Source organism: Melospiza melodia, chromosome 3 (genome assembly GCF_035770615.1).
Source record: "Melospiza melodia melodia isolate bMelMel2 chromosome 3, bMelMel2.pri, whole genome shotgun sequence".
Classification (NCBI taxonomy): domain Eukaryota; kingdom Metazoa; phylum Chordata; class Aves; order Passeriformes; family Passerellidae; genus Melospiza; species Melospiza melodia.
In genome coordinates this window covers 73,438,813-73,539,903 of record NC_086196.1, presented here as the reverse complement: position 1 = coordinate 73,539,903, position 101,091 = coordinate 73,438,813, and the positions used below count along the sequence as shown (strand labels likewise).

Sequence of the window (101,091 nt, the reverse complement as noted above, 5' to 3'; positions counted from 1 at the left end):
CCAGCTGGTGGCCAGTCTCTGGAGGTGTTCCTCAGGGCTCTGTGTCGGAGGCCAACCCCGTTTAATGTTAGTGATCACTTTATCAGTGATCTGGATGGGAGGAGTGAATCCTCAAATGCTACATCCAGTTCTGGGCCTCTCATTACACGGAGGACATTGAGGGGCTGGAGTGTGTCCAGAGAAGGGCTATGGAGCTGGTGAAGGGTCTGGAGCACAAATTCTGTGAGGAGTAGCTGAGGGCGCTGGGGGTGTTTAGCCTGAAGAAAAAGAGGTTCAGGGAGACCTCTTCATTCTCTACAACTACCTGAAAGGAGCTTGCAGCCAGGGGTTGGTCTCTTGTCCCAGGTAACAAATAATAGGACAGGAGGAAATGGCCTCAAGTTGCACCACAGAAGGTTTAGACTGGATATTAGGATTTTTTTTTCACAGAAGGGGTTGTAAAGCACTGGAACAGGCTGCCTGGGGAAGTGGTTGAGCCACCATCCCTGGAGGTATCTAAAAGACATGTAGATGTGGCACTTGGAGACATGGTTTAGTGGTGGCTTGGCAGTGCTGGGTTAACACTTGGACTCAATAATCATAAAGGTCTTTTCAACCTAAGTGATTCTTTGATTTACTGCAGGTTCTTTGAATGCTCCCTTTTCAAATACTGGTGTTTTCAAATGCACAGAACTTTCCATTCCCTAATCAATCACATTATACATGCTATTATTTGTAACTCTGTTTCATGCTTATAACTCTGAAATCATAAAAGTTACTATCATCTCAAATATTGTATTTTAAACATATTTTCAATACATTTCATCCCTCTGTGTAGTGTACAGGAGTATTTAAATACAAGTAAGGATTTGGGATTCTCTCTCTCTCCCCTGCTCTATGATAATTGAAAATTATCTACGTTAGCCAGTGCACCTACTGAGCTGTCTCAAATTCTTGTGTACAGGGTTGAGTAACTTGCAGGCAAAATGCATTAGTTCAAGTTCCATAACAATTCTCAACTGCAAATGATGAAAAAGCCAGATTAACTCTTGAATGATAGTTTCATTACAGCACCTTATTTTGGTAAGGAATTTTTCCCCAGTCCTTTTATTTTGCATACTCAAACTTCTCTGGAAAGTAATACTGTCTAGAGTTATCAGAGGAAAGTTTTTTGAATTCTCATTGAAAAACAGCATGATGTTCACCTGGGACATATTAAGCAAGGTGGTTTAGAACTGAAAAAGCAGCAGTTTACCTCCTGGCACGCCATTGTAATCTAAGCACTTTTCAATTTTATGTTGTTTTGCTTAATACTTCCTGAATTACTTCTTTTAAGTTTCTTTGTGTGAAGGTTATGCTACACAAAAGGTGAGAGTAAGTTATTATCTGTCATTTATGTTACAAGACTTATAATGCCTGTCTTTGTGAGGATTACACTCTTTTAGTGCTATGCAAAATAAAACACCTCCATGTAATGGAACTACCTACTGCTCCATGTATTCAAGCGAGTTTCAGTGCAACACAGCCCTCTCTATTTCTGCCCTATTTTGTAGTGCAATACTGCTGTGAAGTCTTAAAAAGCTGATACATTATACTCCACAAATGTAAATAAAGCTTCTCTAATAAGAAAGGCTCAAAGAGATTATTCTACACCACTACAGAAGCTGTACTTCAGGAGCTCGAGACAAAAGACAACAACAAAAGGAGAGAAAGCCTGCTACATGAACCCATGGGATACAGGGAAATTAGTTACTTTAATGTACACTAACGACAGAACAAGCTACATTTGGCTCTTAACAGATTAACTATGTCAGGAAACAAAGCAAGCCCTCGGGGCACTTAAGAAAGGCTCAAAATTTCAGGGTCAGTTGAGACAGAACCCTAACTAAGAACACAGAGTAGAGAAAAAGGTGAATAATAGACTTGGGCAACCTTGCTGATGTGACTGTCATGAGTTCAAGTTCCATCAGATTGAAAATAACATTTTTTAGGGAAAAGGCTTGGTGTTCAGCCACTTGCAAAATTTTGGGACAATACTATCATATATTATAGAAAAGATATTTAAAACATAGGTTTTAAAAATACAGATTTAAATATATATATATAGAAACAGACTATTTTTGTAAGAAAAAGTGAAGGAGAGTATCTAATTTTGTACTGCAGGATGACTCCAACAGTGCTAAACCTGCTTTTCTGTGCTGTCAAATCTTTTCAGAGATTCACATGTCTTCAGTTGCCAATTTCTGTTTGTTTTTACCTGGACTGTAAGAACTTCGATGGGTTCTGCATTTGCACATAAACATATCTCCTCAAAAGCGGATTTTGGGCCAAACACTTCTGGACTTTTTACGAGAGCCAATAACTCAGCAGTTGTGATACCTCTCTTATGCTAACCCAGCTCAAATAACTCCAATTAACTTACCTCTGATTTATACCACTAAAACAAGAGGTGAATTATTGCTCCAAGACACAACACACTGAAGGGGATTTTATTACCAAGTGGAGAACTTTACCAGCGAGGGAGGGGAAGAAGAGGAGGCTGCTGCAGTTGCTGCCCCTCTGCTCCCCACCACACTGCAGATGCCTGTCTGCTCCTCTGTCAGCTCCTGAATGCTGCCACCACAGCCAGGTGACACCAGTGACCTGCTCTGAGGATTGAGTAAGAGCAGACAACCAGAAGTGCCACCTTGTCAGACAAGCTGTCCTCACCTATCCTTCTCTTGTCCTGAAAATGACTTCAAATACACATAAACTCAGTAAACTTCAGTACATCATCAATCCTACCATTTAAACACTTCCAATTACTGAATAATATTGTAAAAATATTATTGTAAGCAGAAGACATGGCTTAGGTCAAATTTTTAAGGGCCTGCCAATACTGAGTGTGTATTTTAGTCACACTGTTTTCCAAGGATCAGGGCACTGTAAGAAAGCAAGAATAACTAACTAGTCAGCCATGAATGATCTGCTCCTTTCCTAAGCCACAGAGAAACGTTTCTAGAATTGCCATTAAGATTAATCTACAGACAATTTTGGTTAAGGCTTTACAAGGGTTTAAGAAAGTTTGTTTAGGCCTCAAAGCACAGCCATCCATCATGCTCTAAAGACTCGCTGCTGGAAGAGTTCAACTTTGAACACTGCCACCAATTGAGGCCAGCTCTCAGCAAGAGAGCAAGTGCTATCCTGCTGCTTTTAAGACATATAGGCATTAGCTTTAAATTAACAGCTTGGGAACTAGACTCAACATACATTTCTAACTAACAGAATTTAAATAAAAGCAACAAGCAGCCGCTCCTCTGGAATATGTCTACCCATTTGCAGGTAAAGTGACATTGACCAAAACTTAAAATAATGGAATCCAAAACCCAGCTGGCCATATTACCTTTAATACATTTCAGGTGCACCAAAATACCCCAAATTATGTGTCTCCAGGTAACACATGACTCCATGCAACTTTCTGAGGTGGGGATCTTAGGAAAAACTCTTGGAATACAGGCTGCCAAATAAAGGGAAACAGCAAAGTCAAGAGTCCTTGGTTTCAGACTACTTAGTATTCAGACAGTACTACCTAAAATCTGCGGCCACTCTAAGCTGTGCATGATCTATGTCACAGGCTTTGCAGACCTCTGAGATTTTTTCTGATAAAGTGAGTGAATAAATAGTCAAAGGATAACACAGTTAAAGTGAGAGTAACTCTGCAATGGTGTCACCGGATCCAAATTCATGAGTCTGCAGATATCTGTTATGAACTTGGATAAGCTCTCGCCTTTCTTCCAGACTATAACTTCTCCATTATTAGCTTTTTATTGCAAAGGCAAGCCTTGTTTTGCACTGTGGGAATATGCAACACTTAGTAGGATGGTGTCCCTCAGCTCACCATCATAAATCAAATGCTGCATGTAGAGGCACTTCAGGTGTTATTGGCAGAAGTAAAATTTAATACACCTTGCCAGCATGTGGAAAAAATTTAAGGTCCAATTCAATGAAGCCAGTGTGATTCTGGCCTGCATCACCCATCTACTACCTGTATTAAGTAGTATAGTTACCTCAGTAACAGGAAATTAGTTAATGAAAATTCCAGTATTTTAACATAATCAGCTTCCCTTGGGACTTGGCCATCACTGGCAAGTCTTTGAGAGATGTCTCAGCAGGATGTAATGGTTCTTGTTAAAATTTCCTGGAGTAGAACAGAACCTGTCCTTGGTTGCTCCCAGTAGCCTGTAAAAACTTAATTATTAGCATTTATTAATTTCTCTCCTGGATTTTCTAGGGAGTAATGCATACCCTCATCTACCTTCATCTGTCACTGGAACCAATTCCTATTCTCTTCCATTCTTCAATTCAGGTGTAGACTCTAAAACCCAAGCCAGGAGTTGCACTGGCTGGGGTTTATAGTCTACACCTCAATTGACACAGATGCAGCACACACACACACTGTGCTACATCCATAACTACCAAACTTATCTAGGCCAGTGATTGCTCCTTGTCCAGCTAACTGATTTGGAAAAGACAAAGCAGTTTGCAGGGAGGAAATGGCAAAGTCACAAAATACTAAGAAGCATCCATGATGTCTGTATGTCTGATATGTAACACAAGATAAACTCCCTTTTGGTCATCAGACAACAGCATCATTTTTTTGTGTCTTGCACTCTTTTATCCCCTTCCAAACTCCCAGGTTGGGACAGGTCATTGGTCTATATCTGTGTCTCCAGACTCTGAACCAGTAAGATGCCTGCATCCTAGGAAAGCTCCCATTGGCTGTGAGCTTCTGTCAGCCAGGCCAGAGGCTGCTCATGGAGCTGAGCTTACCTGCTTATTATAACTTGATTAATACTACTGCAACAACAAAAGGCAGATACAGCAGTGATCCTGCTCACTAGCCAAGCACATTAGTTCATTTTAATCTTTCCTAAGAGTGCATTACACCAGAACTCTTTATCTGCCCCATTTTTCTCACTGTATCAGCCTTTCAGAACATATAAATCATTATGGAAACATAACAATAATCTCTATCACTACATCACCGTTTCAAAAACAGTTATTAATACAAGCAATCAAAGGTGGTTTCCTTACTCAGAATGCAGGATGGAAAACTGGCTTAGGGAAAAATCTCATTTTGAGCTCATCAGATGACAAAGTTCTCTGTTCTGTAGACACATTGGCTAGGGACCTCCCCAAAGGCCCATGTCTCAAAGCTGTGAATGACAGCTCATGTGACAAGCACTGTAGTAAGCATTACATGCTGCTTTGACAAGGTCTGACAAACTACACTCAAGCAGGTGTGGTGGGCAGAAAAAAAGCTGGACAACAGCAACAGTCCAGTTTATTTCTTATTCCCTTAAATTTCTTTAGATTGCTAGCACTACAAGTGTTAGGTTTTAATTAATGGTGTCTGTAGGGCACAGAAAACTCTCGTTACAGGCTGAAGAATCAGGCTCTAAACTGAGTGACAAGTTCCAAGGTAACTAAAACTGAGTTTTATTTTATAACTAAGAAAGAATGATACTCTTAAACTATGTAAAACTAATTTAGGGTTTTTTGTAGATTTCAACCTCTTCCAGTCACTGGGACATACAAGCACTAACATCACTACTCCCAGCCAAACGTAAGTGGTTTGTTGCATGATATGAACCTTCTGCATGCCTCCAACATGTACACTAGGACAGGATTATCCAGGCTTTTCTCCCAGTGATTCATTACACACCAAGTACTTGATATCACATCAGCCCATGAAATCTATCTTCTGTGTCTCAGAAATCAACATCACCAGCATAACCAAGCAATGAAATGGAGATTTGTCATTAAGATACTCAGAAATTATGACATGGTACCCATTCCAGCTCTCAAATCCACCCTCCTGGAGTGATAAGACCAGCAAGTATTCCCATGATTACCCATAGCTATCATGTTACTAAACCCTGCTTAGTCTTACACAGATGCAACATCTGAAATCCAACCTCTTGGTTACATGGTTTAGTTCAGTATTTACAAAATATTCATCTGGGAACTTCTCCAGATAGAACACTCAGAACACAGTATTTAAATTTATGTTTCTGAGCCTTTTGAGTTGACTTAATCTGATACTTACTGTTGGCAGTAAGTCTAGAGCCTGTGCATTAACTACGCCTTTCTCCACAGTAGATTAACTCTGTGGGAAAAAGTTCAGTATTGCAAGGCACTTCTTGTCCAATTTTACAAGTCCTGACTTTACATACATCTGTCAGCTGCATAAACTGTAGTTTTGTTGTGATCACTGAAAAGTCAATAATGTTCACTGACTACTGTTTCCACCTGTATTCTCTGGTATGTAATGGTAAAGTCTATACAGTAACTGCCAGAAAGGCAGTTTAAAATGTTTTACTGCACTATGTATACAGAAATGCAACACAGGCAGTGTAAATGCTGTAGACCTCAAGGAGCTTTTCCTTAGATTTTGTTAGGATGAATAGTTAAAAATATTCCCCTAACAGGCTACCCTGCAGAGCTGGTCTGTCAAACAATTCTGAAAGAACACAGATACAGTTCTGCTGCTGCTTCAAAGTGTGCAGAAGCCTGCCAAGGCAGCAGAAGAATAAAGGTAAATGATGTACTCAGGAAATGTGCAATCTCAGTCTGCCCCAAATGTTATTGATCTCACAAGCCCTGGCTTCAGAAAAGGGAGAGTTTCTTTGTAATGCTTTATTTCTTGAGATGGTTTATAAGGAGAAATCAAGCACTAATGTCCTGGAACAAAATCTACATGAAGTATAATCCACCTTATGAGTCATAGCAAAAAAAACATTCTGGACAACATCAGGTTTTACTACATGTAATGGCTTTATGAAATGTATAAATGTTATTGTTCTATAAAATACATTTTTCATTCCAAAAGGCAAATTATATTTCATATTTATTCAGAACTTTCCTTTCTAGTGCTTTAAACTTACTTTTAAAAGAAAGACGCAGGATTGCCAAATTAAAGGTTTATTATAGTGTTTTTATTAACAAACTTTCATTGGAAAGTTCTGGGCGCATTAACATAGGAGGCACATTGGCTTCGATGTTTGGCATTTGACAGTCAACAGAATTGCACTTTACTGCAATTGTCTTGCCACAACAGTGTGAACTTTCGTGGCAACCCTCAGAGCGAGCCTCTCTCCCTGACTTGGTCAGCAGGTGATTTTTATCATTTTGGTCTGCTTTCAAAACTCTGTCATTCTGCAAAGAACACTGATCTATCTTGCTGTCAGCTTTCTTTTTCTGCTTTGACAGAGAGGCTTTCTTGCTTTCCACCCTGTTTGCTTCTGTACCACCCTTTTCATCACACTTACCTGTCTGCTGACAGAATCCCTTTAGGTTATTTTGGACGCTGTTCTCACATTCAGAGCAACGCACTATTAGAGGTGCCGCGTTTCGGCAGAGGAACTGTGAGGAGCTCATCACCTTTGGAACAGTTCTTATGTTTTCTTCTGGGTTTTGATGAGCATGTGTATCTGTCCTGTTTATTCTCTGATGTGCCTGGAACTGTTGCACAGACTGGAGGAAAAAGTTTTTAGGCAGAGAGTTTTGTGTCATCGTTCTTTTGAGCCTTCCCTGAAGGCAGCTGCAGTGCAGGATATGCTGGACTGGATGAACGTAACCCTCGGCAGCTTGCTGTAAAGCATTTATAGGAACTACAGAGCTTTGGATCTGCACAGTCCCCGGGGAGGGAGAACACTGGTAACAGAAGGTGTCACTTAACTGCTGACAGGAGTGTGGACTCCACTTCGCTGTCACCTGCTTATACGTATCAGGACAGCTACACTGCCGGTTCTGAGAGAAAATTGGGCATATGGTGTGTTGGTCAATAGAGGTCTGGAGCACAGATGAATTAGCAACGTTTCTGATGCCTTTACTCACTTCACTATTATATGCTGGATGCACAGGCACAGATGAATTTTGGGGCCTGCTGCTGAAAAGCTCTGAGCAGATACGAGTTTCTTCATATGTCACTTTCTCTGCAGGGTTACAGATTCCAGTTTGTGACGCCAGAGGTTCAAGCTCATAGTGCTCATGCTCCATTTCTGGTTTTTGGCTTCTGGAGTCCATCTGGTACTTGCTAACAGGATGGGATTTGTTTTGACTTCTGCCCCCTTGGGCACCTGAAAAGGCCTGAGAGAAGGCATTACACCGCAGCTTTTTTGGTAGTGGGATCTGGCCACAAGTGCCCTGGGGCCCAAGGCATCGGCACATACACTGGAAAAAGAATGTTGCGAAAGCCCAACTAATGCACATTATAAGCATCATGAAAGTGCCAAGCTGAGTGTATGCCAACACTGTTGAGGGCATCATCATTGCCCCAGCTACAAATGTAGTCAAGGCAGCCATTGCAATAGCAGAACCCATACGGCTTAAAGAAAAAATTACCTTCCCCTCTCGGTCAGGGTCAGGGGCCAAGCGATAAGCCACTCCATAATGAACAGCAAAGTCCACTGACAAGCCAACAGCCACTGAGATTGTGACAGATTCCAACACATTCAGCTCCCACCCAAGAAGAACCAGAGAACCCACTGTGACAAAAATAGTTCCAGCTATTGAAATGATTGCATAAAGGCTTATGACTATGTTCCAAGTTGTAAGAAGCATTACACTAAATGCAACGGCAACTGAAAGGCCCATGGCAATCAGAGTACCATCAGAAAGACTGTCCTGAAGATCATAAAATTCAAGGTTACTCACAAACCAGCCATTGCTAAGACCTTCAGGAGCAGAACTAAGCTCACTTGAAATCCATGAGTCCACCTCTTTGTAGAACTGATGCATTTTCTCATAAGCCAGTGTGAAGAGGTAGGTGCTTTGGAATTCTAACACCACTGCCCTGATGGTATCATTAAGGTCAAAGCGAGGCCCTGGGGTTTTGCTATCTAAATGGTACCCTGTGCTTCTTTCTAGCTCCATTATAGCTCTCTTGATACATAATTCAAAAACTTCTTGTTTGTATGGAAAGGTCCAGTGGCTGCAGCAGGGGTAAAGAGATGGCTCATCACAGTCTTGATTCTCCATCCATTGCTTAAATGTTTCAATGAAGCAGCTTGTGAAGTCTTGTTCTTCTGTCTGATAAAAAAAGGTTTGATTTCTTAACTTTTGACAGAAACGTAAAATCCAAACCTGCGAAGCTGGGCTAGCAATATTAAAACTGGTATCTAGCTGCAGCTCTCCTTTGCTTTTAGGGTTTAAAGGGTCACCATTATCCTCAGGTGTGACACCCCAGATTACGGTAATTGGCATGTGGAGCTCTTCTCCATGGTGGACACGTTCAAACATAAAAAGTTTTTTGTATTCTGCATCGTATCGTTCAAATGGGTGAGAAGACCTAAACACCTGAAACTCTGAGAGCTCCAATGATGGCAGTTTCATCTTTGGATTTACACACACGATATATGCTCCACCAATTGTTAAGGCAAGGAACCAGAAAAGCCAAATATACCGAAATTTGATAACAATGCATGGCAAAACTTTCTCAAAAAATATCCTGGATGCTTCTGAGACTGCAAAAATAATCTTGTGGAACATTTGGCACAACACTGTCCAGCAGTTTTTGTTGTTGCATACCCTCTGCTGAGGTTTCTTAAAGCAACTGAAAATATTGACAAGGTATCGTTCATGTAATACAACTACAGCAGGCAGCCATGTAACCATCAAAACATAATTAACCAGAATGGCAGTGCCAGCATAAACACCAAAACACCTGATTGCTGTAATATTGCTGACATAATTAGCATAGAAGGCAGCAGCAGTTGTAAAACTTGTGACAAACATGGAAAGAGCAGCGTGTTGCAATGTGATGCTCATTGTCTCAGAGGTGCCAGCATGAGGTTTATCAAACTTTGTGTAGTTCCAAACATCACATAAGACAAAAGCATCATCTGCTCCAATCCCAACGAGGATAATCAATGCCGTGAGATTCATGAATGGGAAGAACTCAAAATTAAACACTACCCGATAGAGAAAATAAGAAATAATCAAGGAACTAATTATTGCAAACATAGTCATTAGTGTGATAAACATGGACTTGGTGTACACACACATAACTAACAGGACAATTACAATGGCTATGGCAGGATACACAGTATCCATCAACAGATAATCTTGAAACAATCTATGTTTTATTCCGAACTCAATCCCTGTGATGGTTGTTACACCATCAGAAGCATTCCAGTTCTCAAAGTTATCTAGGTAAATACTCATCATGCTTTCCCCTTTCTCAGTGGGAGAGAAGAGCATGCTGTATTTTAAAGCTGGTAATACATAGTCAGCTGTCTTTGGGCTTAGGAAATCCTTGTCCACTAGATAGTGAAGGATCTGGTAAACAGCATTGTACTTGGTACATTTTCGAGGCACGTTTGTACACTTGAGTTGGTCCTTCCTTTTGGCATTCATGTCCCAGCAGTCTGGCCCCAGGGTTCCATTGTAGTAGTATTTGGCACAAGTGCGAAGCAGCTTTAGGGTGTGAGAGACATCCCGTTCAACAATTTTCTGACATGATGACCTGTTGTTCAGAATAGCAATATAGTTGCCCAGTGTCCAGCTGGGACAGCATGAAGCAGCAGTGGCTCTCTGGCAGAGATCACCAAACTGGGAATGGGATCTGATCTGTATAAAGACAGGGGAGACAAATCCAATTTAAAGTAACAGTCTGAAACATTCAGTAACCCAAAAAAAAAAACCAACCCAAAAAATTACTTTAAATTATGAAACTTCAGTTTATATTAATATTTGGTGTTAACATATTAAATTCTTATTTCCACATAACTGCTTTTGATCAGTATCCTCTTACATGCAGCAGACTAAACCAGCCAGTATACAGACTTGTCACAGTGGCACAGAATTGGCAAAAGTGTTAAAGAGTATTATTTGAAGATCCACTGAAATGTTTTGTTTCTTTCCAGTCTGAGGACTGTTAACTCTCTTCTATTATCTCATGCTATACTCCTGAGAATACACAATCAGCCATACATCAGTGAAGTTTCATTCTGCTTGTAATCATATCCTGCAGTTCCTAGGAGAGGCAAGGACTTACCATCCTGAAAGGAAAGATGTGACAGTTTTACCATAACTTCCATCACCTGATCTCTCTTCTACAACCCTGATTATTTTATTAATCTCTTTCAGCTCTTGTACATCTGGCAGGCACTGTCCCCAAACAGCTCTGCCTGCCACCCAGGCACTGCATGTCCCTGAGTCATGCAGGTTTTCCAAAGCACAAGGTAATTCCACTGTCATGAAGCACCCCAAAATAACAGGTCATGCCTCTAAACACTGCACCCACAGTGCACGGCACATTCTGGTTAAAGATACTCCTCAAACAAGGGAGTCTTAATCCCTTATGGGGATATTTTTCTTTCACTTCCACAATACTCCAGATTTAGTTGAAGACAGTAAGAGCACGACTTAGCTAAATCACCTCAAGACACTTCTACACAAACTGTAAGTAACTATAAACCAGAAATGAAACTCTAACAAGGTTAGATCAGGGAAATTCTCTCAAGATGAAAAAACTCAATCTTTGAAGAGCACAAGGAATAAAAGTCTCCAAAACCAGAACTTCTGTTATATGTGACAAAGTAGAATTAGCCCTTCAAATAGTTAAGATACATGTCAAAGTTATGTTCTGATCAAGTTACACTGAATATTACACATAGTAATACAGTCACATAAATAAAGCCATGTTCTTCAGATTTTATAGGAGTGCATCCTGAAACAGTTGTCCATGTATGCTTTAAATTTAAGTGATCTGAAAGAAACCACTTAGCCTCTTTTTTCTTTTTTTTTTTCTTCAGCAAAATTGCTCAGGCTTATTATTAGCAATCCTTCGTAATGCAGACTGAAAAATACACTTGGGAATTCTCTCAGCAGTTATAAAAGCTTTAATATGGACCAAATTTTGTCAACCAGTTTCTGAACAATAACAAATTGGCATTCCAAAAACCCAGGATAATTCAAATTTGATTGTTTCCAGATAAAAACTCTCACACATGCAAACTCAGGAAAAACTGAACAATCAACTAAATAAAAGGAAGCACTGGAATAGCATATCTGTGTTTTTCATGGCACATCTCCAGGTTGGTCCTATGAGGATGTAATAAGCAAACTGGGAGGAAAGGACTGATTGTCTTCTCTATGTATTCAGGTTCAAGATGGGACAATGACGTTTACACACTGTTCTACACTTGCTGCAGGCCATAAACATTCACTGGCAAAGTAACTGCTGGCAAAGATAAAGTAACATGAGGTGGTAGCTGGAAATTAGAAAGTAAAATACAAAATTTAGCTCCTGATAGCTCATTAAAATACTATGTTAAATGTTAATAGATTGTAGCATTGGGCTTTGTTGGTGATCCAAAGGAACTGGAAAGGTCATTCTGGTGTTTCCAGACCTGCTCTGTCACTGGCACCACTTCAATTTACTTTGGAACAAGTAAGGAAATGAAACTGTGCAACCTGCAAACATCTGTGGGCAGATCTGCCCAAATGACTCTCTGCAGTGACAGAGAATCACAAATCCACTGCTGTGGGGAAGCAGTCTTAAGGCAGAATATATAGTCATTAAAGTTTATAAAATAACTGTTTACAGTTTATAGGGAAAACATTCTGCAATTAACGGGTGAAGAAAAAGCTCTTCTTATCCAAGAAGTAAAAAAATTAGAACACCTCCTATAACTATTTTGTATATAAAGTTTCCATGATGATTATACGACTTGCATATGCTGAACTGCTACAGGGTAGAGCCCCTAAATGTCAATAAAGCCTATAGTTGAAGTAGTTACAAGCAGATGGGAATACAATTAATACATAGAGGACATGCTGTTAGTCCCATACTAAAGCCAATATTAGTTGGTGCTGATATCCTGTTTATCATCAGAAAAATACATAAATTCAAAGGTTTGCACTTCCAGGAAGCAGTGCCTGATTTTCCTGTCTTTGAATACAGAAAGATTTTCCACTTAATTCAACAGAACTGGGGCCCTGAACAAGCATGAGGTCAAAACCAAAAATAACTACAGCCAGAAATGAGTCTGTAAGACCAGAAGGTCACCAAAGTCATAGATTTTTTTGTTATGACTGCAGTGCAAGTCAGCATCCTCTGCCTCCCTAGGGACTGGCTGCTAGCAGAACTTAGCATTTAAAGGTGGGACATAATCACAGCACTTTGTGAGTTCTAAGAAGTGTCAGATGTACTTAAAAATTGCCAGAAAGTGTTCAAATAATTAAAAATGTTATTCATAAGTAACAAGCATTTAAAAAGAAACTATGAAAAAAACTTCATCCCTTTCTGAGTTCTGAGTATCTAATTTTTAAAATAAATTTATATGCACAGACCAGCAAAAATACCAAAACCTAACCATACTCATTTTTCCATACCAACTAGCTAAAAATCAATGCTGCTACCATGATGCACTGTTGTTCTGCTCAGCTGAGGTGTTAAATTACTTTATTCCTAAGTAATTTACAAATAAAGATCTGCATGGTCATTATTTACAACAAAAATTTTTATAAATATCTACACAGTTGTGGGTGTAGATGATGCATCAAACATTTAATTTTCTGAAGTGCTCTTATTTCAAAGGAAGAGCTGGTTTTATGGGCCTTGTTTGTTGTAGTAAAGTAGTTTCATCCTTCCCTCAGAAGGTATAGCTGTTTTTGATATAATACATTTTTATCAAGGTGAGCAGATTGGGAGGAACAAAAGAAACAATTTTCGGTAGTAATGCAATCATTAGAGAGATTCTCTTCAGAGGTAATTTACTATCTTCTGTTAAACAGAATGATGTTTTTTAATTCAGACTGCATTGCTTTGCAACGATCTGCACTACCTGGGATTTACCTGCATCAGGTGCCTGTGCAACTGAACCTCTCTACAGTAAATGCACAGATTAGCATCTCCTCCCTCACTCAGCCTCAATTTTTACCCTTGTTAAAGGTTATTCTCCCCTGGATCTCCTCATTGAACTGGTGATGTGATGACTCCCTAGCTCAGCTCATTCAAAACTGAGCTGGGCTGCTTTAGATCCCGTACTCTTGCTCACCTGGCTCGTTCTGATTGCAAGAAAAAAGGGATAAAACCACATGAGCCATCCTGTCAGTGCAGTCATCTCTGATGGGGAAATAAGGAACATTTAACAAGCATGTGAGGACAAAACTCACTTCCACCAAGGGACCCAACCAGGACAAAATGCCTGTCAGCAGACTGCCAAGGGAGATTCATTATACAATGTTCCACTACAGATCAACATTTTAAGCCAGCAAATGATGGCTGTTGTAGAGAAAACAGTTTGGGAATTTGCTAAATTAATACAGTTGTCTAATAGGCAATGATCAATCCAATAATGAAAATATTTCCTATTAAATAAATCAGAAATATGAATTAAGTTGTCTATGATTATTTTTGTTTTGGAGAAGAGCAAAGTAGAAATAATTTGTTCAGTATTAACAGATGAAAAACATATTGCTGCATTTCCATGCAAAGTCATCAGTATGTGAACCAAAAGTTCATTGTTACTCAGTTCAAAGGAGTTTGCTCCAGCAAGTGACAAGCTTACATTTTACAGATAAAATAAAGTTTAAATGAAAATTAGTATCTCTAGCTATTTTACCTAAGTTCTTTGCAGTCCATTTAACAGACTATTCTAAACTAACAAAAACAAATTTGAGCGATCCACTGGGTGTCAGAGAAAAAAGCATATATTACGAGATTATAGTTAGTTCACCTGGAGGTGAAAACACAAGAAAAATCAATTATTTGCTGGGACCCAAGAACAAAACCCCATTGAATAATATTTTATAAGGAAACACAAAGTAAAAGTTAAGATAATTATTTCCTGAAGCAACCCTATTCTACCCAATTCTGGATGCTATTAGTAGAAAACTCAAAGAAATTCCCCAATATATAACCTGATCTACAAACTGAAAGTTGTTTTTTAACTGCACATACATACTGACTGATCATTTGACAGAAGTTGAAACACATAAAGTCTTCTCATATGCTACTGGATGGCAGTGGGCAGCAAACCAAAGTTTCAAATGTATGCTCTGTATTTGCAAGTGAAACAAATGCCAAATTGACTTACCCTCAAGTTGTCTACATTGCACATTGATTTAATTGCATTCAAATTCCATAAATTCTCTCCTTCTGTTGATGTAAATACCACTCGTGAATAGCGATCACCTGAAATTACAGAAGGGGGTTTTTACTGATTGTTTGGGTGGGCCTGGTATCAAAGGCTGAGGCAAAATCCCACCATTCAAATGGCACATGGGAAATCTTTGTTAAGTCATGGGAATTCACCTCCTTTTCAATATGAGCTGTTTATCTGTAAGACTCACTCCACGTGAAAGTTTCGATTTCCTTAAGGTGCTTATAGTAAATATGGCATCTGCAATACTACACAACACTCAGAAGCTCTACAGACTTCTATTTAAGCAAACTATCTTCTGAAATATGACAAACAAAAATCAGAAGATCTAATCAGCAAACTATTAAATTCTTGGCACAGTATAATGGCAGTACACTGATAACAGTAATCAAAGGCTGATTTAGTATGTCATTTGGGAATATAAATAATAATTATAAAGCTGTTTCTACAAGAATGTTTTTGCTTTAGAAGCAAATGACTGCAATGGAAATTGTTGTGATATCCTTGAGGCGATTTTCAAGAATTCCACAGTTTAGAAACATGGAGCTTAAATTACAAATTAAATCACATTTATCAGAAGACAGATTTAGGAAAGCAAATAATTACTTAGTGGCAATGAGATCTGTCTGCAGAGCTCACAAGGGAAACAAATACACAAACACAAATATACACATCTGCCTAACATAGTATGGTACTCTGGGTTAAGAAACATGATCACACTAATGAAGTATTCCAAAAACCCAAAAGGCTGAATTTTCGCCACTGCTGTGAAGCTGCAGAATTTTTGCCTTCCACAAGGCTGCAATAAAAAGACTCAGGGGCAGTGCTTCATGATATCCAACAATGCTTTACGATCAAGGGAACTGAAATCTAGAGGTCCTGGAGCAGACAAAGAAAGATACCAGGAATGACAAGAGTGTGTCAAGAGGAAATCAACTGTTTTCTTTACATAATGGACTGGCAAATTTTCCGAGAGAAATGCAATTCCTTCATGACTGTCACAAACTGAGACTACGCAGAAACAGCAGAGGAAAGGAAGAGAGTGAGACTGTGCAGAACAGCAGCCTGGATAAGAGGAGTCAATTCTGCTTCAAGAATGCTCAGCAGAGTACCAAGTACATTTTCTGTCCCTCACTCATGATATGCTAATTTGGTTCTGGTCACAGGAGCAGAAATGATGACTTTGCTCCCATCCTCTCACTTTGACGTAAGACTATACTGCAATTGAAAAAAAAAGAATAAATCTGTTCTTCACCCCAGTTTTCCTTGGTCATTGCTCTCTTAGACCAAGTAATCTACACAAATAATTTCACCAATGTATTTTTGTGCTCTGTTATCAGTCCTCACATGTGGAAGTAGCCACAAAAGAGCTCAGGTCCTTCTATGAATAGAGGCATGATCTACATCTCTCTGCCAGACCAGGACTTATCAAAGTTCTGCAGTTGACTTGTAAAAAGTCAAAAGACTTTGTCTTTTTTGTCCTCTAGTTTAACTTAGTCAGCTTCATAGCCTACAGTGCTTTAAGGTGGGGACATTTTTTTTTATTTCTGTTTCTTTGAGGGGGATGTTTTCTTCATTGGGTTTTTTTGTGTCTATTTTTTTCCATACATAAACCCCTACATTCTGTACAAAATATAATTGGTGGATACACAGGAAAAGTATTTTGATTTAGGTTTTTTAGAATTAGGTTAATGGCATGGACAAAACATAACTTCTTCCCAAATGTGAATTAAGAACTACATCTCTAGCCACACACAAAACAATGATTTACAATGTTCAGTACTATCAAGAACTAATAAAATTCCTAACAGGAAATGGAAACACTTCAAGGAAGCACTTCAAGTAAATACAGTTTTTTTCTGAGAAAGAGCCAGTAGAATGGAACCAATAAGGCAAATCTTTAAATAATTCTGAAAGTGACTTTGAAACATTTTGGTCCAAGATTTCTGCATGGCGAAAGAAGGTATTTATTGTGTTTCTATATTAAGTTTAAAAAAATCTACCTAATACAGCATACAATATAGAGAAGAGTTCAGAAAACTCTGAACTGTCAGAAGTTTTTAGCTCTCCTTGTATCATTTCTCCACTTACTTGGAATATCACAGAAAAAGGTATCCTTGTGGAAGTTCCAGTCTGCTTGCCTCTTCTCTCTTTCATAGCGATCATCTGACCATCTGTCATCTTGATGACTAAACCAGAACAAAGGGTTTCACTTTACCTTAGCAAAGAAATCATTAAAAGAAGCACCATCCAAACAAGTCACACAGTTTTAACAGCTCTTACACCCGAGAAAACATATTTTTACCAATGTGATTTTGGGATACAAAAACAGAAACAATAATTTTTTTTTCTTTAAATTAAGAGACTTCAAATGAAACGACATTGAGTCCAGTACCAAAAATATCCATAGAGAAAAGTACAATTATATATTTTTTTAAAAAAGCTTGCAGTGGGAAATATCTAGCCTGGTATGAAAGGCCTTAAATACTATAGAATATTAGATTCTGTATTTATTGAAATCAGTGGCAGTATATATTTTAACTTCAGAGCGTACCAGTGAAAGCACGATATACGTTCAAAACCACCAATAAAACAAAATTTACTTTTTTATTACAAAGTCTTACCTTTTAGCTTGCTCATCTGCATATTTGAAAGGGTAGTTTGCAAGTGTTGCTTTGTACCCTGTGTTTTTCACCATGTTGTTCCATGTGACCAGTTTCTGTCCTATGGCTGTCCCTCTGGGTTCAAAGCCCTAAGGGGAGAGAAGCACACAATTCCACTAATGCTTTTCATACTTCAGTTCAAACAGGAGAGTGGAAACACAATCAAAATGATGGATAGCTTTCACTATGAAGCATAATTACTCCAGGCATCTACTTTTAGAAGTAAAATGCTTTATGACAAAATAATGACTGATTGTTGAGAGTGACAAGGGATTAAGAATTCTTGCCCGTCCTACTGCTCTCCCTGATATGATTTAGTCCATCCAATGTTCAACACTTGGTTTTCAGAGGAAAGGCATTCTACAAAGTACTCTTCTGTATCTCAATTATCACTCTTAATTAAGAATAAGGCAAATATTTAAATAATTTTGAAAGTGACTTTGAAACAATTTTAACAACTTGGCTCTTTTCTAGAAATATTAATTACATATGGATTTGTATGGATACACATTCTACACTATAAATACCAATAACTTAGAGGAACAGTTTATTTTTATTTGAGGATAATGATTAAATGCCTTATTTTCAATTTAAAAAATCCTGAAAGCTACTCATGCTTAAGACAACTCATAAAAAGTAAAAAATTAGTGAAATATTTAGTAAATCTGATAAAAAGAACTTTTATCCTTTCAATATGACTATCACTATCCTCAGAAGGGACTTAGAATATCCTCTCCTTTAACAGATCCTGGCCTTCATTCTTTGAAACCTGATTTAGAACGTATGGTCTGTGCTGTACATCTAAAACTGGGATGAATTTAGATTATTCAATCTGAAGCAGTTCTCTTGAAGGACACATGACCTTAGCAAAATGCAGAGGGCATGGAAACTAGTGGGTAATATTCTTTGATGGCAACTGCATCTTTGTATTATCATTTGCAGCTCCAATGTCAAGATTTCATACTGTATCACTTGCTGTACTTGCATTTGCTGTTTACTGATTCCAATGGAACATAGCAAATGAAAAATACTTATTTGACAGGACAACTGATGGGAATTGACTTACCAGCAGTGGATCAGAGAAATCTGGAAGATCTGGAACTAATATTCCCACAAGTGCACACACCACTATGAGCACAGTGCACATGCCCAGGACCACCACAGGCCAGTCGGCGATGAGCGCAGCATAGCTATGGGAGAGGAGCAGCAAGAGGTGCTACAGCAACAAAAGCTGCACACAGAACTCATCTATACTTCTCTCAAGAGCTTTTCAGATCAGACTATTATTTTTCCCCAGGATTTGGACAAAAAATGCAAGTTTATCCATGATTGCAAGCCACTAGAAAAAGACAATTTGTCAAAAATTTAGTGAGAGAAAACGTCACTATTTGGGATCTTTTCAAAACTTAAGCATTTTAAGAAAAATATCTAAGAAAGAAAAAGATCTGTTTTAAAGTATAACCCAAAGAAAACACTTCCTCTATTTAAAAAATAGTCATTAAAAAAAATATTCAAACCCTACACACTCGTGATTCATGAAATCTGTTATAGTTCAAACATGCAAGGGGTTGGCAAGATGATATATAAACTAACATTAAGTGTCTAGTCTTACAGCATAACATCCATCCTTGGATTTTAACACCTAGTTCATTCTAAATTTTATGAGTGGCAGAATTGTTATATGCAAACCTAATTTTCATTATTTTTGTAAAATATTTGTATTTTTGTTAATTCAAGAGAAATGTTCAGAAAATTAGGAGAAATCAATAAATCTTCATTTCTAAATGATTTTTCTTACAATAAAGAATTGAATTAATAGAGTTAATGTTACAAAAGCAACACTGTTTAATACTGGGAACAAACAGAGTATATGAAGTCCCATAAAAGCATTAGAAAAGTAATTACAGGCTATGAATCCTTCTATACAAATGGTCTCTGTAAACATTAAATATTGATCAAGATCTCCACTCTTATTTCCTCCTCAACTTCAAGCAGCATAACATGAAAGTTTACTGCAGAGAGCTCCTTTACTTATTTCTACTGTCTTGAAAGATTATGGCTCTTTTTCAGTTTTAAGAGCAACTTGTTAATTAATCACAATATAATTATCAGCTTCACCGAGATTTTCTGTCCTGCTGCTAAGAAGGGAGGGATTGTCCATCTCCCCACTCCAGGTTCCCAGTGGGTTCCCAGAGCTCTGACTGCAAAATCAATGGCATATGCAAGCTTAATCCTGTTTTTCCGTAGCATGTGGAAATAGGCACCGCTAGGGGTCTAAGTACAGCTTTGAGGAGCAAAGAAATCCAAAGCACTGGGTGTTTCTCCATTTCCCATTAAGTAAACATGGAATAATTCTGACATGCTCACACAAGAAGTTAATTAGCAAAAGCCTGAAAAGTAGTCTGAAGTCAAAATTTTCATTAAAGTCAATCACAAAGGGGCAGCTTGCCAAATGAGCAATTGTACAAAGCAGAAGGGAAGTAAATGACCTAATAGAATTTTTCTATTTATAGGACTAAATGTTTTTCTAAACTCCAAGCTAGACTGACTAATTATTACAGATATTTGCTCTGAAGTCATAAAAATTATACCCAAAAGATTTATTTTCCTATTTATCACTAGTGCCAGATTTACCACTTTGACATGTTGTCTCTACAGTTCCATTCTCAGCTGAGTACTCTTAAATTGGGTAAATTCTTTCAGCTGTAAAAGAAACTATGTCCTAAGTGTTTAATGTGATAATAAGCCACATACAGAAAACAGTGAAGTACTTGTTTACACGTGCAAGTTTCTCTTGTTTCTTTTACCACACACTGAAATAAAGATAAGCAGCGCTGACCTGGGCTGACAAGAGGACTGACCACTCTATTTTTAATTTTACTTGTCTGAGCATTATTTATGCTGCTGAGGGCTCCAGCTCCAACCAACCAAGTTGCCTAAAACTAGCCTCAACCCCAACCCACTGTACATGGCTAAAGAAATGGTGGGTTTTGAATTATTTTATTCATTAAAAAGCTATAACATGAGTTTAATTACTTTTTTTTTCCTCTGTGAGGAGGAAGGGACCACCCTGACAGATTGGGCATAAACGGCCACTTGCCTGAAAATGCTTAAATCAATTCCTCAGTGGAGGAATCACATTGAGAAAGGATATCTTTAGTGCTAAGAATATTCTCTAGTACTTTTCTAAATCAGGATATAACCTCCTCCTTTTGGATGCCTAATTAAAACTATTTTTTGTTCGTGCAAAGACCTAGACATACAGCCACACTTACACCTTCTTGGTTTTGTTTCATCCAAAATATTCTAGCACTGAATGTTGAACTCATGTAAGTTTGACACTGAGTGAAATACCATTTTTATGCCATTTTTCACTGTTTTCAGTCTGTTAGAATGGTACTAATTTGAGCTAGCTATGTACCATTAAACTGTAGCTTTCAATAATTTATTTCTTCCTGATGTTTTTCACACACCTAAAAAAGGTTTGATTTGTTTTTAGTTTGTTTTTTTTTTTTTTTTTTAATTCATGCTCTAAGTAACTCAAAATGCTTAGGAGATAGAGTAATTCAATCTATATTTAGCACTACTAAAAGCACCACTGTTATAAAGCAATTTGTCTAAAGGTGATCCAAGACCTCAAATGTTTTCTTTGAAAGGAGAAGGTAAAAAAAGAGAATGTTTAGGTTCTTTTCCCATTTTAAGCATAATATGTGGCTAGTGAAAAACTTTTCAATTCAGCTCCTATATACAGATGTTCTCAGGTTCAACCACTCCTCAGGTTTGTACAGAGACAGAAATGCACCATATATAGTTTTTGTATTGTAAAAAGGTCACTATTAACAATAGATATTTGTGTGACCCAAATCATATCAACACACAGATTTCTGTAACTCAAATACTTACATGACATTTAACAAACAGGCTTGCTCTTTACTGAAAGCAAATCCTAAAGACGGACAATTGTCCATCTTTGTGGACAACGGTGTTTTTAACAAATAAACTCCAACAATTGTGTTTTTAATGTCTTTTCACTTGAGATGGTTTCTTGTTGCCATTCTGATGCACTGACAGTTTTAGATACAATGGTTTGTTATTTTCTCTGACCCTGCCATTCTACAGAGCCTATAGAATCCAAACCCAGTGTTCTAGATTGCATGGGGGTTCAGAAGAATTAAAAACTACTCTGACAAAATTTTCAGAACTTGCCTGTCAGGTGTGTTTATCACTATTGATGATACAACAAAGCCACTTCTCAGAGCAACCCTTAACCAAAAAAGTACTGAGGCATGGAGTATCCAGGCACATATTGTAATAAAAATGCCTAAAATAGTTGAAAACAAGAAGCATTGAAATCTGGATAGATTTTAAAATTATGGCCTAGTACTAATGAGGAGACTGCTTTTCTGTCTGTAAATGGAGCCTAAATTTGGATATCCTGCATGTTCTATCCCCTTCCTGATCCTGTAGAATTCACAGATGTGTTTTTAGGGATGTAAAAGAACGTGGCCCTGGCTCCTTGTTTCAGAGTTTATTTAGGGACCCATTGCAGATCTCTTCTTCTAAATGTGGTTTGACCTTGTTGATAGTATCTGGTTTCCCACGGCAGTTGCAGAAGTTTACTACCAATTGCCTAAAGAAATACTTTTAAAGTCTGATTTAACTTGAATGCTTATATTTTTTCTTTGAATATTCCTTATTCTTCCTTTGTATGGGGAATAACAGTTTTGCCAGCACCTCATCTACCACCTTTATAATTCCACAAACTGCAGCTGTGACAGCACTGAACCTTACCTTTTTGGTAACTTCAATGGTCTGGCTGGCCTGAAAGAGAAGAAAAAAGAGAGTAATTGAGAATGCATGAAATATGCATGCACACACCAATTAGTTTAATTATTCTCATACGTAAGAAAATAAATTATAAAAATCAGATATTTTAGGCTATGAATTATTTTGAAAGGCCTACAATCATATTCAGTTGAGCCTTTGCAAACAAGTAGTTCAGAGAACAATTACAGCTACAGGCAGCTGGGTTTTCAAAAGTGGAATTTATGCAGCTGATTTTTGGGATCACTATTCCTGAGGCTTTTCCAGTTTTCAACAAAAGACCAAATACGCTAATATGATAAAAATTCAATACTGTTGAAAACAATAACAAAGTTTGCTATGATGGAAACAGACAATCATCAACAAGACCATTCTTGTTGATGTTCTGAGTGTAATTCAGAAAACTTCATAGTTGTCCTTTGTAATTTCATTACAAAAAATTATTTTGGCCATAAATTCTGTCTTGCCATAATACAGGAAGTAGAATGACATAGGATACCTCTATAAAATATTTTTATCCAAGTTTTTGTTACTTCTTAAATGTCTAATATAAAGTATATTATTTTGACAAGGAGGTAGCAAACCCAAGTGAAAATTATTCTTATCTAACACTGTTCAGCATGTACTTCAATTTCTTAGCTACTGGACCAGTAAGATTCACATAAATTTCACTTAAAAAAAAATCTTCATAAACAATCTGCAAGTCATTTCAAGAACGTGACATAAAATCCCTCCGAAGCTGTAACCATGTAAAAGCTTCAGTTATGTTATGGATTTGTTTTACCACCAAGGACATATTTAATATTACTTCTTTTAAAAAGTATGGAAAGCACTGAGTTAAGAAGCAGGTACCTGCATAATATAGATCACTTAGTAACATCACAATGAGGTTGCCAAAAGCATAGATTTGCATGCTTTCACACACAGATAAACAGGTCATGCTCCTCAGAGATTTTCAGGAAAACTTAATCCAGTAAATAGAAATGAAATTTGCTGTTCTTCAAAGTAGTAAGAGTTGTTTACTCCTACACAAGATTAAGATTTGCTCCTTTCAGCCACAAGAAAATTGGAGAAAAGCAGATTCACAATTCTCTAGTTGCAGAGTAACTCGCGGATTAATGAAAGGTATAGACAAAGATTCTCAGTTGAATGCAGACACAAAAGATTAAATTTATGAAGTGCCACCAACCTTCAGACTAGGTGCAGAAATCTGACTTCCAGAGGTACAGAACATACCCAATTTTCCAACTGATGCTAAAAGCTGCTGGTACCACTACAACAGACTCACCAGCTTCCAGAATGTAGAGAAACTCAAATAAACTGAGTTCTGAAATTACTTTGAGCAGTAAATTACCCAAGGCTGAAAAGAAGCTGTGGCAGGCTTGGGGGACTGCTTACTGTCCGATCTACAGCCTCAACCACAAAATCAACTTTTCCCAACTCAGGCTAGACTGGAGGATCAGAAACCAGGTACTGAAGTCAGAACTCACTCAACTTGAATCTGAAGTGAACAGTAACAGGACTCTGGATGAAGAGAAATGCTTAAACAGACAGTTCTTTTTATGAACTTGCACCAAGGCAGAGCACACGCTGAATGTGCCTTCAAGACTGTATGGAAAAGGGGGCAAAGTCACAGTGTTGGGAATAACAATAAACTGCAGCATAATCTCCTGGGTTTGATGAGAGAAAAATATAAGCAGACATACTTACTGTTAGTAAGGTAATTCGAACACTAATTCCTATCTTTCATTTTTAAAGATCTGAATTTCCATATATATTCAGCCATTTGTTTTTGTCTGTGCCATAATAGGCTCTGCCATGAGTAATAATATCAGGCAACACTTTGGCACAAGCAGAGCCATCCAACAACAATGATTAGTAGTACCGGCTTTGTTTTTATGCTGACCTGTGTAAAAGCTTCTACGACAATTCCAGTTTATATCAGCAGATTAAATTGTTTTCTTCTGCATGGGGGCTACTTTAAAATTAAATCTGTCTAATTTGGTTTACACAAAGTGGGTAAAAATACCAACACAGTCATTCCTCATCCTCCCCTGGTCTCATCAAAACCAAACTACATTTCCCTCTGTTTCCTGCACCTGCAAAATATATTCAGTGCTGAACAAATGATGATGATTAAGTTCTTCAAAGCTAGGCAGGGTTAAAGGTCACACCTGCTATCAAACTGTTTTGTTTTGAAAAGCAAACACTGAAAAAACCTGGGTACACCCGGGTAAATTCCAGCAGGGTAACCAATCCCTTGCAGCTGTTGTGATGACTTTATTATATTGGTCAATAGGAGAAGCTATCCCTGAAAACTATGCCCCAAAATTCTTTAGTTATGCTCTAAAATACAGAAATGCATGGCAAAACCAGATCTTTCCCACTTAATGAATGTTGCTGTATCTAATTTTTGAAGTATTATATTTTCATTGAGCCAGTTTAAACAAAACTATCAGCCTCCAAAAAAAAGTGTGGACAAAGAGAGTCCTCATCAGTTTTCATGAGAAAGAAGTCTTGAATTCCACTCTTTTGCTGGGACAAAAGCCAAGTTGATCTGTGTATTAAATTACCTTTGTACTTAGTTCTCACAAGTCTGAGAGCAGAAAGTGACAATCACAGTTGGAGGTGATAAGACCAGCACAAGCAAGTTACTGCACAAACTGCAGTCACTGATAAAATCTAATAAACACTCGGCAACAAGAGGGGCAAAGGACAGGCTCTGTTCTAGCACCATTTACTGCGAGTGTCAGCCACTGCTCAACACATACTTTGCTTCTGTCCTTTCCTAGTGGCAAGTTTTGTCTGAACATTACACAATTAAGAAATACATAAAGAAAAGATAAATTGATTGGTTGAAACTCCCAGATGTTTCTCAGTATGAAATGTATTTTGGAAGACCAGCATCCTACTATGTAACATGCTGAAAGGGAGGAATGGTGTCTTTAAAAAGGGCTGCTGTAATATTAGTAAGTTTATTCTAGGAAATAACTGAGTATCAGGAGGATTCATCAGCTTTGGACTGGACTACTACAGCTCCAATTATTCTCCTTTCCAGCCTAAATAAGCACTTAACCTCAGGGTTTCTACTGGTATTTTGAACAGTGATGTAGTAGAAATAATTTGTTTCTCTGAGAACAAACCTACTCGAATAGGGGCAGTTCACAGGTATAAAAAATATGATCGCTTTACATAGTTTTCAATCTGAGAAAGATAATGACCAATGCTTGAGCTTCCTGCAGGGGAACATGCTGTGCCACGTGGCAACATCCTGACTTTGAGTTCCCAGGGAAGCCAAAGCTTCCTTTTGATTACAGCACTGAATGAGTTCTCATCGAAGTTAATAGGGTACATCAGAGAGAAGAGCGTGGTCCTGATTTCAATTATCACACTGGAAAACAAGCTTTTGGAAATTCTATGTATTATTAAATCTAGTTCATAACCTTCATGTCACCTGGACATCTCATGGCACAAGGCAATATTTCACAACATGTTCCACAGCATGGGACTTAATAATAACACTATGGCTGATTTACTTCATATGCAGCGTGCTCCATTAATCTAATGCATTTCAGGGAAATACAAACCTGAATGTGTCAGAAGTCAACAAAAGTATCTAGATAGTCCAAGGCATTCTTTTTCAGGCTTTCTTCACAAATCTCGGTTGTGAGAAAGGTATCAATGTAAGCAACCCCTTGGCCTCACACCCCAAAGAATTAATGCTTGCTGCTTCCTTAGTGGGTGCAAGAAACCCTGCAGAAGGTAGCCATGAAATAGAAAATTAGGAAAACAGGCTGTGTTTTGAAGCATACTTTGAAGAGATTTATAGCTGTTGTGAAGCACCCATCATTTCAAAGAAGTGTTAAAAAGGCAGCTATCAATAACCTAAGAGGTTGAAAGAGAAATAAATATGATTTTAAATAGGAACATTCCTGCTTACACTGACAGTAAAGTCACTTGGAGTCGTTTTTTGAGTCAGTTAAAAAGCATCAACACATTCCAAATCATAACTTTGTACTAACTTACCCAAACATTACCTTCCTAAAATTCCTATTACAATTCTGGATATTGCCCTGGCTAAACACTCGATTTCTAATTTATGCCATTTCACTTAGCTGCAATTAATTTCTATTTCACCACGAGCAGATGTAGAGACTGGAACTTGGATATAGAAAGACTTTTCCTCCTTTTTTCCTTGGAGAAACAACAAGCCTAAACAACAAGTTACACTTCAAGCTGAAATTAATGCCTACCAGCCTGATATGGGGCAGCACAAAGGCACTGCCTGTGATTGTTGTGCCTTATTTTTAGGTGTAAGGAAACAACAAACAGCATTGGATAAATGTGAGACTGTCAGTGTGGGTGCTTCTCCTCTGTTTCATTCTGGGAGACAAGAGCTAAGGGAAGCAGAGCCTGCTCCCCCAGCAATGACATCCAGCATTGTCATTTTGGTGCTGAGCTGCAAAAAATTTTGAAAATAAATGCACAGCTTACTGATATTTATCATAAAATTATTTACTCAATATAGAATCACAGAATATCCCCAGATGGAAGGAATCCATTAGGATCACTGAAGTCCAACTCCTGTCCCTGCACAGGGCAACAAATTCATTTTGCACTCTTGCTTTTCACTTAAAGATTCACTGGAGACAAAAATGGTACATTGCAATAAATAGCAGTATTTACTGAAAAAAAAAAAGACTCTCCTGTCCAAGGATTATGAGGTGTTTAACCTCAATGCTTTACTTTGCCAGAGGGAAACTATTCCCTTTGTTGGTAGATCTGGTTACCAGAAGTGATAAAACATAGCTTTTGGTCATTATTATACTCCTGGATAAGCTAATCCCTGCAGGACAGAATGAGATATGGATCATATTGTACATTCTCCATCAGAACATACAATACAAACTAAATTCCTGCACAGGAAGAAAATCCTTGTGTTTTCAGAATGTCATTGACCCAATTTGAATTGCTCCTAAATATCAAGTTAGCTTTCGCTGTCATATAAAATGCAGCACCTATGTGCTTTATCATTTTAACAATCACTCAGACAACAAATCCAACAGATTAGGCTGCCAAAAAAGTTTTTATAAACCTCCCAATGTAATTTTTTTGCTATGATGAGCAGTTCTCCATTATTTTAATAATGAATTCTATCTAGATGGTTTTTTAAACATGCAGTGTTCGTTGTATTTGTCTGCACTTAGTTTTACTTGTTTAGATCTCTAAGGAACAGGACAACCCACAGCAAAATGATCTTGTAGAGGAGACAGAGAATTCCATTTTTTGCTAAGTTGCTTTTTTAAGGTTTTATTAAAAGAAGGAAGAATGCAACTTACTTTCATGGGTTTTCCCCACATAAAATATCAAGGAATAATCCAAAAGTATTTAATATTTTTAATGTCTAAATTATCAGGGTGAAATTATCTGAAACTAACTGCTATTTCATCCCATTAAAATATCAATGTTGCAACTTTTCTTAATGTTGTACACATGACTCTTCTTTTGCTTAAAATTAAGCAAAATGCAACTTAGCAGACCAAAAATCAATATGCTATTTGGCAACTGTATTACAGATGTAAATTAACATTTTTACTGTTGAGACATCAAGTTTTATAAAAGTTCCCATCTGCTTTTCTTGTTCTGTTCTTACCTCTTCAGTTCCAACTGAGCATCTGCTCTACTTTCACAGCAAATAGGAGCAAATAAGATTGCCTTTCTGCGAAGAAAGCAACTGTAAGGAAGGTGTTAACAATAAAATAATTGTCTGAGTGATTCTTGCTCTTACTGATTTAAATTCAGCATAGAAATTTAAGCTTTACTGACCTATAATAGGCCCACTGGATAAAACTCCATGGAATGAGGCAAACCCTGTATCCTTAACTAAGCCAGCATTTCACTCCCTCTCTTTGTGCTATAAAATCAATATTAAACTTTATTAACCTACTCTGCAAAAGTAACAGGGAGTTTTGACACCTCCCATGGACAAAACTCTGGCTCATGCCAGAGTACAACAGGGAAATATGTTTCCATCAAGGCACCAGAGATGGAAAACGTCACTGCAATCCCATTAAGAAACTAAATGTATTCTCATTTGCAAGTTTAGTAACAGTACTGTGAGGAATGTCCCAAGAAGATGGGTTGAGGACTTAGGACTTGTCTAATTTGGAGAAAAGGAAGCTGAGCAGTAACCTCATTGCTCTCTACAGCTTCTTGAGGCAGGTAAGTGGAGAGGTGATCTCCCTGAAATCCAGTGCTGGGACATGCAGGAATGGTTCAAAGCTGAGCCAGGGGATATTAAGACTGGATACTTCTTTATCTAGAAGGTGGTCAAACACCTGACCAGACCTTCTTAGGAAGGTGCTGATGTCCCAGTCCTGTCAGTGTTCAAGAGGCATTTGGACAATGTCCTTAACAAGATGCTTTAACTGGGTCAGCCCTGAATGGGTCAGGTGATCCTTGCAGGTCCCTCCCAAGTGAAACAGTCTATTTTATTCTAACCCCGTATAATTCATTATATGCTAAAATTAAAACTTCTATAAATTTATAACATACAGGTGATTTGAAACTGAAATGATCCTTATATAGTCATCTCCAAGGCTGGGGGGATTGTTGGGTTTTTCCCCCCTCTCATTTTCCTCGCTGCTCTATAGGGATGGTATCCACATATGAGCCAGGATTTACTGACCAAATCTTCATTTAAAGGCTCCTTAGAAACCCATTTTTGCAATACTGACTTCTAATGTCTTTCTTCTTTTATCTTCAACAACTGACTAAGTATTATCAACCCCTAGGAAAGCTGTGTCTTTTCCTTTATAGCATCTACTTGGTTCACCTGTCTTGAAAAGGAATTAAATCATCTTCTCTGCAGGAAAATCTGACAGCATATGAAGGAGACAAGTCATACACACCCTCCAAACACTTTTCTTGTATTCTTCTTTCCCTAAACTTTTCTCCAACGAGTGTAGCCACTTTTAAACACTGCTCCAACTGTCAATAAGAAGATTACCATTAAGCATACTTCAACTGGATTCTCCCCGCTTTAAATGGCAAAGTTTATACACAATTTAAAGTATATACTTCTTCAAAAGGTTTAATTGAAGCTATATATATATTCCTTAAACTTTTGAAGCACTGAATGCAGGACTACATAGAGCACTGCCTGGCAAATTGAACAAAAGTTCTGCTCTATTAAAGAGAATTTTAAAAAAGCTTAGTAAAATACCACCATGAATCATTATTTGAAAACAAGCCAACAGCTAATTTGGAGCAGACTAATATTATTTCAAGATCTTTCACAAGTCTAAAACCATTAGTCTTTTCTCTTTTCTTGGTAATTACAGTGAAATTAATAGATATGTTTTGGGATTTAAATGATGACTAGAGTAGTTTTCAACATTTTTACTGGCAAAAAGTCCTTTCCTTATTTCAAAGCTGTTTTTATCACACTTCCCAGTTGAATGGAGCAACACAAGGTCACGGCCACATCTTGGATTTCTCTGACAAACAGGAAATTAACATGACTCAAGGAATCACAACATACACAGAAGAAAACCACCATCTCACAATACCACCAAGAAGGAAAATGTCCAAGAGTGCCTATTTTTATGATGGCATCTGTCCACGCAGGCTGAAGTACATGTCCCTTTAGGTATTAAAGACTGACATTAAGTACATGGAAGTTTAGCTCTGGAGTAGGGAGACCTGGAGTGTCATAAATCACACTTCAACTGATACATGCTTCAGTCTTCCTTCCTGTGCAGATATAAGACTTTGGGATCATAAGCCACCACGGAGTTCAGTTTTGCTCTCAGAAAACCTTCTGTGTCCCGAGAGCTTTTCTAAAGATAGACTAAAAGCACTTAAAATTTCTCCAGATTATTCATCTAACCATGGGGACAAACAAAAGTTTTTACCTTTCTGCACATTTAATCTCTTGCAGCAAATGAAAATACTGTTACTTCAGATCTTTGTTCTAAATTTAGTCAAATACTTCCCTTCAGTGTGGAAGTCCTGTTCCAATATCTGTGAATTTAGTCATTTATATCACTTTTAAGTGACATAAAACAAATGTCTATTCAACACAATTAATATATTTAATAGGATTTAATATGTAATTGCAAAAAGAAGGCTCTCTAGCTTTTGCTAGTGCTAATGAAAACCTGTACATATATAATGCAACATTATCTTTTGGATCTCCTGACATGAAATTTGTTTTGTATGCTCAGTAACAAGCAAGCAAAAAAAAAAAAAAAAGGAACCTTTAAGAGCTAAATACATCCATTATTGTAGCTAAAACCCCCAAAAAGTGCTCTAGGGTTGAACAGACTATAAAACAGATTTAACATAATCCATATTCAGCAAAATGTTTGCAAAAGTTCATCCATTTGACAGAATAAATTAAACATCCTACAAACTGGAAAGGTAACATAAGAATTTTGAGGCAAGGGATCCTATTAACTTGCTAGAAAATATGGGAGAAGTGGAAGAAGTGATGCAAATCAGCTTTTCCAGTCCAGTACATAAATCTATTTATGATTTTACTAGAAAAGAACCAAAACACATCCTAATTTGCCAGTAGTGAGACTAAGCTCTCTGAAATATCAGCAGGATTTCTAGTTGTAACTTCCCTTACCTCCATTGATCTGTCAGTGGTATCACCTCATTTCTATTTTGCATTGATAGTCAATTTTTTAAGAGATTTCTTTATTCAGTAGAAGATCATTGCAATTTTTGTGTAGCAAAATCAATGCCAAATTGCTCAGGTACCCTCTGAATTCCCCTCTTGCACAGTGTTTAGGGGTTTTGTTTTGTTTTGCTGTTCAAGCACCACTGACCAATTAAAAGTGTGGACATCTATTATTATTCACCAGGAGATGAAGACAACATTGAAATTATCAGAGAGGAAGAACAAGTGATTTTAGAAGGAGTTAGAGACAGAAATAATGTTGTCTAGTGTTGTCTTATTCACATTTGAACAAGACATTTACTACAACCTCCTACTAAATTAAAAGTACATGAAAACAACCATACATCATCAAAATATTCCAACAAACTGACATAATTTTGGATGTTGTGGGCTTTTTCTAAGTGTATATAAATGCTCAGATTTAGAAGTCATCTCAAACCCCACGCCAATTAGTCCTTTTCCAGAACGAGCGCAGGTGATGCTGGTTTTCCAGTCAATTTAGTACAAAAGAAAGGAGCCATGTTTTTTTATGGTTTCCCTCCCATAAAGCTGAGTTTCCCACAGCTTTACATCTTCTAAGGACAGCAGTTCAAAGGCCCAGCAGATTGCTAGTTATGAGTGAGCTCCTCTGTTGTTCAGGGAAAGGTGAGGGATACAGGGCACGGGAAATTCAAGCACACACAGGACCTGAATTCCCTAAGGAGCAGAATCTACACAGCAATATACAGCCAGGCTGGTCCTCAGCTGCACTCACACCAAAGCACCAAGCACCACCTTCCCATGGCAAAATTGATTGATTCCAAACAACCTGAAGTCTAGACAAACACTAATGTTTAAGTAGTACAATTCCAAAGCCTGCAAAAATCCCCTGAACAGCTCAGAATGACAGGGGTTTTTTTTAAATGCACTTAATACTTTCTTAGCCATGCTATTTTAAATTTGGTCAGCCACCAAATTATAAATGGCATTTTTATTTGCATTCTAGTCTCTGTGTGTCAGCTCTTTGCTTTCAGTTCCAGAAAGTGGAGCAAGTTGTTTGCACAGCCAACAATGCACAATATTTATCATGGGAAGAGTAAATGAATTAATAAAACCAGAATAAAATTATTAAGGTATCACACTCAGAGATCATGCAAGACTAAAATAAAAATGTGTGAAAATTAAGAAGCACAGCTTAAATTAGACTGACATGAAAAATTATTTCAAAGAAAGAAAGAAATCCATTTGGTCACAGGGAAAACCTACTTTTCCACATGTGCTCAACAGAGAATCCCACATATGGACTCAGATGGATGCATGAGATGGCTTCACATTCCTTTTCTTTTTTCTCAACTACATCAAAATCCCAAGTATGCCATCGGGTTGTTAATGCTTCATAATAAGGAGAACTCCTACTCTGGCATAGAAAAAATGGCTTAAATGAGAACAGAGAAAGAATCTGTATTATTTCAGGAACTCCTGATCTGTAACATGAACCAAAAGATTTGCAACACCTTGAACAATGAATGAAATGATGTCATAGCTTTTGCTTCTTGGTTGCTAAAGGTTGATAAAACATTTCAGAAATCCCACTTCCAGAAATCTGACCTAATTGTTTCTTATTAAAGATTCCTGTTTTTAATCTTCTTAGGGGAAGGCAGAAAGGTTCCTTTATTAATTTTTTAATCATTATATGAACATGTATTTTGTACAAAAGACGTTAGTATACAATTAATATAAAAAGTGAAAACTAAAATATCTTTTAATGCATCAAAATAAGCAGATGCTAACAACTTTCAAATTAGGATAGGTTGTTATTTTTTAACAGTGGAAAAATTTTTGTGAACAGTTCATGTTCCTGAACTGAGGCTATTTGAAAATATTTTATACACATGTATATGCAAAATCAGCTCTGCAAGCCATGCAGAATGTACTAGATAACCATTGTCCTTTTCCTGGAATCAAGCAGGGAACTGTTTCATAACAAAGTCTTGTTATTGAGATTGGTATTTGACAAACATTTCCTTGCTTTTTGAAAAATCAGAGGAGATTTTATTTTTTCCGGTTCTAATCTTTATGCCAAATAACTAGAAGGAAAAATCTAAAATGGGTAAGAGGCAGCTGTAGTGTTCTATTCTCACTTCACAGCTTTTTCATTTCTACAGAGATTTGTTTTAAAGTATTAAATAAAGTGTAAGTATTCACTTGTGTCTGCAGTACTGTTTGAACAGTGTGTGGTACAGAATGCTGAGATACAGCAGAACCCAGAGTCCCAGAACCATCACATAAATCTGCAATGCCAAAACACTTCAAAAGAAGGTTTAAATCAAACTAAAAGCAAGATGTACAAAAAGTCTGGATGTTTTACCAGTTTCCTGATGCTGTCTTTTGTCTTCTTCAGAATATAAATTGGTCTAACAAGCAAAAGCTTTGAATCCAGCAATTTAAACTAACTAAGCTTTAGGAGCTAAAACCTCCAAAGTAAGCTATTGGGGGATGAGGAGCAATTCTTAAATTTTATCCAAAGTAAGGATTCTGTGGGGCTTTAAACAGATTTTATTTTCCTGTTCCAGCCTGAGATGATTGCACGATCATGGGCAGATCATGCCATATATCCTTTCAGCCTGTTTTTTTACCACAGATAATTCAGATGCTTTTCAGAACAGTTTTCCTTACTTGTCTGCTGTAGTCAAAAGCATCAACAGTATAGTCTAAAAAAGTAAACAGTGGGTGACACAAAGCAGGTTCACCCTAAGCCAAGAGGGCTTGTTTGAATTTATTGGATTGATGCTGTGAAAGTGCAAGCACTGCACACACTGGCAGTCTAGAGCATTTTCCTTAGCAGCAGCACCAGCAGTTCATTCACAGCTCCCTGACCTCTTCTGCCCTACGTTTTATCTCTGAGTCCACAGACCTAAGCTTTCTAAATTTTATCATCAGAGAGATTCCAGCAGTTGATATCAAGATTAAGACGCACACAGGTAGCTTTTAACTGGTGTTTTCCTACTAAAAACTTCCCATACATGTCTGAAGGAAGCAATCCAATTTGGCACCAGAGATACCACAATCGTTATTACATGCCTTCCTCAATCCTGAGACAACTTCCTAAATGATCTGCACACATCCTTCCTCTGCCACTCCTACTGATATGCATACATTCCTATATGAAGAAGCAGTTTTGAAAAATACCAGTAAAGATTGTAAGAGATTGTAAGAGATTGTAAGAGATTGTAAGAGATTGTAAGAGATTGTAAGATTGCAATTGTTTTCTGGCTTTTTAAAAATGCTACTATTCAGTTCTTCCAGAGAACTATGCAAATGTTCATTATTTATTTTATCCTACTTTCATCCCACTAAGCATGCTACTGGGCTGCACATTTTTACTTTTCCCTAGGGACTCCTAACTCAATGCTTCTGATGACTACAGAAGCAGCAGCAAAGGAGGGGCAGTCACTCATATCTTCCAGGGTGTCTAAGCTCCCAGGTTTCTTGAGATACATAAAGTGCATTCCAACAAAAACGGATACTTCAGCATGAGCTTTCCAAAGGGGCAGGATAGGGGAACAAAAAAAACATCCAACAGTACTGAAGAGAATTAAATGTGCCATGCTTCAAAATTCCAGATCCAGCCAGCTTTAAGAGGATAGAACAAGTGTGGCATTATTTCAATCTGTCTTTACATACTTCAATCTGCAATGATATACCAGAGCCACATTCCTTTAATATTAGGTCACTGGCAAATGTTAAGCCTTGGGCTTCAAAACCTGACAAAGCCTGTTGTGCTGAAACAATTGGTTACCTACCAAAGCTGTAAGCATAGGCGATACAGTCTGCAAAGAGTGTTCACCCTCCTGTATCTAATCACAACTTCTCCCCCTTCTTAAAATTATACCAGTATTTGAATGCATTTTTTTAAAGGAAGAAGATAATTTAACTGTTGTTTGACTACATACTGAATTTAACTAATGTAGAGTATAAGAACCTGCATTTTAAATAACCCTGTTGAAACATGCACATTTCATAAAGCTGGATGATTTCCAATGAACCTTGTAATAAAAATACCTAGAGAAGAAGCTGCTGTGCAGATTATAAGCTCAAACTGCAAAAAAATTAAGAGTGTGCAACAATGATCACATTCAAATATCACACACCTAAGTGTTAGTCTTCTGTTTACAGGAAGTGACCCCAACACATAAAAATAAATACACATTTATCACTTCTTTTCAGCCCTGCCAAGGAGCTACAAATGAGGCAGTTTGCTTCCTCCTCAGTGCACATCCATCCACCAGCAAGACTGCATCCAGCTGCTCCCAGTTTTTACCATCTCCCACATGTCTACATTGACAGTGGCCTTTCTGGGTGATAACCTCACAATGCAATGACAGACTATTGTATTTAGACACACCTTGCTGAGTATGAAGAGAGAAAATAAGTCTTTGGTTCCATGCTGAGTGATAGTCAGATCAGTATACACTGTCCATTAATGCAGCCATGGGCAGTTTACAGAGTGAAAAGGCACAGAAGCAGTGCAGTAATCATTTGATAGGGATATGCAGGGTATGCTAACAGATAGAGCTGGTTAATTAGGTATAGGTGCTTTAAAGGTTGGATTGCATCTTTCGACTGCTAGCAGTAAAACAAACCATTTATCATAAATCATTGTTCATAATTTCTGTGCATTTTTGTAGAAGTGTATGGTATGGCAAGGAAGATGAAAAAACAGTGTCTTGGCTCAAGAGCCCAATCAGAGCAGTTCAAACAGTTTTTGCATCTGTGAACCATGACTGAAAACATTATTTTATCATATCCAAAGAAATTTTCACTGTTTTTATTTCTAGACTAAAGCCAGAAACCCAGACTATGGATGGCATTTGTTCCTTTCCTCATGACTATGGAATACAGATGACGTTTAACAACCCTGATGCACAGTGAAAAACAGTGAAATGAATGCAACCATTCCAACAGTTTGAAAAGTACAACTGATCCTACAATAGTTCAACTTCCCGCATACCTTTGTATACAAAATTATACAACGTCTTTGCTTGACGAATGGGGTGGAAAATACATGCTCTGATAAGCAGTTTTGACAACTAAGATTTTTTCCATTTCTAAGTGGAATAACTGGCAGGAGAAAGCTGATTTGTGCTCTGTATTATCATCCCTATTTTCATCTGTTTTTATCTTAGGGGAAAAAAGCTTTATTCACTATGAGTTTTTCCACATTACATGTTTTTCCCTGTCTGATATTTTTAAGAGTTTAAAATTAGTGCATGTATTTCATCAAGACAAAATCATTGTAACTGACTGAGAAACACTCACAGCTCCAAGTTCCTGAATATGGGTGCAGATGTTGGATAACAGGGAGAAGGGTAGTTTTAATGCTCCCATGAATATCCACCCTTTTTAGCCCAACTGCAACTCAGAAAAAATAGTAACATTGCTTAAAAGCTTCAAAGTGTCTTCCTTCAATGGGAATTTGCTTTTAAGAAGTTGCTTCTTAGATTGGCTGATTTTGCCCAGGACCAGGAGGCTGTAAAGATTGTTCTTGTGTTTGTTGCTCCCTGAAGCTCTGGAACTCCAAAGCTAACAAATACAAAGAGGCAGATTCTTATGAAATAGAGAAGAGAAAGGACTAAATCCTGGAACAATCCCAAATTCCTCAATCTGAGCACAATTTTGAAGTTTAGCAGATAACCTACACTGAAAAGAGGGCAACCCACTGAACCAGCTGACCTGACAAAGAAAAAACACCCTGCACATTTGAGAATAGAATTGTTGAAAATATTTTTCAATACATCTTTTTAAGGAAATATGTATTTTGATTAGACTGTGCAGACATACCAGATCTTTCAGTGTATTCTTAGCTATCTCTGCTGGTTTGTTTTACACAATAGAGGTGTACCCTATGTCTTCTGAAAGAGCTAATAAGCTTACAAACAATCCCCACGAATTAAAAAAAAACACCAGTGCTTGTTTTCTCCCAAGAAAGAACTATTTCATTTCAGGAATATTCATGGAGCCCAGCAAAACAAATCTCCTGACTTGGTTTCTCCTGGAAATAATGACTTGGTAATGCATTGAAAATTGATCTGTAAAATCACTGGGAAAGAAATTTGGTTCATCCTCCTTTCAGATCTCCTACTTCTGTAAGAAAACAAAATAGTTCAGGGAAAGATTATCCATGCTGAGAACTAAGAAATAATGCAACCTGCTTACCTGATCCTGGCTAGGTGTTGCTGCACAGGCTGATGCTGGAAATGGTCAGGCCACTGATGGTGAAGGCAGAAGGATGGGGAGGGCTGAAGACAGCAGGCAGGCTGATAGACAGGGCTGTGTTTTTGGCAAATAGAGGCTGAGTACTCAGTGTGTGGCTGCATACAGCACGAGGTCATAGGAGATGATGCTGAGCTGCCAACCACTGAATGACATTCTTGCTTGCTATTATGGCTACTTAAAGAATGATGGTATGGACAAGGGTGGCAGCATTGCGACAACATCTGCTGAGTTCTTTGGTTGTCTAAAGGCAGAAAGGATGGTTTGATTGTTCCATTTAGTTGCAGGCAGCCATTTAGACTTGGTTTTGATCTTGGTGTTTCCTTGGATGGGAGTTGTTGGACCGTGATGTCTCTGTCATTCGCTGCAACAACCCCTGGGCCAGCAGCATTTGACAAGATGCTGCCATTGCTCAGGACCACAGAGTCAGTGGTGTTGCTCATAGCCATGCTCCAAGTTCTCAGTGGACATGTGATGTTCCTGAGGAAACAAATAAAGCGTAATTTAGAGAGCTGCAGTGTTTTCAGATGCTCAGAAATAACTTTAAATTAACATGAGTAAAGCTCTGCTCTGAGCTTTATCTTTTGCAACACAGGGAAACAGGGAAAGGAGCCATGCACACTGCCAGGAATGTCCTTAAGTACTTAAATTTGTTGAACAAAATGTTAAGAGTGAAATTATGTCAATTTTCAGTGATTACACCAAGTTATAAATCAAATGAATAGAGATTTGTCAGTGTCTGTGTCATAGCTAACAAGTAATGGCTGACATGCGCAGAGCAAAATCATTGTGCACAAAACTAAGCTAACAGCCACTATTTATAAAAACAGATTTTGGTATAAACAATGCCACCACACCTTGCACTGCAATTTACCTGTCTGCTTTGAAAAACTGCAGGAGACAAGCCTACACAATAGAGATTATTTAATAACCAATAAAGTGCTGGTTTCAGTAACCTCCTTTCCAATTTCTATTAAAAACAAGGCATATTCATGTTTATAAAGAAATTTTGAAATGCCTTATTTGAATAAATCAAGGTATTTCAGCAGTTATATCAAATTTTCTGAATAGTAGATTAGATCTTTAGCAGAAGCTCAAAATGAACTGTTGAGAATACTTAAAAGATAGAATACAACCACATGTTTTTACCAGGTTGACAAAAAATAATCCCAGGATTGAATTACTGTTGATTGAGAAGCTTTCACTTCCCAGCAACATGTACTCTAAAGGCAGTGCATAGAGTACACTAATAATGTAATGTGTCGTAAATAAAGGATATGAAAAGATTTTCTCCTAAGGTTTTTCAGGCAATATGTAGATAAATGAGAACTGTTAACATTGTAGAAGTGACCACAGCTCAAGATCAAAACTTGTGTGAGGTTCTTACAGCAGTCAATTTTTCCCATCTTAACTATAACTTTGTTTTAATAAGATAAAAAGGTAAATTGGAGATCATTATTTTGATAAATAACATGAAAGGTCAAACACCACACTCAAATAAGAGTTTGCTACCCTGGGGGAGGGAGGAGGGAGCATGAACAACACTAATTATGTGCTACTTAGAAGAATAAATCAACACTTGCTGAAAAAATATAATCAGTTAATCTCAACTGCTTTGACTTTTTAATACCGAATTTAATTAGCATCATTTTAAGTCCAAATTGCAAGGCTTGCATTACAGACAACCGAACTTTGCAGGGAGACACAACATGCATAGATTAAGGCAGATAAGCAAGGAAGTTTCTAACTCATTTTCTTCCCTGATACCTTTGCTGAATGCTCAGAGAGCTAAGCCTGCCCAGCCAGCTGAGCATAATTGCCTGTATGCTAATTCTGAGGAAAGTGCTTTGCAGACTGGAATGTCCCCCCCCCCCACCGTAGCATCTCCCTGAGACAGAGCTAAATCCCCCACTTCTGAAACGAAAATTAATCCTCTGCTATTTGTTCTAGATCATGTGCAGAGCCTGATGCCCTGGGAAATCACTTTTATTTAGATACCCACTCAGAACAGGAGAATATGCTGTTTGACATGCAGATTTTTCCAGCCTTCAATTCCACACATTCCTGCCAGGTACCCCCTCCCCTGGCCCAGGCAAGTCAAGCCCAAGGAGGACTTTCTGCTGAGCATAGAGATCAAATTCAAGGGGCTGGCTAAACTTCAGTTTGGTCAGAAGAGATGTATCAGTTACGTGAAATTCCACTGTGTATCAGCAGTCTGGTTTTCTCTCACAACTGCAGGCAACATCAACAGTGAACACAGTGAGAGCTGGACACTGAGGCAGACAAAGCTCCTCTCCAGGTGCCTGGCAGCATTTTTGGAATTTCTGGCTGCTTATTTTTACATTCACTCACATAAAGATAGGCTGCACAGTGATGCTTCTCCATTAGTTTCTAAGTTAGTTGGATCCATCCATATCATCACTTGAAACTGCTGTACACTGCTCAAAATTACTGTCTACTGTAATAATCAAACAGAAGGGACAGAGAGACTGCAAATATCTGATATTTCAGGAAGAGAGACACACATTCTTTTGCTTTAAACCCAGGACACTTACAGCATTAATTTTTAGTAGCTGTTTTCAACCACTTCATGAAGGAAACCACACATCTCTGTGCCAAACACAGATGCCCAACATCATGCCCGCAACTGCTGGACAACCCCACCACAGACACAGGGCCTTGGCCCTTCAGTGTATCTGTGCCCCTTGAGAACACTGACATGACAATTGTAACTTTTGTCCAGACAGCTCAGCAGCCTCCATTTAATACGATCAAAGATAAAGGCTTTATTTTCCACAGATATAATAGCTACCTGTGCACCTTTTGTTCAGAAATGTTTTAGAACTACTGAATAAAGAAAAGATCCTCAGTACCACAACATATAATTCTGCGTTTGTTCTCCTGTTGAACAAACAATTAATGAACCATTTCAAACATTAAAATTTTAACAGATAGAGCCAATTAATTCTTTTTTCTTAAGCCCTGAGGAACTCTTGAGTTCCATTCATTTTTATGGACTCTTAGAAAGGCAATGGAAGCACCTGCTTGCCTTGAAGTTCTTCCAATAACACATTAAAGGAAGAGTACCTTGCATGCTAAGGTAGCCATCTGATTAAATATTTTATTCAGTCACATCTGTAAAGAACTGGGACTCAAACCAGTTCTCTAGAATGTGAGCTGGGCTGTACATTTTCATTTGGTTTGGTAACTTTTCTCTTTTGAGTCACTGAATTTGACCAGGCTAATGTCATCTGAGTTTTGTTTCATTCATGTTTGAGAGGATTAAAAATTCTGTACTATGGTACTTCATTTGTGTCCCTCTTTATACAAGTGGCTGTAAATCCACTGACAGCAAAACTTCACCTGCAGCTGTCACACCAAAATATATTCTTAACTCTCCACTGCATTTTGTCTCCTCTGCCATAATTGCAGTGACTGGGAACTTAGATGTAAAACTGGCCCAATGAAATAGTTAACGGAGAGTCTTTTCTTTAGAGGATTAATAAATAAGCCAATTAAGATGTGACAAGTAAAAGCATAGTAAGATTTTTAAGATGACATGGAATGGGAAATCTAAGAACATGCTGACCATGATAAAAAGAATCTAAAAATAGGAATCTTTGAAAATTCAGTCTTTGAAAATTCTGAATTCCTTCAATGTTGAAGTTCATTTTTGCTGCACTCCTCAGACTGCTCTAGGACCTGGCATTCTCCAGTAGAGTGGGGGTTTCAGACTTATAAAAATTTACACCTGAAAGCTTTGAAGCAGTGCACAGGTACCCTGAACAATGAGATGATAGAAAATACAGGTTCCAATGCAGGCAGAATCTTCTACTTAATAGAAGATTAAATACAATTAGAAAAAGTCTTAATCTATACATTTAATATATTCCACATCTCAGGCTGGACACGAGGTATTTTAAATGTGATCATCTCTGTGGAAATTATGCCAGTTGGACTAATAAGGGAAGAAAACCAGAATTGTCTTTAATTACTGCACTCTTGATAGCAGTAACTGCTCAGAAAGGACTTGAGCCACGCAGTTCAAAACAACTCCTGGAAGAGCATTGTATCTGGAATGTACCATGGTCTGCAGTGGCGATATTCATTCTTAACAATTTTATGGAGTAATCCATCTATTATTTGTGGAGCTAACAGTGAACAGACCTCACCCAGTAGACAAGCATTGCAAGCCCTTCGGGAAACAAAGTAATCCCGTACAACTATGTGGGATTTGGTGCTCCCCACACCTGCTCCTTTGGCTGCAACTGAAAGAATTTTTTGTTAATTTTAGTTTCTTTAAAGTTAAAAAAAAAAAAAAAGGCAACCAAAAAAACCCAACCAGACTTAAAAAAACACTGGTTCAACAAATCCCATCTGGACTCAATGCCTGCAATTGGGAATGATAGAAATGCAAATCCAAGAAGGAATGACATAGTGGAAATTTAGTATAACCTAATATATTAGTACAGATAATTTATAGATTTTTAGAAGACAACAGAGAGAACAGCCAAGTGTTGAGGGTTTTTTTAACCATGTAAGAAAAAAAAATACTCCAAATCTGTGACTTGCACAAAATCAAAACTAAACTGTTGTAAGAGTTTAGATTTTTCATTTAAGGCAGGAAAGAATTCAAATTTCATTTCAAAGTTATCTAAAGCTTTTCAGTGTAGTCAGCATTGCACCACTCAGCCAGCTGAACCAGTCCAGGCTTTATGGACTTCACGGACCTGTCAGCTACAAAGCATCATAGTTCTGAGATAAACATAATGTCCAAGGTAACAAAAATGTCTTTTCATGTAAAAATTCGTCTAAACCAGCCGTATTCTAGAAGCAGTGCATTTCTAAAATAAGCAACATTTAACAATCCCAGTGCTAACTGGTGACTCCTTCCAGATGAAATACCATAATGGCCTTGCAGTCCTTCAAGATGATCAAGTTTTCCAATGTAGCCAACAGTCTTACAGTCTGTAAACTCAGTTAAATCCTCTCCAGCCTTCGTCTGCTCTGTCAGCCAGTGCACAGCCACTCTAAAGAAGGGTTTGCTCCTCCTTCACATTACCAAAATTCTTTGTATATTTGCTTTTTTTCCATGCCCAGAGAAGTAACAGGTGGTGCTCGGTGTTTGATACTGGGTTTCATGGGAGATGTCTACGTATCTATCACCGCAATGGTCTTTAGCAAGTCAAGCTGCTTTTTAATGCTTCACGGTTGTTGATCTCCATTCTGGCTCCCAGCTAGACATTCTTTAAATTCTCCAGCTCTTACTCCAATGCTGTCATACTTGGTGCTTGGTTTCGCTCAATACCTCAATTCTTGCTCTTCCATTTCAGCTGTTAACCCCTACCTCTTCCCTGAAAAGCTTTCTCTGTACAAAATACAGGTGCTTCCCAGAACGAGACATCCCTGTGTTCTCCTTTTTTTCCCCAGGTATTTCAAGTACATTAAATATAACCATTTCAGCTTCAGAAAGTCTCAAATTCTTATTTCATCAACGAGCAAACTTACCTGATGTATTTATTAATGCAGCCATTTCACTTTGTGAAATGGTACAACACAGCTCCTATTTTTGAGAAATGCCATCATGGTCAGTGTGTTTTCTGCAGTCTATAAATACCCACATTGTCAACTAATGTCACCCTATTACCAAGCAAATTTTCAGCAATCTAAGTCCTTGTTCCATGAGGGAGTAGTTAGCAGACAATTATGAAGCAGAAGAGGTTTGTAGAGGGGAAATTTCCCCTCCTCCAAGTGTTCTGAGAGCCAGCTGTCCCTGCCACCCCTCTCCACAGCCTTCAAGGCTTTGAAGCTGTCCTGTTCTGAACCTGAGACTCCATGAGTTCATTTCCTGTGTAGCAGGCTAGCTCGGGAACCGCAACTCCTGTGACAGGGAGTTTCCAGATGTCACCATGCCAGCACCACGGCTCACGTACAGATGGGCACTGGCAACCAGTGTTGCCAAGCTGGCACAAGAACCAACCCACCAAAGACAGCTGTGGGGTGAGAGAGCTGGGAAAGCCTGCAAAGGATGGGAAAAACCAACCTCTTCAGACCCTCAGAAGCAGATTTCCTTTGCTTTTCAGCTAAAGTTACTTCTTCTGGCACAGAGAACAAACAACAGCAGACCATTTCCAGAAATCATTTGCAGGGCTTCAACTACAGAAATCAATGGTAGTGCTTTAACTACAAAGTCTTTTCAAAGTCAAAATTTACAATAGATATAATCAGACTAGGAACAGAAGCAACAACAAGGAGCTCTAACTTCTCTTCCAGAAGTTTTGTATAATTCTAAAGTTTCAATTAGAAAAAAAAAGAGGAAAAAAGCATATCTATGTCGGGAAAATGGAAGAAAATATATTGAAGTCTGAAAAAGCTTCATTCAAGTTTTGGAATGAGATACAGCTAGAACCAGAAATTATTGGAACCATTCTACTTCAAGAAAAAATATGCATAGTTCTGGAAAGTAGGTGTATACCTCAGCAGAGTTTAAGAGCCCAGAAAGCTGTTAAAGAACCTCAAACATTGCTTACAACTGCCACACTGTCATTGCACTAAATCTTATTTACACAACTTACTGACTTTCCATTACCATATGAAAGACTTTAAGGTTTTTGTAATTGCAAATATTCTGATCCAAAATAGCTCTAATGTGCTTACACAGGATAGGAAGAAATTAAAATACGGCTCTTTCTGGGTGTAAGAAGAGTTACTTGCATTGACAGTTCCACAGTTTTTTACTTCATTATGCTGTGGGACTAACACTGAAATTACTACAGTTGTAAAGGGACACAAAAGCAACACTTTAAGCTACAGCCCCAGCAATACCTACCAGCACCCTGGCTATATAAATGTTACGTAAGAGCTTAAGAAACCACTCCACCATTTTCTTAGAATCAGACTATTTGTTTTCTGTCCAAATTTAAAAACTATGTTTGAGCACAGTAACACAGTAATAAGAATTGCTACTAATATTAGCATTTTTCTTCCAATTTTAATAGGAGCAGTAATATAATCTCCCTCTACAGTACATTAAATAAGGCAAAGAATCAGTGAGACCATCAGGACACATCAGGCAGGGTACACACTGGCAGTCACACCTATTTGATAAACACACAGCATTTTTGCACTTGGCTACAGAAAACACAGCAAAGCACTTTTACACTATCAGTCCAGAATAATTTTCTTCGAAAAATTAAGATGGGAGTTGTTTGGTTCCCCCACCCTCCCCCCGCTTCATTTCCCAAGCTTGAGTGGGTTTAAAGTCTCCCATTCGCTGAGCCGTGCTCTGAAGGTCAGTGATAAACCTCGTACAGCACTTTTATCACAGCGTATCTACCCCAAGAGCGGGATCTCGAGTCGGGGCGGGGAAGTTTGTTTTCTCACCAGGCTCTTCAGCGCTGGCAGGGTCCTGTGCTGAACTCTCCGGCATTTCTACTCAGCTGAAAGGCTTCTCACAATCCCAGGAGCCCACTTACATTACAAAGTAGCATTGCAGTGCAAATAGCGCAGAGTTAAATCTCCATCCCCGCGCTTTCTGAAGGCACGGCTAGGTCCGAAGCGACCCGACGGGACGCAGCTCTGGCCACTTAGCAGCCGAAATCAGGGCAGATGGGCAGGACGGAGGCGGCAGCCCGGTCTCGATGCAGGTATCCCCCGGCTCCGAGCCCGCTGTCTGCGCAGCCGGAGCCGCTGCTCCGCTCGCCCCAAAACTGGCCGCGAGCGGGGAGCGCCGGCAGCCAGGGCCGCCCCTCCCCGCGGCAGGTCCGGGCTCTAGCAGCGCCTGGCGGCTCCTCCCTGCTCCTGCCGCGGGAGCCCCGGGCCGCTCCCCGCCCTCGGTGCCGGCCCCCTCGGATCCGGTTCGGACGCGGGGCCAAGCCGAGCACTGCCGCCTCACCTGCCCGCGCCCACCGGGGCTGCGCAGACAGCGGGCTCCGCGCCAGCCTCTCCACATGGAGAACACGAGTGGCACTGCCTTGGCACCGGCTGCTGCAAAGGGAAAGAGCCGAGGAAGGCGGGAGACTGAAATCAGTCCGGGGCTCATCTAGAGTGCCTTTCAAACTCACTTCAGCCCTTATTAGCTCCTAGCAAGGGCTTTTTTCCCCCAAGCACCAAGCTCTTACTTCATCCTTTAGTTGTCAGGTCAAATATTGGTGTGTGGCTACAAATCTCCAACAGGTCTCCAGCAACAGAATACCTACTGGGATTTAAGGGCCTTCACCCCACCAGATTTTATGATATTTGTACCTAAAAAAGCTTCCCCCACAGAGGAGTACTTGAGAACCTGCAGTTCATCTCCACATACATCTCAGATCACAATTCTTTATATGACTTTATAAATACAAACATAATTATTACAGACTATTACTGCAAAAAACCTGAAAATTTCATGGTTCACAACTCAAAATTAAAAAATAGAGATTACCAAAGTCTGGAGATAGTTAAAACCTCAGTTCTAGGTATTAATGTGGGGAACATGGTACTCGCTCACTTAGCAGAGGTGTTCTATGAGCTTAAAATCCTACCAGAGGAAATGCTACAAACAGGTCTCAGTGTGTGGTTTACTAGGATATTACGTTCAAACTAACTACAAAAGCCCATAGGCTCACAAGCCTTGTGTTTTGGGAGCTGACTCCTGGTTTTTCCTCAGCTCTGGGTATCTCAGATACAAAACTCAGAACTGGTATAATCCTGGGGCAGATCTTGTGAATCAGTCTCTGTAAATCCAAAGTAGATCACAATTCACAGGCATCTGATTAGCTTTCAGAAGTGCTCTCCTTACTCTCTATTGAAATATGGGAGTTCTCATTTCAGGGTCAAGTTGAACTAGTTGGAGCAAAATGAATTGCTCATCTATAAACACCTTTACTCTTTGTAAAGCAAAAGATTTAACCAAAGGAAACACTGAAGCACAATTTTCCTTAGTGTGTCCTTAGAATTATGCATTCCAATTGTGATACAAGTCAGCTTGTATCACACAAGGCAGCTTTTCCTGCTAATTGGATCTGGTCTTTAACAGGTGGTGAAAAACTGTGCTGCTTCCCCACTTCTAAGGGGAAACTTTTTTTGTTAAACCTGTCTTCCTGGACTTTCTCACTGAGCTTAAACAGGGAAATTTCACTGGCATCAACTACCATCTCCACCTCCCCCACAACATCAGTATCCCATCTAGAACATAATTTTTCTAACATTAATGAATCCTCTAACAGAAAACCAACTTTCTATCCAAGGTAGAACCATTCAGCGTTAACGATCGAGGACAGATTTTATGTCAGAAATGTATTTTGCTCAAATCTATTTATTAAGCAAAACAGCACTACTACAAAGCAGGCAACTCAACCATAATTCAAAATGAAAGTAGGATGGCAATACAGTATTCACTTTCTGAATATCTGAAACACATAATAGAGCCTGGAAGCACCAGAAGAATAATCTCAAAGTTACTTTTCCAAAGTCACACAACTCCATGCATTTTTGAAAGACATATCTACTAATAAAAGTATTTCTGAAATGTGTCAGTATTACTGTGTATCAGTTCACTGCAGACACTGTGTCCCTTGTATTTGCTAATCACCTCAAAGAAATGACAAGAGGCACATACTATTTGCTCACCACTTTTATATCAAGGAGGAAAGGGACTACATAAATCTAAAGGATTACAGTCTATTAAGACTCTTAAGATTATATGTACTGCAGAAAATAGTGTTAGTTTCTAAGCACATAAATTTAATGCAGATACTTTGTTCCCAAGGGTGATAGTAAAACAAATGTATAATGTATGTTCAGAGATATGCTTAATAAAAGTATTTGTCCAAATGGGATTTAAATAGTGTATAATATATTAGAATTACAGCCTTGTAGTAGACCATTGCCCTTACAGTATCTGAAAACCAAACTCAAAAAGGTGCTGAAAAACCTTTTCCCCATGCTACGCTTAGGCCCTGCAGAGCCTTGGTTGCCCTGGGTCCCCCAACATATTCCTGGTTTGGACATTTCCATCATCCACCCTTTAACATCCCCCTCTGCATCACTTCTAATGTTGCTACTTATCTTGCCATTCATCTTCAGCAATGGCAGACAAATGCTGACTTCTTTATTCGCAAGTGATTAAAAATACAACTAAGCCCTACAGCATATGGAATGCAAGTCCAGTGAAAAAGAACGGAAGAACTTAGAATGATTCAAGGCAGACCAGGAATGTCAGATTTGATCTGTGGAAGCCTTGAGAGGATAAATGAGTTTATCCTATAAACTGTGCTATTCACTGCCTGGAAATGCATCTATGCAGGGAATCTGGAGGACATCTGCACTACTAATTCAGCCTTGGTTTAATTCAAAATGATCCTCAATGTATCAGGAAGTTCTGTCCATAGGTATACGGATCTGCCAATACATTTTACAAGTACTTTGATTGTTCAGGCAAAGAAAAACTCTTTAACTTAGAAAAAGCATCTCTTATGATAACTTTTTTTCTATCATAAGTTGTGGTTTTTCAATTGAGATTTTAAAATAACATTTTTCACAGTATACTTCATGAATAAAATCAAGTAGTAGTTCCCAGATTTATGTATACAATACTTCAGAAAAAGATAATGAAGATAACCATGGTAGAGACTCAAAGGAGCTGTAGTCTGTGCAAGAAAATGAGCCTAAAAAAACTGAAGCTTGTATTTACAAAGCAGGACAGAGTGTTGAAATGCATGAAGTTTTCTCTCTTCAAACAAGATACAAAGAGCTGCAGTACTTGGCCATGACCATTCCACAGCCTCTCCTAGACTGAAGACATCAGGCAATGCCACTGAGTGCCAGCCACTTGTCTGACCTCTGTCTGCCCACGATCAAGAGCCATGACTAAGCTGCTACCCTTGCATCACAGGAAGTGCAGCTAAAATCTTGAACCTTTTCCTGGCTGGATGCCCTCACCTGCCTTAATATGACGTTGATTACAGGTTCTTCTTGTCACAGTGTCACTCTTCCAAAGAGAGATCCAGAATACGCTGAAAGACTTTGAACATTGCATGTTAATAAGAAAGCCAGTGGAAGTCTTGGGTGTTCTGGGGTCAAATGGGTGATGAAGGACTCAGCAAGTGCTCAGGAAAAAAGTAGAGAGGCTTCAAAAATCTTTGAAAGCCAGACAGAGGGCACAAGAGGTGCTGTAGAAATTCTGATGAACCGCTAATGAACTGGGGAGAATAAGGGTATATGGAATAAAATAACCAATTAGAGTTTAAAATGACAAAATGAGTTCTGCACGTGGCACATGTACTCTGCACATATTTTATTACAGCTACATTGAATTTTTATTACAATTCCTATCCACCTCCAGAATTTCCTGGCTGATGGGTTTTTTTATTTCTTGGATGCAAAAGTCTCTGTTGCCTTTTAGATGCCATAGCACAGTACTCACAGGCAATTTACCAAATGCCTTTTAAAATAAACAACATAGCAGGAAAAATATTGGCTGGTAGGAACCAACCATTTATTCACTACTTTCATACTGAAGTATATTTTTGTGCAATGCTTGTGGTAATACAAACGTAACAGAACGTTACTCAGAGGCACACAGGGCACAGACCAGGAACTTCCAGCTTCTAGCAGCACTTAGGACATGCCAGCACTGCACTGAGAATTGGACTGAGTCAGCTTGATCCATCAGAGATTACAAGGTCATTACTGCCACTGATCCTCACCCCTGACAACCTGCAGAGATCCAAGAGCCTACACGGTGTTGCCAAGTGTTCTTGGGTCCAGAAACATGAGGCACAGACACAAAGTGACTTGAGACTGCAGACATGCCAATGTGAGCTCTCTGCTCCTAAGCATAAACTGAATCTGAAAAGAGAATGCCTTCATAAGGAAATGAAGCCAGAAACTCTCAAAATTGGCATTTGGAAGCCTCTGAACATTGGAGTTAACTGACAATCTCTGTTATCTATCCAAAGAAGAAAGAGAATATTGCAAAATATAAAAACAAAAGTAGCCAGAAACGAAAATCTGGCACTTTAATCTGTAGGTATATTTATTTGAGATACAGGATGAAGAAAATGCAGTGATTGAAATTCAAGGTATTAACATCTGCATCCTCTTACACTGGTATTCTTATATACAGTTTTTTCTTCTCCTTGAAGTGTACAAGACAGACTTTCTTATAATTACAGGTCATAATATAAGCAAAACTGATTCAGTATCATCATATCCCTAAGCAGAAGCCTTAAGTACACTTACAGACTCCTCTACTTACAGACTGCTGCCTCCACAAAGATGAAATATTGTCTGATCAATAGAGGACATGAAGTACATTGACGGTCCTTCTCCAGCTTTCCATTCTTTTTTTAATATGCTGGAAACTGGACATTTAAGGCCACATCAGCTTAAATAACACAAAGTCAAAGCACAGAAATAAATTTCTGGGGCAAAGAGGATCTTTCATTATTCACAAAGTGCCTCGAACAGTGTCCTCTCAGTCCCTAGTGTAATGAAAAAGTTAGTTCAATATGAATCTGCAAACAAATACTGTGGAAATTTAAGGCACCAGGAATATTTCTCTATCTACTCTGGTGCCCTGGCCCCCATGGGGAGCACTGACTTTGACCCTCATTCATGGAGAAAGATTCCTAGACTTCAAGACAGACTAGAATCCACAAAAGTGTGAAACAGATTATAGAGAGTAATGTAGGTGTATCACTTGGTGAGAAATTTAGGTTTTGGGATTTTTAGTATGTTGTGGATGGAGGCAAGATGGAGGGCACAGGGTGTCGTCCTGCGTTTCTTCTTCATGCTGCTTCTTCCTTCTTCTTCTTGGGTTTGGGTGGCATTTTCTAATTGGGCAGAAAAGTCCGCATTGTGGCCTCTTTGGGATCAGTTATTGGGTTAAAAGGGAAAGTAATCTAGGTGTCAGTTCTTAATTGGACAGTTTAGTCTTAAAAGACCTTCTAACAAGGTCTTTTAAGACTAAATGGTCTAGAAGGCCATTTTGTGCCTTCTAATGAAAAGCTGCTGAACTCACAGTAATGAGACTGTTTTACTGATAAGAAGTAATAAACCCTTGAGTCCAAACATGAACTACCATCTCAAGTGCCTTCAATCCAGACCCAGAGAAACTGACAACTGGGATCCCCAAAAAACAGAGCCTGATTCTAAACTATTTCCTTTATTGATTTTTGGCCTTTATTGATTTTTTAAAAAAGCTCTCAAAGTATGATAATGACATTTTACAGCCTTGCCTCTTCTCCCAATTGAAACAAGTCACTGTCAGCACTTCCCTAACTTTCTTTCATTGAGCTTCTGAGATTTTTAAATGTGAAGGCTGAGTTTTATGACATATAAGACTGTCTTGTTTTATCTACTTACAGAACAGAAATACTAATGTAGATTTAATGACTTTTTTTTTGGTGGACATCTAACAGACATAAACCTTTTATTTTTCATGTTTCCAAATGACATGTACTCTGAACTGAAATGCGTATCTGAGGTTCCACAGTAACTCAAGTCCCACATCACACAATAAGCTTTGGAAAGCTATTAAGTTTTAAAATTCCCCACATTGGATGAAACTATTTATATTTCTAAAAAAACCCTGAAAGTTGTGTATTAACCATGAAAACCAGAAGAAAACATTAGATTTAATACTCTGCAAAAAAGCTTTAATATGGAAAATTTATAAGACAGTTTTATTAGCATCTCAAATAGTTTTCAAATACTAATACAAAGAAAACTTGTTAAAAAACCAAATAAATCTGGAAGCAGAATTGAGTATCTATACTTTTGATTTATCTACAGCTTACAATATTTTGAAGGAACTTTTAATAGCTTGTCTTCAGCTGTAAAAGTTTTATTCTCTAAACAGAGTGCTCCAATAATAAGTTACATTAAAATGCAGCTGCATAAACATGTTTACACATGGTTATATTTTCTCATTCACATTCCCTTCTCACAGGTGTACTTTTTCCACTATGAAGTAAGTAAACTTAAATGTATCTTATGTACGTCCACACATATATAATGTCACTTGTAAAACAGTCCAGACTGACCAGGGGGAAAAACTAACAGAATGCTTTATCTGAGTATAAAATAAACAAGTGACATAAAAAGCAGTAATTCTACCACTTGTACAACACCAGCACTGAAATTACAACCACTAGCCTGATGGCAGTGAAAGCGACTATTGCAGTGTAATTTTTTTTCCTAGACAGGAGAAATGTATTTTAGTAATACTGTTTTAATAACCACTGCATTAACATGTCTGTAATCAAAAAAGTAATAAAGAACTGTATTTCTCCCATCATTTGGAGAAATTCATATAGCAACAGTCTAGAAACCACAAGTACCACTGTTTCCATTTCACTTAGGGAAGCAAAGGAAATGTCACTTTTTTTCAGATTCATATTCTTAGTTCAGGAAACAGCAAAGTCTTGCAATGTATGGGATTCTTTCAAAATATATAAATTATTTTTAAGATAGGGACAAGTATTTTGAAATTAATTTAGGGAAACTAAAAAGGTAAAATCCATATTTAACACAACTGTGTAAGTATTGCCATATAATGCTTATGCAATATTAACATCTATGGGCAAAATAAACTCTTATGTTGCAGATATCAGAAAACTATTCATTTTGCTATTCATTCACTTAGCTAAGTAGAAGGTTCTTGCTATTCATTTAAGAGTAAACTGGGTAACAAAGGCAATTCTGAAACACTTTTAGAACATTTCTTGTACCTATTGCACATTCAGCTTTTTGCCTTCAGCTTAGCCTAGCTCTCTTGGCTTAGTAAAACTAACGGGAGAGGAAATCCCTACCAGCATTTTTGCTCTAAAGATTTTCAAAATTTGTTGCCTAAACCTTCAAACAATACATGAAAGAGCTCCCCCTCCTTTTGTGCTCAACCAACATCACACCTTCACCTTTCTTCACCAGAAAAGTGGAATAAGCACCAGAGCTAATATTTTTTTTCTCCCAGAAAAAAAGAGAGATCTAAGTGTTTGGAGTAAACAAGCATTGCTAGAGCCCAGAGAGGACCTTTTATTTGAAGTGAGCTTTACTGACACACTAACAAAGGCCTGACAGACAAGGCAGGAGAAAATGGTATTTGAGCACAACCTCAATGTTTGCCCACCAGGCTGCTTGCCTGCCACAGGCTTACCCAAACACAGCCCTTGCAATGTGAAGTCAATATTTTCTGGCTGTCTCTTAGCAAACAGATGTGAGCCTGGGAATTCTTCATACATTCAGATAAATCAAGAACCAGACTGTTCAGAGCCTCAGCCTCTGTGGCTTTAGAAGGAGATGTCAGATTTCTGCAGAAGCCTGTGATTTCACACTACTTTGACTAAAATAGTTATTGACAATCATGTAAGTCACATAACTTCCAAAACTCTTCACCAAGCTTGATATGCTTCCATTTCATCTGCTATCTATGGGAAAAACCATGAGACAAGTCTAAACTACAAAACACCTATGTAACATTTCCCTATGGATTTTTCTATGCTATCTCTATTCCTTTTGTATTATGCCCAAAGGTTGTGAGGTGTCTTCTCAAAAAACTGATCTGGCGTTTTTTACTGTGCACAGGTTCCCTGGAGCCACGTAGTTCTGACTGTACAGTACAAAACTTCTGTTGTCAGTACAAAACTGCAATTGCAAACCTTTCTGATCAATGCTTGACTCAAAAAATCTTTTAGAAAAGCACACGGTACAGAAACACTGCATTACAGTTGTAATACAAACCCAGATAAATTGCTTCTCTGCATGAGATCCATTTAACAGACCAGATTTTTATGCAGAAGATGACCCAGTATTGACCAAAATATCTAAGGCAAGGTACTTGAGTGCTTTTCAAGCTTAAGGGTACCTCTTGAGATTTACATTCAATAAATACAGCTGTATATCTACTTAAAGATGGAATTCAAGAGAAGACTTTGACTAGATTACTTTATATATTCTGTGATGTATGTAGAAATTCAGACAATACTGATTTTACCATTTTGTTGAATTCCTATACAGGCTTCACATGCTCAGTTTCTAGGAATTTCATTGTAATAGGATTTGGTTCTCTACTGGTTGTATGAACTCTAGTATCAGGTTAACTCTCTTCACACAAGAATTAAGCAATCTAAAGAGGATCAGCTGCTGAAATGTATTTAGGAGTACAGTATGTTTCCATACCCAGGATTTGAGGATCAGGACTCAAAAGCAGCAAGACTGATAGCAGTCTGCAAAGGAAGCCAGGCTATGAGAATTGAGAGAACACTACTCAGTGTTGGCCATTAGGGACTACAACTGTGCAGTTGTTGGTTGTTTTTTTTTTAATATCCTGGCAAAGAGGAGTGCCTGGCTATATGCCAGCAGTACCAGAGCTGTACAAAGTTAACACCAACAAAGCACCTCCATATCAGACATGGAGACGAGCAAACAGCAGCTGTTGAAGATTCCTGGCAGCCCTAGGCAGCAGCAGCTGCACAGCCATTCCATGCCTCCAAGGGAAGTTTGGTCCCTCTGCAATTCCCTCCCTTCCATCTCCCTCAATTGCATCATGTACTTGTTCCAGGGCATGGGCACTGGCAATTCGAATGAACCCCAGAAATCTGTTTACTACCAAGCCATTGAACCTTTACAGCAAGTATTCAGATATTAAACCCTGAATATTCTTTTTATTCTTTTTATAATTTTAAATCTTACTTCACAGAACAGCCTTGTTTAGTCTACAGATTTAACAATCACCAGCAGATATCGTTTTAAAGAGCAATGCATGCAAAATATACTGACCTTCCCAGCAAGAGCTCACAGGCCAGCTATAAAAAAAAAAAAAATACCAGCCTCAGTAATGTTGCTCCATTTGTCAGAAGATATTAATCTTTGCATATGCCCTTTCCAAAACGAGTAAAGTATAAATCTACCAGCAAAAAAAAAAAAAAAATCTTTCTCGAAGAGTCTGCTTTAGAAACAAAGCCAAAAATAATCTAACCTTGAGGGAATCATCCCTTTGGGATTTGCATGACTTGTTCATACTCGTATGACACATCCATGTTTTTCCTCACAGTGGACAAAAAAAACGATCACATGGATCTGGTCACAGTACTCAAAGGCACACAGAGTTATTGCTAGGCATTAGTAGAGATTGTAACACCAGCCAGCGTTCCTTCCACCTTTCTAGTACAGCTCAGTGTAAGCTGCCAGGCAGGACCAACACTTGGTGCACATTGAGTGACCCTGAGCTCCTTAGTTACTGGCACATTATAAACCAGGGGTGAGAGCAAACTGCTCACACATATCAAGGGGAAGGGGGCTGGGAAGAAGGGAGGGAAAGGAACCTGGAATGCTTACCCAGGGTCAAAGGACAAAGAATTTCAGAGCCAGGTGGCAATTTTTAAGAGGGAAGTGCCTATCATGCAAACATGTGCTCAATCATGTTCATCCACACACTTCCTCTTCAGAGATTAGTTTTAATCCCAATAAATTTTCTAAATTCAACTCCCCACATACTTACACAAGCTTGTTTGCTGGCATAAGGATGGTTGCTACAGCAGGCAAGGATAACCCGATGGAGGCAATGCATTTCTTTCAGTGGCACTGATGATTTAGGTTCACTTAGGAGAACCCAGGCATAAAATGTGTATATTAGAGTACAAACTGCAAAAGCAATAGCCTTTACAGGACTAAAGACAAACTTTTAAAAAATGCTTAAGGAAAAGCATGCAGTACATAGAATATAACTAAAAGGCAGAAATGCAAATCATAGGGAAAAGCATGATGCGCAATCTCTGCCTCTAATTTTTCTTACAAAAAGTTATTGCTGAACTAGTTTTGAATTCCCACAAAATAACAAAGCAGAAACAAAGGGCCATGTTCAAACACTGACAAACTGCAACTCCAGTTCCCTACATACAGGACTTTCTTTCATTAGGACAAGATGGAAAACAAGTCAGTGATTAGCATTTTAATTCAATACTAAAACATAGTTGGGTACAATTGGTAAAGGCACTGATGGGCATTTTCCCAGGTTCCTTGTTGAATGACTGCACTTTTTCTTTCAGAAAAAAGAAGTTAACAGTTCAACAACATCATCATCTGCTATGACTTTCCTCTCAAGTGCTGCAGTACAAAGCTCCTTGCATGGCCACTGTAAACACTAAGCAGGAGCATGATGCTCTTCAGATCATCAGAGTATGACTGAGAGCAGTCAGGCTTCTTGTGCACAGAACACACCCCAAAGACTCCATTGCCATCAGGAGCTAGTTTTCATGTAAACATGTGAGTGACAGCAGATAAAGCTGTATTCCATTAAAACGGCAGCAGTGAAACCTTCAGAAGGAGGTCATTCAAGGAAAATTCTGCTGCACATTACTGATTCTGCACAGTACTTCACAAAAGCCTCATAACTGCAAAAATAAAAGCACAGATTCTGTTTTATTTCTTATGCTCACTCCTCCTTATATTTAAAGGTGGAAAGAAATATTTCCCTCAGGAAAGGGTGGCCCAGTTCATAATTTCTGGATTAAATCCATTACTGTTAGCTGCAGAATGAAATTATTAGTGACAGGTTCACCAAATTACCTCTCTACAGAGGTCACTGGAGCTTCCTAGAAACCTACAACTGCCCCTGTAAATTTAGCTAATAACAACTGAGTTTTTGAAAGCAACTAAATTAGAAGTAAACATAATAAAGAACCTGCTTTAATACCCTAATCTAGTCATGCACTGTAGTACAATACATTTTCGTTTCTTCACTTTGAAGTTAGAAACTGAGAAATAGAAGAGTTTTGACATGCATCACTATTACATCAACATTTTATATCCACAGATGTGGATGTAGAATTTCTGTTGATTTTTGAATATGCTTATATCTCTTTGAACTATAACACAAATCAAGAATGATTTTTCTGGCAAGCACACAAACCATAGCTTGGTTAGCACATTTAAAATAAGATTATGCAGAGGTTTAAAATAGGATTAAAAAAAACTTTTGTCACATACAATTCTATTATGAAATGAATCAATTTTGCAATATTAAGAATCTGAAAAAAATAAAAAGAAACCACATGAACAAAAACGTTACTTTCATTCTATGTTTACTACCACCATTTTGAAGTTTTGCTCAGTTATTGATGAAGCACCTTAGACAGAAATTGTTCAATTCACCACTTTATAGGTTACACTTAGTTATGCTTAATCTTCTAAGACAGTTCATAAACTCTGTATACCGTTTCATGTAAAGTACATACAGAGTTCTCAAAGTCCAGCCTGCGTTTTCCCCTTCTAAGGAAGTGACCTCACCACCAGATTATAAAGTCCTGTTTCTCTTACTAGTGCTCTCTGTTGCTCTAGTCCCGTAAATTTTGCATTCCTAGGAGTACAAAGGATGCCTTTCATCCCAATCCAGTAAACAGCTGAGGAGTGAAGAGTCCACTACTTGGTGAGAAACCTCACTTCAGCAGGATTTCAGCATTAAATCCAAGACTTCCCTATCTCAGGGTTATCACACAGCTGCCCAGCAATTATATCCCAGCTTTGCAGGACATTGGTGTGGTGCTGGGACACTGGGGCGCTGGCAGGAGCAGCACTGGGCACAGGTGTGCTCCCCAGCACACCCAGTTTGCCTGGCTGCTAGGACCACAGAGGGACTGGATGTCACATTTGCTTACACCAACCTCTCCACTCCTCCCACAAGCAATGAGAGTCTTCATCCCCACTGTCCCTCCGAACTTCTGATCTACTTTGTCAGAGGTTACCTTAAGAACTCCCAAAAGTAATGTCATTCCAACCTAGCCAAATCCATTCTGAAATGTCTGTTTTTACACAGTGTAAAACAAACACTTTGAATTCTACTGGTTCATAAGGAATTGATAGGTAAAACGGGGTTATAACTGAATTACTGGGGAAGAAATGGAAAACCCCATGAAATGGTCCTCGTAAGTCTTACACCAAATGAGGGTCACCTGTCACAACTGAGCCCTGTTCATTAGTATTAAATGGAAATCTAACAGATTTCTTATGGTCTCACAAGCCTTAAATAGATTTAAAATGTGCTCTGTTGTGATTTATTTTACCAGTAGAACACTGCTATGCAAAGATCATAGAATCCCACTGACCCTGGTCACGAGTTCCGTGGAACTATTACCAAAATTCCACAGTTGCCAGAGACCTTGAATTTGAAGCAGACTGATACTAATTTGCAATTAAGAGACTAACTTACCATAGAGTGCAGGTTTCTTGGTCTAAATTCAGTTTACTATGAACTCAGTACTCTTTGCAATTCCTTTTTTCTGCTTACTATTGTAAGGGGTTTTGTTTTAATAACTAATATATCTCATGGAACAACTAGACATAGCCATAGAAGATAAAGATGCAAAAGGCTGGAAAAAGAGCTTGATTAATCAACTCTAAGATTCAATATCAGCTTTTGTATAGGACATACCTGATTCTGAACAAGGAAGGCAAATATGCTCTGTGCTGCACTAGTCTCTGTATCTTTGTGGTAGACAGCAAGACTGTACTATTCCACTTCCTCTTGGCACTGGGTGACTAAATTGAAAAAAAATACATTCTCCAGTGTCTAGGCTGGGCAAATGACCTGACAGGAATAAGAATTTCTTTGAATTGTTCTAATTCAGAATTTGCAAAATACTCTCAGTATTCAGAATTTGCAAAATACTATGATTAAGAATAAGCCAAGAAAGGACAGGCATTTAAATATTGAAGTGTTTCTTATCCTGCTAAAGAAACTTAGAGGTAACAGTATTAATTAAAGTAGGTAACCAAAATGTTGAGAAAGTCTGCAAGGAAACTGAGCCACTGAAGTCTTGGAGTGGTCTAAACTATCTCCAAATATTATTTTATATTGTATTTCAGGAGTCTAGGTCCTCTTGCAGAGCAACTTCTCCTAGCCTTCAGACATTAGGTGATCTAAAATTCAACAAACTCTGTCAGGGGCTGTGCTGAATTTTCTGCCATGTGGAAACTGTAAAAATCAAAATTATAGGAAGGGACATGAAAAAATATTATTAAAACACAACAGTGATGGTAAACCTTGACAACTTTCCAACAGAACTGACTGGAAACCTACCTTTTCTGAAAACCTATACAACCTGAAGCAAGCCGAGTGAGAGCTAAGAGCCCTGAGGCATCAGATAAAGCTACCCAAGCAGTCTCCTATCCGTGGATGTTAAACTCTATTTACTTCTACAATGAAATTCAGGGTTTTTTTTTATTTTAGCTTTTAAATTGGATGAAAAATATAAATCTAATTTCAAAATACTTAATTTCTTTCCAAAAGTATAGTTCTCTTTATCCAGCCAACTCTATATAGCATCTTTCTGAAAAACACAGCTCAAAATTAAGTTAAAGGATTATTTGAAGTCGTCTTGCATAAATACAAGTCAAGTATCAGCTTAAGTTAATATAACGGTCTTTATATAGGCTCATAAGTCACACAGCAAATTCTGGCAGAAACAGACTTCAGTCTTTCGACACATTCAGGTATTTGAAGATGGTGCCAAAAATCTCCCAAAGATAAGTGAAACACACCAGGAAAACTGGTTTTAATATCCAAAGAGTTACTCAAGCTTAATTGAATTTATCAAGATAAAGAATACATTTTTCTTGCTATGCAGAGAACAGATTAATCTTTCTGCTCAATACTGAACAGCTGTTGAAAACAACAGATGCTGAAAACTCTCTAAGAGATTCTACAAAAAATCTTTTATAGAGTAAATTACTTCTCAACCTAAACACCAGAGCTTCTATAATGAAATCAATTTCTATGCCATGGCCTTAATTTCAGTTTACTTCATATATTCATTCAACCTACAGCCCCTGAGCTTTATATTAAAGAAGTTCTCATACCAGCAGCTGTCTTCCATAAAGAGCCTCATTCCCTTAACAGTGCTAGTATTTGCTCAGTGAAATATTAGCTTCTGCAACGTGTCAGAAAGGGACTGAACAGCAACACACTCTGATCTGACAAAAACAAAACAAAACAAAACAAAAAAAAAAAAAAAAACCAACAAAAAACCTAAATAAGAACAAAAAAGACATACTTTCAAAACTGGGTGTTTTATTCTACATAGAACAGTTCCTGCTGATTCTGTACTCCAAAGTCGAAAATTGTAACGTTTCACCAATTTACCAAAAAGTTTATGTTTTTTTCACCCAAGACTTAAGCCAAATGTGTCTCAGCACTGGATCCTACACTTCAATTTCCTTCTACTTCTGCTATTGTCACACCAGCACTTCTAAATATTTACCCTTCCCAGATTCCTAAAATAGAAGAAGCCAGGGCTCTTTTGTAGTGCAGATGATTTCCACAGACCCCAAGCAGTGCAGAAATTCTCACGCTTTCATGGGAGGGAACTGGATTTAGATGACACTTTGCTCCTGACAGGGGAAAGTAATCTTTAATAAATTTAAACTGAGGTGTCTGTCTAACACAGAGGGATTATGTATATCTTCCCTATGTACAATGATAAACATTAAAGGTATTAGGAAACATTCCTTAGAGAACTGCAGATGTACATTTTTCATAAAGTGTAGATATGAATAAACTGCATCGAAAGCTGGAAATGTTTAGCACTACTGAAAAATTAGTTTTCTGTATACATCACTTCAATTTATCTTCTGAAAAGTTAAACTGTCATTATAGATAAGGATTCAATAAAAGCTTAATCAAAAATGTGAAGGCAGTACTAAAAAAATGCAAGCATAAACAACATGAAAAAGAAAAATGCATTTTTATGCTTAGTGGATCTTTTGGAGTCTCCATAGGAGCAACTGAGTCCTTGGTATCAAAGAGGGAAGTCAGCTTGGTCTTTGCTGGCATCACAAATCCAGCAAAGTGACCTACAAGAGAAATGCTCCATATACTGTTTATTTATTAAATCAACCCCATAGTGTAGAAAGTCATGCTACAGTAAATCTAATGGAGATATAAACATGTAAGATACTACAGAGTCATCTGAGACAAAAGCAGTTTTCCTATTTTTTAAGCACACAAGTTATATTCTCCTACTTAACAGAAATCTGTTGCTAAGGATACACAGAAGACTGTTTAAAACTTGCTAAAGCCATTGATTGTGTCATTTTAGCTGAAGCTTTGAATAAATGTGAATTTATTCAATATATTATAGTATTCTTTATTTTGAAGTTGTCAAATTATGCACTCTAACTAAAGAATATCCTTCCAGAAAATCTTTGTGAGCACTGAGCCTCTTTTGTTATCAAAGTAAACATTTCCTTGTGTCTATTCCGTCTGATAAAGTTGAATCTTGCCCCCTTTATGGATGCTGAAAACTTGGGGGATAAGAATCTAAATGAAATCATTGTTTCTACATATTACAGAATTCCTTAAGAATCCATACAAGTGCATAGTAATTGACAGAGGAATGTAAAGAAACTTAAAATGAAAGTGGTTCTTGCGCAGTGGGGAGCTACAGTTTCTCAATACTGGACTCAGAACACATGGGCAAATCAAAAAAGAGGGAAGAAAACTGAGGTTGTCCCAATCTGCTTTTCAGTCTAAGGCAGGAAAAAAACCAAGTCATCATTTTTAAAAAAACAGGACAAAAATATTTCAAAGGAATGGCTGTTATTGTTAAACCCACTTCACACAGTTCCACCAGTCTATCAAAAGCAATCTCTCCTTATACTCCTGGTACTGCCCCATTCCTCCTCACTTTACATGGACCTTTGTTTCTTTCTCGTCTCCTGCTTCTGTTTTTATCTCCTCTTGTCCTGAATTTCCCTAATTACAAAGCGTTCTAAATCAGAGGAATCAGAAACTTTGATGAATAATTTCTAGAAGCAGCAGTCTAGATAGAGAGGAAGAAATCTGCCTCTGTCCTGCAGGCAATCTCCCTGCGTAGAATACCTGTCTGCATAAACACCACTTATCACTGCAAGCAATTCAGATGTGCAGGACAGTTTGAACAAATAACCAAAGAGCTGCTGTGGGCACACAGGCTCCACAGACCCCATTAAACATTTTCACCTTTTAATAATTGCAGTGACCTGTACTCTGCACTTGCATCTCACAGAACACTCAAGAGCCAGTCACCATAATGTTCCTTCATTAGGCATTCCTTGAGTTCTCCAATTTAGGGTAAGATTATTTCCAAGGTATTTAACCCTTAAGGGAAAGAGCTGAAAAACAAAATCTGAAGTTTTATTCATAAGACTAGGGAGAAACTGTAATATTCAAAGTCTTCATTAAAATAACTTCAGTGGATATCCACAAATTGTAGGCACGTATTTTTCTTAACCTTTTTTTTTTTTTAATAGGCATAACAGTTGACTTGGAAGTCATTAAAAAACAAACAATTGTTTACCTCTCCCATTTAAAGCTCATAGCTGAACAGTTAGGGTTTCATGCATTAAGTAACACAGCTGCTGGCTTCAAAACCAGTAATTATGAGGAAAATTTTAGGCTGAAAACAAAGCTAAACTTTTCATAGTCTCCCAACTGCAGTAACCAAAAGTTGAACACTACTGAAGATTGGACCAAACTTTTTGATAATCTTTATTCTGCTTTTCCCTTTTATCTGACTTAAAACGTATGTCTTCCCCAAAACTGAATTAAAAGCAGAGAGGTAAGACAGGTAGCTGAACAGGAAACTGTAATAGCATTAAAGTTACATGGATATGCAGCAAATAAATACATTGCTAATGCTGACCAGCAAGGTAAGAGTCCTATTTTCAGCTGGAAAACCACTTTTAAAGAGCAGTCAAGGTGAATCTGCATGGAAAGGAACAGTCTTAAAATGGGAAATGTTTAGAGAGAGAGTTAACAGTTCTGCGTACATAATAAATAACATCCAGAAAACACACCACAGATACAATTCTTTCCAAATAGTGCGCTATTCTCAGGAATCTTGCCCTCTGCAATGCAGAATGTATGATGTCAACTCTGGAGAGCAAAGGCAAAAGGGAACAGGAGAAGAAAAGGCACCTAGAAAGAAGCAGCCCAGTTTTAGTTGGGATGATAACACACTGAAACCTGCTGTGTAAGGAGAAAAAGCAATTTTAATCAGCTCTTTGTGTTACTCTTCAATAGAAGATTTTAATGATAATGAAAAAAGGGAATCTGAAAAAAAATCTAACCTCAAGCTACATAAAAAAGAGAACATGTTCACAAAAAGAGATGAAAACACTTATTGCCCTTTCTTCCGATCATCAATGCAGACCATGACATTCTAGGTCCATATGTCCTATAATCTAAATTCCCATTGATGCTCCTCAATAAAAGCAACAAAGAAGTCACTTTCTGGTTCTGGACTGAACACAAGTGAGCTGACAACTCTAACAGCACCTTCCTAATCCAGCAAAATTAAAACCATGAACTTCTCAGAGCCTGCACAAAGCAACCCCATCCTTCCATACCCAGCCACAAGAGTGACTCCTGAGAAGCAGCTGACTGCACACAGACTCAAGTCTCTGCTGGAAATCAGACTCGTGTTACATTTGATGTACTTTAGGCAAGTGAAGAACTTCATTAGAACATTCCAAACAGGTTTCCAGGTACAGCAGCCTATTGAATTAGGGGCTAAAGGAAGAGGAGCTGTCAGTTCTAAGAGTACCGGAAAGAGAAACAGGAACACAATTCCTGGGGCTTCTTAAATCACACTTCAAGAGCTATTGTTACTAATAGCTGCTCTGAGCTGAAAAAACGGCAACCTTGGAGGGCAAAAGTCAAAGAATCCCTACTGGTTTTCCCCGGATTACTCACAGAATTAATAAAATCATTTGGAAGGCAGCCTTGAGGTTATCAGAAATCTCCCGTCACATTCCCACAGGAAACTTTTCCAGCACTTCTGCTTACAACTCTTTAATGAACTGCAGTTCTGAAGCAGAAATCCTCCTGCCTGCTAGCAGGTCATGCTGGAATGCTATTTGGCCACCTACGTGTTTTGTGTTCCAACAGCTAAGTTACAAAAAAAAAAAAAAAAAAAAAAAAAAAAAAAAAAAAAAAAAAAAAAAAAGGCAATACATGATTCTGAAATAGCTTTTAAAAGCATTTAGTGCATTTACCACTGAAAAAAATAAATGTCAAAACTTATGTATCAATATTATTACTGACAATATAAGCAAATTGTCTTGATCTTTCAGTACATACTCAAATAGAACATTGCCTTAAAGCGTCATAGAAAGTGTTCCTCCTTCAAATATTTAATAACACAATAGCACTGGAAGAGCTGCCTAGGGAGGTCATGGAGTCTCTCTCTCTGGAGACATTCAAACCCCACCTAGACACATTCCTGTGTCATCTGCTCCAGGTGACTCTTGGCAGGGGATTAGACTGGTGATCTCCAGAGGTCCCTCCCAACCCCAATGAATCTGGGATTCTGTAATAGGTCTCAGGCAGGTAGAAACAATCTGAACAATGAGAGTTTGAAGTTTAATTGAACTGCTTTGACACACAAAAAAATCCTAAATATCAACAGAACTAAAGAGGAATATGATTCAAACAGATCCTTGTCAAGGAAGGAATTGTACAATTTTAGCTACAGACATGTTTTCACTACACCATGTTTAGGTACTTTGAGGATTTTGGCCCAAGCCACTATTTGTGCACAAGTACCTCATATTCTGAGCACCTGGTTCAATGAAGTTCCCCACAAAACAGACATCAAGGTGGATATCAAAAATACAGCTTGCCAGCCAGAAGCTCAGACATTCACCGTGAATTGGTGATGGGAGCTCAGCAGGAGAACAAGCCAAACTGGTACAGCCACTAAAGGACAGCTCATAGCCACAAGAATAAGCAGAAACTGGTAGAGAGCAGACAAATAAAAATGACAATACTCATGGCAAAGCAGGATTTCAATTTGTCCTTAATGTGATGGCCTTGGCTAAACACCTAGTATTGCTGGAAGTACATCTAGAAGTCTTACACATCTGAAAATCCATTCTTTTGGCCTTTTGGACAAACTTTCTGAGAAGAAAATGAAAGGACTTGAAGGGGGTGAACCTGTCTGGGAGCAAGAGTAACACGAGAGAAGAGACTGAATGCATGTCATCATCAGGTTGGAACCTAAGAGAAAAATAAAATCCCCAAAACTTACTTCTCTCCCTAAAATCAAAAAAGAGGCCAAAATCCCCAAAGCAGCCTGTAACAGGTAAGAGTCTGAGTTAACTTTTTAATCAGTTTGAGAGAAACTAGTATTTGTGCAAGGATTTTGCTGGTTCAATCAATACACTCATTGGAAACTTAAGATAATCAGGCACTGACTGTCACAGCTTAAAACAGTGTTTTGCAATATTTGACTTCCCTTCCTACATCCCAGGCAATCCAAAATGGATTCCACGTAGGCAGAGAAATTAAGGGTCTTTAGCCAGTCACATCTGTTTTACTTGAAAAGTTATAAGCAGGACAAATTTTACTTGAAAAGTTATATGCATCACGAGGCAGAGGGAGCACAGACATCCATCCAAATACATTGCTCTTAGTTTCCAGAACAGAAAGATAAATCAGAATATGGAATGAGATTGTGTCTCATCTGCTGTATATAAAATTTCACTGTCCTGATAATGTTAACAAGTAGAACTTATTGACCACTTGATCATGCAAACCTTTGCATGTTTTTTTGCACATTAGAACCAGCCCTAATGAACTGAAATATTTTAAGTCATAAATCCTGTTGCACGACATGCAGTTTTAACAAATCCCACAAGACTGCTGTTGTCTGCTATCTGGGCACTGCTGATTCACTGTTTTCATCCATGTGCTGCAAAGATTGCTGTCACATGCAATGTTGTGCATCCAAGTTCATCATCTTGTTTGTGTTGGCAGAAACTTTTGCCCACTCTTGACAGAAGCTTAAGATGATGCTTAGAAATTCCTTAATCAGGGCAGATTCTCCCTTCTCCTCATACAACTCATGTCAGGGAGCAGGGAGGAAGAGAAGACAAGAGAAACAAACCTATTAATACACTCTCAGACCAGAGAAGCATGGACACATAAAATTTTGATAATCCAAGATACCAGTTATCTACACTGGTTCCATCTTCTTTGGAGTTAAATCTCCAAAGAAGATGGAACAAAGGATATCTCTTGCTTTCCCTGTACTGCTACATCATGAGCTTGGAGAGCTGCATGTCCTGCCTTGGACTCACTGATTTCCATCCAATCCCAACAGCAGCTCTTGGCCTCATTCCTTTTTTTGTACCTTTTTCTCTCGATCAGCAGTAACATGAATGAAATTTGCCATTTAAATAGGTGGATAACAGCAGCTTGCCTGTCTTGGCCCTTCAGCTACCTTTAACTTTGGAAACTGCTAGATACAAATATTCTATCTGGATGATGCTTTGTAAATTGAAGCAGCACAGTGTCAGCTGAAACACCCAACAGATGGGACAGACGTGCACTGGCTGGTGACATCCATACCAGTAGGGATGCAGCAAACAAGGAAATGGTTGTAAATCATGGAGGTTATGGAAGAAAAGACTGTCTTGGAGAAGTCACAATGATAAGATGTGTGGATAATTTGCATTATCTGAAAGTAACAGTCACATCAATTTCCTCATCTGTCAATCTTGAAAAACAACAGAAAATTTTATACTATGAAAAACAGGTGTCTGTCTTGGAACTACTGGTAGCTAGAGACATCTATCAGCTTTCTGACACTTATTTTTGTAGATTTTTTTGAGCCAACCAAGTTTGACCAATAGGCAAAGTTTCATCCTGCCGTTACACAGGGAGTCCAATGACTACCAGCCCAATATCTGTACAACTCCCTAAAATTTGCCCTGCATACCCCTCTGTCAAAAAGGTTAACAATGACTTTTTTCCCCTTTTTGCATTGCTTCACCAGTGACGCTCTGTTTTGGTTTGTCTGATTCCTGCATTTTCTGGATGATGACTTCTTGTCAGAACTATGTTATCTTGGGACTTCTAGACTAAGATGTTTCAGACAGCAAGTTTAATAGAAATTACCATCACAATCTCATTCTCTCCACAAAGTAACTGGTATGGATTTATTATTTCATCTATACTATCTTCAAGCAAAAATTTTCATGTCTGAAACAACACAGTAAAAGCAGACAACATCTACACTCCATATTTGAGTTTAGACATTACCAACAAAACAATTATCAACAAGTGTCTATTTAAATATTCATAAAGCTATTAAAAACTAAGAAAATTTTAAATGCCTTAACTTGAAAACAAGGATTGAGAACTCACAAAGATACCAAAGCACTAAATATACGCACACAAAATAGTTAAGAAAATAACTATAAATCTTAGATACTAGGAGTGGGAGAGGAAGATCTCTAGCATGCTAGCTGATACTCAGCTTCAGGCAGCATCCATAAAAAAATGTTATCAGATAACTTTTTGACTGCTCATGCAAGTTGAACAAACAACTTGATTTCAGAACTGAGAGTAAAAAGTTTTACTCACTGGAAACATCAGTAGTGATGGATAGTTGCCTTTTTGAAGACTTGCCTTCAAAAATGACCTGATATTATTTCAACACCCTTCAGAGATTATCACTGGGGCAGAAGATTGCCAAGGATGTTCCAGTCAAGGCCTCTACAATGCAGTTTGTCCTGGGTGTGGAAAGCCACATGAATTAGCTTTGCAAGGAAATGTGATTGATTCCTTGGCTGAAGTATCTTGTTGATCTTGCCTACTACATGAATATAAAGTACCTTACTCAAAACCCAGAATGTAATCAAATCTGTGTAATTGAAACAATCAAAAGGTGTGACACTGATGGCAGATTTCTAATACTCTTAATACCTGATTAATATCAGGAATATGATCTCTTGTTTATCTATTCTTTATTTGACGTGGAAAACAAACTAGTACAAAGTATTTGTGCTCATTTAGGAAAATCACATCTCTGCAAAGGATAATTATGAGAAAGAGCAGAACAAAGTTTCTCATTATCAGAATACCATGCCACTTCACACTTTCTACATAGTTTCTCTAAGAAATCAAATTTTTCTTAGAGTGAAATAGCAGTTGTACCTGGATTGAAAGTAAACAGTCTGAACTGATCAGCCTTGTGAGGGGATCTCAGTGTAAATTTTTAAGTGCAGCTCTGCTTAGAATTTCAACAAAGTAATTAGATATAGACACCTTCAAAGTGCACATGTGTATACTGATCACTGAAACATATGGTACTGCAGAAAGGGAGCCAGTACTTCTAACAACATTTGAATAAAACATTAATTTTTAAAAAATCTGTACTCTACAGGAAACATAAGAGTCTGAGAGAATACCTGAGCAGGTCTGCTTTTCATTTTTTTCAGCTAACATTACTTATGTCTGTATCAAAAGCTTCTTTGGAAGCATCAGAACTCCAAATACCTTAACATAATTAGATTGCTTTTAAACTTTAGTTATTCCATGCTTCTTCAACCCTTCTGTGTACACTGCAGGGGACTGAAGATCCAGTCTGTCTTCCCTCTTGCTGACCTAAGGCAGCATCACACCTCAGCCTGTCCTGTTGGAACTAACAAGTGCAAAGCTTTCCAAGTCACAGCTCCTCTTCACAAAAGCTAAACTGTCAGTATATTAATCTGTCTGATGGAGAAGTAAGACTTACACCATTCTTTCCCCTCTGTCTGCAAGCAGAAGTAAAACAAGTGTTTAATCACAGTATTTGAGAAAAGAATTGGCTGATGGGCTCCAAGTTAGCTGATGTTGCAAAGCAACAGCTAACACAAGTAGTAGAGCAACTATCCATTGTTTAAGCAAAAGACTTTATGTGCTACACAATATCCAGATTTTTTTAGAAGGAAAAGTGAAAATTCACTTGTCTTTATCCTAAAATAGAATTTCTACTTCTCATTTTACTGGTTCGGTTTCTTTTTTTTTTTTTTTTAATAACTAAATCCACAGTTCCTATATATCCCAATGCCCAAACATATATTGCATCAGAAATATATTTCATAGACCGAGGTGCAAAGACTCAATGAACAGAAACTTTGCCTGTGATGATATCAGCCAGTCGCAAATAGAGTCTGTGTACACTGTCAATACTGGGGATACAGGCCAAAAGCCCTGGCTCCCTCTCTGGAGACCCTGACAGAAAACAGTATTTCACTTTTAAGGTGGAATACAGAAAGAAAAATAATGGATCTGCCTTTTATAACAGAAATTCATTTGGATAGATGAACAAACAGGTCATAGCTTCAAGCTATGAGATCCGGGGTGGTTTTTTGAAGCTGTTTGTTTGTTTTTAAATATAAACATACACACTCTTACAGTCCTATTTTTCTCAATGAGCTTTATAAAAAATCTGTTATATTCTGCAGCTTTGCAAACTGAGACCATATGTGAGCATTATACACACTACAATAAAAAGGCAAGCTGCCTGTTCAGCTGAACATCTCTTCTTGCACATGGACACAGATGGAAGCAGCTGTTGCCACTAAACTCAAAGAGCTAAAATGCATATGAGAAATTGCTCCATTCCCTAGGCAGGACCTGCTCTTATGGACTGCAGCAGAGCTGGATGGGACAGAAAGTAGATGCAAGTAGAAGGGGGAATGACAAACCACCTCACATCTCTTGAAATGAGCTCTGCAAAGATACTCATCTAGCTCTGAGATGAAAAGACAAAATACAAACACCACTTCCTCCTGTAATCACTAAACTAAGCAGAAACACGAAGTGCATAGTTTTATTTTACAGCACAGCACAAACAAGAATTAGTCTTTTTGTACCAAACCATTAAAACATGCAATCAGCCCATCAGGTCACTGTAGGAGGATGGAAAAAAAAAATGTAGTATCTGCAACACTGGCTTATACTGGAAAAACAAGGAGGTGGGAGGATGAGGTAATGGAAAGACAGAAAGCAGTTTATCACCCCACTCACTCTCCTCTCAGAGAAGACTCAGAGCACTCAGGAATAGCAGGGGACTATGTTCCTACTCATGACCTTTTTTTGAAGTGCAGTGCAAAGTCTCAAAAAGTAAAAGTCGGGGACGAGGCAGAAATCTGTCATTCCAGCACACCTACTTCCAGCTTAAAACTTCAAGGCAAACCAATTCCTATTTCACAGTCTGCTGATTTGCTCTACTTTCCATGAACAACGAATGCTTAAGAAACTTTAATCTCTGCTTAATCATGTTAAAATTTTGCCTCTGGAATCTTGAATGTCATCAGTGGCAGTAGTGGGCCACTGAAACAAAACACTCAACAAGAAAAAGAAAACTAAGAATCTCCTTGCTGGAGAAAAGTGAGCCAGAAGTCTCTTTTCTTGAGGATTTTGAAGACAGGTTAGTTTCATTTGCATGTTTTTAGACAGGCACGCACCTTTAGTAGGAGAAATCACATGTAAATCAATACAGAGTTCTCTCCAATATTGATCAGGTTAGGAGAAAACATTAGCAATACTGAAGCGTATCTGTTTATGGAATAGAAAAGGCATTCCTGCTTTCTGCAGCTCATTAAATCATGTCTGTCATCGAAAGCAGCTATAATACTACAAATTGTAGTGTAAACAACTGTAGGTATTTACATTTCTGTGACTGAAATATAGGAATGATTGTGCTGACTCAATCCACAAAATAAGAACTTTATGAGCCTCAAAACCAACAAAACATCTGATTCTTCAGATAAAAGTATGATTACCACAAAATTGACAACTCTATAGTGAATGCTTCCCCTAGGAGTCATTTGAGCTGTAAGTCAATAACTATGATTTTTTTAAAAATAATGCTTGAATAATGTTTCACTTTTGGAGTCTATGACATTTTTAAGGTAGGTTTCAGACATGGCAGAGGTCCTATCTCTGCATCATCAGTTCTGCACCATGGAACCAAATTGTCTGATCTACAAACTATGCCTCTTATAAACAAAGAATCGCAATTTTTGCATTTCTACAAAGCAAATAAATTCATAGAAGTAGTTAATGCTGGACACTGCTTTCCCTGTCATAGAACTACTTTGCAATTAAATGACTAAAACTCTCAAGGCTTACATGAACACACAGTACCTCTCTAATATTTAGGTTTTATTATATAGGTGCAGTTCTGCTTGGACAAGTAGAAGGTAAATATTTTCAGCCAGTGGCCTTTTAGAGATGTTGAGTGGGTAATGTAAACATGGGAACAGGAAAGCAGACATATGCAAGTTTTATTTGCAACTTTCACCCCCAGTTCTGTTGCCTAAAAACTATAAATTTTCCATTTCTACAGAGAAAGCATGCCAGTATCTTCACCCAGACAAAGTACTTCTTCCATCAAATGAAAAAGGGTTAATTCCAAATTTCAAGTACTCCTACAGCCATGTTAATTACTCACCCAAGCAATGAGGTAAACCAAAGGAAAAAATCCTACCAAGTCAACAATTCCATGAATCACAAAGAAATTGTTTTGCTTCCACTGACAGGATCGATGTTTAAGTGAAGCACTGATGTAATTTTAGTGGCACACCCTCCCCTGCTGCAGGACCTCACCCTCCACAGCCTGTGCCCAGCTTCCATCCCACCCAAGCACATCCATTAGGTCTGCACTTCTCCAGCAGGCTGCACTTATGTCTGCACTATATTTTAAATCATTTAATTGTTCTACCTGCTTTTTAACAGAGTCAAATCAGACATGACAATAATTACAAGCAGAACAATGAAAATAAAAAAAAGATTCAGTAAAAAGATTCCTCAGTTACTTAATAGGCTTTCAAATCCCATATATTCAACTTTGCTGTTTCCAGTTCTTTAGAGATAATAATGGCTCATTTGAATGTTGTTATTTAAAAGTCAGTTAATGCATTTGTAAAAATTTACCTTTAATGCAACTGCCACCCAAGACCTCTTCATCATTGTTCTTGATTGATCCCTCTGGTCCTTCTCTCTAAACAAGCATTCTTATCAGTACTTCAGCATCTTTCCCCAAGTCCCTGCTTGTCTTCTCCATCAGCATCAAGAAACCAATTCCCAATCACAGAATTTCCATCTGCCCTCCATCCTAATTTCCCATAGTAAAAACAACACTCCTGTCATTCTGACTTTCCCAAGTATAGAGTGGAAAAAAAGCCCATCCATATCAAAAGACACTGAACTTAGAGAATTTATTTCCCCTGCTTACTACTACTACTTACTAAAAGATACATGGAGAATAACCACACAGAGAGGTTCATCAGAACTGGGAAAATTCTGTCCTCATAGTCTCAAGACTTAGGAGCCTCACACATTCCTGACCTTGCAATTTATATTCCCACCTTACATTCTTTCCCCCCCTCAGTTGCCTGCATCTCCTGGGTTTGCACACAGCACCTTCATTTTCTTCCCCATACTTCACATGCTTTGAGCAAGATTCAGCTGCATAAAGCCACCAGGCATTTGGCATATGGAACTAACAAAGCAGGAAAGAGAGCAAAGCCTTATTACAGGCAGATGTTGCTGCTCTTACTGCAGCTCCATGCTCAGGAGTCTCGTTACAAAGAATATTGCTCCCAGTTGCAGCCTAAAAGTGGAGAGAAATACAACAGAAGCAAAGCAAGCTGTCTGCTCCTAACGAAAGAACATTCAATAAAAATCTAAATTTGGCACCTTAATGTCTTTGAAATCAATCAGCCTTTAAAATTCCCTGCCACGTGATGCTAAGCATGGAATATGGCAGTTTAGTGCACTGCAAATTTTTATGGTTGTCAGGAACTTTTAGCTGCTTAAACTATCAATGCCAACTGAAGGACTATTCGAAGAGAGGTGAATATCTGCTGTTTAACATGTTAAGCTTTTCATGCCTCTGGTCAAACAACTTCACACGCTCTGAGACAGTAAGATTCCACATTCTTCCTCAACTTGCCTTTTCTCCAGCTTAATAATGATGCATTCTCCTCCTGCTTATTCTGTTCCACCACACTTGCAAAAAACATCACTGCTCCTATACATACCCAGCACTCTGACAGACTTTGTACAAATAAAAATTTTGCTTCTTTCTGTCTTCTCACAGTTATTCAGTCTTCTGCCATCTCCATCTCATCTCTCCTCAAACTACCACAATACCAAAAAAAAAGTAGTGAATTAATGGTACAGTGAAATGGTACTGAACAGCTCTTCCCTTTCTAACAAGGTTTTTAATGCCTTAGGCTAGATCAGATGTTTCTCTTCATGTCAGAACAAGCACCAAGTTAGTATTTCCATTCAGTACACCAAGACTATGGTGCCACCAAATAGTAGTAAATCTCAACTAAACATTCTCAAGAAATTAAGTTCTTAAATGAGACTTGAAAGTAATATTTTTTTAGAACCTCTAATGACTCTTAGAATGGGGAAAGGTATTAAAAAAAGGAAAACTGACTGAAGTAGTTTCAAAGAAGAGTTTAATTATAGATGAGCTTCTAGCATTTTAGGATCACAAAAAGAAGTTATCTTAAACTGAATTATGACAAATTGTTCCTTCTCAGGTGTAGAACAACACAAAACTGGTACTACCAAAATCTTCAGCTGAGGCAAGGTATCTTTAGCAAAATTTTTTATCTCTATTATGATCTTGTGGTCAAATGACTATTACATGGCCTAGCAAAACCAACTTTAATGTGAATATATTTCTAACCTATAGCTAAAGGAACCAAAGTAAACATTCATTTGCATCTGTTCCTTTATTTCCATTTGCAGAACATGAAGGTGTAAATACACAATGTTCTCCACAAGCTTTAGGAGAAGGGACAATTCAGCTAGAACATCCCAACAGTGAAACCACCAAAGTAATATCCTGCAGACAGAATATGGGAGAAGAGGAAAGGCAAACTGTTTTTCTGACCCATCCCAGAAGGACAGCAACTTTTCATTATTTGACATTTGTAAAAATCTTTAATTCAGGCATTCAAATAAAACCCTCATTGTGGGATCTCAGCACCTCAGGACTGATGTGCAGAGTGACCGAGATCACCCTTGGGGGGCTCGGGAGTCCTGGAATGTTGCCAGAAGTGTCTGGTGGCTGGACTTTGATCCTACACAGGAGACGACACCTGTATGAGGATGGGAGGATTTCACTGGGTGAATGGTGAAGGGATAAGTTAATTAGAGAGTGAAACACAGGGTTTAAGATTTCTGTACAGGGGGGTCTAAAGAAGTAAGATGGAGGAATTGGGGCGTGTCCTCTTCTTCTTCTTCTTGGCCTCCATCTTCTGTGGTGATGTTGGCACTTTGGGATTGGTTATTACTAAAAGTGCACTGGTTAATAAGGGTAAAAGGTATTGGGGAAAAATGATAAATATTGTATACGTAATTTTGAGTATAAAGATAGGTGACCGCCCCGGGGGCTCTCAGTGTGCTCATGGCTGGCTGCTGTGCAGACCTCTGTCGGGCCAAGAGAAAATCTTTTAGATAAACAATTAATAAACACCGAGACCAAGAAAAGATCTGAAGTCTCTCCTTGTCCTTTGAAGCGCGGGCTGTCCAAGGCCACCCCAGGCCTTTCCAGGTCACCTAAACAGCCGAGAAACCGACACCTCATGATATGCAAAATCTCTACGTAAGAACACTATGCCTAGAAGGTGAATACATAAAGTGGAGTATAAACATAACAACTGGAAAACTGGGATGAAACTCTCAGATGTCTGCTTCTTGCTTAAGATAGGGGGATTTTTGTAAGAACACTTGGTTTTTGTCAACTACAGACAAATCACTAAGGTTATAACTATGCAAAAGAACCCATCAAAATTCAAACATGCTCAGATGAACCTTTCTGTAATTCCATCTGAGAAGTTCTGGAGTTTTTTGCTAGAAGTGGTCATTTTCCCTAGATCCCATTTCTAATATTTTAAATGAAGTCATCAGAAGTCTTTTTCTAATTGCCACTTAGGCCAATCAACCATGAGGACAAAAAATAAAACAGAAACACCAAAAAACTAAGACTGTTCTGATAAACAGTACTTTTGGTACCCAAGCCAAGCAGCACCCACAAGAATGCCGTCTGGCCACAAGCTCTTGATATCCAGTCCTTGCTGCCCTGATCGACCCCTGATCATCCAGAACATTTCAACAATTTCTGCAGGTTTGCCCCGAGACATTATTGTGACTACAACATGATACAGAATAAGCAATCTTCATCTTACAGCACTTTAATAATCTCCAGCTTCTCCCACAAATGCAAAGCTATTGATTATTTGTCCAATACCACATGCTAATGTTTGTCCAATTTCACGGCCATCATTTTTCAAGACCAACCTAAGTATTTTCCCAGAAAGTACTTTTTAAATTAGATCTTGTAAGCAATATATTAAATTCTTTCCCTTAGAAGCAGGATCGCATTTTGTGCAAGTTTAAGATACCAAAAGCCCACCTAAAACTGCACATAATTTCTTGGGCAAAGTCAATTCTTTGTAAATGTAAGTATTAAAGCTCAAAATCATGTTTCTTTCCAAATAATTGAAACAACTCTTTAACAAAGCAGCAGGCTGTAGTACAGCATGAACATCATCACTGTCTCCTTTTAGCAGATAATTTCATTTCAGTGCAAATTTTCTTGTAATTACCTTCCAGTACTTCTCCCCTCTCAAAGTTTTCCTGTTTTGTAACACTCTGGAAACCCAACATGTTGCTTTGAAACAGCTTTGAAACGCTGGCTTATGGCCAACCTTGCAACTGATACTACAGTTTAAATACCTTCCTAACAAAGTTGCACAAACCTCAAAACACTCTGGGATCAGTCATTAAAATGTTTTTGTTTCAGTTACAGCACTAATGAAAACCAAATGTCTACATTTATTTTAGCCAGCTTAATGGTCTAGGGACTTTGTTTAAAAGAAAGCTCTGAATCAACCCTCATTTACTTGAATAGCAAAACAACATTGTACAGAAACACAGGATAATATTTTTAAGGGGTTTAATTAGAGTCTATCAGCCACAGACTCAATTAAGGAGCTCCAATTAATTGCCTCAATTTTCTTCTTCTCTAAAGTCTTCAATTACAGAACACTCAAAACTATGCACTTTTAGCTGCAACTTCACAAGGCTGAATTTGCAAACAGATTTAAGACAAAAAACTAATCTTGTCTACAGGATAGACGATTGCAAATTAAATAAGGTACAAAATACCAGATCCTGTCTGAAGTTTGAGCCTTTCCAAAGTACCAACTTGTGAAAGATACCACTGTGCTATGCAAGTGATATCTCCCAGTTACACACACATTCACTGGACATGGGAATATTTGGGGTGGGAATTGCAGCTAAATTAAATGCTCCATACAAAGCTGTCTTTCAGCTGAGAGTTGTGACATTCTGCTGCTGCTTTAATCCATACCTTCTACAATAAAGCCAGCAAATTCTATGCTGGTTTTGCACAGCCTTAGCAATGCAAAATAAATTGATGTTTCAGCAACATTTTTTGCCTAAATTCATTTTTGAACGCTTTGTACGTACTTCTCCACAGCAAAGAACACAGAAGGTCTGCTGAAGCAAAACCAACACAAGCTGGCACAAATATCTACATTTTAGTATCAACACTGTTGACCATCATTTGTATCTCAAGATATTTGGAGCATGCACCACCTGTTTCCAGCTAGCTCTCACACTGTTCAACTGTATGATTAATGACAGCTGCTAAAAAGTCTAAAATATCAGGAAAAACAAATAAAAGTGTAACAGCAGCTATGCATGATTGAGGCAAGCCATGGTCTTTTGCTAACTATGAATCATTATAACACATACAATACTCCAGTAATGTGAATTTGCACTTTTCAGACTCCCTTCACCACCACTATAACTCAAAACTTAGTGTTTCTGTCTGCAGGAATGCCAGTGCCTCTGTGCAACAACTGCTTCTAGGCCAGGAGGGTGAACTTCCAGAGTTTTATAGACCTAAGGAATCCCTAGCAGAGACTTCCCAGTACACATCCCTAACATGTACACCTATCCTATTTAGCCAGAAACAGAAAACAGAGCAAAAAGCCTGCTCAAGAAGTGACACCAAGTGCACAAATGCTAATCCAAAAAGAAATTTTAAATTAATGAATCTCAAATCATCAATTTTTTATTCTGCAAAATGTGTAAAGACTGATATATAGCAAGAAAGTAAAGGTTATAGATAACTGATGAACAAGTGAGTAAACTTGATAACACCCACTTTAAGTGCGTTGCCACTATATTTGAAAGCGCATTTTACTTCTGAACACTGACATTCTTGACATGCTTTCAAAAGTATGCATAACTCTCCCTGTGTAAAAATCCTCCTTTCTAGCACAGCAAGACATTGAAAAGAGAGATGTTTTATATGCCTAATTCAGAGTTTCAATAAAATCACATGCTTACAATAATTCACTGGATTTCCCTATTTAGGAGATTTTTTCCCCCAGAAATTAGAATACAGAATTCTGGTACTAAGTAGCTGATAATTGCTCTTCTGCTAATCCCAAAAGGAGAAGAAAGGAGTAATACAGGACAAAAAAAGAATACTTAAAATTAATATACTTATGTTAAAAAAAAAAAAAAACAAACAAAGAATCCCTTCTCCGAGTTTCAGCTAAATTATCACTAAAAGCAACAGGAAATAAGATCAGATAGTTCAGCTATTTAAATGAGAATGCAAAACCAGCTGAGAATAATTTCTTATTCCTTTATTTTGTAAATCCACATACCTGCTCTTTACTACTTTGAGAAAGAATCATGGCATACTGTTTATGCAATTATTTTTCTTGTGTGGATAAGAGAAGTATGAATTCAACCACACTCTTCAAGAACCTCCAAAATAACATTTCTCAGTGTGACTTTTTTTTGACCCTGGCAGCCTTACAGAACAGTCACAGGCCCAGCCAGCAAAGAGGTCCTCTTAAGACGTTTCAAATAGATACAACAATACCTTCATTCATTAAGCTGACCATACCTGCCTATCACAATTTCTCTCAGGCTTTCAGCACAGAAGATTAATAAAGAGCACGTGCATCAAATAAGCAATACCCCCTGAGATTGAGAAAAACAAATTCCTGCAGGAACACAGTTGGAGCTAAGTTCCTGCTATCGAGCACTGTTTGCACAAAGCAGCACAGAAGTGCAAATCACGAACTCTCATGAGACTCCCACATCCCATCTGCATACAAAGGGAACTTTTAAGTTTTAAAGCCTAACCTATGGTTTGGGACAAGCTTCTCAAATATGACTCTTTTAAGCAGAGTAATACACAATCATTTCTCTCTCAAAGGGAAATAATTACACTAAAAGCAGATTACAGAGAAACAGCAATACTGAAGAATTAAGTCCCGTTAGTTCAGAATATTAAGATTTATTTTTATGGCTCATAGAACAAGTTTCAGTTCTTGCACACGACAGGGGATCTTATATGTGAAAACACCTTGAGGAAAAAAACAGATAAATACTAAATATTTTCCAGCAAAACAGAACTTGACACTTGTCATATATTGAGCATTCTCACTTTAAAGCCTCATCTAATTCAGTTCCAAACATAACCCAAACCACATGACGTGTTCCAGAAGAGCAATAGGAACAAGGTGGCTGCTCAGCTTCCTTCACATTGAAACACTCATGGGAGCAGTCACGCCTTTTAGAATAAGAGAAAAAATTTTAAGTATCTCTTTTTTAATCCCAACATTCGGCATCTGGGGCATTTTCTCAAAGTGTATTAAGGGTTAACCAAAAAGCATTTAATAGAGATTACTCTGTGAATATTAGGATCTTGATGGTTGGTACTGTCAGCTTTGGAAGCTGGCTGTTGGGTCAGGCCATGAGGATTGATGAAAACTGAGATAACTGAACAGATGTACACAGTACTTTAGGTTTTCTTCCCTGTCACTAGGACCAAGTGGCCTTTCTGTGTACAGCACAATCTCAAGGTATGCAAAATCAACATATGAGATGATTGAAAAAAAACCCCAACACAGAAAAAAAAACCATAGTGGCTTTTTATCTAGAAATCTACCTGGAAATTATGCTTGAGCTACCATAAAAGCATTCTAACCCAAAAGCATTTGGTCTCTGGTGATTATCAGCAGAAGAGACAGATTAGTATTGTTAAGACAACATCTAATAAAATGAAATAAGCACGGACTGCAAAAGACATTCATCCCCAAGCACAGTCATGTTTTAGCATCTTGCTGAGTTTGTACACTTGTAGGATATGGGCTATATTAGAGCAGCATGTGGAGCCAGTACCACATCAGGCCTCACAACATGAAGCTAGAAATCCACTTCTCTTGGCAATTCCAGTAAAGATTCTCTCAATTTCATTTAGTCCTGGACATGTCTTCAGATCCATGCCCACCTTCTTCCCAAAGAAGCTGAACTCATGTGAAAGAAACTAGACTACAGCTTGTCTCACTGCTCTGTAAGGGTTTCCTCCCTGCACACACTCCTGACTGGATGTTTGGCTACAGGGAATGAAACTCTATCTCTAAAGAAGCGCAGAAAGTACAGACTCCACATTGCTCATTCTGAATGGAAAATGCATTTTCCATGCATTCAATAGTTAATGGGGCTGGTATTTAGCTTACATGAACCACTCAAGATATTTTGCACTACCATCTATAAAAGCAATGAAAGAGCTCTTCTATGAAACACAAACAGTTTCAAACATGGCTATCTCTGTACCTGTCACTTCACAAAGGCATCTCTGGCTATTGCTATGGATACTAACAGAGAAGCAAGAGAACATCTTGTCACCTTCATCTGGAAACTCAGACCTACTGCACTAAAATTAGCACACTGAGGGTATTTCATTTACACCTTTAAAAACGCACAAGACACTTCTTTGTAGAAACATTTCAAGGTTTTGGAACACACAAGGCATAAGACTATCACACTTTTCTCAAAATACTTTTAATAAAGTTTACATGTGAGGTAACTCTAAAAGGTTGACAGCAGAGCTTATATGGGAACTGACTGGCACAGACTGACCACGCCCAGGCATGCTCCCCCACTCAAGAAATCACCTTTGATTACAGACTGGAAGGGAACAGTCATTGTGGCCGTGGAGTTTCACAACTAAATTAATCACAGAACGTACACAAGGACCAACTTTACCAAGAAAGCTGCTGCTAATTCTTTTACTCCACTAAGAGTGGTCATCCATTTTTAGCAGCTGCTTTTTAACAGGTGTTTCTCTCTCATCCTTCACTTTCCACAACAGGATATTCACCTTTTCATACTTTTCCACAATGCTGCCTCCTGACTTTTTGTTACTCTTTTGGGTATTTGACCCAAAACTGAAACAAGTGTCCTGTAGCAGTCGTTTGTCTCATCCTTAAGGGCTGCACAGCTTACAGTGAGACAGGAGCAGCACTTAATGACACCTTGGCTGTGACAGAGGGTTCATTTTCCTCAGCTTTCAAACATGCCTGCCCACACCTCTTCCAGTGTGACCTGGGAAAAGAACAAGCTAAAGTTTGACTTCTGGTTTAATTGCATACTTTTTCTAGTGGTTACTTGACAGCAGAATCTAGTGCTGTGCAGGTTATTTGCATGGGCTCCAAAGGTAGCAGTTTGTATTTCTGAATCAAGACTTGAAAGATTACACAAGCACATTTATCTTTGTGGGCTTATTTTGGAAGGGGAGAAAAGTAAGTGTGCAGCTACAAAGGAGCAAAGCAGATGACTTGGAAGGCAGAGAACAGACCAGAGACATACTTCACGTGTTGTGTTATGTAATACAACATACAAATGCTCTCTCGTGGGCATTTCATCTATGCATGCCGGAGTTTTGTCTTGATTTCCTTGTTATGCCTGTTCTTAGCCAGAAAAAATTCACCATCGCCTTTTCCCAATCACAGCAGGTCTAGGACCTCTTTGCTTTGTGCAGGTGCATGAGATGCAGCTCATTTTGCAGCAGCAATTACTTAGTTCTAGGTGTGCACACTGCCTTCCTATTTCAATGCTTACTGACAGGACTCCAACACACAACACAGGGCACACAAAATCAGCAGGGTCTTTTTACTGCAGTGGGAATAAAGCAACCTGAACAACTGATAAGTTAATGCCAAGTAAGGATATACACATGAACATTTCTATGTTAACTCTTCTCAAAGCAGGCAGACAGCAGAATTCACATTCATTGGCCAGTTAGCTTCAATGAAAACAGCATCACTTGAAAGCAGAACATGCATTTGAAAATAGCTACCATAAACTTTCTCTACCTCATTCCTCTGTAAACAAACATTAAGAACCTGACATATCCATGGCAACTTGCTGAGGAAATGAGAATTCAACATAACCTTTTAAAAATGATGCCAGCTCTTTTACAAAGAATTCACTGAAAGAAAAATAACCCCTGTATGGTGACACCATAATAATAAATTTAAATGTCCATGCAGACCTAACTTAAAACCTGCAGGAAGAAGCCCACAGGGAATTCAACCTAATGATACCAGCCTTGGAAAAAGTATTTCATTGCCTTGAAGACTCCCCACACCCTCTCACTCTTTAACACTGGTGGTCTGTTGAACCAGAATGACATCATACAGCATTGCCCTCAGCCTCTACAGGAACTTAAAAAAATCCTTTGGCTGTATTGCTATATCAATGATCCAAGACAAACCAGCTTATACTAATGCAGCCTCCATGCTTACAAAATAACAGGACTGGATTCCAGTAAAATTTGAATTCTGCAATCTTTCTGTATCCTCATAAACCATGAATGAAGTAAAAACCCACACTATACATCTGAAGTCTTTGAAAAAGGAGCTGTCTTCAACAACAGCAGGGAACCAAATAAGGAAAGGAAAAAAAATTTGTATTTTCCATATATTAAAAACTAAGGAAATTACCACAAGGTTAGATATTTTTAACCTGTCAGAATTTCAAATTATTGTTCTTTAACCTGAGGATACTGTAGCAGAAGAATTCAAACACAACTTAGGATTTCATGAATGAGAACCTTGGGCTTATATACTAACTTTTAATGTGGGAAGACAAGTCTGAGAGTTTTAACTCTGCAGCTACAGACAAAAATTAATCCCTGCAGCATTATATTCTGTGTGTGGAAAACAGGGCCAGGAATTAAACATTCCTTTCAGCAAATCATAATTCAACAACATGTCTAAGATTAAGATACTGACAGTTCTGTCTCCCAGGCCCCAGTTCCTGCTATCAGAATACACTGCCTCTTATTCATGCATTTTAATTGCCAGATTGAGAAAAAAAAAAAAAAAAAAAGCATTCAAGATAAAGGCTGCTATCTGCTAATGAGGGAATTGTTTATTTTATATCTTAATTCTGACTCAGAGGAATGAGCTAAGCAGTCAGAAATCTTAGAATCTGATATCAAACTTACCATGGGGTTTCAAGAGTCTAATTTCTCCCTCATCCCCAAAGCAATTTTACACACAGCTAGGGAAGAAAGATGATTCTGGAAATTTGTAGCCATCAGTATACATTTGGTGTATCAGCTGGAAGATATTTACAGATGTGAAATGGAAGCGAGTCAGAAGATCTATAAAAATATTTTTCCCCTCTCCCCCAGTGCAATATTACTTTCTTTGAAGAGCAGGGAGTGGAAATGCAGGAGCACAGAGGTGTGATTTTGACAGCAAGACCCATTATCACAAAATGAGAAGGTGATTAACATGCATCCAGTGCTATTAACCACTTTGATACCTTTCTAATTTGAATGTCCCTGCTTTCTAGAAACCCTTCTAGGATTTCCTAACACTTTAATAGTTAGAAAGCAGCTCAATAAATCAGCTAATCCTGCCTCTCAGGACTGAGGGAGAAAAACACAGTCTAGACAGAGTTAATCTGTGCCTTACAACGCACTCTAAAAATGGCAATTACACAGGTTTCCCAAGCAGTCTGTCTCAGTGGGTCACAGTTCTTTTCTAGTCTCCATTTCCACTCTCTCTGTTGCAGTTTAAGCACGTTACCAGTGGTTCTGCTGTCAGAGAGACTAAACTGAAAAATGCTCTCCGTGTTTATACCTCACCTCTTCCTTCCCTCTGTAGTCTGCCATTCTGTAAGGGAAACACTTCTCAATCGTTCTGTGAATAAAATAATTACATTTTCAAGACTTCATTCTTTACTTTCCTCTACACTGTCTTGTAATCAAGGGGTGAAATGCTTAAGCCTGGCACGAAGGACAATTATGTGCTTTGTAGAAACTCATCCTGCTTACATGTCACAGTACATCCAAGCTGTTTGCAGCAGCTGTGTTAACAGAATCATATCTGGTTTCTCAACTGCATCATCCCCAGAACTCTGCACAACACTCATTCTACTCCTCCACTGTCTTCCTGTACAAAGATGATAAATGGAGGACCTTGAATCTTGTCCTCATCCAAAAGGCATGGTTTCTTCCCTTCCAGACTGCTGCTTCTCTGCCCTCAAGTCTCTCTGAACCCTATCCACATTTTCCAACACACAGCAATTCCAAGTTTGATACCATCTGCTGCTAATACTGCACAGTCTTAACATTTCACTTAAGTCAAAATTAGTGACAGAACCCTGCAGAGAGCATTCAGTCTCCACAATCTCTGGTCTGATAGTGATCCATGAAACTATTTAAGGCTTTTCACCAACTTTATGGTATTTAGAGAAACGTCCTTGCTTATAATACAGAAAAAGCCATTAGACTAACTAACTAAACTCAGAACACATTTGTTCCTACCAAAAAAGACTGGATACCATGCCATAAAAGGAGATTTGACTGGTTGTGAATTTTGATTTGAAAACATCCACATTTATGTTTATTTAACACTTTTTGTATTTATTACTTGAAAAACTTATCCAATAGCTCACATTTGTTGCAATATTTCTGCAAGTGGACTCCAGAACTCTTAAGCTTCTTTTCTACCTGACCCACTTAGATACAGGTGCTCAGCCTGGCTTGTCTCCCCACTTAAAGAATTTTATCTGTCTACATGGTAACTGATAATCATTCTGTGACCAGGAAGCAGGTAAACCTTAAATTATCCTTTAAGTTTCACCTGCTTTCCAAATTATCCCTTTTGTAAGTGTTCTTCATCATCTTCCTCATATAAGCAAAATTCCTATGCTTCTGTTTCTTGTATCAGGTATAACTACAGCTTATCCTGTAATAAAGATATATCTGAAACAAGTATACCAAACATATAGTCTAGAATTTTTTAAATGTTTTCCTGGGAAGAAAGTTCATTTGAACCTTTTCCAAAAAGGCTGCAACCAATTGATTTTGATTTTTTAGAACATTTTCACCACTCAGGTCTTTTATTAGTTGTCTGCATCCCGATTTATAAAACCCAGCAGTATTTCACATTCAAGTTAACAACAATCCAGTTTGGTAAAATGGGAAAACAAAGTCTTATGTTGCAAACGTAAATGATCTCACTGACCACCAAGCATCGCCTTGGTGCTGAGGTCTCTTGCCTCCTGTCCTACATCCCACCATGCCTTGAGCTTGCTCTGCATAGCCTCTGGCCAGGACCTCACAAGGACAAAGGACGACCACGTCACTGGAGCACAGCTACTGCACACAGCAGCCACAGCTACACCTAAAACTACTTGATATTGTAAATTATAGACAGCCTCTCAGCAAGCTGTCTGTACATGTCTGAATTCACTGGAAGGAGGTAACTGTGAGAAAAGAAGAATTTAAGCAGTGGAACAAAGCACCTGCCCTTCTCCGTGTAATAGCCACAAGCGCTTGTTTTGGCCCATGGTTTATTACGTGCCACATGCAATGGAAGGCTACCCAGAAACAGCTCACAGAAGAGATAACGACATCCAATTCACAGCTACCAAAATATTGACTTTATTTAAACTTTTCACTTGCTGCATTTCAGTTTTCTACTCCGCTCCAGTCATTCTGCTCAAAGCTGTAATACAATGGGGAAAATTCACAACACAAATATAAACACAAATTTTCAGAAAAAACAAACAAGATACCACAGAACATCCTCTTAACAGGGCTGACAGAAGGGTTGGTGTTATTTCTTGAAGAGTAAAATAGTAAAACTGTTTTGAGCTATCATTCAGAGCCATTATTATCAGTTAACTAAATGTTAACCTACTACATCTTTTACACTAAGGCACTGACCACCAAAGCCTTCCCTGAACCAGAGAGGGCAATGATGAGAGGAACAGCAGGTAAGAGAGAGCACTCAAATGAAGAATTCATCTCAGAGTCTCATAATCCTGTTATAATGGCTTCTGTTTGTGGGTTTTAAAGTTTTAGCAGCCTTCAACTTGTAGATTCTACAGATACACAGCATCCTAAGTTCTAAAATCAGCTAAGAACTCTTAACAGCATATTCAAATTGCCTTTGGGGGTTTGAGGATAAGATGCCAGTTTAAGAAAAAACAAAATCATGTTTGGCACAAGGGAAGAGATGCAATTTCTCCTACCTAGGTAGTAAAAACAAAAATAGAAAATCTTATCTTTTTGCAAGTCAGTAACTTCTTTATTGTGTATGCAATTAGTAAAGCCATAAAAGAGGAGAAGTTAAAGAGCTTTGCAAAGTAACAGAAGCTAAGAGAGGCACAAGTCTTCCCTAATCCACTCAACATTACACATCATGATCAAAATCTATTAAAAAAATAAATTCACACCCCCTTTCAATTTCCCCAGAAAGCGGTTTGGTTTGTAAAATTCAGCCATGTACAGGGAAATAACAAACCACCATGTAACCCTCTTATGGAAAGGCCATGAAAAAAAAAATTGTCTGGAGTTTGTGTTGGCCAGGCAAATCAATACACTTAGTCATAACTCAGTTTCACTACTTACAAAGCAAGTAATTGTTTTCCCACTAATGCCACCTCCATCACTTTTTTAACAGAGAAAAAGCTGCCAAAGTACTCAGTTTGCAGCAGATCAAACTGGCTTTGTTTGACACCAAAGAAAAGCAGTTTACTGATGCAACAGTTAAGCAGTAACACAAAAACCCCCCAGTTACAGCTCACAGTCATCCACAACTACTTTCTTCAGCTGTCATGGTCCATAAACATTATTAGACAATGACATTTTCAAAACCCTTAAAGCAAATCTTGTTTGTAAAGTTTCACTGTCAAAGAAAATACCTGATGCCTAATTCAGACCCAGAAAGCGTACAGGACTATTCAAGATCTTAGACTTCACTGCCACAGGAGTGAGTTCTAAACTATATAAATTATCTTACTTTTAGCTTTAATAATGGATTTTGGTTTTAATTGCATTATGTTTTTATAAAGCTATCAGCATGACATACATTTCACAGGACTCAACTTCAAAGGGTTAAGTTACTGAATTCTTGCAATACCTACTGTAGTTTTTTATAGTAGTAAAGAAGCTATCAACAATAAGTGAGAACATATGTTTAAGACTAGGGTAAAGTTTATTCCACAAGGCAAAAATTCCCTTCAGCTTTATATAATTATTTAGAACAGCATATGTATTAAAGAAAATATTTTAACTTGCATATTCAAAGTATGTGGCATAGCACTCTGTAATTTTCTAAGCCTAAAACATCATAACCACAGCAATCTTTAATTAATTACCTAGTTCTCAAAATCCCCTCTTCCTTCCTCCCACCCAAAGATATCTCCACATCACCCAGTTTTGATGCAACTTCAAGAACTGCTGCCCAAGAGGGGTGTTTCAATATTAAATACTTTTACAATTAGAAATGGATCTTATCAGCTGTATTGCTGAGCATAGCAACTACTTTCAGTAAACACAACAGGGAGAAAATTCCTAAGAAAGTCTTTTAAGTTCACATCAAGTCTAAAAGCATTTTCAGTCTAAGCTTGTAAGTATCAAGGACCCTCTAGGTCTTACAACAAGTAATAAGAAAGTGCAGAAGACCACAATTGAGGCTTTGCAAAAAAACTAATAAACATGCTCCAAAACTCCCAGCTTTAATTCCAACAATACCCAAAGCACAAGTGTAATCTTAGCTGTACCATTCCACTCACATTCCAGGTAGAATGGGTTTTGTGTTTACAAAATGCGTCTTCTCAAATCTCACTACCGATGCTCAATCCTGTCTATAAATACTTAATCACAAACACTTCACAAAAGGCAGCTCATCAGCAGATGAATCTCCTATAAGTTAAAGAAAATTTATGTTACAAATAAACAAGGTATTGGAAAAAAAGCCTTAAAGAGAGATGCATTCAAAGAAACAATTTCTTAAGTGAGTCACTTTAGATCTAAAATATTTTTCAAGCATATTCATGACCAGAATATGTACAAGTCACAGGAAGATGATGCTGTACCTAAACTGTGAAACCTGAAACAATTCTCCTCGAGACTCTCTTCAAACACTCAGTAAACAGCAGACAGGATGCTTTCAAAAAAGCAAGGCACAAGCCCAGTATTAGCTGTGGCAATAAACCTTAGTGCCTTTGAGACACTTCCTGGTTCAGCTCCAGCAGGCACATTATCACATGCAAGGATGGCAATGACAAAGTCTAAAACAAGGCTGTTTACAGCCTGTGACCAACCCAGTTTACATAAAGAGGAAAGATAAGAATTAAAGCTCTAGGAGGGGGATATATTCTTGTCATCCCAGGAGTAACAAGTTTAATTTCTAAACACTCTGGGTCTGCACAAGAAAGGAGTACTGCTGAGCACACAAGCTTCACCCAGGAGCATGTGTTCTCAGATGACACGGCAAACATTTTCCCTTATTAAAGCCTATCTCCCTCCCATTTCATCTGCATGTGAAGTTCATTAACAAGGAAAGATTACACAAGACTAAACCACAGTTTCCATCTGCTATTAGTTAGGGCTTAATTCAGTCATTTTTATTAATTTGTGTTACACAGCACAAGAGTTATGTTGTACTATAGACAGCACAAGAATGTGTTTATCATGCTGGGTTTATCTGTTTCTACAAAAACAACAATGCTATACAAAAAGATACACAGCAAGACCTTTCTTCAGAAATTTGAATGCAGAAAGATGTTATTTCCAGTCATATGCTGCCTGTACCAACCCATGAAAGCAAGTTTTTCATGTCTCCTACAGAGGATAAAGATGGGGGGAGAAATAAGAACAGAGAGAACAAAAAGAATGTTTCTTTCACAGCTTCTATAAGCTGCACACACTGTGAGCAGCACTCTGGCCTCTGCATCAATGAGAACACCCAGCATGGCACACTGACCATGGCACCATGCCCCTAGGTTACCATACAGCTTCTCTCATTTGGGGCTGCAAGTGTTAGGCTGTCTCCATATCACAAGACCTCTACTTCCCCACCTCTGCAGTAAGGTTCTCCCCCCTCATAGGAATTGGCTCCAGATGCCCTTATTCTCATTTCCTTCCACACACTCCAAGAATATGCACCTTACAATCACTAATTTTTTCTCTGGTGCCTTACAGATGTATTTCTACTTAATTTTAAATGGCACTTACCTGACTGTATCCCACACAGTTTCTTCCTCTGTCTCTCCTCAATGCTACCTTTACTAACCAGAAAACTATGCTCACAAGGTCTACACTAGTCTACAACACCATTAGCAACTTTTACTCTTCTGTGATCCCGGGCTTTGCCCCATTCCATTTCCCAATACCACTTTTGCTGCTTTTCTTTGCCCCACTCCCCTTATTTGAAATGCTTCCACTTCCAGATCTCCTTCCAAGATCATCATCTGACACTGGTTCCCCTTCCCACAACTCTCCCAGACAGATTTATTTCTGTTAATATTGCATGCTGGAGAATCTCCCACAGAGAAATTTAAGCTGCTATTTATAAGCATAAAGGTCAGCTTAAAAAAAACCCAGGATTTTCCACCTTTATAAAACTGCTTCAGAAACAGCTCTGAGCTTCCCAACCAGACTCCTCTGTAATTCTAGCTTTGCTCAGCTCAGATGGACTATGCTTCTTGATGCCCAGAAAGTTTCTCAGAAGTTTCTTAGAATCATTACAATTGGAAAAGATCTCTAAGATCATCTAGTCTGACCATTAAACAAACACTGGCCAAGTCCACCACTAAATCCCATCTGTAAGCACCACACCTGCGTGTTTTTTGAACACTTCTAGGGATGGTGACTCCATCACTTCCCTGGGCAGCCTGTTTCAATGCATGACCCATCTTTTTAATGAAGACATTTTTCCTAATATCCAATCTAAACCTCCTCTGGAGCAACCAGAGGCTGTTTCATTTTGTGCTATTACTTGGTACCTGGGAGAAGGAACCAACTCCCACCTGTCAACAACCTCCTTTCAGGTGGTTGTAAAAAGCAGTAAGGTCCTCCTGGGCCTCCTTTTCTCCAGACTAAACAACCCTCAGCCACTTCTCATGTGACAGATGCAATTCACACTTTTTTCATTACTGCAGGCCTCAAAAAATCAGAAAGACGGAAATTTGCTGTGGCTGTTCTATTAATGTCATGACACATTTAACAACAGCATTAATGTATCACCTCAAGAAGAAAACCCCTTAAAAGGATATAATACTGAAAGAAGGGTCTCCTTTTTACAGAAAAGCAAAAAAGTATTTTGTTTACAACTAAACACTGGTCTGTTGATCATTATTTGCATTAAAAACTTCAGTGTCATACAAGCAGCAGTTACAAATTTGTACTGCTTTCACATAACAGTCTCCCTGAAAGTGTGATTTAGAGGTTACAATCTACTCTTACCCCAAAGTTAAAGCAACATTTTTTTTCTCTCTTTTAACATAAGAACATTTTCACACCTTCCCACAGTATTTAATTTTTGCTGCACTTCACACCAAAGCCCAGTAGACTCTGTAAAAAACCACGTACAGGAAATTACACTAAACTCGGAAATACCATATGGCTGCTGAACAAGAAAATAGCCATGATTACCAAACCAAATTCATGCCATTGATCACTTTAAAGAGAGACAGACGTAGGCTTGCTAATTACCTGAGGTGCTTCTTATGTATTTTGAAGTTTGAAAGTAATTCTATCCCTCTATCAAAGCCAGTAAATCAATCATCTCTGTTAAAGGCTGAGAGAAAAAGTCAAGCTTACTGCCCAAATAAATCTATGGTCAACATATGAGAAACATTACTATGAAAGCCATTCAAAAAGCCTCCTCATGGGAAAGGGTAACATTTTGAGAACTAAGTGTTTTCACATGTTGTTTTTACCTTTGTTCTTTCAAAGTCTTACTTTTCACCTCTTCTACGGCAAGATTTTTTTTGAGGCTACTAATCTGAATTCCATCTCTTTCTTCTCAAGGCCCCTTGGGACCTTCTTCTCAAGGCCCCAATTACTGTCCTTTGTTCCTGCTACAGTAATTCTCTGAGCAGTCAAAAATAGCTTCAAATGGCATGCTCCAACAGAGCCAGGAATGTGTGATGGTAGTGTATTTGGAAAGAAGGAGTGAAAAAAAAAATTGAAGAGAAAAAAAACCCCATTCTCAGCAATGTTGAGACTCTGCTAAGAAAGCTTCATCCTCAAGTTGTGTCTGCCCCTGCCCTGGAGAAGGCAAATCCATTGAAGCAAAGTTTTGGCTCCACAGACAGGAAAGCCCAGCCACTGACACTGCCCTCTCCCAGGTGCCTTGAAGGCCAACAGACATGGCTGTGGCCTTATTTATCACTTCATATAACCGGCAAACAACCTTAACTTCGCTACAGTGAGCTCAAAAGCAGGCAAAAAAAAAAAATGGAAAAAGCCAATCAGTGAGTTTTATTCCCTACATATATACTGTGTCCCTCAAAAGGGGGAAAAGCCCCCCTGAGTGATGGCACAAGGTGCCTAAGGCACTCTTCCATACTTAGCACCACTCTAGTGTCAAGTCCCCACTTCAACATCCATCTGCTTCTAACCAACATACATATTTGAGCTTCTAATCTCAAAATAACTGTCCTCCAACTAGGCTATGATATTACTACCAGATATCACTCCCTTCATTCTAAAGGAGAAAACAAATCTTCCTGTGGAATTTGATTTTTCTTTCTATTTAATGACCACCAAAATATCCTACTCTACAACAATGATAAAGTTCAACCACTCTGTTCTGAAACAGAACATGAGTGTCAAAGGCTGTTTTGTTTCCTTACTTTAACATTTAAAGACAATTACTTAAGAAAAAAAGCCCCTACCTGGATGTTTGCTTCTTTGTGTTTCAATTTACACAAGCATTCAGCAATCAGCACAGCAGTCCCCCAGTAGTAGTTAGTTTCTGGGAGCTACTAAAAAACTGAATAAGCACAAGTAATTTATTTCATATTCAGAGAAAAACATAAACATGAGTAAAATAAATACAATCTGTAAATGTTATATACATTCTAATATAGTGTGAAGGTTTGATTACAAGCTTAAATATCTGCCACAAGAGACTACAAATCACAGAATCTCCTGGGTTGGAACAGAACCACAGGAATCATCCAGTCCAACACCTGCATGGGACAGCCCCAAGAATCACACCGTGTGTCTGAGAGCATTGTCCAAACACTTGAACTCTGGCGGCCTTAGTGCCATGCCAACGTCTGAAATATTTATATTTTTCTAATGCACTTTTCCCTGGCCCCACCTTGGCTGTTTGACACTAGATCTCTTCCACGCCCATCCCTGCAGGCTGCTTGCTTCAGGCTCTTATACATTTATTCAGTTAAGAAATCCCTCATTCCTTCCAGTCTCAATTCATGCCATCTGCTTCCTGGCACCCATTTTTGCCTGTAGCTCCACCAGTCGACACTCTTTAAGCTGAGCACTTTTATCAACTCACTGACAACACAGATGCCTTGCCCTAAATATTTGTTACTACTTCACAGCTTATCCATGCCAGATATTCTATAACAAGCTACTTGCAACTCTGATCAGAGAGTTTTTGTTCATTTAAATCACACACATGGTACAGACACACTTTGAGTAACTACAGCTCTTCATCTCTTTCCTGAAAAGCTGGTTCTCATTTACATCCATGCAACGTGAACCATCAACCATACTGCAAAAATCTATTTTTCCATCTCCTCCAGAGGCTGAGAAAAAGAGATGGAGTGTCATATTGCCTTACTCACAGAAAAGTTTTTCATTAAACTTCTAGTATCCTCTCAATCTCTCCTAGGATGAAGATGTGAAGATCCAGCAGGTGAGCTGTCCCTGATGCAGCAACTAAGCCATTCCCAAAGTGGGGTACAGAGAGAGTTCCTGCACTGGCTGCAGGTGCCAACTCCACAAAAGACATCGGAACTGGCTGCTCGCACTGAATCCGGAAATTGAAGAGGCTTCCACACCTCTCTGGACAGACCTCTGCCCTAATGGTCTCTCCAACACCTCCAGCGTTTTCCACCGCCACTGGAAGCAATGAGTAACCTTATAATATCGGTTGTACGACCAGAAGTCGGGAATAACCGTATCCTTATTTCCCAAGACAAAGGTGCCATATGAGCTCCCTTTCGAAACCACTGCCTCTATACCTGCTCTTAAGGCGTCTTTGCTCCTAACAAATAAAATAGGCAACTACAAGCACCTTATGTCTGAACAAAGGGCAGGACAGGAGCACGCGAAAGGCTGATCACATCTCAGCCCGTAGCGAACGAAAAAAGTTAGGTGCTTTTTCTCCTTTAAATAAAGGAGAAAAAAAAGGCTCCAGATCCCAGTAAAATAAATACAAAAGATTCAGAAGTGAAGGTGAAGAATTAATTCATTTTTACAAGATATTTTAAGGTAGGGCTCAGCCGACACAAGGGCACCGCCGCCCCCAACAGGGCTCTCCCCGCGGCGGGGCCGCCGCTGTCCTGCGGGCGCGGCTCCCCGGGGCGCTGCCCCTGGACCGGGGCTTCCTCCCCCGCTACACGAGCACAAGGCGGCCGCCGCCACCACCGCGGCCGCCACGAGCACCGCCACCACCTCCTCCTCCTCCTCCCCCGGCGCCGCCGGCCCGACCTGGTACCTCGGCGGTGCGGAAAGACCGCCCCGCGGGGTCGGCCCGCCCGCCCTGGCGGGCTCCTCTCACCTCGCGACCTGGCGGCTGCCGGCAGCGCGACCCCGGAGGCGGCGGCTGCCTGTCTTCGCGGGCCGGACGGCGGCAGGAAGCGAAAGGCGGCCGCAGCGTCCCCACCGTGGCGCAGTTACCATGGGACGGACGCCCTCTCCCGCCCCCTCCGGAAGTCACAGCCGGCGGAGCGGAGAAGGCGTGGCGCCCGGCCCGGCTCCCACGGGCCGCCATCTTGAGCGTGGCGTGAAGACTCGCTCTGCCTCTAGCAGCCTGCCCGGCTCCTGGGGTAGTGGCTGCGATGAATGGAACATGTCCAAATCTGCCCAAAGAGCCACAGCCTAATAGACACACTTTTAATAATGTATCGAAACTGTCGGAAAGTCGTGTCTGGGGTTTAAAGGATTTCCCTTTACTCTTGTGGTGTAATCCACAAGGGCCACAGTGACCCCTAGACAGTTTCATCCCAGGCAGTGACACAGATCAGAGTCCATGCGATGGACCACTCTTCGAAATAGGCACGGGCAGGAGACTTTTCTCCTTGTTAATGCTGCTTTTATTACAAAGGATCAGCTCGAGTGGGGAGAACCGACGGCTCCTCGCTCGTGCCGCCGCTACTCCCAAAAGTGACTCGGAGGGCGAGGAAGAGCGCAGCTTTGTCCGCTGGTCTGTGTGTGGAGCTGGGGCTTACGTCCTCACAGGAAATCCCCTGCGTATGGTTCAACATTCGGAGTCCTCTGTCTAGCCGACATCTGTAGTTAGGGTGAGGGGTAAAAAAGGGTCTTAGGGGATACTAGGTTCTGTTCCTCACGTCGAGACATCACTTAGATTAGTCAATTTTGTGTTTGCTCGTTGTTTTTAGGGGGCTTTGGCTAGGTTTGCTGAGGGGTTTCTCCCGTTCATGCTGGATCCAATGTCATTTGCATGCCGATTCGATGCCCCCTCCTCTTCACCGTCTGGATGCCATCTTCCAGAAGCAGCAGGGCGACGCCCGGCTAAGGGCGCCGGCTAGCAGCTGCCCCTGCGGAACACGGCGACCTGGACCGGTCTTTGCGGGGCCCCCCAGCGCGGCCGAGACCCGCGCCGAGGCAGGGGGGCGCCCCGCCGCTCCCGGGACGGGTCCGCACCCCTGGGGCACCACGCACGGGGCTCCCCCAGCACGGCCGGGACCCGCGCTGAGGGACGGGCGCCCCGCCGCTCCCGCGGCGCCCCCGGGCTACTCCCGGCAGGGGCGGGCCCGCGCCGAAAGGTGGGGCCAGGGCCCCGCCGCTCCCGGGCGGGCAGGCAGCGGCGGGCCGGCTCGGGGCACTACTGGTAATAAAAGGAAACTGTTAACAGGAGATTACAACATGAAATTATCAACAATAAATAGTTAGAACTCCAACTTGGCAGCAATTGGTTTAACTTGTGAACTTTTCAACTTGTAAAAATATGAACAACTTTTTACTCATAAGACTCTTCATGTATAAAAGCATGTCAATATTGCACATAAAATTGCACAAACAACATTATCTATACGGATAAACCTGGTGCTGAATTCCTAGGAAAAGCTTGCTCCAGACGAGTTGTGCCAATTTGTGCATAGGCCTCAATTTTTAATTACGTGGTTGCATACTTTTCTGTCCCAAAGGGTGTCTTAGTGCACAGAATGAGCTAAAACACAGATGCAGAGTTTCCTAACCTTTGAGCGCTTCCTTTTGTAGTTGGAATAAAAGTATGTCTTTGTAATTTTTAAAACCATAGTAACACATGGGATAATCTGCAGTGATCCCTTGCACATGATGAGCTGTTTCACTTTCATCCAGTCCTGAGGGTAATTGGCTCTCCAAAAACCCTTCTGAAGCATGTGAAATATCCGGGTCAGGCTGCTAGTGATTTGAGAGCTGGAGTCTGCAACCTGAGTCAGACTCCAATCCCCTCCTTCCCTGCTAATACTCCCCCTGGGGTTCATTTGGAGTGGTTTTTATTGAGGGCTCGTTGTAATCTCCAGTTCTGACCCAGGCCTCCTCCTGAACACAACCATTGCTGTGTCTCCTCCACCAGCCCAAGGGTTTGCCTTTGGTCAGATGGGTCAGAATCAGAGTGTAAAATGTTGTTAAAATTGATGTTTTTAACACCGTCAAGTTTGGGACTAGAACTGCACTCAAGGAGCGCTGTGGTGACATGGAGGGAGCATATGAATTCTGGAGGAGATTTTTCTGTGAAGCAACATGACCAAGAGAGAGAGAGAAAATTACATTTCTCCCATCTGCAAAGGACTTTGCTGTCAGCCCTGGTCACTGAATATCATGTTCTGCCACTTTGCCTCTAATTGTACCAATTTCTTCCATAGACTCTAGAAACAACTGAGTCATGCAATAAAGCTTTTGTAATTCCTATGACTCTTTCTTTCTTCCTCCCCCCCCCCACCCACCCCACCCAAAGAATAGATTACAGGATATTAATGTAGTGATCCTCCACTGAAGTGCACGAGCATCAAGAAAATTTCCACACCCCAGCTCCTATCTTTTACTGCCATCTAGTGCCCACTCATGGAAGAGACGGTGTAATTAATCGAATTTCTCCTCATCAGATCGATTCGCTATAATTAATGCATTGATAGATAGCACCAGTAGAAGGTATATTCATATAATATTTTTCTATATAAATCTAGCAGTATACAAATTCATATTTTTCTTTTATGGCACTAAATTCTGGCATAGCTCTCTTTTACAATAATTAAATTAAAATCAATAGCACTCGCAAATCAAACATGTAGTTATATCAGTTATTTATTTTTGGCTATGCTGTTCTCTGTAATTAATTAGACTGTTTTGTAAAATAGTGGTCTCATTAAAAACAAAGCACTGAAATAATTTATCACCTTCATTTTCAGCTCTACTGAAAAGGAGTGGCTCCCCAGATCTAAGCCAAATGGCAATTTCATTTACAAAGTAAATTTGCAAGGCTTGGAGTGACAGGTCTTTCTATCCATCTACAAAGAGAAACAAGGTGATTTTTGAGGAAGAGACAAAAGATGAAAGGTTATCCAGAGATCATCTAACTTCAGGTTTATGTATTTTATCCCTTCATGCCTTTCTTTACAGTGATGGCTAGTTATTATTCTCATCACCAGTGAAATAGTTCTTAACCTTAAAACACCCTTGTCTGTCTTTTACTGTAACACATATACTTGAGAGATGCACATGACAGAGTTATGTCACCTCCCCATAATACTGCAGAGAAATCACTTAATGGCCAGTACAGATAATCCCCCCTTGAAGATCTCAGATTCTAAATTAAGATGCTAATTGTGGGTAGCAAATACAACAAAAGGAACATGAATATGGAATTCTATACAATTGTGCATATTCAGATCCTTGTTTATATGTAACAAATCTTACCTTTCCTTCCTGGCCATGAAAGAACTGGAAAGTCACTATTTTCTGAATTGGTTCAGCTAAAGAGGAAACAAAACAAGGTGCTGCTTTCATTTTAGTAAAATCTAATTTAATTAGAGTAATTTCAGATCACAATTCTGACAGCTGTGTTTATCACACTTTCTTCAAAGGATAGAAATTAGCATTGACTGACATTAGCATCAAAGCTTATTTATTCACCCACATCCTAGCAGCCCTCCTGAGTTTGTCTGTTTGTTTAGCACTTTAATAACACCACAGTAAATAAGATTTCATTTCAGAGAGTGTGTGGTTTTTGTCAAAGCATTTATTGCAGCTTGTTGGAATGCTATGTTAGAGCCCCTCGTTGCAAGTTTGAGCACTTTGATTATTGCACATCAAATATCAAGTTTGATGAGCACTGGGTATTCTCCAGAAAAAGCATTTTAAATGGTTAGCAAGGACATAGCCTGGGATCCAGAATTTCTTTTTCTTTCTTTTTTGTCAACGACTAGAAAATATCTGCCTCTCAGCAGTAGCCAGAGACAATCTGTCAATCCTTAAACTGCAGAAGACTGCCCAAGTCTGCCAAAAGCTTGGACGGGGTGGATATGACCCAGACAGAAATTGATCACCACAGGCCTCCTCTGTTATGCTTTGCTTACCTATGAAATCAAGCTAAAGACAAACACAGCTCTGTGAGCAAAGGGGCAGTGTGGGCATTTTCTGCCTTGCAGTGAAACATCAAAACTAATGAGGGAAATAGCTGTTCTTTCCCAAGGTTTATCATGTACAGTCAGGACAGTAGCCTCCCCTAGACAGTGCTAGCAGCCTTAGCTGAAACAAAAAATCAGAGCTCTCACTGAAAGATGTCATTCAGAACATTAACAAGGAACAGCATAGCTGTAAAAGTTCTCTCTCCAGTGGGCATATGATTCTAAAGAGAAGTGGAATTAAAAGAAAAAAAAAAAAAAAAAACAAAACAAAACAAAACAACAACAAAACAAAAACAAAACAAAAAAAAAAAAAACCACCAAAAACCACCATGCTATCTTAGCTGGAGCACTTATTGAGTCTGACCACTGGTTTATACAGTAGGAGCCAAAAAGTGACAAATTCAACTCTCCAATTCTGAAATTAGGAAAAAGCAGAAACGCCAGGGAAATGAGACACTCAGCAGCTAGTTGGTGAGAGAGTTGAAAAATGAACAACTTTCAATCACAGCACATGTTATGCAGAAAAAGACTGAGCTCTCAGTTTTGCTTTGGAGGTTGTGTCACTTCCAATCTTTCCTGTTAGACTCAAGCATGGCTTAAGGTGGCGATTTGCATGTGGATGAATGTGAAATGTCTGCTTTCAGTGATTGTATTTCTGTCTTGGTTTTCCCTAGCTGAGAGAGAAAACAGCTTTTTGGAGGATATACTGCCCTTCTAAATATCCCCATGCTTTATACCATTACACTCAGACTGACATTTTCTTTTCAAAAAAAAGGAGGGAAAAGGAAAAAGTAGGGGAGGCAACTGATTTGCATTTTCAACTGACAGCCCAGTGGCTGGAAAATTTTGTTTATACTGTTTAGCTAGCCAGAAACCACACAGGCCCATGCCAAATTTTGGGCATGCTTTTTCTCAACTACCATGAAAATGTCTGCAAAAGCATAATTTAAATATCCCTTCAAAACATGTCCAGAAAACTTGTCTTGCATAGTACTTTAAATAATCCAGTGGTTCCCCTCACTTTCTTCAGGCACACTAGTAAACAAAAATGTGTAACCAAGAGTAGTTTAGGACAATATTAAGTATCTCATAGGAGATTACTGCAGCAGCATATCAACTAGAATAAAAGTATTCTTCTTTTATTAGATTAGTTGATCTATAAAGTAAATCTACCTTCTTTATGAATACTGAACCAACACTTTATTCTGCAACAAAAATATGGAACCTGGAGTGTAAGAATTAAGAAAATCACTATTTTTAATGTTCAACTACTTGCTTTGCTGAATATAGGTAAATTTTACATGTTTCCAGTTAGCCAAAGCTCTTTCTGTTTCCACTCGGTTACTTTGAGGAGTGAGGAAAAAAAAAAATCTACATTTGCCCAGACTGAAAGAGGCAGGCTGGTTTAGAGACATCAGGATTTTGAATTCCTTTGTAATGGCCCAAGCAGGAAGCTTCCCATGTTCAGAAGTCATCAGCTAATGACAGTTCCAAGACCCATGCATCAGAAAACAAGAGCTTCAGTTAATGGGAATCAGATGACAAGCTCCAGCAATCCCTCTAGATTAAATAAAGCAATAGATGCCACTGTCATGTTCTTCCTCACAAAACTCCCTTTCTCTTCCATGATTATGGTTTTTTCTGTACTTCACATTAAATCTTGCTGGCTGGGCAAAGGGAGGGGATGTGTTGTGCCACAAGTGACTAAGAATTCACTCTTAGCCTATTCATTTACTTTAATCAGACATATATTGGAACAGCAGCAATCAGTGTTTAGTTGTTGAGACACTTCTTGGGTCATATTCTGAAACTTCACTCATATTTGCAAAAGCACATTGTGAGAAAAACATTGTATTCTTTATTGTTCTTCAACACTCTGTACCCCAAGGTGTCTTTTGTCACTCAAAAACTCCATGTCATTTCTGTCAGAGCTTTCTCCACTATCTCCATGTTCCTGAAGATAAACCAGCAAAACATTTATTAAATAAAGGGTAACTAATGTAGGTGTCTTCTGTTAGGAACATTTTCAAAATGATAATTGTCCCAGTGCTTCCACTTACCTTGCACTGAGACTCCATCATTTAAGGCTGATTTATGTCTGTAGCTTACATGGTGAATAGTGACAAGACATTTGCAGTATCAGAAGCCACAAAACACTGTAAAAATAAATCTTGAAAGGTAATAGTTTGGAAACACCATCAGCAAATCTGCTGTTACATTTTAGAAATGAACCAGTTTTGCTTTAGCAGCAAAGAGCTGCAAGAAGCTGTATTAGAGCAGGGAGGGTGAGCTGCAATCACCTCCGGCTCATGTTTTAAGAGCCCGAACTCCTGTGCTAGCCTTTTCCTCTCAAGTTACTCTGTCCACTAAGCAAGCCTGCTGTTAAATAGGCTTATGTATCAAAGGTTCAAATTTAAGTCTTGTTAAACAGAAATAAGATCAGAATTTTATGGACAAGAATCAAGCTCAGGGGAAAGATCTCAGATTATGCTGCCAAAGCTGAGGTCCTGTTCTAAAATTCAGTTGTATCACACCTAAAACTTGGAAAACTACACTGCTGGTTTTAGATATCGCTTTTCCAAAGCAGACATTCACTTTAAAGCACAAACTGGCACAAGCCGACACTTCAAGCTTTCGGGGAAGTTGTGTTTGTTGCACCTAAATTGCAAGAGCCCATGTGTGATTCTCCTCTAAAGTTAAACTGGCTAACTTGAACTTCAAATACAGATTCAGACAGTTTCAAGTTTCCACAACTTTTGGGACCCCTTCATTGATAGGTAATGAAAACTTAATTTAAATTTACAAAGTCCATAATCTTCTATCTTCACATTTAAAAAGAAAAAAAAAAATCCCATCTTTTCTGTAGAATTTTATTGCTAGAAAAACTCTACACATTTCATGCATCCTTAGTTACAAAATCTCACTCAGCTGATCATCCATGAGGTGTTTCCTCAAGAAGTCCTGGGACTTACCTTGGATCATCTAAATGTCCTGTACACCACCATTGTTGCAACCATCAGTAACCAGTCTAGCAGCATAACAGAGCAGGGCAGGTTGTTTTCTTACTGGCAGGAATAAGTAAAGGATAATTGGAGTTACCTTACATTATCCCAACAGCAAACACCACTAATAGAACCAGGAGTGTTGCACCAGAAGCACACACTTTAGGGACTTTCAGAGAACTGGTGACAAGAAAAAGGTTTAGAGATTAAAATGGTTTTGGGAAGAGTTTTGTGTCATCTGCATTCCCAAAGGTCCTTTATGGTTAGAAAAAGTTAATCCTGTACAGTGTCATGAAGTTAGTGACCCATCAAAAAACTTTCACCTAACTCTTGGATCAGGCTGAATTTGGGATATTACCTATTGCAAAGGTGCACATAAAGGCTCAACTATTTTCTGTTCCATGTGGCTTTGTAGTATGTCCAAGGACCCTCAAGTGCTCTTCTCTGCACAGCCAGTGTGGTTGTCCTCATTAGCTTTCTCTCCACACCACATCCCGATTTTTGCCACGGCTGTTGCTGAGGAATGGCACCCCTGCCTCTTCCTGAGCACCATCCTACTGAGAAATCTTGTGGCTTTGTGTCCCTCTCCCCCAGCACACACTTGGGCAGGTGCCTCCAACAGCAGAGTGTACAGGAGCCCCAGGAAGGCCTTATTTGCAATGCAAGGTTAGAACACACCGGGTTTAACTTTACATTCCAGTGTTGTTCATGGAAAGTGGAAATGAGGGGAATAGACCAACATTTACTTATGGCAATCTTGTATCTCACAGGGTGATAGATTTTCATGGTTATATTGAAATTACTTTCCTACAGCCACATTGATTGTCACAGAATAATTTCTTATTTGTATTCCTGTAATCAGGCCAGGAAGAATCAAATGATCCATTTAAACAATTTTTTTTTCCAGTCAGTGGTAAATTTTTCATGCTCTTCTAGGTCTGAGTTCTGGACTAACTGTAAATGAGTAAAATATAATTGTGAGGGAAGAGAAAAGAAAAATATCTGCTTTCTTTATATCAACTCATTTGCATTAAAATCAGTTGTGGCTGATTTTAATGCAAATGAGTTGATGTAAAGAAAGCAGATACATTTTTGCAACATGCAGGAGGAGATTTTTCAGGCCAGGTACCTCAGCAGTTCTGTGCATACTCAGCACTGGTTTCAAAACTTTTCATTGGCATTCCAGAATCTGTTAAATTTATCTCATTTTATTAGTATTTATTTAACAATTTGCAAAATCAATTGTTCCTGCACTCTAACTATGCATTATTTACCTTATCCAAAAGAAAAGCTGGGCACATGACATCCTAGGGAAGGTTTCCTCCTATAGCACCATTTAAAACTGCAGCCCCAGTGCAGGTTTCAATCTAATGCACTATTTTTCCTCTAAACCTTCCGGCACATACATCCCAACTCTGTGTGGCAGTGAGGAGCAGTCTGAAGGTTATTGCTGTAGCTATGGAATATCAATATCATGGCATATCACAAATGCAATTTCTGTTTGTTTTTTAAAGCACCCAAACCCCCTTTTACTTAGTTATTATTTCTGTTGTGGTTATCTCCAGATGATATTAAAAACAGGCACAGTACACCCATTGGGTAGAAAGAGCCAAGTCTGTGTAAATTGTAAATCAGAACTCCCCACAACTGAACAAGGCTAGGGGCACACAATTATTTGTGTCTTGGAATTCCTGCAGTAGGTGGATGTCCTTGATTACCTCCACAGGCTGTGCTGCCCATG

The 101,091-nt window shown here is 38.7% G+C and overlaps 1 protein-coding gene across 3 annotated transcripts; it reads right to left on the bottom strand.

Annotated features, from left to right (window-relative positions):
• Positions 1–6,934: 6,934 nt before the first annotated feature.
• On the bottom strand, positions 6,935–92,363 carry DISP1 (dispatched RND transporter family member 1). 3 transcript variants are annotated; one of them, XM_063152261.1, is made up of 8 exons: positions 92,277–92,363; positions 37,503–38,039; positions 22,586–22,615; positions 18,861–18,984; positions 17,756–17,883; positions 17,223–17,320; positions 15,066–15,163; positions 6,935–10,590 (listed from the first exon to the last, which is right to left on the bottom strand). In XM_063152261.1, exons 2-8 carry the CDS (start codon positions 38,006–38,008, stop codon positions 6,946–6,948), a joined length of 4,629 nt encoding a protein of 1,542 aa, XP_063008331.1. In that variant the 5' UTR covers positions 38,009–38,039; positions 92,277–92,363; the 3' UTR covers positions 6,935–6,945. The 3 variants fall into 3 exon arrangements, with proteins under 3 accessions (XP_063008331.1, XP_063008333.1, XP_063008332.1); XM_063152263.1 differs by lacking the exon at positions 92,277–92,363 and adding an exon at positions 44,943–45,232; XM_063152262.1 differs by lacking the exon at positions 92,277–92,363 and adding an exon at positions 45,035–45,232.
• Positions 92,364–101,091: the final 8,728 nt, after the last annotated feature.

Excerpts from the sequence above, each read along its gene's own strand:
- DISP1 (XM_063152262.1), bottom strand. Across the intron at positions 17,321-17,755 it reads GCAGATGAGCAAGCTAAAAG|TCATCAAGATGACAGATGGT; the intron begins GTAAGACTTTGT and ends GTTCTGGTTTAG. Across the intron at positions 15,164-17,222 it reads CTTTTTCTGTGATATTCCAA|GTGATCGCTATTCACGAGTG; the intron begins GTAAGTGGAGAA and ends CTGTAATTTCAG.